The 119,784-nt window shown below is 41.0% G+C and overlaps 4 protein-coding genes and 1 pseudogene across 7 annotated transcripts in view; 4 read left to right on the forward strand and 1 right to left on the reverse strand.

Annotated features, from left to right (window-relative positions):
• The first annotated feature begins 1,386 nt into the window (after window positions 1-1,386).
• On the forward strand, window positions 1,387-27,254 carry LOC109989891 (integrin beta-1). Of its 2 annotated transcripts, XM_065953642.1 has the most exons (17): window positions 1,387-1,714; window positions 13,249-13,315; window positions 14,467-14,552; window positions 16,325-16,547; window positions 16,938-17,108; window positions 17,212-17,450; window positions 17,549-17,704; window positions 17,820-17,915; window positions 18,052-18,141; window positions 18,290-18,430; window positions 19,160-19,362; window positions 19,610-19,848; window positions 19,943-20,165; window positions 20,555-20,787; window positions 20,970-21,136; window positions 22,274-22,351; window positions 25,344-27,254. In XM_065953642.1, the coding sequence occupies exons 2-16, from the start codon at window positions 13,249-13,251 to the stop codon at window positions 22,349-22,351; spliced, it is 2,412 nt and encodes an 803-aa protein (XP_065809714.1). In that variant the 5' UTR covers window positions 1,387-1,714; the 3' UTR covers window positions 25,344-27,254. The 2 variants fall into 2 exon arrangements, with proteins under 2 accessions (XP_065809714.1, XP_020497462.2); XM_020641806.3 differs by lacking the exon at window positions 22,274-22,351 and having other exon boundaries at window positions 1,388-1,714.
• Window positions 27,255-28,058: 804 nt separating this feature from the next.
• On the forward strand, window positions 28,059-54,518 carry LOC109989890 (integrin beta-1-like; annotated as a pseudogene).
• Window positions 54,519-61,091: 6,573 nt separating this feature from the next.
• LOC109989883 (enhancer of polycomb homolog 1) lies at window positions 61,092-89,471 on the forward strand. Its single transcript, XM_020641797.3, is given in 16 exon segments — window positions 61,092-61,546; window positions 70,362-70,521; window positions 75,571-75,716; window positions 75,919-76,125; window positions 76,946-77,094; window positions 77,176-77,323; window positions 77,467-77,631; window positions 78,970-79,059; window positions 79,315-79,463; window positions 79,714-80,138; window positions 83,992-84,113; window positions 84,230-84,368; window positions 85,333-85,385; window positions 85,387-85,467; window positions 85,469-85,704; window positions 87,715-89,471. Coding segments are annotated over 16 exon segments (2,496 nt in total). The 5' UTR covers window positions 61,092-61,393; the 3' UTR covers window positions 87,788-89,471.
• Window positions 89,472-102,582: 13,111 nt separating this feature from the next.
• On the reverse strand, window positions 102,583-114,667 carry LOC109989887 (arylsulfatase I-like). 2 transcript variants are annotated; one of them, XM_029278869.2, is made up of 12 exons: window positions 114,455-114,667; window positions 113,694-113,810; window positions 111,589-111,805; window positions 111,339-111,478; window positions 110,486-110,635; window positions 109,998-110,072; window positions 109,435-109,609; window positions 108,003-108,239; window positions 107,117-107,263; window positions 106,061-106,208; window positions 103,836-104,485; window positions 102,583-103,762 (listed from the first exon to the last, which is right to left on the reverse strand). In XM_029278869.2, the coding sequence occupies exons 3-12, from the start codon at window positions 111,787-111,789 to the stop codon at window positions 103,346-103,348; spliced, it is 2,340 nt and encodes a 779-aa protein (XP_029134702.2). In that variant the 5' UTR covers window positions 111,790-111,805; window positions 113,694-113,810; window positions 114,455-114,667; the 3' UTR covers window positions 102,583-103,345. The 2 variants fall into 2 exon arrangements, with proteins under 2 accessions (XP_029134702.2, XP_065809715.1); XM_065953643.1 differs by lacking the exon at window positions 113,694-113,810.
• A 3,967-nt stretch (window positions 114,668-118,634) lies between these two features.
• The window catches only part of LOC109989894 (uncharacterized protein DDB_G0286299), an 18,927-nt gene continuing 17,777 nt past the window's right edge, over window positions 118,635-119,784 (forward strand). For both annotated transcript variants that reach the window (XM_029278872.2, XM_029278873.2), the window contains exon 1: window positions 118,635-118,856. In XM_029278872.2, the coding sequence (XP_029134705.2) occupies window positions 118,752-118,856 (105 nt within the window). In that variant the 5' untranslated portion in view covers window positions 118,635-118,751. The remainder of the gene's footprint in view (window positions 118,857-119,784) is intronic.

The following is a 119,784-nucleotide window of genomic DNA, read 5'->3' on the forward strand; positions in this document are numbered from 1 at the left end:
TGACACCTTTGAAGCTCCCCTTTGTGTCTGTTAATAAGCGTCAGATCTTGTTTTTTTTTTTATTTGAATGTTGCTGTTCTTACACAGGAAAAGGGGAGCTGACACCTTAACAATATGAAACCAAATTTAACATGAGAGATGTTTGCACAGGAAGTGAAGGTGCTGCTACTAACCTCGCTTCTGAAACACACCACAGATAGACATGTGGTTGTTTACCTGAAGCAGTTTGGTGAAATGAACTCAGGTAAGATGTTCAGGCACTTTGTTTGTGTTTTAATGTTATAGCCAACTTTTCACTTTAATTCCACAACATTTTATAGGAAAATATTGAAATGAAAGAGTTTAAGTAAACTTGTTTCTTTTGCAGAAGTGAGCATATTTAAAAGAGAGGGTGGAGCTGGAGCAGAGAGGTAGCAAAAGTTAAGGTTTTAGCTTTAGCGTATAGTTACCATTGCACCAACCTAGTTAACTGTGACCTTAATTGTGATGCAAATTTTGGTCAGCAAAAATCATGACTGGCGAGCGAGTGTGACGCACTTTGATTGTTGAGAACGAGCAGGGAGACAGAGAGGCGTGTGATTGGTTCATCCGATTGGTACCTCGTGGCAGACATTGGTCAAAGTTTTTACAGGTTTACAAACTGCTACAGATGACAGATTTTCTCCGTTCCTGTTTCAGAGAACATGAGTTAGGCTAGTAATTTCTGTCAGGAGCTAAATACAATTTCAACCAAAATCTTAAAATTTGTATCTGGAGAAGATTACCAACTCTGCATTTAACAGGTCGCCTATTCAAATTGGCTATATCGAAACAATCAATCCTATCAGTTATGGTCTTGTTCTGTTTTGTAGCTCATCTAGAGTCAGTATTGTTAAATTCAGTCCATTAAGTATCTGTACTGTTTGTTTCTATTTGTCTGTATCTGCCTAGCCCATGCTAATCTAATGTTCTGTAAATGTGTTTGTCTTGAGGTGTCATGACTGTGGTTTATGTTTCATGTTCTGCAGGAAACCAGTTTTTTTTAATCTGAGTCAGGCCCTTTAAACTGTAACTTAATGTTACTTTTAAACTTTCCTGTATAATAAATTAAATGAATTCCATATCCAGCTGAAACAAATCCTCACAGGAGCTGCGTAAACTTCATTTAAATCCCGTAGTTTGTAGATATATTAACACATTTTAGGACACAGATGTGGCTCTATATTAACCTATGTGGAGCCTTTAATGTGTGCAAGGTGTGGATGTGAATTGGGACTATTCATCACCTCCGAGGTCAGGACGGGTTCACTGTTTCCCCACCACACACCCTCCGTCGGTGTGTCTGTTCCTTTGACCTCAACGTGCCGCTCCTTCCTGTGTGGGCGGGGCCTAAATAAGAAGAAGAAGAAGAAGAAGAGGAGGTTTGTTGAACTGGGCTGGGGCATTAAAAAAAAAAAAGAGAGCCGCGGTTGTAACGTGTTCAGACGGAGCCACAGGACTCCTCGCTTCTTACTTAGTGTTAAATTTAAGATTAAATGTCGGTATTGAAAAGGTAACGGTAACTCGACGCAGTGAAAAAACGTGACGTAATCGTCCAGAAAGCTGAAACAAAGCGGGCCCTAGTTACAGCTCGAGCTCGCCTTGGCAACCATTTCTTTTTGCTCTCAAGAGGAGACTTTGTGGGGACCAATGTTACTCTGAAACAACAGAAACGACAGTATAACATCACATTAAGGTAAGTTGTTATCATATTAAACCGCGTTTGTCAATATTTACTAGCGTTTTTAAGGTTAAAAAAAAAAGCGACTGGAAACACTTAAAAGACAAAAGAGGGCAGAAGCGAGGAATGCTTCAGGGGGTAAAACTTTGGGTGTGGATTAACGAGAAGCTTAAGAGACTTTTTTATTTGAGTTTCTTAGATTCAAACACTGTTCTTTAGACCCATTAAAAACAACGTCGTGACATTTTGGATAAAAGTTTTACCTATAGGCTACCTGTAGTGTGTCCCTTAAAGAATCCTAAACTTGGCTTTTCACAGAAAGTAGGCCAGTGAGTCTCATTGTGTGTGTGTGTGTGTGTGGGCTTCATGGAGGGTTAAAGCGTGGGAAGAAAGAGTGATTTATAAAGTAAAACTCAAGTCTAAGCAATCACAGATGCTTTTACTTATTCTTAAAACTATGAAGGGGGATTAGGGCCAGGCATGAGGAATAATTAATGAGAGGAGGAAGACTTTTTTTTTTTTGGTTATTATGTACTTTGGTCGATTGAAGTCGAATAGTTGAACATAAAGTCGAATAGTTGAACATAAAGTCGAATAGTTGAACATCAAGTCGAATAGTTGAACATAAAGTCGAATAGTTGAACATAAAGTCGAATAGTTGAACATAAAGTCGAAATATCTAGCATAGCGTTGAAACTAATAACAATCAAATTTAAAGTTGAAATGTTGAGAGAAAAAGGTTCAAAAGATGACAAAACATTTATAATAACATTTCAGTAATGAATAGAATAGATGTTTATTGCCATTTGCACAGGTACAGGACAGTACAGGTACATTGGAATTATTGTGCGTTTCTCCCTGAGTCAGCTTCTACACAAAAAAGTTAAAATTATATATAAAATAGAATAACATTATAAGAAAAAAAGAGTAGAAAAGTACAAAAAAAATAAACAAGTTGTCGTAACAGCTAAGTGATTTAAAATAAACTGTACAGAAGTTATACACTGTATTAAAGCAAAGGTATAATACAAAAAAATAACAAAGGGGAACACTGTACAATGAAATGAAAACATAAATGTTTTCTTTACTCTAACTTTCTACATCTCTTATTGCACCTGAGGTTATTGCACACATATTTTTCACAATCAACGTGTGAATAAAGTCGACATTTTGTCAGATTGTTGAGAATAAAATTCAAAGTATAGCATTGTAATGAAGAGAGAAAAAAGTTGACATTTCAAAAAGCTAAGATTCAATTTGGAAAATAAAGTTTAAAAAATGTCAAGAAAAAAGTTTGACAACACAATTTCGAGAATGATGTTGTTAACTATCAAACTATTCACCTATTACTTGAATAATATAGTCACCAGTTTGAATATATTTCTTAAGCATACCTATACTTTAAACTATCTGATTCCAACTTGTGAAATGTGAACATTGTTCTGGTATCTTCCTACTTTATGACAGTAAACTGAATGACTCTGTTTAGTCCCTTTAAGAAAAAAGGGGCACTTCGTGATCCTCTTTCCTCTGAAATAATGACTGATGCCTTCAAAATCATTAATCAGATTATTTTCTATTTCCTGGAAAGTCAAGATTGCATTTCAAAACCATCTGGTCTTCTTTAGAAACGATGTTTAAATCACTTGGGTCCATTTGTCCAACCAGACATTTCTCAATTTGTCAGAAACTTTCTTGAACATTTGTACAGGTACAGAGAAGTGTTTGATACTTCTTGGTTGTTTTACCCTGGAGCAATACTTTCAAGTCTTTGCAAGAGCATGCTGGCTCGAGACGTCACTTGTCAATAAATCCTTGGAACAGGCACTCCTTGGTGTGTGGATCTTGTTTGCTTCTTTATACCCTTGAGCGAAATGTACATGGAGAAGAAAACAAAAATTTATGTGAAGTATGACTTGTGAGGAACAAACCTCAGCTGGACCCCAGTCTGGTCAAACTTTACTCTGGACTGTATAAACTGTGGTTGAGGATACAGTAAGACCAAGACATGTTAAACCCCGGCCATATTGGTTAACCAGAATCTCTTGTCAAGCCTTGTCCTTGGCTCTGAGTCAGGACTGTTGACAGTGCAGTATGCAAGCTTGACAAGACCTGTCCAGTCTGCCTCATTCACTTCCTGTAAAGGAATTGTAGCCTGAGGAGGAGTTTTTTTTTCCTCTGTGATGAGCCAGAGTTTTCTGCAAGGCCTACTTTGGTAAGATGGGAATGAAACTCCATGGGTTGATGACTAGCCTGTCTTGTCTTACTGTTAGCATCATAATGACATAGCAACAGCATGTGTGCGTGGTGCTAAAACACATACGTCTTTGATCTGGTACAGTTTGTACAGACCTCATGGATGCATATAATATACACCAGGCCTGGTAATTGTAGACATGAGGAGAGACGTGTCTGTAGACTGTCGACGACTCCCTGTAGCTCACTGAGTCACTTCCCTTAGTTACATTGTTGTGATGTTTAGACAGAGTGTGAGCCGAGCTCGGCTAGCAGCTAGGAGTGTCCGGGGCAGTTTGAAGGGACATTCTGCATTACTCAACAGAAGGCCTTCACCTCGACTTGTCAGATATGAGTCATGGATGAGGGGCCTTCCGGTTATGGCTGGATGAGGCATGTGGGAAGGGGATGTTTGAGGATATATGATCATGGTTCAAACATGATCCCTTTATGCTCACATCTCTTGCATCCAGTCCTGAATCTGTGATTAAAAAGTTGGAAGTTTGGACAGCAGGGACATGAAATATATCAAATTGCTCCTGAAGAGCAACCAAAAACCACACAAGATCAACAGATTAAAGTACATGTATGCCAGAATATTACTTACACTTCAATAAATCTATTTATTTATTTTACTTAATGTAACATTGTGATGAACCAGCATGATATTTAAGTACCGCAGCAGCAGAAATGCCCTGACTTATAAGTCTGGCTTTGCATTTGTAAATCAATCATGTTTGCTCGGTCAACACCCCAAAAAGGTCACATTATCAGGATGTGAAAAAGCAGAATTGCCTTAACGATTTTACCTTTCTTTTCAAACGTGAATGATATCACAATTTAAAATTATGTCAAATAACCTCCATTTGATTGAATTTCCATATTGTGCAGCTCTTGAACCATTACTAAAAGTAGACGCAAGTAAATAGTATGTTGCAAAAAAATTAACTGTAAATCTAAACTGCAAACCTGCAAAAACCACCATTGAAATGATTGGAGATAAATTGCTGCAGCTTTTCAAGTAAATGGAAACTATTCGAGACACTCATGGTTCAGAAAACGTCTACATTTTTGGATGTTTTAAATCATCATCATCACTGATTAAAGCCATACGGTAAAATATTTTCCAAACAATTTAATTTCCAAGCTGTTGCAAAAGGGATCCAAGCTTATTAAGTCAGACAATGTTATATGAGAAAAAGTTTCCTGGCTGTAAAAGAAAAAAAGAAAAGATGGGGAGAAGCCCAGGCCTCATCTCAGAAGTGGACTTTAGGGGTTTCAACAAGTTCTGAGATCCGAAATAGTATCATACTCGCTCTACATCAAGCTGACACGGTGAACTCTGCGTTCATGTTGGAATGAGGTGGAAAAAGCACAATTTTTTTTCAATGACACAGTATGGAGCGAGTTAAGAAGGAATGCATTATCTCATCTCTCCTGGGAGGGTTGCGAGAACGGGATCTCCTCCATGTGACAGAAAAAACCCAAACAGCTCTTGCAGATCAGTGTGATTCCCAACCCTTTTTTCCATGGAGCCCCCCCCCCCCCCCCCACTTGATTCTAAGAAAAGCTGGGACCCCCAAGGACCAAAATCAAGAAAAAAAGATCTGTGGCTGACAAATGAAAATCAATTTGACTAGTTTTCATTTGATTAAAAAAAAAAGCAGCCCCGGCCTTTACTCGTGTCAAAAGTATGACAAACATGTCAGAAATGTCACCATGTACTTCAGTATTCTTCCCACTGAAAGGTTCAGCCAGATGGATTTCACCCGTCACTTTATATTTAGAAGGTTTGAAAGGTGGGAGTCTATGTTGTTAATAAAAAATAATTAATGAATCACCTTTAGAAATGTTTTCGTTGAGGTTATATTATCTGACAGAATGTAAAACATGTTTTTCCTCCCCCTGCCTCTGTCAAACTATTCCACTATAGTTTTTAACTTTTTAACTAGTTCGACATTACATCTGCGGTATTTTATTGAACCAAACCAGCCAAACACATCATTGGAGGAAAAGGTCAATAACCATCCCTCATAATACTTTTTCCACCATTTTTATAGTCAGCTGGATGTCAGCTGGTCAAAAAGTAAACATCAGCTTGCACACATTCCTTTTCTGTCGCCTTGTCTGAAGAAACAGGCTTCACCTGTTGATACTCATCTAGTCTGGCAGCACTTTTTAGTTCTGCATAAAGCTCCATGGCAGAAGTTGGCTCGATAAAGTAGGTGTTCATGTGTGTAGGTTTGGTTTCCTTCAAACATGCTGTGTTTAAACTGAAAGGCAAGGAGTTCTTCCTGATCTTTCAACGGCCTGTTAGAGGGGTAAAGTTGTGCCTGGGTGTGGTTTAATAAAGGAAATGGAAACAGGGTCCTGCTGAGTTGTTTAGGGACCTAATGGACTGAAAGTGGACTGTGACTTCCAGCAGCAGGTGGGGGCTGTCTGGCCGGCCGGGTGGCAAAAAGAGCTCTAGGGGGGTGGGCACCAAACTCATTTTGTGGACTACCAGATGACCCACCCAGTGTGAACAATGCTGACTTGTGTTGAATTCTACCTAGTTGTTCCAGGGATAATTCTTTTTACTCCATTGGGATGCATTATTTTGCAGGCTTTAGACACTGAAAATTTGCCAAAAATGTCATGTCCTTTTGATGTTGATTTTGTTCATCCGAGAGATCTACACCATCTGGGATCATTAATTAATAACGAAGTCTGCACTCAATCTCACACACACTCACAATCAAACGCACACTCACACTTACAGAGAGGTGCTGAGGTAGACTACATCCAAATTTTATTGATGTGCAAACCTGTAGTGAACTTTGGAGCATAACATATGCAATTTTGTGAAGGGATAATCTTTGTTTCATGTGACTACAGGATAATAACCAGAAAGAGATAAAATATCAAATCTGAATTTCACAATATCTAAGTCAAAGAGAGCCCCATGAGCGGTCAATATTGGAAAAACTTAATCAATGGTCAGTGGAGTTTGTGGTTGAGTTTAGGGGCTTTGTGTTGTAGTGTTGAAATGATACAGTATAAACAACAAAACGCATGTTTATGTTGTTATGTGGGTGTTGGGTTAATGTGCACTTCTCTTTTCATGAGCAACAAGAGAGACACCAAGCAAACGGTGTTGGCAATGCACCGTGTGGTTAACCTCTGATCGCATGAAACGAGGAACCACTGAGAAACCCAGCTGGAGTTGTGGTGGCTTTTGCAAATACTTTAATTGGTCTGATGTATGCACAAAGAGTAACTGTTAGCGGCACATGCTGTTAGGGATTTTGTTCTGCAAGTGTCATTTGTTTTCTGATTGAATCTTATTGATTTAGCTATAGCTAATGCATGAGCAACAATTATTTTCAGAAGGGAACGCTTATATCTAGGTAGATGCAAGAATGTAGTACTTCATAAATTTATGAAAACAATACATAAAGACCATATGGAGGAACATAATGAGGCCTACTTGTACTGTGGCCAGCCACCACAGTCTAAACATGGACTTTGTAAAGGATTACTAAATACTCTTGCCCCACCTTTAGACAACACCATGGTTGTCTATTTTAAATACCATACAAGAAGAAGCAATACAAAGCAACAGAGTGGTCTGGTAGCCTGATAATACAAGTCATTAAGTTTCACATACATGTTGCACAGTAGCCCCCAGACCACCAGTTATTGAAAAATATCTAAAAGCTAAAAATACAGTATATTGTGTTATTAGGCAGTGGCCTTATCAAAAGGAAGTGTCCTGTCCCAGACTTTGCATATTGAGTTTCCCTGGTTGATATAGTCAATAAGGCTTGCTCCAGGAACACCTGAAGTCACATTCACAGCAGTTTACAGCAGAAATAACATGTTTACAGCCTGGTACAAAAAAAACCTATATTGGTCTTATTAGTCATTGTCGTCACACACACACACCCTGTACGGATTACTACTTTCTTGTACACTTTTTTACAACACATCCGTATAGTTTTTTCAGCCAGTTGCATACCTGGCCTTATTGGCAGGTGGGCGCGGTGTAATGGTTTGTCAAAAGGCTTAAAACCCGCCTCAGCTCCAGCTCTCATCCCGTCATTAGGTTGACTGAAAGTTAGGCTGAGACAGGATTTCCAGCATGGCGGCTGCTGCCGATGAGCCTCCGTAGTCCCCTTCAATAACCGATGGGTTACGTCGATCAGGTTGTCCTCTTCTTTCCAAATTTACAGTCTATGGTTGACTCATGCCTGAACAAAGTCAAAGCTCTGATGAAATGTGCCAGAAGCTGATCCTATTGTAAGAAAATGTTAGCATAATAATAATTTTGCTTTAATTCTACCTGTGCACACTTTGTGTTACAAAATGTGACAAAAGACTGCATTATTTTCAGTTAATACTTAAACTGGACGGGCAAATTATAAGTAGCGCCAATGAGGAAAACACATTACTAAGAGTTTGACCAGGAAATTGATCAGTGACGAGTCCAGTTAATTTTTATTCACTAGAGCTTTACAGTCCTTGGATGAAACAACAAGACTCTGTAGTCCATTCAGCTGAGTCTCCCCTTCACCACAGAAACATGGCCGGAGGAATGCCATTGTAAATAGACCGAGAAGTCACATAGGGAGTCGATTATTTGTGACACAACTACATGTGTTAGCAGAGGAATGCGTTGTTTGAATTTACATGAGAGACAGTGAGCCTGAGGTCGCTGAGTACTCTCAGACTGCAGACTGAATCGAAACGCCTCTGACCAATCTGGCGGCAGCGAGCGGACCGTAACAAGGAGATCCGTGAAGGATTGGGTTTCAGTCAGCGCTCTTCAGCAGCTGTTGGAGAAGAAATTCTTCATAAAGCATTTGTCTGGGTCTGTGAATGACCCCCTCTGAAGAGACTCAGTAGAAGAGACTAAATAAAGGTCTCTTTCTGCTGCTGGTGCAGGATTGATTTAGCTTTTTTTGGTTCCCTCTTATACATGAACAAAATGTGACCGGAATCGGCCAGAGACATTGCAATCGATGCATCTCTATTTGTTAGATATTTAGTCGTTGATAAAAAGAAAAGCAGAAAACAGTTATTGATTAAAGGTTTAAAAGAGTCTGTGTTTATTTTTAAAACCAGTAGGATAAGTAAAACAAAGTAAAGCAGCCAAATTATTTCTAATACCAGATGGCAGTTTACTCAAACGCCACAGTAAGCGGAAACGTTTTGAGGCCTGATTTGAATGGGCCGCCTGTTTCAGCACAACTCAAATGCTTGGTCAGTTTGTTCCAGAGGTGGGGGGCATAAAAACTAAATGCTGCCTCCGCCTGCTTGGTTCTTATTCTGGGCACGGGGAGGAGGCCTACCCCAGACGATCTGAGGGGTCTGGGTGCCTCATACAGTGTGATGAGGCCTTAAAGGTATTTAGGCCTGAGACTGTTAAGTGATTTAAAAACATGTTCTATGATTTTAAAATCTGTCCTTTGGGGACACAGGAAGCCAGTGAAATGATTTAAGAATGGTATATTACTGTTCCCTGTTTGAGAGCAGTGGTTTCTTTTCCCTTTACCTCCTCAGTAGTGGGTGTATTATTTTATTCTCTTATGTCATTCCCATTTGTCACAGAACCTGTGGCTGTCATTTTCAGTCAACAAGTATAAATATCCTTTTTAATCTGTGTCGATCTATGCTTGTTTTTATCTTTGGGGACATTTTTCTGTTGCCATTTTCTTTTTGTGAAGCAGGATGATGCTGTTACCATGCTCAAAATAGAAAGTTAGAGTAACCTCTTCTTACCCTGGAAGACCCTGCATGTTTAATCAAAGTAATGTCAGACTTCCGGTTCTTGTACTGGAAAAAGCCGAGCTGCTTTGGCTATAATAATTGCATGGAGAAATGAAAAGGATAAACTGAGACGCTGACATTCAGCACCATCACAAACACAAAGCATATGTCTTCTCCATGTTCTCCCACCTGACCATACAAAGTCATGATTAGACACAGTCTGCTCCTGTTACTCTAAATATTAGGCATGCAGATCTGTCATCAACACGAATCATAGACCAGAGCTTCTGCTTGATGATGGATGAAGAGAAGGGGGGGGATGGTGGAGGTGGGAAGGAGGCTAAGTAAAGACTAGGTAAAAGAAGTAAGCCTTAATGTGTGTTTAACTACACTTCATTTCAACTTAGGTTTTTTTCTTATATAGCCTTTTCAAGTATTTACTTTGACTATGGGATGGCCTTAGATGCAAAGTCAACTGATTTCTCAGCTGGTATGAGGGATAAGAGTAACTTTGTGTAGTAGGTGTAGCTGTGTTTTGTGTCTTGAACTGGATAAATGTGAAAAGACTCTTGCTAGAAGACTTCCTTCAGGAGTTAGTTATCCAAGGCATAAAAGGGACAATAAATTAGAGCTGCAACAATTGTAACGTGTGCTTGTATTTGTTTGACAGGGACACTACCTGACCCCTTTCTGTTCTCTTAATTCACAACAAGTAACACGGCAAATCTTTCATCAAGTTTCACACCCTTAAGATACAGTTTTTCCACAGTCTACCACGTTGATTTGACCTCAACCGTCTGTCAGCTCAAAGCTACTATCAGCTCTTATCAGCTGTTAAGAAGCAGCATGGACTTTAATGTCCCGCCATTACTATTGAGCAAGACATGTCTCCTCCTCCAACTGCCACAGTGAATTTCTCAGCTATAATCGCTGTAAATGATCAGCTTTCAGAAACAAGAAGAAAAGGAATTAGATGAGAGAAATGTCAAATAATCAAACTTGTCTGACAACAGAAAAGGTAACTTGAAATATATTATATAGTGTGTCAGAGAATCCACGAGTAACTTAGAAATACTGCCCCCAGACCCAAAGAGCAACACGCCCTCAATGGTCTTAAGGCTGAAAAGGTTTTTAGACTCCATAAAGCATGTTTCCTGAAGAGATGCAGGAGTAACAGAACAGTGGAAGTAAATACAAAGAGCAGAAGTTGAGGAAGAGAGCATTGACAATTGTCTGTAGAAAACTTCCACAGATAGAGGTTGAAGTCAGATCTATGTGCATTTCAGTTGCCTGTATGCAAGGCCCAAATATGCACAACAGAAAGAATCTCTCACTCTCACACATGCACACACAATCTGCATCACCATTTAACACAAGCTTAGTAGCAGCTAAACCATAACAAATACGCTGGAAGTCCACAGGCATTTCCTAGGAGGGGGGAGACAGATTAAACAGGCATACCTGCCGTTGCCATGGAGATTTTGTAAGGTGTCCAACAGTTTGTACATGCACAATGAGGGGGCAAAGTCCCAAATATCAGCTAGTCATACAACCAAAATTTCAAACATGCCAGAAACTGATCTGAACGACTGGTAGCAGCTGATTGGATCATAATCGCCACCATGCCTCAGTGTACACTACTAGACTTATCAAATACGATCCTGCTTTACTGGGAGTTGTTCTTACTGTTTTCACTCCCATAAACTTTGTAGTAAGCATGTTCCTTTGTTATCATGCATCAAGATCATGAATAGAAACGGCAGTGCCTCTCTATCTAATCCCATTATGTGGCACAGGGGCTCTGGGAGACCCTAACTGCCTCCCAATCTGTCAGCTCTCTGCAATTTGCAGCTCTGAGCAGGATGAGTCCCAGAGCGGTAAACAAAGCTGGTCTTCAGGAATGTTGGGGAGGAGCCTTAATGGTGAGAAAAGTCTCCACAGTTGGTGTTGGCTTGAATCTTGTGGTGCATCTTGCTGGGTATGTTGACAGTTTGGTCTGAGTTGCATGAAGTTTTTCTTTGTGTCTTAGTTTAGTTTGTTGATAAATAAAGATGAGCAGTGCCCATTGTTCAACAGAAACTGATGAAAACAAAGGGCACTCTAAAAGTTATTTTTCTACAGCAGCATGATGCCTATCAGAAAAGCTCTTATGGAAAACTCACATTTCAGTGGGTCATTAGGCCCCAGTTAACAGGATGTGGTTGTTTTGCAGATGCCTGTACTCTCTGACCCACAGCACTGCAGAAACAATATTACACTTTCTCACGGACAACTACTGCAGGATGAACTTAACACCACAGTTCTCTGTCATAGCTTAAATTTAACATCCTCTTTATGTGTTTTGTAACTGTAAATATGCACTTTTTTTTGCACCTTCACGAGTTAGCTTAATGGTATTCAACAGTAGAGTAGACTATTTCAGGACTCAGCTGTTGATGTAGCTTTGGTCAACACTGCCTGTATATCTGACTGGGGTCAAATACACAGAGCGTTGGACAGTTTCTTATTTCGAGGGTTGGGCAGACAGTCACAGAAGTGTGTCAGCGGAGTTATGAGAACGGCAGAGATTCAGGAGAAGGCATGATGAAATCACCTGACCAAATATGGGAGCACACTCACACATGTCAGTGAACACACTAAACCCTCTTCTCTTTGGTTTCTACGATCGATTTTTGGCCTTTATCATGTTTATTTTGCCCTACACAAAAAGTTGACGCACCACCCCAAGCTATTTACCACACAGAGTCACTTTGGAGACTTCAGTCTTTGTTTAGTTGTGTTTTTGGCATTGTGGCTTGCTGGTTAATGCCTAGCAGCTCAGCTCATTGTGGTCGGTAAAGCAGTCCTATGATGCCTCTCTACCACAGTTATTCTTCTCCAGCCTGTATTCTGGGGCAGCTTGAACTGTCCATCATTTTAAAGCTCCTGCTGCTGCTCTGTTAAAGTCATTACAAATCTGCTGTTAGACTCATTATGAGTCACTTTGGATCAGACTAAACACATCAAGTCTAAATGCGATTATTTCCTTCTTGACGCAACATTTATGTCCTCTTAGTTTCTCTCCGTCGGTCCCTTGCTGACTCTTATCTTAAAAGCTTTGTCCAGATAACAAACTGTCTTGCATAGGCCTGTAACAGCATGAACGTTTTCAAACCACAGTCAGAAACAACAAGTATGTGGTGGGCTGGTTTATAAAACTGACACCACCTGGGTGTGGGGAAATCATTGCTCCATATTTGGAAAATGCTAATGTTAGGATAGAGGTTAGCAGGGTATTTAGATAGAAAGACACTCCCAGCAAGTACTTCTTAAACCTTGATTATGTATCTTTGCTTTCTAGTCAGTATTTGTTTTAAAAGGCACAAGGCCACAAACTGCATACATAAACAGCTTTTGTCCGTGTTGGTCTCAACTCATACTAGTGCAAAAACTTTTGACCTTACTTTTGATTAACATTGACATAAAAGAAAAAGATTGACATTTGATGCTTGATATTTTTTTCCCAAAGTTCCCTCTGGTTTCAACCTCCATCACTAAGTTTTATTTTATTTTTTCTGTTACAGATGGATTTCCGGTTACTTTTAGTAGCAACCTTATCAGCGGTCCTTGACGGCAGCTGGGCTCAGCAAGGTAAGAGTGAGGACATGTCATAAGATTTGACAAATTTCACAGCTTTTCTTATCAAGACTGTTAAATATTTGCTAACCCAAAGTGTGATGTATCTTCAGCTCTGTTAACAGACTGTCCAGTGCAGTACAGTCACTATTGTATTCACTGTTAAACTTTGTGTGTTTATTATCATGATATGACTTGTTAGTTGTAATGCTCGAATCCCTCGTTTTGGATTTTAGTTTTTAAAGTCCCCGTGAAACATGAATTGAAGGGTATCCGACTGCCAAATTCCACACAAGGAATCACTTTATCAACATAATGACAAAACAGTCACCAAATGAACTAATAAAGCATCCTGAGAAAAAATCTTAGCACAGTTTTCTCTTTATTCCGATGTGATCTGATAAGTTCTCCTGTAATGTGTGCACAGCTGCTCATGGCTGCGCTCACGCTCCAGAAATGAATCCAGTTGGGCAGGGCGCACACCATCTGACATGGCAAAACTGTGGCACTGACTGTGGAAATTTGCAGCGACTCCCTTGTCGTGATACTGACTCGTTTGTCAGCTCTGACACTGCTCCGATCCCCGGTTTAAACGGGATTGGAACTGATCGAACCGATCTCAAGATAGAAGTTGGGACATAACAGGATGAATTTGATTAGCTTTTTAGTCAGTCGAAAAATTAGTAACGGCCCGAGTGCAGGATTAGTCGTCAGCGATTAAAACGTTTTATAAGAAGAGAAAATTGTTATTTCGATGTCAAAAATACTCAAATGATGTTTTGTTTAAATATATTTGGCAGATAAATGAACATTTAACACAAGAACGCTGGAATTAAAGCAGGAAAATGTATTTTCATTTCATGGGGACGATAAGCACATTGCAGTACAGCAATGCTTTCTACTCTTTACTCCTCAACTCATGTATTTCTTCATTCATGGTTTAAAGACTGTGTGGCTCCTCTTGGCTAATGGTGGGCGGTTTCTTTTACAAGCTGAAGTCACCACTTGGTGAGCTGCCTCGAGCTCTTCGCAGCATGACTCAGTTGTCTGAAATGGGAAGGGGTTATATTTTCCAGCCAAAACCCAAATCTGCTTTGAGTTAGTGAACTAATGGAAACTTGGTTGTATCATCTTGGTCTGAGAGGAACTTGTTTTGTCTTTTTCAGAGGGGAGCATATGCATCAAGGCAAACGCGCAGTCATGTGGGGAATGCATCCAGGTCGCCGAGACGTGTGGATGGTGCACGGACGAAGTGAGTTAAACGGATAAAGCTTTCACTAAACTATTTTATCAGATGAATGAAAACGAAGCTATGGAAGAACTTGCACTGTGGGTGTGACACACTCAGTGCCCTCTGTGCTTTGTCTTAATGGTGGAATTGCACAACCTCTGCTGGTAATCATCATCTTGTGCGTTACATAATGCAGAGATTTAAACCAAGAGGCTTAATGAAACCAGCATCATAGTTAGCCTCGCTCAAGGGCACCCCGGCAGTGATCAGGAAGTGAACTGGCACCTCTCCAGCTACAAGATTTGGTTCACACAAAGACCTGAACCAGCAACCCTCCGGTTCCCAACCTGAATCATCATATTATCCCTCTTTTGACACAAAAATCTTCTATGTAAGAAAACAATCCCGTTGACACACATAAATTAAAGGATACACATGCACACATACTGAATTTTCTCTGTATGTGCATCAAAAATGTAAGGCAGTACTCTAGAGTCAGGAGAAAAGGAGGAAGTCTCTTGAACCTCTTTTTGACCGGTCAATAAACCACAGTAACTCCATTGATTGTAAACATCAGCGTTCCTGCTTTTTGTCTCGCAGTGTAAACTTTTGCTGAAAACAACTTTTAATTTGAATTTTTCTGTAACCACGGCTAATCTTCCTGCTGAGGCAGCAATATAGTACAGAGTGAACACACCACAGTGCATGAAAAACATGAGCTACAGCTAGAGAGAGAACAGAAAACAGAGCAAATTAACAACAATGTTGTGTACGTTTTGGTCATTCAGTGAACAAAAGAAGAACAACAAACGTGTTCCTGGAACATAAGGCTTAATGTGAATCATCTCAACTAAACTGGAAAATAAAATACTGAGAAATGAGAGTGGTACAACTCAGCTGCTTCACTGGGATTACTTCAGACACAAATGAATCAGTATGATGTAACAAAAAGTCTTCAAAATACACTGTAACTAAGAGAACAGTCTAGACCTGCTCTGTTGTAAAGTGTCGTGAGATAGCTTTTTTTAGGAATTGGCATTATTTCTCAAGTGTTTGAGATTAACTACAATGAGTATCTTGTACTTCTATGACCCTTTTTTTTTTGCCATTGTTTCCTGTGTTAAGCCAACAGACTCAGTATTCAATGGGTGTCTTTTCTTCTTTGATTTCTGTTGTTTTAATTTCAAATCTGTACAGAGAAGATGCAAAATGGGAAAGCACGCTTCTGAGAATTATGGGGTTTTGGAAGAATTAAATCGAAGCACTATTTTTGTTTTGACTGAGCTTATTGTCTCAAGTTCTCCTCAGTTATGCCTGCTGGGATATCATGTGCATCCAATCTGCATCCTTAGCCAGGTTTCCCACTCATCTTTTTCTTTCCTTCTCTGGAATCCTGAAAATAACACCCTTAAAGAAAGAACAGACTGAAAAGTACGATGAATTGATTCCAGATGCTAATCAGTCTAACGTGCTATTTGAATCTCTGAGATATCTTTGATCATTATATCTACGACAGTCATTTCCCCAAACATACCGCATATCCCCAACAAAGAAAAATCCTATTTGTTACTTTTTCTTTGGGAACTCTGTATCAGTTTGTGAAAATGTTTTTTTGTAGCACAACACAACACTGCAGTTAACCTTCTGAATCTGATAACTAGAACATCATCATGTTTCCTGTCTTATCCCTGAAAAGAACAAAGTTTAAACCCATGACGTAATGTTTAGGAAGCACATGGGTTTGTTGTCATTTAAGCTCGTTCTCATAAACACCGTCTGTGCTCTTCTCTCAGAAATTCCTCACCACCGGTGAGTCCAAGTCGGCTCGCTGTGACGATCTGGAGTCCCTAAAGAAGAGAAACTGCGCCGTGACCAAAATTGAGAACCCGCGTGGAAGCATCAACATCAACAAAAACAAACCCGTCACCAACCGCAACAAGGACGTGACAGAGAAACTGAAGCCTGAGCAGATCACTCAGATCCAGCCGCAGAAACTCACCCTGACACTCAGATCTGGTAAATATTGTTATATCTCCTTCTACAAGGTCACACTGAAAAGAAAACAATCCTGCACACTACTCTTGCTAAGCATCACCAAGAAAAATCACAACGTTTCAATTCGAGACTCTTGCATGAGATCGTTGGATGGTCAATCGCCTCCTTGAAAACTTTCTACAAGGTGCCAGGTGTGCTGTGCCCGATCAAACACTTGAAACCAGTGATTTATTAGAGAGACTCTTCATCAGCGTTACATGGGACATCCTGAACAGACCTCATGTGTTTGAGTCGTTCTAAAAATCTCCATGCAGCAGTTATCTTAGAATCCTTCTTACTTTGATCTACATGTCTCAGCTGGTGTCACATTCTCTGATATGCCGCTAAAGATTGTCTTTTAATTTCCTCAAGGTGAGGCGCAGACTTTTGACCTGAAGTTCAAGCGAGCTGAGGATTACCCCATCGACCTGTACTACCTTATGGACCTCTCCTTCTCCATGAAAGATGATTTGGAAAACGTGAAGAACCTCGGCACTGACCTCATGAGGGAGATGCAGGAGATCACCTCCGATTTCAGGATTGGTGAGAAAAACTTAACCACAGAAAAAAGTATACAAATTAACTGAAAGATGTGAAGTGTTGCTCACTTGTTTACAACCCTAAGTAAGACACATGCTACTTTTAGGTTTCGGCTCATTTGTGGAAAAGACCGTCATGCCCTACATCAGCACCACGCCTGCCAGGCTCATCAACCCCTGCACGGGGAACCAGAACTGCACCAGCCCATTCAGCTACAAGAACGTCCTGAAGCTGACGGACAAAGGGGACGAGTTTAACCGTTTGGTCAGTCAGCAGCAGATCTCAGGAAACCTGGACTCTCCAGAGGGGGGCTTCGACGCCCTCATGCAGGTGGCAGTCTGTGAGGTAAGACAGGTTGCCTTTTGTGTCCGTCCTTTTTTGCTTGTTCTGCCGCTGCCATCACCAGATGAGTCGCTTCAATGCGAGTTCTCCTTTTCCTCCAGGAACAAATCGGCTGGAGGAATGTGACTCGTCTGCTGGTGTTCTCCACCGATGCTGGTTTCCACTTTGCTGGTGACGGCAAACTGGGCGGCATCGTCCTGCCAAACGATGGGAGGTGTCACCTGGAGAACAACATCTACACCATGAGCCACTACTATGTATGTAGCATTTATCACTTATCACACTAAGCCAAACAGTCTTTGATTTGTAATGGAAGCCGAGTTCTTAATTTACTTATAGCTCTTTAATTGTGTCTCTACCTGTGTTTCATAGGACTACCCCTCCATCGCCCATCTGGTTCAGAAACTGAGTGACCACAACATCCAGACCATCTTTGCTGTCACAGAGGAATTCCAGCCTGTTTACAAGGTACACTTTGTGTTTTCTGTACATCATGCTAGTTAACCTATATCGGCCTATTTCATGAAAATGTTCACTTTTTGATTTACATGATAAATTCTAAAGGAAGATCCGCTCTTACCTTTCACTCTTTTGTCTCTTTCAGGAGTTGAAAAATCTTATTCCAAAATCAGCTGTGGGAACGCTGTCGTCCAACTCCAGCAACGTCATCAAACTCATTATTGATGCTTACAATGTGAGTCAAGGGAAAACTCAACATTTTATAATAAGCTTTTAATCATGTTTATATGGCTTGCTTTTTGTTTTGCATAAGTGTACTTTGGTGACTGCCTGCACAAGCCAGAGCCTCTACTTATTGTCTGACCTCTCTTGCTCTGGTCCAGTCTTTGTCGTCGGAGGTCATTCTGGAAAACGGCCGGCTGCCTGAGGGAGTTTCCATCACCTACAAGTCAATCTGCAAGAACGGTGTGGAGGGAACAGGCGACAAAGGCAGACAGTGCCACAATATATCCATCGGAGACGAGGTGGGTGTCAATCCTTTCTGTGTTCAATGTGTGATACTTTAAGAAAAAGAGGAAATAGATCTAACCAGCAAACTTTTGGGGGAAACCAGATGTTGAAAAAACGTGTCAAACATTGTTCAAGGTGTGTACATTGTCAAATAGTGGAAGATCTGAGAAGAGAAGGAGGCTGAGAGAAGAGTTTGTTTTAGTGGTTTTGGGCGATGTAGAATAGGTGAGTTTTTAGGGATTTCTTGAAGGTGGAGTGTGAGGGGTCTCTGATGGGTTTTGGGAGTGGCAATGGAGAAGGCCCTGACCCCCACAGGACTGATTGTTAATCCTGCCGAGGGGGGACAGAAGTTTTGCGTCAGCCGACCTAAGTGTGCTGGTGGAGGGGATCAGACAGGTAGAGGGGGAGCCAGGTTATGAAGGGCTTTGTAGGTGATAATAAGGAGTTTAAAGTGGATACGCTGAAGGATGGGGAGCCAGTGGAGGTTATGAAGGATGGGGGTTGATCTGGTCATGGGTGCAGGAGTGAGTGAGAAGACGAGCAGCAGAAGTCTGCATTTATTTCTCATAGTGTTTTAGATGTTGAACCGTAGGTGAGACTAGTGCAGTAGTCCAGTCTGGAAGTGATGAAATAGTAACTTCACTTCAAAAAGATACATTTTAAAACACATGTTTACATTTACTGAGTCTGTTCTTCCTCCTTAATGATGCATTAACTCTGTAAATTGTCCTTTTGGTTTTTAGGTGACTTTCAAGATTTCCATTGAATCCCAGAAGTGTCCAGCACTTGGAAAGAGTGAGACCATAAAAATTAAACCTCTGGGCTTCACAGAGGAGGTGGAGGTCGTTCTGAACTTCATCTGTGACTGTGACTGCGCCAAAGAGGGAGAGCCCCAAAGTGAGCAGTGCCACGAGGGCAACGGGACCTTCGAGTGTGGAGCCTGCAAGTGAGTGTGAAACAAAAAAAAATAGTGATGTGTTGGATTTGAGTCTGCGTACACAACTGTACCTCTTTTAGCTGAAAGAGGGAATTACTCATTAGAAATTTAAGGAATTTGATTTTGTGCTGCCAGAAGAGAAAACATCGACCAACAAATGAAGGAACATTTGTTTTTACTCTTCCCCACACAGATAATAACACCTGATCATAATGTTTGACTTTAATGGTCACTTTTTTTGTATTTTCTGTGCCAGGTGCAACGAGGGACGTATCGGGCGTCTCTGCGAGTGCAGCAAAGACGAAGTGAGGACCGAGGACCTGGACGCCAACTGCAGAAAAGACAACGGTACGGATATCTGCAGCAACAACGGAGACTGCGTCTGCGGTACGTGTGAATGCAAGAAGCGGGACAACCCAGCGGAGATCTACAGCGGAAAATACTGTGAATGTGACAACTTCAACTGTGACCGCTCCAACAACAAGCTGTGTGGAGGTGAGCATCAGGAAACGAATGTGTTTAAGAGGGTTCACTTTCTGTTTCAACATGAACTCTGTACTAACCCGTGCCCTCCCCTGTGCCTCACCAGGACATGGACGCTGTGATTGCAGAAAGTGCATCTGTGACGCCAACTACACGGGCAGTGCCTGCGACTGCTCCCTGGAGACCTCCACCTGCCTCGCCAAGAACGGGCAGATCTGTAACGGCCGCGGCAATTGTGAATGTGGAGTCTGCAAATGCAGTAACCCCAAATTCCAGGGTCCGACCTGCGAGATCTGTCCCACCTGCCCCGGTGTATGCGCAGAGCACAAGTGAGTCTGAAGATGAACAATCTAGAGCTACAACCTTGTGAAGCTTGGGGAAGATTTCAGCCCGATTTAGACCTGATTTTTGATTGTACGACAATCAGATCAGATCATGCGTTGTCAGTCAAGCGGTTTACACTGAGGCCCAGTGTGAACTCGGGTTGTAAATTCTTTATTTTTGTTTTTCAAGGAGGAATAAACTGAGCGTTCTGTCATAACAAAGCCTTTTTTTACATAGCTGTGTATCAGCTCCAGCCCCCCACGACCCTGAACGGGAAAAGCGGTATAGATAACGGATGGATGGGATAATATAAAGATCAAGAAGAATTTGTAGAGACTTTACTTCTCGTTTTATGAAGAGCAGAGTAAATAACCCCGAGTCTTTATTTTCTCAGGGATTGTGTGCAGTGCAGAGCGTTTGTGGATGGCGACAAGAAGGAGACGTGTAAGCGGGACTGCAGCTACTTCGACCTGTTTAAGGTGAAGGATCGCAGCAATCTGCCACAGCCCACAGACCAGAGCTTCCCACTGACTCACTGCAAAGAGCGAGACGCCAACGACTGCTGGTTCTACTACACCTACGCCATCAGGAACGACACCAAGGAGGTCTATGTGGTGGAAGAACTGGGTGAGACTGGACATTAAGTCGATTCATTAAGCAGTGCATTGACTATGCAAGGGGGCCTTTGGGAAGGTCTTTACTTTGCACATGCACATGCACAAACACAAAAACACGAGTAACACTGCTCCAGGACGGGTAAGAGTTAAGAGTACCACTAATAAAACAAGATTTTTTTTTCTCTGCTTCAGAGTGCCCGGCAGGACCTGACATCATCCCCATCGTGGCCGGTGTCGTCGCTGGCATCGTGCTGATCGGCCTCGCTCTGCTGCTCATCTGGAAGCTGCTCATGATCATCCACGACCGCCGAGAGTTCGCCAAGTTTGAGAAGGAGAAGATGAACGCCAAGTGGGACACGGTGAGTCAATCACAGAGTAACAACTGGAGCAAGAAGTCATGAGAACTTTAGTCAGGGCTCAAGCTTTAGATTGTGTTTACCTTCCAGCAAATGACATAAATAATACATGAAAGCATGGATGGATATTGAAATGCATCTCCAGACGGACGACAGTACGAGTCAGTTTAAGAGTCACACTTGTGAAGTTATTGGCAGAAAAGAGGAGAGAGATTCAAAAACCAGCTTTTTGTCCTTGATGGACCTTAGCTCAGGGTTGTTTAGTCTCTTTTCTCTGAGGGAGCGGCCTTCCCCTCAGCTCCCAGTGCTGCCTCTCACTGTCCACATGGAACAACTGCATGACCATAAAAGGCAATGAAGCAGAGACAGAGGAGGAGGGCTGGAAAAAAGAAAAAACTCCCCTGCTGCTGCTTACTGTGTGGAAGTCACACCAGTAGAGTTTATGACCTGATGGCAGGAAACAAACATTTACCACAGGCAGTGTTTGTGAGAACTTTACTAGAGAGCGCGTGTCTGTTTATTATTTATGGAAGAAGAAAGCAGATATATTGGTTTTTACTGGACTTCTTTTTCTGTCGTCCATTAGGGGAGAACAATCTTTTTTTAAATCAAACACAGTTAAATCTATTTTCTTTCAGCTTTTATACAAAAAAAAAGAGGAAAATAGAAGTAAACCCTCGACTGAAATGTTACAGATCACATTTTTTGCACACTCATATATCCATCCATACATCCATCATCTTTAAACCGCTTGTCCCATTCGGGGTTGCGGGGGGTTGGAGCCGATCCCAGCTGTCATTGGGTGAGACAGCTGGGACTACTACTACTGCTTCGGTACCAAATGTTGCCAATGTATTTGTTCATTTTAGATGGTGTGTGGGAGTTCATTAGCAATTCTGGTCAATTAAAACCAACAGACGTCTTCATTTGCGGTGTCAGGGACTTCTCTTTTTGTTGCTGTGGTATCTAAATTGAATGATTTTTACTCGTGTTTTATGGAAGTTTAAAATTTACAGCAACAAAAATAATTTCTGACCTTCTGTGCTCTGTGCTGAACTTTTTCCTCCAAACTTCAGTCTCTGTTCTTCACTTTTTTTTTCCTGCTTGTCTTCACACTTTTTCCATCTTTTTCTTTGTTAGCAAGGGAACCCCATTTACAAGAGTCCTATAAACCAGTTCCAGAATCCCAGCTACGGGGATAAAGACGCTGCTCTTTAGGTCAAAGTTTGTATCCCCTGTTGGCCGTGTGATCCTGCATGTGATTCCTCGGCAGAGTGCAGTGTTATAGACTCCCTGACTTCATGCGGAGCTGCAGTGAAATGAGTGGTTTGGTGACTGCATGTTGTGAAACAAGCATGTTTACACAGAGATGGCATTTGTTAGTAAGTGAAGCTGGTGTTATACGTCTGGATGTAACGGATATTATCAAGAAGAGGACAGTTAAATACAACATGTGTAACAGTTCTGTCTTTAGTTGAAACTCTTCCTTTAATTACATCTTTCTTGTTATGTTTGTGTAGCATCGATGTCTGACTTTGGGGAGATCTGAAGTAGAGCCCGACCGATACAGGATTTTTGGGGCCGATACCAATGTTAGGGAGAGAGAAAATTCCTGATACAGATACCTGTATATCTGCCGATATCTTTCTTAGAGCTACATGTATGTTTGATCTCTAGAGATCGATTGATATAGAGATAAACACAGAGTTACTGCATTGATCCATTAAATACTGTTAACAACACACGAGAAAAAGATTTATAATGAAGACAGTGTTGTTGTTTGTTTTTTTTACAGTTGAACAAAAGCCTTTATTGGCCAGAATAACAACAGTTCACTTTATGAACTTAAATTGAATAAGCCTAGTTATATCAGAGATTAAATTATCTGATAACGATGGTCACATGATTTGCTTATATCGGCCGATATTATCAGCTGGTTTATTAATCTGTCGGACTCAAATCTGAAGTCATGAATTCAAATGGAGGATCAAAAGTTTCATCGTTTCAAGAGAAAATTCTTCCACTTAAATTAAATGAGCTGTCCTGGAGATTCTGTCTTTTCACTGAGCGACAACAGTTGTCACAGCCAGCTCAAAACCTGTGACAACTGAATGGAGGAGACAAGGAGTTGGGCTTAAAGATACAGTTTATTTACACAACAGCACATGAAACCAAAAGGTACTGAGCATCAGGGACATCCTCTCTCCCCAATCTCTTTCTCCAAGTCTCCCGTTAAGGAGGAAGTGGAAGCTCTTATGGAGGGAGAACACCGGGCCCGGGTGTTCTCAATCCAGGATCACCAGCCACACCCACTCGCACCTGAAACAGGAAAGAGACTAGACCGCAAAATAAGGAACAAGCTGGGTCGTCACACAGTTAACTCAGGATAAAAAATATAGGTGTTTTCGGCCTGCAGGAACTTTTTCATCGTTCTAGGAACTGTTGGATTCCACGACGCAGGAACTATGAACTCTTTTAGTTCCTAGAACCGCGTTTAGAGGAACCTGTTTAGCTCCTGCTTTAGAGTAGGTATCATGGCGGTGCGAATGTAGACAGAGAAAAAGTCCCCATGGTGTGTAGTTCTCACAAGGGGAACTCCTAAAAGGATAGTTCCTCTTCAAAAAGTCCCCAGAACTGTTTTAGGATTATTTCATAGACACCTTATGTGTATGAAATAATACTTTAATCTTAAATATTCAGAGGAAAAAAGATCTATTTTTCTATAAAATGAGGGCACTTTTTAACCTTTTGTATTGCGTCATGTTTTTGGCTTTGCATTCTTACTGATCAAACGTTTCAGAGTAGAGGAGTATTTGTTATAAACGTTAAAAACAGCGGGCCCAGGTCACGTGGTCATGTGATTATGGGAATGTTGCTGTTGCTGTTTGGACTCGGCTGTGCTACCTTCTTCCATCATAATCTCTGTAAACAGTAAACTGTTGGGTGTTACATGCCTTACTGAGATTTTAATAAGCTGTACTTACTGAAACGACTTCTGACTTTCTGAATGTTTTTTCTTCTCTGTCGTACTGAAATTCTCTCAAACAGAAATGCAAATGTAAAATAGACAATATGTAGTTCAGTTCATGCTTTCACTTTAGCAACAACTCAGGACTACTTGACAAACGATTCAGTTTTTAAGAGAATATTTAAATACTTAATATTATATTCTGTGTTTATAAACAACAAAATCTCCTGCCTTTAAATGTAAACACTGTGACTCAGTTGACTTGTCAGGCTGCCCAGAGTGTCGTCGTACTGAACGTAAACACCTTTGTAAAAAAAGAACACAGCGTCTTTAAAGCTGACGGAGTGAGATAAAGAAAGGATTCATTCTTTAGGTAAAGATGAGTCTCAAATAGGACTTTAATATCACAGCAGTCTCAGTCAGAACCACAGCTTAAACACACGGTATGTCAAATCCTGCCACCAGGGGGCTGTCCATCAAAAAAATGACGTTGAGGCTGGCAGGGAGTCATGTCAGTGATTCGCTCTGCAACTATAAAATTACTGATTTTCTTGGAAATATTAGAGGTAATATAAGTACTCACCAACAAAATGTACCGGTATATAACATAGGTTTAGTCCATTTTAGAAATTTGAGTGTAATTCTTCTCCATGTTACACCTTTAAGCAACATCATGCAAACACTACTTCAGAAGTCATATCAGTAAATCTGACTGTTGAACTCTCGTATCAAGACTGCAAAACCAAACTTTCCCACATGCCAGAAATCCATCTGATCGCCCTAAAAGGTTTGATCATGATCCAGCCTGTTAAACATGTTGTTACCCCTCCATTTCTAAACAAATCAAAGAAATCTCTACAGTTTACATCCACATCAACTCAGCGTGCTCCGCTGCAGCTAACTCTCACTTGAGTGTCGACTGCAGGATGCAGGTGCAGAGGCTGGATGATTTGAATATTATGTACAGATTTAACTGTGAGCGTTTAAGATAAGAGAGAGACAGTCAGTCAACTGCAGCAGACAAACTCAAGCTGCTGAAACCATGGCGACAGTGTCAGACGATCCACTGCTGAAGTCCTGTCTGTAACGCATTTGGACACAGGCTTGTTTTCTCACTAACTTTCATACAGCATAGCCTCATCTTAAACTGATGATCTTCAGAGTATCAGAGTTGTGTTATTGTTTTTTGTTGTTTGGTACAGCGTGTCGTACTCACTGTCGCTCTCCTCCTCTCTTCCTCAGGGGGAGAATCCGATCTACAAAAGTGCCGTGACCACCGTCGTCAACCCAAAGTACGAGGGCAAATGATGGAGCTCTGCCTTTTTGTGACAACACTGTATGGAGAAAGAACACGGGCGGGGATGAAGGGAGGGAGGGAGGGGCGGGTTTTTTAATGCTCTCACTGTTTGTCTGTGTGTTGTTGTAGTCACCAAATGATAGCAAAGCGTTTTGCCACTATTTCAGTTTTTTTTTTTTTTTTTTTTTTACTAACTTGTTTTTATTTTCTATGCATCTTTTTGAAATGTGTACAGTCTGTATAAATGTTGGGTTTTTATTTGATTGTCTTTCTTTTTATTTTCTTGAGAATGTGTTGAACTGATTTGTGGGTTTTTCTGCAACAGGACCGGCAAGGTCTAAATGATGACCGCCTCGCTGTGCCTTTTACAAAAAAAAACAAAAAACCATCAAGCCATCAGTGTTTTATTGAGGGATGAAGCGGATGTTAATAATGGGCAACAACAAGCGAGAGTTCCTTTCCAAATAAGCATGTACACAACGCTGTGAGTGCGTATTGATCCATCGTTCAAAAACACAGAGTCCTACGATTTGTTTGCTGTCTGGGCAAAGGTCTCATCAGGTCTCTCATCATGTTTTCTGAGTAGTTGTCACTCTGTGTAAATGTTTCCTTGGATTGAAACTCTCCAAATGTAGCGCCAGTTGTGTTGGTAGCAATGAAATGTGTACAGTGTGTTTTGGTTTCTGTGTTAAGCCATATTTGTATTCACAGAGCAGGATTCAAGGCGTATGTATGTAGTGTTTTTTTTTTTTTTTTTGTCTGAGTGACTTCTAATCCATCTGAACAATCATTTCTGATGTTTCTTTTTGTTTTCTAAAGTAAAGGACATCAGTGTACAGTGAGTGTTACTGTCTGGCTCCAGGGTTTACTCGCTTAATTTAAAAGCCAACTCAGGTCCTTCATTCTTCACAGCGAAGCCAAATACTCGCAAACCTGCCTTATCGCTGACTAAATGAGCTTTGATTGAAATGCCTTGTTTCATTTGTTGGATGTGATCTGGGGGAAGGGTCCTACTCTTTTTTTTTTTACGTCGGTAACGCCACCCAACTCTTTTTGTGGTGCTTTGACCAAACATTTTCTAATGAAAAAAGAAATAAGAATGGTCTTATTACAATGTCCGTTTGAAACATCAGTGGTAAGGGGTCGATGCCTTGATCTGTTGATTTTTAGGGTTTTATAAAGAAGAAAAGGTTCCACTTGTCAACATTGTTTTTAAGTGCCTTTTTTTTATTTCAACACATCCACATTTGCAATTCTGTATTTCTGAAATTATTTATTGAATAAACCTTGAAAACAATTTACCCCAAGATCGCTAAAAGCCTGTTGTGCAATAACTGTTGTTGGATGTTCTTGTTTTACTCGCTGGCGTGTCTCCATGGCTCTGTTTCTCAATGTACTGTTTCCTCGGATTCATGTGCGTGGAGGTCGTTTGGCAAATTCTCAGTTTTGATGTGGACAAACTGCACCTCAGGACAAAGGTTTTATGAGTCATGCTTTTCTCATCCTGATAAATCAATCAATAATGAGCGTGTCTTGATGTGCCAACCAGTTAAGAAGCGTTAAAACTGTGCTGTTCTGTCTGGCATGTCATCATTTGGTAATAACTTTTATCGTTTTTCTTTGTTTTGTTTACAACTTGTGTCATGCTGAACAATGTTTTCTTAATTTTTTAAACATCTAGACATGTTTTAAAGATGCCATGATAAGCAGTAGCATTAAATCTAAAGAATGGAGACATTGGACAGCTATTTCTGTTACTAAATGTTTCTGTCTTTCATCAAACTCGGAGCTAAAATCAAGTGTTGGTCGAGTAAATGTATCCTGATTTTCTACATCAAATAAATAGACAAACTTGATATTGGGTTGAAAGGTTGCTTTATAGCAATGGTTTTACTTCTTAGTTAGAGGACAAATGAATAACATCAGTATTTGCTAAATAAAGGTTAAACTGAGGTGAAGTGTGCAGCCTAAGCTGGACTGAAGTTTGTTTTGAGTTTGAGCCAAACTATTTAGAAATATGCAGTTTAAGTTTTACTCGCCCGTTTCCATCATTAAATAGACAAAACTTAAAATAAATAAAGATAAGTGAGTTGTTGAAAATGGGGATTATGTTTGTATTTAAGTTAAGACTCAAATCAATAAACAATGTGGTGTAAAAGTATGACTTCAATGTCAAATACAAATCGGCTAAACGGCTGAAGGGCTTCTGGTGCATTCAAGTGGTGTCTGACACATCGGAAAAACGTGTTTCCGAGTTGTAAAATGCACATGAACGCCTGCTGAAGTCGGAACAACAACTCGAAAACTCGGAAAAGAATTAGGTGCCCGACTTCCAGACTTGACGTCAGAATCGTAATCAAATGGGGGGTAAAATATGTTGTATTAATGTTAACATAGGCTACGTTTTATTAATTCACGTATTGCACATCAACTTTTTTCTCAAATATAACTTTCAACATTTACATTTTAACGATCTTCATCGTAGCATCAACACATCCCGACTTCAGGAACTGAAATCACGTGAACACACCACACTGAAATCGGAAGAAACGACTTTCCCAAACTCGGAAAGTTTGAACCACCCGAGCAAGCACCTGAACGCAGCATTTCGTCTTTGACATTATCAGCCAATCACGCCCCCCCCCCCCCCCCCCCCCAGACGCTCTTTGACGAGGTGGATATAAGTCCGGACAGCGGCTCTCTTTCTTTAAAATAACTTGTTCACCATCTGTGTTAAAAAAGAAAGAAAAACCCGGATATTTTTTGAATGATCAACCTGGTGAGTATTTTTTATTAATAATATTATTAACTTGAATCGACGGTCGTTTAAAAAAAAAAAAAAAAAAAAGGGCCCACCGTGAACAGTGTTTTCTGGCATCAGATGATTTCATCCTCACTTTGTCAGCTCCCTGGAGCAAAGAGCCAGAGACATCGAGCGTTTCAACCAAATCAGGATTCTTTTAATTCTGTATCAGAAATGTCTAGTTTGATGATAGTTACATTAAAGGTAAAAAAAAAAAAGCACACACACACACACACACACACAATGTCGGAAATCTTGATGCAGCCAACATAGTAGAGGAACAAACCCCCAAAAAGGCTTTAGTTTTTGAGATACCCCTACCCGAGGTAGAACAGAGCACAACCATATTTTTTCATAACTTGAACATGTCTAGTTTATGAAACGGATTGTTGTATAAAAATATTTTACTGCAAAATAACTTTTTTTGGATGTTTTATGCATCTTACCAAAAAATGAAAATAGGTCAAACTAGGGCTTCTCCAAATGGGACAGCTCTAGCCTTATCACATGTACCTCTGGGAATCAGAATCAGAATTTCACCAAATTTGGACAGGATGTTCACAGATAGTTATTAGTTACAATTATGCAAATTTAATTATTTTTTATCAATACCATTTTCAATTTTTGAATTTTTCACACTTAAACACACATGTAGTTTAGGCGGAAATTGAAAATTGAAACAAAAATTCAAAAGGTATGTATATCAAAGTCTGTCATTTTTTAAGTGAGGACACCAAACATTAAAATATGTCATTTTTATCTTCTTTAGACTGTTATCTCAACATAAAAGTTATTTGACTTTTCACTTGACCCTATGCTGTCACCAGCCCCTAACAGGAAACTAGTGCAGCCAGGATTTCAGGGCGACCTGGTACAATGGGGCCCTATGGATGTGTATGTGGGAGGAGGTGGCCACAAACAATAGATTAAGACTTAACAAGACACAATATAATTGTATTCTATAATATATATATAATTAAACATTTTATAGTTATTCCTAATACATTTTGTCTCATTTTCTATCTTACATATGATTTATATGATGACACTCAGAGTCAACCCGCTGCTTTCGACAATATTGTCACCTATGACATTGTTTCTATTTCATTCTAAAAAAAATAAAGCATTGATATATTATACATATTGATATATATATAACCTTGAGTTCTTAGAAATTAAATATACTTCATATAGTGTATTTGTATATCGCCCATACAGCCTGTTGTAGTTTTTTTAATGTATTTCAGTCATATAAAGATGGTGTGTAGTCACCATATCTCCTGCTTTTAAGAAGAACCCTAGTTACTCCAGAGGATCCACTGGATGAAGGGATAGTTTTTAGAATACCATAAGTATGATAAAGTGTTAAAAAAAGATACAATAGCTATTTTTGTTGAATGATTTATCAGGCAACCAATGGAGCTGGGATACAAAACAATTCTTATGATGACGTAAATGTGTGTAAGGTAAATTAGGATAACAATCATGCAAACATGTTTATAAAAAACTTCTTTATACACTTATTTTACCTCATTATATATAATGACATTTGTTAAATGCTAATAACAAAGGATGATTTCCACTTTTAGACAATATGGCTGTGAACCTGAGAGCTTAACACCGTACAACTAAAAACCTTTGTGTTACACTAAGCATCCCCTGGGGACAAAGTTTGATCTCTTATCTCTTCACTGACCTTGTCCTGTGCTTGTGTAAGTTGTGTTTACTGATGAAAAATCTTCTTCTGCCAAGTTTGAACCGTCAAATATATCCCTAACTCTGAATCTTGGCTGTAGAAAATGACACCAACCCGCTGAAAGCAGTAACGAATAAGAATAACTTCACAGAAGAAAATATCTTCTATCTTAAGGTCTTGTTTGCTTTTGTAAACCATTTAACGATATCAGTCTAAGTTTAAGTGAGCTCCATAACCAACCAAAACAATCCTCCCAGGAGCTTTAAAAAAAAACAGCTGCTGCAGAAAATAACCATCAACAAAGTCAACCAACCAAACAAAGATAACACAACCAAATCAAGACATCACAACCAAATCAAGACAACACAACCAAATCAGGACAACATAACCAAATCAGGACACCATAACTAAATTAAGACACCACAACCAAAGACAACACAACCAAATCAAGACAACACAACCAAAGACAACACAACACAACCAAATCAAGACAACACAACCAAATCAAGACAACACAACCAAATCAAGACAACATAACCAAATCAAGACAACACAACCAAATCAAGACAACACAACCAAATCAAGACAACACAACACAACCAAATCAAGACAACATAACCAAATCAAGACAACACAACCAAATCAAGACAACACAACCAAATCAAGACAACACAACCAAATCAAGACAACACAACACAACCAAATCAAGACAACACAACCAAATCAAGACAACACAACCAAATCAAGACAACACAACACAACCAAATCAAGACAACACAACACAACCAAATCAAGACAACACAACCAAATCAAGACAACACAACCAAATCAAGACAACACAACCAAATCAAGACAACACAACACAACCAAATCAAGACAACATAACCAAATCAAGACAACACAACCAAATCAAGACAACATAATCAAATCAAGACAACACAACCAAATCAAGACAACACAACCAAATCAAGACAACACAACACAACCAAATCAAGACAACATAACCAAATCAAGACAACACAACCAAATCAAGACAACACAACCAAATCAAGACAACACAACACAACCAAATCAAGACAACACAACACAACCAAATCAAGACAACACAACCAAATCAAGACAACACAACACAACCAAATCAAGACAACACAACACAACCAAATCAAGACAACATAACCAAATCAAGACAACACAACCAAATCAAGACAACACAACCAAATCAAGACAACACAACACAACCAAATCAAGACAACACAACCAAATCAAGACAACACAACCAAATCAAGACAACACAACACAACCAAATCAAGACAACATAACCAAATCAAGACAACACAACCAAATCAAGACAACACAACACAACCAAATCAAGACAACACAACACAACCAAATCAAGACAACACAACACAACCAAATCAAGACAACACAACACAACCAAATCAAGACAACACAACACAACCAAATCAAGACAACACAACCAAATCAAGACAACACAACCAAATCAAGACAACACAACCAAATCAAGACAACACAACCAAATCAAGACAACACAACACAACCAAATCAAGACAACACAACACAACCAAATCAAGACAACATAACCAAATCAAGACAACACAACCAAATCAAGACAACATAACCAAATCAAGACAACACAACCAAATCAAGACAACACAACCAAATCAAGACAACACAACCAAATCAAGACAACACAACACAACCAAATCAAGACAACATAACCAAATCAAGACAACATAACCAAATCAAGACAACACAACCAAATCAAGACAACACAACACAACCAAATCAAGACAACACAACACAACCAAATCAAGAAAACATAACCAAATCAAGACAACACAACCAAATCAAGACAACATAACCAAATCAAGACAACACAACCAAATCAAGACAACACAACCAAAGACAACACAACCAAATCAAGACACCACAACCAAAGACAACACAACCAAATCAAGACAACATAACCAAATCAAGACAACACAACCAAATCAAGACAACATAACCAAATCAAGACAACACAACCAAATCAAGACAACACAACCAAATCAAGACAACACAACACAACCAAATCAAGACAACATAACCAAATCAAGACAACATAACCAAATCAAGACAACACAACCAAATCAAGACAACACAACACAACCAAATCAAGACAACACAACACAACCAAATCAAGAAAACATAACCAAATCAAGACAACACAACCAAATCAAGACAACATAACCAAATCAAGACAACATAACCAAATCAAGACAACACAACCAAATCAAGACAACATAACCAAATCAAGACAACACAACCAAATCAAGACAACACAACCAAAGACAACACAACCAAATCAAGACACCACAACCAAAGACAACACAACCAAATCAAGGCACATCAACCAAAGACAATACAACCAAATCAAGACACCATAACTAAATCAAGACACCACAACCAAAGACAACACAACCAAAGACAACACAACCAAAGACAACACAACCAAATCAAGGTACATCAACCAAAGACAATACAACCAAATCAAGACAACACAACCAAAGACAACACAACCAAATCAAGGTACATCAACCAAAGACAACACAACCAAATCAAGACAACACAACCAAAGACAACACAACCAAATCAAGGTACATCAACCAAAGACAATACAACCAAATCAAGACACCACAACCAAATCAAGACACCATAACCAAAGACAACACAACCAAAGACAACACAACCAAATCAAGGCACCACAACCAAAGACAACACAACCAAATCAAGGCACCACAACCAAAGACAACACAACCAAATCAAGGCACCACAACCAAATCAAGACACCACAACCAAAGACAACACAACCAAATCAAGGCACCACAACCAAATCAAGACACCACAACCAAAGACAACACAACCAAATCAAGACAACATAACCAAATCAAGACAACACAACCAAATCAAGACAACACAACCAAATCAAGACAACACAACACAACCAAATCAAGACAACATAACCAAATCAAGACAACATAACCAAATCAAGACAACACAACCAAATCAAGACAACACAACACAACCAAATCAAGACAACACAACACAACCAAATCAAGAAAACATAACCAAATCAAGACAACACAACCAAATCAAGACAACATAACCAAATCAAGACAACACAACCAAATCAAGACAACACAACCAAAGACAACACAACCAAATCAAGACACCACAACCAAAGACAACACAACCAAATCAAGACAACATAACCAAATCAAGACAACACAACCAAATCAAGACAACATAACCAAATCAAGACAACACAACCAAATCAAGACAACACAACCAAATCAAGACAACACAACACAACCAAATCAAGACAACATAACCAAATCAAGACAACATAACCAAATCAAGACAACACAACCAAATCAAGACAACACAACACAACCAAATCAAGACAACACAACACAACCAAATCAAGAAAACATAACCAAATCAAGACAACACAACCAAATCAAGACAACATAACCAAATCAAGACAACATAACCAAATCAAGACAACACAACCAAATCAAGACAACATAACCAAATCAAGACAACACAACCAAATCAAGACAACACAACCAAAGACAACACAACCAAATCAAGACACCACAACCAAAGACAACACAACCAAATCAAGGCACATCAACCAAAGACAATACAACCAAATCAAGACACCATAACTAAATCAAGACACCACAACCAAAGACAACACAACCAAAGACAACACAACCAAAGACAACACAACCAAATCAAGGTACATCAACCAAAGACAATACAACCAAATCAAGACAACACAACCAAAGACAACACAACCAAATCAAGGTACATCAACCAAAGACAACACAACCAAATCAAGACAACACAACCAAAGACAACACAACCAAATCAAGGTACATCAACCAAAGACAATACAACCAAATCAAGACACCACAACCAAATCAAGACACCATAACCAAAGACAACACAACCAAAGACAACACAACCAAATCAAGGCACCACAACCAAAGACAACACAACCAAATCAAGGCACCACAACCAAAGACAACACAACCAAATCAAGGCACCACAACCAAATCAAGACACCACAACCAAAGACAACACAACCAAATCAAGGCACCACAACCAAATCAAGACACCACAACCAAAGACAACACAACCAAATCAAGGTACATCAACCAAAGACAACACAACCAAATCAAGGCACCACAACCAAATCAAGACACCACAACCAAAGACAACACAACCAAATCAAGGTACATCAACCAAAGACAACACAACCAAATCAAGACAACACAACCAAATCAAGACAACACAACCAAAGACAACACAACCAAATCAAGCTACATCAACAAATGTCATTATATATAATGAGGTAAAATAAGTGTATAAAGAAGTTTTTTATAAACATGTTTGCATGATTGTTATCCTAATTTACCTTACACACATTTACGTCATCATAAGAATTGTTTTGTATCCCAGCTCCATTGGTTGCCTGATAAATCATTCAACAAAAATAGCTATTGTATCTTTTTTTAACACTTTATCATACTTATGGTATTCTAAAAACTATCCCTTCATCCAGTGGATCCTCTGGAGTAACTAGGGTTCTTCTTAAAAGCAGGAGATATGGTGACTACACACCATCTTTATATGACTGAAATACATTAAAAAAAACTACAACAGGCTGTATGGGCGATATACAAATACACTATATGAAGTGTATTTAATTTCTAAGAACTCAAGGTTATATATATCAATACTGTTTTTTAGTTTTAATATTTCACAACTGATGTCAAGACAACGCTTTATTTTTTTAGAATGAAATAGAAACAATGTCATAGGTGACAATATTGTTGAAAGCAGCAGGTTGACTCTGAGTGTCATCATATAAATCATATGTAAGATAGAAAATGAGACAAAATGTATTAGGAATAACTATAAAATGTTTAATTATATATATATATATATATATATATTATAGAATACAATTATATTGTGTCTTGTTAAGTCTTAATCTATTGTTTGTGGCCACCTCCTCCCACATACACATCCATAGGGCTCCATTGTACCAGGTCGCCCTGAAATCCTGGCTGCACTAGTTTCCTGTTAGGGGCTGGTGACAGCATAGGGTCAAGTGAAAAGTCAAATAACTTTTATGTTGAGATAACAGTCTAAAGAAGATAAAAATGACATATTTTAATGTTTGGTGTCCTCACTTAAAAAATGACAGACTTTGATAATTATAACTAATAACTCCTGTCCAAATTTGGTGAAATTCTGATTCTGATTCCCAGAGATACATGTGATAAGGCTAGAGCTGTCCCATTTGGAGAAGCCCTAGTTTGACCTATTTTCATTTTTTGGTAAGATGCATAAAACATCCAAAAAAAGTTATTTTGCAGTAAAATATTTTTATACAACAATCCGTTTCATAAACTAGACATGTTCAAGTTATGAAAAAATATGGTTGTGCTTTGTTCTACCTCGGGTAGGGGTATCTCAAAAACTAAAGCCTTTTTTGGGGGTTTGTTCCTCTACTAATAGAAAGACACTCCCAGCAAGTACTTCTTAAACCTTGATTATTTATCTTTGCTTTCTAGTCAGTATTTGTTTTAAAAGGCACAAGGCCACAAACTGCATACATAAAACAGCTTTTGTCTCAACTCATACTAGTGCAAAATAACTTTTGATTAACATTGACATAAAAGAAAAAGATTGACATTTGATGCTTGATATTTTTTTCCCAAAGTTCTCTCTGGTTTCAACCTCCATCACTAAGTTTTATTTTATTTTTTCTGTTACAGATGGATTTCCGGTTACTTTTAGTAGCGACCTTATCAGCGGTCCTTGGCAGCAGCTGGGCTCAGCAAGGTAAGAGCGAGGACATGTCATAAGATTTGACAAATTTCACAGCTTTTCTTACCAAGACTGTTAAATGTTTGCTAACCCAAAGTGTGATGTATCTTCAGCTCTGTTAACAGACTGTCCAGTGCAGTACAGTCACTATTGTATTCACTGTTAAACTTTGTGTGTTTATTATCATGATATGACTTGTTAGTTGTAATGCTCGAATCCCTCGTTTTGGATTTTAGTTTTTAAAGTCCCCATGAAACATGAATTGAAGGGTATCCGACTGCCAAATTCCACACAAGGAATCACTTTATCAACATAATGACAAAACAGTCACCAAATGAACTAATAAAGCATCCTGAGGAAAAATCTTAGCACAGTTTTCTCTTTATTCCGATGTGATCTGATAAGTTCTCCTGTAATGTGTGCACAGCTGCTCATGGCTGCGCTCACGCTCCAGAAATGAATCCAGTTGGGCAGGGCGCACACCATCTGACATGGCAAAACTGTGGCACTGACTGTGGAAATTTGCAGCGACTCCCTTGTCGTGATACTGACTCGTTTGTCAGCTCTGACACTGCTCCGATCCCCGGCTTAAACGGTATTGGAACTGATCGAACCGATCTCAAGATAGAAGTTGGGACATAACAGGATGAATTTGATTGGATCGTTAGCTTCGACAAAGCTTTTTAGTCAGTCGAAAAATTAGTAACGGCCCGAGTGCAGGATTAGTCGTCAGCGATTAAAACGTTTTATAAGAAGAGAAAATTGTTATTTCGATGTCAAAAATACTCAAATGATGTTTTGTTTAAATATATTTGGCAGATAAATGAACATTTAACACAAGAACGCTGGAATTAAAGCAGGAAAATGTATTTTCATTTCATGGGGACGATAAGCACATTACAGTACAGCAATGCTTTCTATTCTTTACTCCTCAACTCATGTATTTCTTCATTCATGGTTTAAAGACTGTGTGGCTCCTCTTGGCTAATGGTGGGCAGTTTCTTTTACAAGCTGAAGTCACCACTTGGTGAGCTGCCTCGAGCTCTTCGCAGCATGGCTCAGTTGTCTGAAATGGGAAGGGGTTATATTTTCCAGCCAAAACCCAAATCTGCTTTGAGTTAGTGAACTAATGGAAACTTGGTTGTATCATCTTGGTCTGAGAGGAACTTGTTTTGTCTTTTTCAGAGGGGAGCATATGCATCAAGGCAAACGCGCAGTCATGTGGGGAATGCATCCAGGTCGCCGAGACGTGTGGATGGTGCACGGACGAAGTGAGTTGAACGGATAAAGCTTTCACTAAACTATTTTATCAGATGAATGAAAACGAAGATATGGAAGAACTTGCACTGTGGGTGTGACACACTCAGTGCCCTCTGTGCTTTGTCTTAATGGTGGAATTGCACAACCACTGCTGGTAATCATCATCTTCTGTGTTACATAATGCAGAGATTTAAACCAAGAGGCTTAATGAAACCAGCATCATAGTTAGCCTCGCTCAAGGGCACCCCGGCAGTGATCAGGAAGTGAACTGGCACCTCTCCAGCTACAAGATTTGGTTCACACAAAGACCTGAACCGGCAACATATTATTCCTCTTTTGACACAAAAATCTTCTATATTAGAGAACAATCCCGTTGACACACACTGACATGGGTGCTAAAATACAGAGGTGATGTTTAAGATGAGGGTGAAAGTCTCAGATGGACAAATCACATTTAAAGGAAGACGTTTCGGTGTGATGTTACAAGTTTTGAAAGTCTGAAAAGGTTTTTCCTTGTTTCCTCAAATGAAAATGAGGTCCCAACCGATATGAGATTGTTGGGGCTGATACTGATATCGATATTAGGAAGAGAAAAAATCTGATACCTACAGTATCGCCGATATCTTTCTTAGAGCCATTTTCAATCTGTATAGATTGAAAGATGAAGATATCCTAACCCCCCAGTGAGTTATTGAGCCCTTCTGCACCTTGTGAACACCATGTTTCCATATTTTGTCTAAACTAGTTTGGTGTTTGGACTTTGCTTTAACTCCACATTCAAACTGTTCCATAGTTTCACACCGAGAATTAATACAGAAAAACTTCTGAGTCTTAGTCTGAGTGCTTACGGCCAGAATTTTTAAGGTTGATCCCTCAAGTGCAGTTATCAAACACTTGTGGAACAGATATATAATGACATCAAGATGGTCACAGTGATAATTCTTTTTGTAATCCATATAGCACACTCTGCTGGTGACAGCCAGAATACAATGGTACTCTAATGTAAAGCTAATTGACTGGTAAATAAATCTATTACCGGTAATATCGGAGCATATCTGTGATCAAATTAGCCGATGCCGATAGTCACTTGAAATGCTTAAATTATCGTCCGGCCGATTATTGGTCAGGCTCTACTGCAAATAGACTTCATCTTTACTTTTAATGTAGACACATAAATTAAAGGATACACATGCACACATACTGAATTTTCTCTGTATGTGCATCAAAAATGTAAGGCAGTACTCTAGAGTCAGGAGAAAAGGAGGAAGTCTCTTGAACCTCTGTTTGACCGGTCAATAAACCACAGTAACTCCATTGAATGTAAACATCAGCGTTCCTGCTTTTTGTCTCGCAGTGTAAACTTTTGCTGAAAACAACTTTTAATTTGAATTTTTCTGTAACCACGGCTAATCTTCCTGCTGAGGCAGCAATATAGTACAGAGTGAACACACCACAGTGCATGAAAAACATGAGCTACAGCTAGAGAGAGAACAGAAAATTAACAACAATGTTGTGTACGTTTTGGTCATTCAGTGAACAAAAGAACAACAAACGTGTTCCTGGAACATAAGGCTTAATGTCAATCATCTCAACTAAACTGGAAAATAAAATACTGAGAAGTGAGAGTGGTACAACCCAGCTGCTTCACTGTGATTACTTAAGACACAAATGAATCAGTATGATGTAACAAAAAGTCTTCAAAATACACTGTAACTAAGAGAACAGTCTAGACCTGCTCTGTTGTAAAGTGTCGTGAGATAGCTTTTTTTAGGAATTGGCATTATTTCTCGAGTGTTTGAGATTAACTACAATGAGTATCTCGTACTTCTGTGACCCTTTTCTTTTTGCCATTGTTTCCTGTGTTAAGCCAACAGACTCAGTATTCAATGGGTGTCTTTTCTTCTTTGATTTCTGTTGTTTTAATTTCAAATCTGTACAGAGAAGATGCAAAATGGGAAAGCACGCTTCTGAGAATTATGGGGTTTTGGAAGAATTAAATCAAAGCACTATTTTGTTTTGACTGAGCTTATTGTCTCAAGTTCTCCTCAGTTATGCCTGCTGGGATATCATGTGCATCCAATCTGCATCCTTAGCCAGGTTTCCCACTCATCTTTTTCTTTCCTTCTCTAGAATCCTGAAAATAACGCCCTTAAAGAAAGAACAGACTGAAAAGTACGATGAATTGATTCCAGATGCTAATCGGTCTAACGTGCTATTTGAATCTCTGAGATATCTTTGATCATTATATCTACGACAGTCATTTCCCCAAACATACCGCATATCCCCAACAAAGAAAAATCCTATTTGTTACTTTTTCTTTGGGAACTCTGCATCAGTTTGTGAAAATGTTTTTTTGTAGCACAACACAACACTGCAGTTAACCTTCTGAATCTGATAACTAGAACATCATCATGTTTCCTGTCTTATCCCTGAAAAGAACAAAGTTTAAAGCCATGACGTAATGTTTAGGAAGCACAATGGGTTTATTGTCATTTAAGCTCGTTCTCATAAACACCGTCTGTGCTCTTCTCTCAGAAATTCTTCACCGAGTCCAAGTCGGCTCGCTGTGACGATCTGGAGTCCCTAAAAAGGAGAAACTGCGCCAAAATTGAGAACCCGCGTGGAAATATCGAAATCAACACAAACAAACCCGTCACCAACCGCAACAAGGACGTGACAGAGAAACTGAAGCCTGAGCAGATCACTCAGATCCAGCCGCAGAAACTCACCCTGACACTCAGATCTGGTAAATATTGTTATATCTCCTTCTACAAGGTCACACTGAAAAGAAAACAATCCTGCACACTACTCTTGCTAAGCATCGCCAAGAAAAATCACAACGTTTCAATTCGAGACTCTTGCATGAGATCGTTGGATGGTCAATCGCTTCCTTGAAAACATTCTACAAGGTGCCAGGTGTGCTGTGCCCGATCAAACACTTGAAACCAGTGATTTATTAGAGAGACTCTTCATCAGCGTTACATGGGACATCCTGAACAGACCTCATGTGTTTGAGTCGTTCTAAAAATCTCCATGCAGCAGTTATCTTAGAATCCTTCTTACTTTGATCTACATGTCTCAGCTGGTGTCACATTCTCTGATATGCCGCTAAAGATTGTCTTTTAATTTCCTCAAGGTGAGGCACAGACTTTTGACCTGAAGTTCAAGCGAGCTGAGGATTACCCCATCGACCTGTACTACCTTATGGACCTCTCCTTCTCCATGAAAGATGATTTGGAAAACGTGAAGAACCTCGGCACTGACCTCATGAGGGAGATGCAGGAGATCACCTCCGATTTCAGGATTGGTGAGAAAAACTTAACCACAGAAAAAAGTATACAAATTAACTGAAAGATGTGAAGTGTTGCTCACTTGTTTACAACCCTAAGTAAGACACATGCTGCTTTTAGGTTTCGGCTCAATCGTGGAAAAGACCGTCATGCCTAACATCAGCACCATCAACCCCTGCACGGGGAACCAGAACTGCACCAGCCCCTTCAGCTACAAGAACGTCCTGAAGCTGACGGACAAAGGGGACGAGTTTAACCGTTTGGTCAGTCAGCAGCAGATCTCAGGAAACCTGGACTCTTCAGAGGGGGGCTTCGACGCCCTCATGCAGGTGGCAGTCTGTGAGGTAAGACAGGTTGCCTTTTGTGTCCGTCCTTTTTTGCTTGTTCTGCCGCTGCCATCACCAGATGAGTCGCTTCAATGCGAGTTCTCCTTTTCCTCCAGGAACAAATCGGCTGGAGGAATGTGACTCGTCTGCTGGTGTTCTCCACCGATGCTGGTTTCCACTTTGCTGGTGACGGCAAACTGGGCGGCATCGTCCTGCCAAACGATGGGAGGTGTCACCTGGAGAACAACATCTACACCATGAGCCACTACTATGTATGTAGCATTTATCACTTATCACACTAAGCCAAACAGTCTTTGATTTGTAATGGAAGCCGAGTTCTTAATTTACTTATAGCTCTTTAATTGTGTCTCTACCTGTGTTTCATAGGACTACCCCTCCATCGCCCATCTGGTTCAGAAACTGAGTGACCACAACATCCAGACCATCTTTGCTGTCACAGAGGAATTCCAGCCTGTTTACAAGGTACGCTTTGTGTTTTCTGTACATCATGCTAGTTAACCTATATTGGCCTATTTCATGAAAATGTTCACTTTTTGATTTACATGATAAATTCTAAAGGAAGATCCGCTCTTACCTTTCACTCTTTTGTCTCTTTCAGGAGTTGAAAAATCTTATTCCAAAATCAGCTGTGGGAACGCTGTCGTCCAACTCCAGCAACGTCATCAAACTCATTATTGATGCTTACAATGTGAGTCAAGGGAAAACTCAACATTTTATAATAAGCTTTTAATCATGTTTATATGGCTTGCTTTTTATTTTGCACAAGTGTACTTTGGTGACTGCCTGCACAAGCCAGAGCCTCTACTTATTGTCTGACGTCTGTTATTCTGGTCCAGTCTTTGTCGTCGGAGGTCATTCTGGAAAACGGCCGGCTGCCTGAGGGAGTTTCCATCACCTACAAGTCAATCTGCAAGAACGGTGTGGAGGGAACAGGCGACAAAGGCAGACAGTGCCACAATATATCCATTGGAGACGAGGTGGGTGTCAATCCTTTCTGTGTTCAATGTGTGATACTTTAAGAAAAAGAGGAAATAGATCTAACCAGCAAACTTTTGGGGGAAACCAGATGTTGAAAAAATGTGTCAAACATTGTTCAAGGTGTGTACATTGTCAAATAGTGGAAGATCTGAGAAGAGAAGGAGGCTGAGAGAAGAGTTTGTTTTAGTGGTTTTGGGCGATGTAGAATTGGTGAGTTTTTAGGGATTTCTTGAAGGTGGAGTGTGAGGGGTCTCTGATGGGTTTTGGGAGTGGCAATGGAGAAGGCCCTGACCCCCCCAGGACTGATTGTTAATTCTGCAGAGGGGGGACAGAAGTTTTGCGTCAGCCAACCTAAGTGTGCACGTGGGAGTGTGCTGGTGGAGGGGATCAGACAGGTAGAGGGGGAGCCAGGTTATGAAGGGCTTTGTAGGTGATAAAAAGGAGTTTAAAGTGGATACGCTGAAGGATGGGGAGCCAGTGGAGGTTATGAAGGATGGGGGTTGATCTGGTCATGGGTGCAGGAGTGAGTGAGAAGACGAGCAGCAGAAGTCTGCATTTATTTCTCATAGTGTTTTAGATGTTGAACCGTAGGTGAGACTAGTGCAGTAGTCCAGTCTGGAAGTGATGAAATAGTAACTTCACTTCAAAAAGATACATTTTAAAACACATGTTTACATTTACTGAGTCTGTTCTTCCTCCTTAATGATGCATTAACTCTGTAAATTGTCCTTTTGGTTTTTAGGTGACTTTCAAGATTTCCATTGAATCCCAGAAGTGTCCAGCACTTGGAAAGAGTGAGACCATAAAAATTAAACCTCTGGGCTTCACAGAGGAGGTGGAGGTCGTTCTGAACTTCATCTGTGACTGTGACTGCGCCAAAGAGGGAGAGCCCCAAAGTGAGCAGTGCCACGAGGGCAACGGGACCTTCGAGTGTGGAGCCTGCAAGTGAGTGTGAAACAAAAAAAAATAGTGATGTGTTGGATTTGAGTCTGCGTACACAACTGTACCTCTTTTAGCTGAAAGAGGGAATTACTCATTTGATTTTGTACTGCCAGAAGAGAAAACATCGACCAACAAATGAAGAAGGAACATTTGTTTTTACTCTTCCCCACACAGATAATAACACCTGATCATAATGTTTGACTTTAATGGTGCACTTTTTTTGTATTTTCTGTGCCAGGTGCAACGAGGGACGTATCGGGCGTCTCTGCGAGTGCAGCAAAGACGAAGTGAGGACCGAGGACCTGGACGCCAACTGCAGAAAAGACAACGGTACGGATATCTGCAGCAACAACGGAGACTGCGTCTGCGGTACGTGTGAATGCAAGAAGCGGGACAACCCAGCGGAGATCTACAGCGGAAAATACTGTGAATGTGACAACTTCAACTGTGACCGCTCCAACAACAAGCTGTGTGGAGGTGAGCATCAGGAAACGAATGTGTTTAAGAGGGTTCACTTTCTGTTTCAACATGAACTCTGTACTAACCCGTGCCCTCCCCTGTGCCTCACCAGGACATGGACGCTGTGTTTGCAGAAATTGCATCTGTGACGCCAACTACACGGGCAGTGGCTGCGACTGCTCCCTGGAGACCTCCACCTGCCTCGCCAAGAACGGGCAGATCTGTAACGGCCGCGGCATTTGTGAATGTGGAGTCTGCAAATGCACTGGCCCCAAATTCCAGGGTCCGACCTGCGAGATCTGTCCCACCTGCCCCGGTGTATGCGCAGAACACAAGTGAGTCTGAAGATGAACAATCTAGAGCTACAACCTTGTGAAGCTTGGGGAAGATTTCAGCCCGATTTAGACCTGATTTTTGATTGTACGACAATCAGATCAGATCATGCGTTGTCAGTCAAGCGGTTTACACTGAGGCCCAGTGTGAACTCGGGTTGTAAATTCTTTATTTTTGTTTTTCAAGGAGGAATAAACTGAGCGTTCTGTCATAACAAAGCCTTTTTTTACATAGCTGGGTATCGGCTCCAGCCCCCCACGACCCTGAACGGGAAAAGCGGTATAGATAACGGATGGATGGGATAATATAAAGATCAAGAAGAATTTGTAGAGACTTTACTTCTCGTTTTATGAAGAGCAGAGTAAATAACCCCGAGTCTTTATTTTCTCAGGGATTGTGTGCAGTGCCGAGCGTTTGTGGATGGTGACAAGAAGGAGACGTGTGAGCGGGACTGCAGCTACTTCGACCTGTTTAAGGTGAAGGATCTTAGCAATCTGCCACAGCCCACAGACCAGGGCTTCCCACTGGCTCACTGCAAAGAGCGAGACGCCAACGACTGCTGGTTATACTACACCTACGCCATCAGGAACGACATCAAGGAGGTCCATGTGGTGGAAGAACTGGGTGAGACTGGACATTAAGTCGATTCATTAAGCAGTGCATTAACTATGCAAGGGGGCCTTTGGGAAGGTTTTTACTTTGCACATGCACATGCACAAACACAAAAACACGAGTAACACTGCTCCAGGACGGGTAAGAGTTAAGAGTACCGCTAACAAAACAAGATTTATTTTTCTCTGCTTCAGAGTGCCCGGCAGGACCTGACATCATCTCCATCATGGCCGGTTTCATCGCTGGCAATCGTGCTGATCGGCCTCGCTCTGCTGCTCATCTGGAAGCTGCTCATGATCGTCCACGACCGCCGAGAGTTCGCCAAGTTTGAGAAGGAAAGGATTTACGCCAAGTGGGACACGGTGAGTCAATCACAGAGTAACAACTGGAGCAAGAAGTCATGAGAACTTTAGTCAGGGCTCAGGCTTTAGATTGTGTTGGGCCACGCAGGCTTAGGACAGTCAAACAATGGACTTGGGCCTGCACCTCTGTAAAAACCTCATTTGAGTTATTCACTGAGATCACAAAGAGGCCTAAAAGGACTCTTAATCCCAGAATCCCCTGCGGTACTTCACACCTATGCGTGAAGTAAGGGGGACCGGAACCTCTCTCTCCTCATTGGAGGGGACCTGAGGTAGACCCCCATGGAGCAGGCCAGGCTACAAAACTCCCAAGACTTCCATTGTTCTTTCTCTTTCCACGCGCTAACTTCAAGTACAATTGTTGATCGAAGCAGAAACTTTAATTTTTATCTTTGTTGGACTGCTGCGTCCTGAGTTTCATCTGTTTTAAACTCTTCTTGTTGTTTCGGACCGCTGCGTCCTATATGTGTTTAGCGCAACAGCGTTATGACCGGGTATTACTCTTCTGATCAGAAAGGCCAGTGTAAGCCATATTAACTTGAATTCGGCTATTGGTTTGTTTCTGTGAATGAAGGGAATTACTCCGAGTTGTGGCGCGGGAGTCGGACTGTGATCCGGCCTCTTCAGGCACGCGTTTCTCTTTTATTCTCTTTTATCCTCTTTTATTTCCCCTTCTACGAACATACACACACACATATTCCCGTGCAAACGTACGTCTGGGGACTAACTCCACCACCGCGATATTACGCACGTAGGCCACACACACACCCACACACACAGAGATCTATTCACTCGCGGCCATCCAGACGCCTCAGAGACACAGATCGTGTAGGGCCGAACTCGGTCTCTTTTAGACATTAAGGCCACATTTAGGTCTCTGTTAGGTGTGCGCCATCGGAAGGGCAACCACGTGGGACGAGGTAATCTTCCCCTCTTCTCTCTCCCTTTCATCCACGCACACACGCACGCACCCAGGTCTTTGTTAGGTTTGCGCCATCGTGAACGACCACGTGGGTACGAAGCCATCTCCCCCCTCTCTTCTTCCCCCTCTCTCTCTCTCACACACACACACTCACACACACCTACATTCACACCCCTTCCACAAGCCTTTGCTTGATAATGTTTGTTGCTTAGATTAGTTTATAATAGTTATTTGTTTAATTAAGTTCATTGATTTTGGGTTGATGTTGCTTTGTTAAAATAAATTCTGTTATAATTTAAGAGAGCAGTTGTTTGTGATTACTGGTGTATTTGCATTGTGATATAAGCTGGGTGCGAAGGCTTTGTGTACGGATTTCACGCCTTCAATTTATTAAATATAGTTATTAATTATTAATAATATTAGTAATTAATACCTAATTTGAGACTGATTTGAGTGATATTTTGCTTATATTTACATGATTACAGGTTGGTGCCCCAAAACGAGATTAAACATAGTTTATTTATATTATTAATAATTAAATATAATTATTAAAGAATATAACCAAAGTTGACTTGATACAACCCCAACAAATGGTGCCCCTTGTGAGGCCTTCAATAAACCAGCTTTATTGCACTGTTAATGCACAGTAATCCAAACTTAAATCCTAAAAGGGATCCTTCTGAAGAAAATTATATTTTCTTTAAATTTTTGTTGTTTAAGCAAAGCAGACATCAAGCTGTGGCTTAGTTGTGTTGTATGTTGTTGGTTAATGGTTATAGCCATAACTGTTGTCCCCTTTGTGTCCATACAACAGTTGGACATAAGGATGCAGCTAGTGTGACTTTATCAAGGAACTTGATTTGTTGCATTAATCTAGATTTTGATCCTGAAGTATTCTGCTCAAGGATTGTGGTGCTCCTTGTTGTCTGAGAGCCATTTGGCCAGATGAGAATGTCACCTCATCATTGTTGCATAGCCAGCTGTCTGAGAGGTGTGCGTTCCTCCCTTCCCATCCCCTCTCCTATCTTCCAGGATAGACTGCAGTGATCAGTTGGGAAACTTAGATAAGATTGACCCTAGGTGAGCCGGGAGCTGAGACTCCTTTTGGATCAGACGACGCAGCACTGCAAGAAACTGCTGCCGGTCTGACGAACCTCTCCTCAGAGGAGAGTGCCAACCTATATAGCTATTCAATTAGCATTAGTGATAAGAAGTTAGAAGAGCTAGTTGATCTTGTCAAACCACCGAGCCAGGATCACCCCTAATAAAGACAGAATGTATGCAGAAGACATACATCAACCATGGGCCAAGGCTCGCTGTGGATCAGACAATCCACCCCTTCATGATGGAGTTGCTGGTCTTATCCACCTCCCTTTAGAGATCAACAGTCTGAACTCCTACACCCTTAGCACATGCGAAAAAAAATAAATAAAGGAGTTATTTGAGCATATAACTAATCCAACTGGGAAACCACAGTGCACAATTTCAGATGTTCAAGGCCAATTTCTCCTCCTTCTTCAGCGCAAATCATGTTTGCAGAATGAGAAACACCGGGCACAGCTAGCCCAGGTACAAGAAGAAGGACAGATCCTGCGGGACGACTTCAAAAGAATGCAGGATAAACTAAAGACCTTGCAGGAAAATTGCAAGGCCCTGCAGGAGGAGAATAAAACACTGCATGAAAGCAGCAAACTGGCCGAACAGAAGAAACAGAGTGTCACGGTACCCAGAATTCAGGATGGGCAGGTATGTACTGCAGCCCCCATGTCAGCTGAGGAAACCTCAGATGAAGGATGGGAGACTCCAAGCCCATGGAGGAGGGAGACAGACATGTTGAAGGATCTGGAGGAGAGGGGAAGATACCTCCGGGTTGACCCAGGCACAAAAGCGCACACGTCCTCAGACTACCCGGTAAAGAGCCGGGTGGGTAAAGATGAATTTCGCCACGCCTCCCCAGACCATTCCCCCACCGTCATGGGGAAACGCCCCATGGCCCCCGCGTTCAGCAATACGCTTTGAGCCAAGAGAACCCTCACCCCGCAGGAGGAGGGACTTTACGTCCCCTAGAGACAGGGAGGAGGCACGGGTCCAATTGGGCACCGAACATTACCTGTCCCACGATAGACGGCCACGTCTGAGCCAAACACAAATCCCGCCACAGTTGCAACCGTACTACCGTGACAACCATTGGGCTTACGATTCGTCAGATGACTCGGACAGCCCTCGCCAGCCTCCGGGTCAGGGTCTGCGAACCAGGCAGATAGAACCTCAGGCCAAAGATCTGAAACGTTTTGACCCAGATAGCCTAGATTCAAGTATTAACGACTACCTTAGAGAAGTTGACCATTGTCTCCTTGACCTGCCTCATGCGTCCTCACATGAAAAACTGAAACGGATCTGTAAGACTATGGCTAGGAGTGTCCGTGATTTCATGGGGACACTCCCACCAAAGGTCCAATCCTTGCAGAAAGTAAACAAATCTGTTAGTCAGCACTTACAAACTGCCAAGCAGAAAGTGTTGGACATGTTTGAATTAATTCAGGGAGCACAGGTAAGCATGGAGCAAGACACATCGTCAGGATATGACTCTGATCCTGGACCAAGCCCCTTAAGAGATCAAACAACCCTGCCGAAAAAGCTCAGTAAAGAACCGAGCAGCCAGGATAACCCAAGGACTGAGGAAATAAGTGTAGTTTTCCCTGATTTTGACTGTGGAGCCCCACTCCTTGGGGAAATGCCCCAGTTCTCTGACAACTGTGACACCCTTTCACACCTTCACAGGTTTGAATCACCACATAGGAAGGGGGGTGACTTCTCAGCCCCTAGAGGCAGAGATAACACCAGGCCCCCTCCTGCTACCTGTAGGTTCCCATGGCAGGATTCACAGCTGAGGAATATCCAAACCTCAGATGACTCAGATGTCTCCCTTCTACCCAGAGATCAAAGAATGTGCATAAGGCTCATTGAATCTATGGCAAAGGATGTAGAGCGGTTTGACCCAGATAACTCAGACCACTGCATGATTACCTCGGAGCGATTAACCTGTGTCTCAGTGAGGTACCTGATGCATCCACAAGAGAAAAACTCAGGCTGATCTGGAAGACAACTTCCAAGAGTGTCCATAACTTCACGACTACCCTTCAGCCTGAGATCAGATACCAGTACTCTGCGCTCTGCAATGCTTTGCGCCAGGAATACTCCACCTACATTGACCCTGCATCTGCCCTTCTTAGTGCTTTCAGTGTCTTGCACCAGAAGCACAAGGCCCCCAAAGATTATTACTGGCGACTAAGATCTGCATATTTCCAGGGACGTGAGGGTCCAGGTTTGGAAGAGAACCCAACTTTCAAATCCATCTTCATGCACAATCTGCATGGCTGTGTGCATTCAGATGTCACCCTGCATAGTCGTACACATCAGCTTAGTATGAAAGAGATCAAGAGATTTGCACAGGCGGTTTGGCAGACACGCTTACGTCACGTATAATTTAAGAGAGCAGTTGTTTGTGATTACTGGTGTATTTACATTGTGATATAAGCTGGGTGCGAAGGCTTTGTGTACGGATTTCACGCCTTCAATTTATTAAATATAGTTATTAATTATTAATAATATTAGTAATTCAATAATTAATTTGAGACTGATTTGAGTGATATGTTGCTTATATTTACCTGATAACAGGTTGGTGCCCCAAAACGAGATTAAACATAGTTTAATGATATTTTATTTATATTATTAATAATTAAATATAATTATTAAAGAATATAACCAAAGTTGACTTGATACAACCCCAACAATTGTGTTTACCTTCCAGCAAATGACATAAATAATACATGAAAGCATGGATGGATATTGAAATGCATCTCCAGACGGACGACAGTACGAGTCAGTTTAAGAGTCACACTTGTGAAGTTATTGGCAGAAAAGAGGAGAGAGATTAAAAAACCAGCTTTTTGTCCTTGATGGACCTTAGCTCAGGGTTGTTTAGTCTCTTTTCTCTGAGGGAGCGGCCTTCCCCTCAGCTCCCAGTGCTGCCTCTCACTGTCCACATGGAACAACTGCATGACCATAAAAGGCAATGAAGCAGAGACAGAGGAGGAGGGCTGGAAAAAAGAAAAAACTCCCCTGCTGCTGCTTACTGTGTGGAAGTCACACCAGTAGAGTTTATGACCTGATGGCAGGAAACAAACATTTACCACAGGCAGTGTTTGTGAGAACTTTACTAGAGAGCGTGTCTGTTTATTATTTATGGAAGAAGAAAGCAGATATATTGGTTTTTACTGGACTTCTTTTTCTGTCGTCCATTAGGGGAGAACAATCTTTTTTTAAATCAAACACAGTTAAATCTATTTTCTTTCAGCTTTTATACAAAAAAAAGAGGAAAATAGAAGTAAACCCTCAACTGAAATGTTACAGATCACATTTTTTGCACACTCATATATCCATCCATACATCCATCATCTTTAAACCACTTGTCCCGTTCGGGGGGCGCGGGGGGCTGGAGCCGATCCCAGCTGTCATTGGGTGAGACAGCTGGGACTACTACTACTGCTTTGGTACCAAATGTTGCCAATGTATTTGTTCATTTTAGACGGTGTGTGGGAGTTCATTAGCAGTTCTGGTCAATTAAAACCAACAGACGTCTTCATTTGCGGTGTCAGGGACTTCTCTTTTTGTTGCTGTGGTATCTAAATTGAATGATTTTTACTCGTGTTTTATGGAAGTTTAAAATTTACAGCAACAAAAATAATTTCTGACCTTCTGTGCTCTGTGCTGAACTTTTTCCTCCAAACTTCAGTCTCTGTTCTTCACTTTTTTTTTTCCTGCTTGTCTTCACACTTTTTCCATCTTTTTCTTTGTTAGCAAGGGAACCCCATTTACAAGAGTCCTATAAACCAGTTCCAGAATCCCAGCTACGGGGATAAAGACGCTGCTCTTTAGGTCAAAGTTTGTATCCCCTGTTGGCCGTGTGATCCTGCATGTGATTCCTCGGCAGAGTGCAGTGTTATAGACTCCCTGACTTCATGCGGAGCTGCAGTGAAATGAATGGTTTGGTGACTGCATGTTGTGAAACAAGCATGTTTACACAGAGATGGCATTTGTTAGTAAGTGAAGCTGGTGTTATACGTCTGGATGTAACGGATATTATCAAGAAGAGGACAGTTAAATACAACATGTTTAACAGTTCTGTCTTTAGTTGAAACTCTTCCTTTAATTACATCTTTCTTGTTATGTTTGTGTAGCATCGATGTCTGACTTTGGGGAGATCTGAAGTAGAGCCCGACCGATACAGGATTTTTGGGGCCGATACCAATGTTAGGGAGAGAGAAAATTCCTGATACAGATACCTGTATATCTGCCGATATCTTTCTTAGAGCTACATGTATGTTTGATCTCTAGAGATCGATTGATATAGAGATAAACACAGAGTTACTGCATTGATCCATTAAATACTGTTAACAACACACGAGAAAAAGATTTATAATGAAGACAGTGTTGTTGTTTGTTTTACAGTTGAACAAAAGCCTTTATTGGCCAGAATAACAACAGTTCACTTTATGAACTTAAATTGAATAAGCCTAATTATATCGGCACATCTCTGTGATTAAAATTAGCTGATACCGATGGTCACATGATTTGCTTATATCGGCCGATATTATCAGCTGGTTTATTAATCTGTCGGACTCAAATCTGAAGTCATGAATTCAAATGGAGGATCAAAAGTTTCATCGTTTCAAGAGAAAATTCTTCCACTTAAATTAAATGAGCTGTCCTGGAGATTCTGTCTTTTCACTGAGCGACAACAGTTGTCACAGCCAGCTCAAAACCTGTGACAACTGAATGGAGGAGACGAGGAGTTGGGCTTAAAGATACAGTTTATTTACACAACAGCACATGAAACCAAAAGGTACTGAGCATCAGGGACATCCTCTCTCCCCAATCTCTTTCTCCAAGTCTCCCGTTAAGGAGGAAGTGGAAGCTCTTATGGAGGGAGAACACCGGGCCCGGGTGTTCTCAATCCAGGATCACCAGCCACACCCACTCGCACCTGAAACAGGAAAGAGACTAGACCGCAAAATAAGGAACAAGCTGGGTCGTCACACAGTTAACTCAGGATAAAAAATATAGGTGTTTTCGGCCTGCAGGAACTTTTTCATAGTTCTAGGAACTGTTGGATTCCACGACGCAGGAACTATGAACTCTTTTAGTTCCTAGAACCGCGTTTAGAGGAACCTGTTTAGCTCCTGCTTTAGAGTAGGTATCATGGCGGTGCGAATGTAGACAGAGAAAAAGTCCCCATGGTGTGTAGTTCTCACAAGGGGAACTCCTAAAAGGATAGTTCCTCTTCAAAAAGTCCCCAGAACTGTTTTAGGATTATTTCATAGACACCTTATGTGTATGAAATAATACTTTAATCTTAAATATTCAGAGGAAAAAATATATATTTTTCTATAAAATGAGGGCACTTTTTAACCTTTTGTATTGCGTCATGTTTTTGGCTTTGCATTCTTACTGATCAAACGTTTCAGAGTAGAGGAGTATTTGTTATAAACGTTAAAAACAGCGGGCCCAGGTCACGTGGTCATGTGATTATGGGAATGTTGCTGTTGCTGTTTGGACTCGGCTGTGCTACCTTCTTCCATCATAATCTCTGTAAACAGTAAACTGTTGGGTGTTACATGCCTTACTGAGATTTTAATAAGCTGTACTTACTGAAACGACTTCTGACTTTCTGAATGTTTTGTCTTCTCTGTCGTACTGAAATTCTCTCAAACAGAAATGCAAATGTAAAATAGACAATATGTAGTTCAGTTCATGCTTTCACTTTAGCAACAACTCAGGACTACTTGACAAACGATTCAGTTTTTAAGAGAATATTTAAATACTTAATATTATATTCTGTGTTTATAAACAACAAAATCTCCTGCCTTTAAATGTAAACACTGTGACTCAGTTGACTTGTCAGGCTGCCCAGAGTGTCGTCGTACTGAACGTAAACACCTTTGTAAAAAAAGAACACAGCGTCTTTAAAGCTGACGGAGTGAGATAAAGAAAGGATTCATTCTTTAGGTAAAAATGAGTCTCAAATAGGACTTTAATATCACAGCGGTCTCAGTCAGAACCACAGCTTAAACACACGGTATGTCAAATCCTGCCACCAGGGGGCTGTGCATCAAAAAAATGACGTTGAGGCTGGCAGGGAGTCATGTCAGTGATTCGCTCTGCAACTATAAAATTACTGATTTTCTTGGAAATATTAGAGGTAATATAAGTACTCACCAACAAAATGTACCGGTATATAACATAGGTTTAGTCCATTTTAGAAATTTGAGTGTAATTCTTCTCCATGTTACACCTTTAAGCAACATCATGCAAACACTACTTCAGAAGTCATATCAGTAAATCTGACTGTTGAACTCTCGTATCAAGACTGCAAAACCAAACTTTCTCACATGCCAGAAATCCATCTGATCGCCCTAAAAGGTTTGATCATGATCCAGCCTGTTAAACATGTTGTTACCCCTCCATTTCTAAACAAATCAAAGAAATCTCTACAGTTTACATCCACATCAACTCAGCGTGCTCCGCTGCAGCTAACTCTCACTTGAGTGTCGACTGCAGGATGCAGGTGCAGAGGCTGGATGATTTGAATATTATGTACAGATTTAACTGTGAGCGTTTAAGATAAGAGAGAGACAGTCAGTCAACTGCAGCAGACAAACTCAAGCTGCTGAAACCATGGCGACAGTGTCAGACGATCCACTGCTGAAGTCCTGTCTGTAACACATTTGGACACAGGCTTGTTTTCTCACTAACTTTCATACAGCATAGCTGCATCTTAAACTGATGATCTTCAGAGTATCAGAGTTGTGTTATTGTTTTTTGTTGTTTGGTACAGCGTGTCGTACTCACTGTCGCTCTCCTCCTCTCTTCCTCAGGGGGAGAATCCGATCTACAAAAGTGCCGTGACCACCGTCGTCAACCCAAAGTACGAGGGCAAATGATGGAGCTCTGCCTTTTTGTGACAACACTGTATGGAGAAAGAACACGGGCGGGGATGGAGGGAGGGAGGGAGGGGCGGGTTTTTTAATGCTCTCACTGTTTGTCTGTGTGTTGTTGTAGTCACCAAATGATAGCAAAGCGTTTTGCCACTATTTCAGTTTTTGGTTTTTTTTCTTTCTTTTTATTTTCTTGAGAATGTGTTGAACTGATTTGTGGGTTTTTCTGCAACAGGACCGGCAAGGTCTAAATGATGACCGCCTCGCTGTGCCTTTTACAAAAAAAAAAAAAAACCCATCAAGCCATCAGTGTTTTATTGAGGGATGAAGCGGATGTTAATAATGGGCAACAACAAGCGAGAGTTCCTTTCCAAATAAGCATGTACACCACGCTGTGAGTGCGTATTGATCCATCGTTCAAAAACACAGAGTCCTACGATTTGTTTGCTGTCTGGGCAAAGGTCTCATCAGGTCTCTCATCATGTTTTCTGAGTAGTTGTCACTCTGTGTAAATGTTTCCTTGGATTGAAACTCTCCAAATGTAGCGCCAGTTGTGTTGGTAGCAATGAAATGTGTACAGTGTACACATTCTTCACAGCGAAGCCAAATACTCGCAAACCTGCCTTATCGCTGACTAAATGAGCTTTGATTGAAATGCCTTGTTTCATTTGTTGGATGTGATCTGGGGGAAGGGTCCTACTCTTTTTTTTCAACTCTTTTTGTGGTGCTTTGACCAAACATTTTCTTATGGAAAAAAAAAGAAATAAGAATGGTCTTATTACAATGTCCGTTTGAAACATCAGTGGTAAGGGGTCGATGCCTTGATCTGTTGATTTTTAGGGTTTTATAAAGAAGAAAAGGTTCCACTTGTCAACATTGTTTTTAAGTGCCTTTTTTTTAAAATTTCAACACATCCACATTTGCAATGGCTCTGTTTCTCAATGTTTTGAAGATGCCATGTTAAGCAGTAGCATTAAATCTAAAGAATGGAGACATTGGACAGCTATTTCTGTTACTAAATGTTTCTGTCTTTCATCAAACTCGGAGCTAAAATCAAGTGTTGGTCGAGTAAATGTATCCTGATTTACTACATCAAATAAATAGACAAACTTGATATTGGGTTGAAAGGTTGCTTTATAGCAATGGTTTTACTTCTTAGTTAGAGGACAAATGAATAACATCAGTATTTGCTAAATAAAGGTTAAACTGTGAGGTGAAGTGTGCAGCCTAAGCTGGACTGAAGTTTGTTTTGAGTTTGAGCCAAACTATTTAGAAATATGCAGTTTAAGTTTTACTCGCCCGTTTCCATCGTTAAATAGACAAAACTTAAAATAAATAAAGATAAGTGAGTTGTTGAAAATGGGGATTATGTTTGTATTTAAGTTAGGACTCAAATCAATAAACAATGTGGTGTAAAAGTATGACTTCAATGTCAAATACAAATCGGCTAAACGGCTGAAGGGCTTCTGATGCATTCATGTGGTGTCTGACACATCGGAAAAACGAGTTTCCGAGTTGTAAAATGCACATGAACGCCTGCTGAAGTCGGAACAACAACTCGAAAACTCGGAAAAGAATTCGGTGCCCGACTTCCAGACTTGACGTCAGAATCGTAATCAAATGGGGGGTAAAATATGTTGTATTAATGTTAACATAGACTACTTTTTATTAATTCACGTATTGCACATCAACTTTTTGCTGAAATATAACTTTTAACAGTTACATTTTAACGATCTTCATCATAGCATCAACACATCCCGACTTCAGGAACTGAAATCACGTGAACACACCACACTGAAGTCGGAAGAAACGACTCCCCCCCCCCAACTCGGAAAGTTTGAACCACCCGAGCAAGCACCTGAACGCAGCATTTCGTCTTCGACATTATCAGCCAATCACGTTTCATTCCATCCCCCCGTGGAGCTTGACGTAGCGAGCACAAAGCCTCTCCACAGGTGATTGGTGGCTGCCACCGTCCAATCAGAGGCCGCGTTTTACAGCAAAGTTGTTAACCCCCAACAGTAGCACTTTGGTGTCCACCTCTCTAGTTTCAGCTGCCTGCTTTTTACATCGACAGGAAAACACAAGACTTTTTTTTTTTTTTTCATCGACCGAAAAACGATCTTTGACGAGGTGGATATAAGTCCGGACAGCGGCTCTCTCCCTGCCAGGACAGCGGCTCATCGTGTGTGTTTTATCCGGGGAAAGAAGCAGTTATAAGGCTGTGGCTAACGTTGATGTTAGTTGTGTCTCTTGCTAGCTGCGTCGTGTTGTCTGTCGGGGTTTTTTTTTAATAACTTGTTCACCATCTGTGTTTAAAAAAAAAAAAAAAAAAAAAAAAACCCTGGATGTTTTTTGAATGATCAACCTGGTGAGTATTTTTATTAATAATATTATTAACTTGAATCGACGGTCGTTTAAAAAAAAAAAAAAAAAAAAGGGCCCACCGTGAACAGTGTTTTCTGGCATCAGATGATTTCATACACGCAATCAAATTCCTGGCTGGTCAGCTGGATGCAATTCAGCACTAAAAAAGACACACAAGTTCCCTCCTCACTTTGTCAGCTCCCTGAAGCAAAGAGCCAGAGACATCGAGCGTTTCAACCAAATCAGGATTCTTTTAATTCTGTATCAGAAATGTCTAGTTTGATGATAGTTACATTAAAGGTAAAAAAAAACAAAAAAAAAACACCATGTCGGAAATCTTGATTCTGCCAACAGGAGAGGAAGGAAGCAACCTCAGCAGAGTTCACCTCAGACTGTTTTGCAATGATCTCATATGAGGGGTTTTGCATCATCCTGATTGAAAACATGAATGTAACATTGTTGGATCATGAAGGCTTTATGAAAAAAAAAAAAGGGTGTGTGGCTAAACAGTGCCAAGCAGTGTCTGTGGTGTGTCAGGGAACTGCTTGGCCCTGGCCTGCATGAGTCTGGATCCTTCATATCCCCTCATATCATCTTATCCTACCTTGAGTCAGAAGTGGATGATTCAGCCTTTTAAAGATGATTTTTATTCAAGACCTGCACCCAGCTATGGATAGAGCAGCCTCATGGTGACTTGCAGTGGCTGTAGTTCTCTCACTACTTCATAATTTCTCTTTTAAAAAAAAAAAAAAAAAAAAGCCTCCTGACTTTAAGGTTTTACTACACCAGGTGTGTTGTTTAAATCACAGAAGTGTTATGAATGTGGTCTCCGGTGCTCTCCTGGGATTGTGTAAAACTCTGTTGGACATTTTGGGACAAACCCCACCCCTCATGGGACTTTTTGTAGGCCAGCACAAACTATGTGAGGTATGAGTGTGCTGTTTGTTAGGTTGACAAGGCCTCTTAGTGCGTTTACGTGCTATACTAAGATTGCCCAAGCATTTATTCACCAGGCTGAAAAACTACTGAAGTTGGAAGACTAAAGTATGAAACCCCGGCTCTTCACAATTTTGCATAATCATAGTACACGGAGGTTCTGACTGCACACTTGAATGTCTGCCTTTCTTCTACCTGATGGCAGCTATTCATCCACGATACTGCTTAATATCTGTGTAATTAAGTTGAGAGGATATTTTTCACAAGTAGACATCACTACAGAAGTCACTATGAAGTGCTGTCATCTATTCTGAATTCAGCAGTCGTTTAGTATCATCACTTAACACACAACAACATGCACATGTGACATGACTTTATTGGCATGAACAATAAAATGTTCATCTAAACATTATAAACACTGATAGGAGGATAAAGACATTTTAAGGAAACAAAATATGAACTTGAGTGTCCTTGAATGCAGATTGTTTATCTTGTGGAAAATACATATTTTTCCTGTTTACCTCCCTACCACTAGAGGGCGCACTAGAGAACTCAGATTTTAAATATCTACTAGATTTGCACATTTTAAACCATATTCTAAGACCAACTCGTGAAGGTTCCTCTTTTTTTCTGTGCCGCATCGAAGACAGACGTTTTAAAGATGGGTTAATGAGCGTCAATGCTAACAGGATGAGTAGTACTGCTAATGGTTAACCACTAAGTTCAGTAGCTTCTAGTTACTGCTTACGTCAAATTTAAAACTCTGCCGCTCGCTTACAAAACGGCTCCTCTTTACCGAAACTCTTATCATCCAGGTCTACACTCCCTCCCTCCCTCTACGCTTTGCCAATGAAAGGTATCCAACTGTCAAAACAGGGCGCTAAGTCTCTAGCTAGACTCTCCTCTGTCGCCCCCCGCTGGTGGAATGAATTTCCAACCCCCATTCAATCTGTAGAGGCCAATTGCACCTTTAAGAAAAAGCTAAAGACCCAGCTCTTTATGAACACCTACGACCTTAATGATAGTGATGATGATGATAACAGTGATGGTAGTCAGGATATTGTTGATGCTGACTAAAGACCTTGTGCTAGGTAAAAGACCTTACTCATTGTTATATTATCTACAAAGAAGACCAAACATGAATCCATTATGAGCACTAAAAACCAACATTTAGTAAAGTTACAGTGGAGAGGAAAAACTTCTTTAAGAGGCAGAAACCTCGAACAAAACCAGACTGATGAACAGACATCTGCTGAACAGTGTTGGGTTTGCAAAGTGGGATAGAGAGGGATGCAGAAAATAATTAAACATTATATTAATGAAAAAACATGCTTTGCCTCTTTGCACTGCCTGCCAGCACCTCTGTGTCTGATTGGACTTAAAGCTTATCGTTTAGATAAGATCCTTGCTGGTGTTGTACTTAATCCTTGATTTCGCGTCCGCTAAATGAATCTTAGAATTGTGAGCATGTTAACATTATTATGCACAAGCTGCACGAAAGACACTTAATGTAAATTTAATTCAGTTTGCTGGTGTTTGTTGATCGACTGAATAATGGAAAAATTTGATTAGTTTGAGTTCTAGATGAAAAATTCAGGGTCATCACAGCTGTAACAGTTCATCCTAGAAGAATACAAACAATTGGCAACCCATTAGATTGATTTGTGTCAAGATGTTGACCAATAGGGTAAAATGTGAAACTCGTAGCCATGAGGTCATAATTTGAAGATGGTCAGGGACTAATTTGACACTTCAGTAGCAACTGTTTTAACAAGATACAATCTGTTATTTCAAAGGTCAATGAATCAAAAAGTACCAAAGCTAGAAAAGAAAAAATACTTCAAATTTAACCACAAGCTGCCACAAGAGAAAGACGGACAGCAATGTCTTAATTGAAAAAAATACGTTGGCAGCATTTTGGTCCTGAAATTTAGCCAAAGTATTTGTGCAATTGAGACGGTGTGCATGAATTCACTCGCAACTTCTGGAAATTAAGGACATGAAATCACCCAATATTGGGTCCCTAAGGCTTGGACTTCTGTGTCCTTGTTATCGTTATATGATTTATACTTGATTTTACTAATTAAAGTTTAAATATAGTATGGGACCTTTGCTGCATCGTCGTTCTCTCAAAGTGTCTCGTCTGCCTGTTTTGTATTCAAATGTTCACTGAAGTTGAAAACTAATTTAATTGAGATCTTAACTATACACAACCCCCACCCCCCAAAAAGAAAAATCTAAGACAGGATCAAATTCAATTATGGGGACACTCTCTGAAGGTAGCAACAAGCTGAAGAACCCAGTAGCGTTCACCGTGGCGATGCCGTTTAGCACGGCCAGGTGTGACTGCTGGAGGCCAACCAACAGCAACGCTGACAATTATGAACAGGTGCTGGACTAATGTTTTACCTTTGCTCCACCCAGCAACCCTCAAATGAACAAATGGAGAATCTGACATGCGAGCCCTTTGGTTTCATTTTGCCCGTTTGTTTTGTTTCTTTGGAAAGCTTTTTGAGTTTTGCCTAAATGTTCTTTTTGTTCTTGTCAATTGACTCTCAGGTTGTCATGATGCCCTCACTGGATTTAACAATGGGAAGAAAACCTCGGATCCCGTGGGTTGACCCCGGATAAAAGCCCAATGTCACCAACAAGTAAGTTTAAATGTTCAAGATGATTCTGACCTTGAATAACTTCTCAATTGGCCCTCTAGACTGCGAAAGGGGCTAAACTAATCATGACCTATTGCTTCTGAAAGCATCTGAATCATTTGTAGCACTCTGCTGTGTTTTCAGTACAAATCCCCTGTGGACACTTTGTCTTTGTACTACTTTCAAACATACGGCAGTCCTGAAAGTCACTTCCTTTACCTGCCGCACCAGAAGAGGGAGACATTGTTCAGGTGGTGAACGTGCTGCCATGATGGGCCTCACCTGGAATAAACACAGGGTTTAAAGTCTGAGTGCTGATAGATACGGTTCAGTGGGTCAGAGAACGTCCGGTTAGCAGGAACATCTGCTTCTTATGTATCTGAGGCGTTGGCCTACAGTGAATACTCTTCTCTTATCTGCTCTGATTGAGCAATAGAAGAAAACCAGCTCCCATAAACTCAACATGGTGTTGGTATGAAGAGTGATAGTGTGGAGGTTTTTTCTGCTCACTCTTTGGGACTCAGTATTGTTATTTTTTATAGTTTATATTTTAGAGTCGTCTCTTCTTGAGACCACTATGATTGGCTGTCCTTTTTTATTTTTTATTATTTCATCATGTTGGTCCCGTTGAGATTAAGAACCTCTTTTCCAAGAGAAACCTGACTATAACAGGAAGCAGCAAAAATGACAACGTTACAGACAGAGACACAAAGGGAGGCAAAGTTCAAGTTACAAAAACAACACATTTTTCATTAAATTATGAATAATAACATCACTTAGATGGATCCTTACAAAGAAAGTAGCTCAAAGTCTGTAGTTATCATGGAAATAAATGCACAAAGTAGTTCACAAGAAAAATAGAAAACGGTTAAAACATTTAAAAAAGTTCCACAATAAGAGGATGGAAAGTAAAAACACATTTGCAAGAGTTGTTATAAAGATTGAAGTTTTCATTTTGAACAAAACAATAAATTAACAATAGCTGTAGATAAAAATATGTATAAAACAAATACGAATTAAAGAAAGAACCAAAGTCCTCCATTTGCCAGAAAAGGAGGAGGAAAAAGTTCACGCTTAAAATGTAATCCTTTTTTTTTTTTTTTTTTAGATAACAAGGCAAAAATAGTACGCTCTAAAATTAGATGGGGAAATTACCTTCTTTACAGGATAAGATAATATATATATGTGTGACAACAACTTTAATGTGCAGCATAACGTAAGGGGGATAATACAGGAGGTAAATAACCAAAATGTGTAAAGAACAACAATTAAAAAAGAAGAAAATCTGAACCCCATTACAAATCAAAGTACAAAAACAGTCATTTGATAATAGTCTAATTTGCTTAAATCTATTTTTCTTCTTTTGGCTTTACAATATAATTCATCACTTGTATTATATTGTGTGGAAGATAAAATATGCTCAACTAAATAAATGCTTACAGGTATTTAAACATGCAGGTTAATTTACTGCACAATTTTGCGGAATAATACTTTTTACTTAATTTTTTTTTTTTTATAAAAACTATACATTAATTCATTTATTTTTGGTCTGATGAAACAATATCAAAGTTTGTATTCTCATTTCAATGTTTTTATTTATCACTTTATATATTTAATAAATGTCTAACCCTTGCTCTAATTAATTTTTTCGCGGTATATGTTTCCGCCATGTCTAACGTTTATGTCAATAATTAATGTGCATGTGTGGAGAGAGGAGTTTCAGTTTGCAAAAAAACAAACCAAATGCCCCCTTCCCCCCACCCCAACCCCAACCCCAACCCCACGCAACGCGCAAGCGCTCGGGATGGCGTGGGAATGGTCGGTCCTTGCGCTGGGGGTTGGACCGCTGCGAGCGAAACAGAGCAAAAGAGTTTTAAATGTCCGCCATGTTGTCCATGGCGCACTGAACCAACGGTAGGGAGCGGAGCGTCGGAGAAAAACAGTCCGAGCGAGAGCGACCGAGATCCGGGCCTTTCCCCCCGGCTCCGTTGGCGACGCCCTTAAAATTCAAGCCAGCCATTCGAACTTTCAGAATAGAGACAACCGCACAGAAAACATCCATGAAAGCGCCACTCGGTACCGGTGTGATTATTAGGAGATCCGGTAGATTTATATTGAATCTCGACTTGTGAAAAAATGAGTAAATTGTCGTTTCGGGCGCGGGCGCTGGACGCTTCCAAGCCGCTACCCGTCTTCCGTTGTGAGGATTTACCCGATCTACACGAATATGCATCCATTAACCGGGCCGTGCCGCAGATGCCTACGGGGATGGAGAAAGAAGAGGAATCGGTATGATTTAACCGTGTACCAAAAAAAAAAAGTGAAATAATGTGTTTTATTTTTGAATCATCACAGCGTCCCTCTTTTTTTTTTTTCTCTGCGCAAGCTTTCACAAAATGGCCGCCGATTTTTTTTTTTTCTTCCCCCCCCCTGAGGAGAAACACGACGGATTTGAGTTGCAAACGGCTTCTTTTGCCGGACACGGCGGGGTGTTCGGGCAACGCGGGGCCACGGGGTGTCCGCGGGTGATAAAATTGTCCGGTTTGGACGGTTTATTTTTGCGTGAGGTGCTTTTCGGAGTACAAAGGAGTCATGTGACTTGAGCAATTCCGACATTTTGTCTCTGGTCTGTCAGGATTGGGAGGAGGGGGGGGACCCGGGCCTTGTGTGTGTGTGTGTGTTTTTTTGGCGTAATTGCAAAGAACCAGGGGAAGGGGGAGCTAGTGGTATCAGATTATATGTGGCATCTGTGCTAGCTGCAGACAGAAATGTCAACACTGCTGCCATGCATTGAGGAAAAAACACTTTTTTTGTCAATAAGAAACTCACTTAGTTTGTTGTTGTTTGTCTTTGCTCATTGCATTTTGTGTCTGTTTTCATTTTGTTGTTGCATTTGCTTTTAATTCACCTTCAGCTACCTGCTAGCACTCTTGTCATGTCATGTAATTGTCTGACTATGATGCAGCCTTTTCGGGGTTCATTTGTGTGCAGAATGCAGGTTGTTATTCGTCTCTGTTGGTGTGTAAAATCCAGCTGCTGTCATTTTGTTATTGGGACTAAATTACAGTTTTTTTTACAGTTCATGCTGAGGGTTAGCTGTGTTGCTTGTGTAGCTGTGTTATTAAATGTTGTAGCTTAGCCTGAAGTGATTTCTCTTGGTGTTGAAGGTGTTGTTTCAGGACAGTTTAATGAACGTGTTTGATGTCTATGGGTTCATATATCTCATCCACAAACCCAGATTCTGTAGTGTTTGTAAGTCATGAAAGCTCTGCACGCCTTAAACTGAGACACACTTTCTCTTTCACATTTCCTTGGCTATAAAAATAGTTATATTTCCATCTGACAGTAAAGGATGCATTAGCCAGAGAGACAGACAGGTAAACAAAGTCCCCCTCCTGCTCTTGCTGCATCCCACTTAGGAGGTTGTTGTTTTAATCTGTAGGATGTTTATGAGCTAAACTATCCCTGTGGGAGTTTTATGAATCTGTGCTTCCTCTCTGTGCACGTCATTCATTTGAAAACGGATTTGAAAATTCGTGGGAACCCACAGCATGATCGTGGAAATATTAAGGGAAGTAAACGGGGGGATGTCACTGCTGTGGATCTGTTATTATGGACTGTAAGCGATGTAGCAGCCAGTCTGCCTCCCGGGCTCCTCTGAATGCTCGGTGTCAGGGGTTCAGTGTGTCAGATGGCACAGCGGGCTGGCAGACCAGCGGCACGTGGCGCTCAGGAGGAGATCAGGGCAGCAGGGAGGAAGTGGTGGAGGAGGATTGGGGGGGGGGGGTTGCTGTCACATCAAAGTCTGTGCTCTGCTCAGCTGGAGTGCTTGGGTTATATAAGAATCATATTATCATAAGAGGTAGGCCAAGGTCTGCTGCATGCCAGCCGCTCAGTGTTTGGAGTGTCTGTGTTTGAAGTTGTACCCTGCGTGCTGGGTGGAAACATGCACTTTGAGTCATTTTTGGTGGGTTAACATACTGCAACCCACGCTCGCTTTCTATATCCCTCCATGTAGGTATGATGTTGTTTTTTTGTACTGCAGGTTTTATTTAAGTTTTTAGTGTTCTCGGGCCTGCACTTTGAAAAGCATCGTTTATTTTCAGCGGGAATAGTTGTTGCATTTCTGGAGACACACTTGAACCACTAAGCTCGCCACTGCCTCAGTCCCATCGACCCACTCAATGTTCAGTGGTTTCCAGAGTGAGTGTGTGGTGTCCCGGTACTCAGCCAATCGAGGGCTTTTAACGGCGAGCTGTTGACCTTACACCACACAACAACTTGTAGGTTTAAGCCTTTCTGTGAGCTACATTTAGCGCTCCTCATTTGTACTGTTGTTGCTATTTTACTTGCCTTGCTGAAAGCATTTCCAGGCAAGCGTATGGTTTTGTAATTAACGGGCGGTGTGTGTGTGTGTGTGTGTGTGTGTGTAGCGTGGCTTCATTCACCAAAAGAGCAGAAAGCTCCCGAGCACGTGCAGCTTGTTTGTTTTGGGCCAGACACTTTGTCTTGTGTTTACGTTTGGTTGAAAGTGAGGTCAGTGTCTGCGGCCCTGGTGGGAACCCACATGCATCTGTTGTGCTTGCTTCTTTGCCAGACACACTTCTTGTACTCTCTTTGACACACACACACACACATTCTGGCATGCTCCCAGTGTGTAGCTGTGTGACCTTGCTGGGTGGGAATGTGGAGCATTTCACCTGTCCAAAGTCTCTGCAGCTTACATGCTGTGAAATTGAAAGTTGCCTTTGTCAGCTGTTCCCCCTTCTGCTTTTTTCTTTCGCTGTTGACAGTTCTGTGTTGACGTCTATGTGGGCAGCGTGGGAAATTAACAACAGCCTCCGGGCAGGTTCTTGAGCCAACGCCACAGCGTGTTTGCCAGCTAGGCAAGCTGGTGCTGGAGCAACACCTGAGACAGGCCGGCCAATTGAACTGTTCACCACCAAGCGAAAACAGTATTGGTTATGAGACGTACAATACCAGTCAGAGTGGAACACTTGATTGCTGAAGTTGTAGCCCAAAGTTTGTTTGAATTTGAAATACAGTTTCTCCATGTGAGCTTTGATGTGATGGTGCAACGGCATTCAGAGAGCTTCTACTTCTAATGAAAAACTATTAACACTTTGTGCTACAGACAGTGCTGAGCCTATAAGAATTGATCATTCTTTGTTAAATTAATGTTATTAGATAATTTAATATCAATCCAAATATGATTTTCTGTGTTCTGTTCTGCAAATAAATTGGCAGTCATATCACCTACAGTTATACAGCAAGTCGTGGCAATACATTTAATGTAATAGCATTCTGTATATAGAGCAATATCATTATTATAAAGGATCGCTATAGTCCTCTACAGGAAACCGTATCCAATAAGAGAGGAGAATTGAGATCTCTCATTGAAAAAAATAAATGTTTGCATGTGAACCACGACTAAAGAACAGAATGTGGATAATAGAAATTACATTTTTCTTAAGGCGTATTTGTTAATGCAATAGTGATCACATGCTCCAGTTAGAAAACTTAATCTCCTCTCGAACGTTACTCAAATAAGTTTTCTACTTCATGGTCCGTTACTTTCCAAAGTGCCGGGCAGACTTTGAATCCGCCACAGACAAAAGTGCAGTCTGGTGGTTGCCGGTACTTTCCCACCCGACGTTCACATGGTGTAAAAAAAACCCAAAAAAACCCCTCCCCTCCCACGCAGCGTTTCAAAGCGGCTCTTGCACTGCAGCGATGCATCCCTCGACAGCCCTCCCCGACCATCCCCCTGCGGCTGTCCATCATGTTAAGTGGCATTTACAGTGTCTGGGACAGTAGCCGTCAGAGGCGAGACTGGTGGAGGTAGAGGAGGCTCTGGCTGCCTCAGCACACTTGACAGTGATCGATGTGGTCATTTTAGAAAGGCTATTTCTGGACCGTGGATGTGTGAGACAGCAAGAGCGAGGCGTTGTGTGTCATGGCACCGGCTAATGCTCTGTATTCAGGCCGTTCACCTCAATCTAAGTCTATTTATTCTCAGGCAAACAGCCACGGCCCGGGAAAGTAAACAAACGCATCGCTTGATTAGGTCTGGCAGCCGTTGTGTTTTTCGCTCAGGGTCGTTTTGATTTTATGAGTTTTCCCTTCATTGTGGAGAGGCCGGAGGAAGTTGGTGCGGGGGTTTCTGCGATCGCTTGGGGGATGACTCGGTGGGAATAAGATAAGAATATGAAGGTTACACAAGCGTACATGCACAGAGGAGGTCACAGGAAATCCTGTAAATAGGTCGAGTTTGTAATAGTTTGGTTTGTGTGCTCGGGAACAAAACAAAAATGCTCGTCCACAACAGCTTCAGCATCTGACAGAGCAGCTAAAACATCAGAACAGATCGCCAGACGTTTTTACCCAATAAATGTAAAATTCAATAATTTGCCTAGAGTGTAACAGATTGTGTCGGAGATAGTTAGCCCCAAAAAGTCCAAATGGTGTTGATGAACACATGGCTCTGGGACACAATAAAAATAATTTAATTTCTTACACATTGTTTTCACATATGGACTCCTGGAAATATCTAGATGATTTCAGGAGGACTGCTTCTGAAATCCTCATGACCAGGTTGTTTCACATATGCGCCTCACAGCGGGAGACTATTCCTGTAGGACGGGGGCCTTTTATATCAATGCAACGTGTAGTTGAACAGAACAATAACATCAACAATAGTGCAGAGAAGAACATTCTGGATCACAGAAAAAGTAATGCAGCTGTTTAATTAGTGCACGGAGGTCGTAGCGGCTGCATGCATTCTTTCTATGGGTGTGCACTTTTTAAAGGGAATAAACGTCACCAGCCCGTCTGCTAATCATGAATTCTCAAGATAATATCTTTTGACTTTCAGCTGGAAAAATGCTAGGGGGCTGGCAGGATCACACGCACAGCTCCTCCAGGAGTTTTCTGCAAGTGTGATGAAAACCCTGATAGACTGAGAAGTTACAGAGGACTGTAAATATGATGGCTTACTGGTTACTCACTTAAACGTTTTTGAAATGGTAACGATTGGTGAACAACAAATAATCCTGTCAGTATAGAAATAGTCATCAAATATTGTCTGCGTCTGTCTGGAAGCATTGTGGTAGCTGTTTGTTTGAGATTTCTGCTCGTCTCAAGTCTTGATTTGAACAAATAAACCAATGCTCCACAGCCTCTAAGCCTTACTGCTCTGGTCATAAAAAGCATTCAATTTATAATAACTGTTCTCTAACGTATTGAAGCACTGCAGTTGTTGCGGAACATTTCTGTCCAAACTAAACAGTAAAAAGAAACACTGAACAAACTCAAATGTTGAGTATTGAACATGTTTTTGAATACTGACTGGCACAACGAGTGTCTGTAGCTCAAATCACTTTCAACTATTTGCTTGTCATGATGGTTTGTTCATGTTGAGTCCTGTCTTTCTTCTTCTCATCTGGATGCTGCCTATTGTATGAAATAATGCATGGCTATGGATTATATGGAGCAGCAGAGCTTGCGCTGAATGAATACTGATTCCTTCTATGTCTGTATCTCATTCTCAATCATGTAGCATTGAAAACCCAGCCTGCTCGAGCTGTTAAAAAAGGTGCAAATTGATGTTTTCTGCAGCAATCAGCTGCAACTGCAGAGCTGTGCACTCACCTGACGTAACCCTGTGGAAACAGTTTGTCCTCAGTATGTTTCTTATGGCAATCATTTGGTGCTAGTGAAAGCCTATTATTTAAAAATCCAGCAGACATTGAACACTAAGCTGAGATGACATATAATACTGTCTAATATGGATGTTACAGATACAGTGAGGCTGCTGAGTCGAATCAGAGGAGCGACCAGGCCACCTAATGTTAATAATGAGTATGCTTGGGCTCACCTCAGGATACATGGTCACTTGATGCCTGGTGCTGGATTATGATTTAGGTTAAATAAAGGTATAAAAGTAGAGGTTATTCCTGTGCAACGAAGCCTTTAATGAAGTATGGGGAATATAGCTACCACTCATCAACATATTTCATCCAACACCTGTATGGATAAACCCCTTTAAGACAGATTGGTTTGGATAATAATAAGCATTGCTTTGCAGTGATTGGCATGTGCATGGGGTTGCAGGCTACATTAATAGAGTCGTCTATTATGTTTGATTTCTGTTTGTGTTAAATTTGCACGATGTTTGGCATCTATAGATGTAACACCTTCTTCATCATAAGCCGTTTTGAATGGCCTGATTGCCTCTGTGGGTGTTTCAAAAGATTTTTTTCTTAGCAGTTGAACAGACTGTACTATACCACGATAAATATATGACATGCATCACACATACTGTGAATGATTTTCCCAATTCTCCCAGGCCCTGTTTGTGATTTTATCATGTTGTTGCTGTCCATGATCAAAGCTTCACAAATCAATCCTTGGATCTGTTTGAATCAAACACAGCACTCGTTACAGGAGTAACATGAAAAACTGATCAGTTGAACACCTAGGCTGAGGAAAGATGTTTGATAAGAAATGTTGTACAGAGAAGAAAACCATTAGATAGCTTATGCTATATCTCATATAGATGGTTACATTCCCTTTGAATTAAAAGCAGTGACTTAAGCCACATCAACAGAATTTTTTCTTCAAGTGTCAAACTGCTCTAACAGGTCCTTACAAACAGACTTGGGGTAAAGGTTCTGACCCTTGTTTTGTTGAGGATGAAGTGATATTGTGTACAGATTGAAATGGCATCTTCTGAAAGCAGCTACACTTGTTTTGGTCTCATTACGATGTACCTTTCTTTAATGGGAAGAAAACATCAGCCTTGATTTGTAGCTGCTCACAGAAACATGAATTAGTCATTACAGGCTCGGATGGCCTTGATGTCTATGTTAGCTGCTGTTGTGCAGTTCAGTTATGAATATGATGATGCTACTTCTACCTACATGGGCAAGAAGCTATTTGATTGATAGCATGTTTAGTGTCGTCATCACAATGCTGTTCTGATTGAGAGAACTGGTATCTCTTTGTTTACCACAGAACATGCTGCTCAGTGTACTTTGTTGGCCATGTGATGTGTGTTTTCAGATGTTATAGATCTGATTATAATAACCAGATCATCATTTTGATGGAGATGTTTGTCGTTTAAATTAATGTGAGCTTCGTTCAGACACTTCTATGAAGTCATCAATGTATTGGATATCCTCCTCAAAGTTTGATCAGTGATTATGCCATGGCTTGTCTTTAAATGTCTGTTTTGGCGGTAGAGATTGTCTGCCGTCGGTCTCACAGTGTCACACTCCTTCAATGCAGTCACACACACACTTTGTGTTTTGACTCACTCACTCACTGCCTTCCTCTTGGCACAGATATTCCCCCCCTGCCCCCTGCTCTACTCCTGTGTCTCTGTCAGCCGCAGGGAAAACAATGAACACACACCACCTCCTCAGAGAGCCGCTGTACAATGCCGGCAGCACGCGGCCTTGTTGACAGACCGCCTGCCAGTGGCGCCGCGCCCGGCTCAGTGGCCAAAGGCTTTACTACGATGCCTGGCTGGGACTGTTAAGCCCAGAGGCCCACCAGCAAACCAGTTAGTGAGCCGTCCAGCCTGTCTGCCTACCCTCCTTCAGGCACATTAGCCCTCAGCAGGCTTGGCAGCAGCCCGCTCTCGTCACAATGGTGGCAATTTCGATAAGGCCAACTGACAGAGCGATTAAGAAAAACACTGTCAAGTTTTCCTTCAGCAGTTTAACTCTGGTCCAACTGGGAACAGCTTCTAACAATATAAATTATATTTTTTTATCTTGTATAAAATCTAAACAGTCACATTTTCAAAGCCTGTCTGGCTGTGTAGCCTCAGCTGAAATGTTTTTGATCCAGTTTGTTCCTGTGCAGCGGGTTCTCATAAATTGTCGTATTGTCTGGATGCCAGATGTTGCCCAGTGTGTAACGTGATAAACGGAGGTTTCCTCCCACAGTACAGTTTGCAGGTGTTAATTTAACTTGTACCTACATGAGTCATTTTGTTTTTTACCCCCCAGCAAACACAGCTTACCAGGCTTGCTATTATTTGTCAGACAATCACTATGTATTTGTTGTTTGGATTTGTCACGATAGCTTCATAAATGCATATTTGAAGTATCGCCCGTTTGAAAAGATTGTTGAATTGGAGTCTGCTGAAGCCTTTAGTGAAGATTTAACTTGATTTTAAAAATGAAATAAAACAAACCCAGTGGACACCCAGTCATTGACGCAAGTCTGACACAGCCAATGCTTCCAAGATTTAAAGTCCAATACTGACTTTTTGGAGCCTTTTTATTGTTTTGTAGTTCACAAAAATAAAATAACCAAGAATAATGAGTCATAAATGTAGAAGTCATGGCAGAGCTGCTGTATTGGATAACATTTAGATTGAACTGTTGTACCTAATCAAGAGGTTTATTCCACTATCTGTCAATGGATTTCTGCATGGCTGATTAATGCCTGCTCTTTTTTACTTGTTCAGTTTTTTTTTGTTGATGATGCGATTCTTCTGCTTTCTCACAAAGCAGAATTTCTACTGCCACATCCTCCTCTTTATAACAAGTAGGGTTGTCAAGATACCAGCATTTCTAACTTTAATATGATTCTAGTGAAAATACATCAATATCTGTGTCAATACCAGTGCTTACCCAAATCTGCAGGCAAACTCCTGCACAGTCTTATTTGCACAATTACTTTAGCGATCTATTTGTACACTAAAGACAATGTTCTTTCTCTCTTTTGTTCACGGCAGCTTTTTGGTAAACATATTAACTGAAAATCTCACCCTTTTTTTATATATCTTTGGTCCTCTTTGATACCACTGACCATTAAAATAACAGTGCTAGTGTCAATTTTAAAACCCATGTAAACCAAAAAACTCTTCGACACCCTTATTTACAGCTAAGCTATAAAGTTCATACTTGTTATAAACTAATTTTTGGCTTCCAATAAGCTCCAGATTTATGTATTGAATTAGATTCTCAGCTGTATGACACACCAGCTATTCTTAAATCAGGTGTTTTAGTTTTGTAATTCATTCTGTTAAAGTGGTCATCAAAGTACAGTTCCAGTGGTCCAGGTGACTCACCTCCATCTCTCTCCACAGGAACACCATCTCCAGCGGGCCATCTCGGCGCAGCAGGTGTACGGCGAGAAGCGGGACAACATGGTCATCCCGGTCCCCGAGGCAGAGAGCAACATCACCTACTACGAGTCCCTCTACCCTGGGGAATTCAAGATGCCAAAGCAGCTAATTCACATACAGCGTAAGTGGGCCTCATATGTTTGATGCAGACGGCAGAGAAAACGAGCTGGATGAAGCAGATTGGGGACCTCAGTTGTTCCATTAAGCTGTAATAGCTTTTTCACAAATTATTTCGAATGCATTAAATGACACTCCCGGGCTGCTGATCAAAATTGTAAGTGGCAATTAGTGGAAATGTTTACATTTCTTTGTGGACATATTGCTCATCTATTTGCAAACATCATTTTAGATTTGTACTATTTGAATAGATTCACTTTTAGACTTTAAAGTGGTGTGCAGTGTGAGTTTACAACCAGACTGTCAAAACAGAAATGACATCTTACAATATTGCACTCTGCTAGGTTACTGGTTAGACTGTTTGCAACTCCTCTGTCAGCTGACATTAATCTTATTAAACCCAAGTTTCTCACTTTGCCAAAATCAATGGTTGAGCCGGATACATTAAAACATCTCCAGCCAGCTAGCTGCTTCTTTTGAGGTTTGCTAATGTCTTCAGCTCAGGATGATCAGCCTCCTAAGTCGGAACAAGAATTACTAGTCGGTCAAACAAATAATAATCTTTATAAATGTAGGCCGACAATGATGGTTAAATGTTGAATCTAAGCAGTTACCCAGTCACTCTCTACCAGGCAGGGCTGTAGTTTGGGTTAGTGGGCTGCTCTTCCTGCTCTACTGCCTGGATGTAAACCAGCACAGTGGATGTATTGCAACTTGTAGGAGCAATTTATTCTGATCTAGAAAATGGAGATAAAGTTGCATGTAGGCTGTGTCAGGTTAAATTGGACTATTAGCACTTGACCAGAGGAATGCATAACCACATTCAGCCCAGGCATGTGGACAGTAACCTGCAAGGGCTGGGGGTGCTGCTAACATCCAGCACACCAGACAAACCCATTTGAAATTGTTCACCTGCAGTGAATGTGATGCTATGCTGCCTGAAACTATAACGCTGTTAATGAAGAAATGTTCTACTTTCTTACCTTTTTTAGACTAGTCGACTGGTCTGAATTTAAATGTCTGTTTAGTCGGCTTTGGTTTTAACTTTGCAATATTTCCAAATGAGACATGGGTGGATGCTAGGTTAGCAGCTCAGTTTAAAGCTCTCGACATGACTACTGTTTGAAATGTTATAATTACACAGTCTGTCTAAGAAAGGGATAATTGTACTTTAGATTATGAAATTTTACGTTCGAATGAGACAGAATCGTCCCCTAAAAACAAGCTGTATGTCTGCTGTTAGCTTTTGTAGCTCAGCCTGCGGCTCCCCCAATGGCCAGTTTCAAAATAGAAAGATGCTTTATTGAGTGTTTCTCTTCATTAGAGATGGTGTGTTTGTGTTGTAGTGGAGGAGATTAGGGTGCTGGTTTAACCTTGAGAATGGTTGACACTGAAGGGTGATTTTGAGCCTTAAAATTGAACAGCCTGCTAAGCTGTCCCTCCTACATTTATTCATGTACAAAGACGCAACCACAATAAAAGATTTGATTCTTTAAAATATTAGTTAACTGGGGCTCTTCTTAACCCATGAATAGAGGTGGGTTCCTGAATGGATAAACTTCAGTTGGCTGCATGAAGGCTCATAAAATGCTTCGACTAATTAAAACTCATAACCCACCCATAGCTAGTATGGGGGGGGGGGGTCTGTTGTGTCTTATAGCTTTTCATCCATTTAATAACATCAGACACAGTTTTATGAGCTTTTACTGGCTTGTCATATGTTTGTCAAAGTGAATGAGTTTGTGAGATTGCCTCGTTCAGTAATGATATAAAAGGAAAATGAGTTCGCTAGATTGCTCGCTTCAGCGACCACGTCTGTCACAACTGGTCACCATGATTGTTTCTCAAAGGGAAGCAATCTGCTGAACTCTAAACATAGACGCCGTTATCATTTGGAAGCTGAGATGACAAACACTTGGTCCTGTCAGAGTGCTGGAGTCTGTCACAGCATGATATTGGTCATTTCCAGGTCTGAAGAGGTTTGTGTTTGGATTGAAAACGTCTGATTGTCAGTGGACACTTTCTGAAGCAGTTTATTTATTGAACTTCAGCAAGGTGGCTGAAGATAGGAAAGGAAGAAAATAGATATGTATGATTCTGAAGAGTTCTTAGAATGTATGTGTGGTCTTGCCCTGGTGGAGCATGCAGCTTGAGTCTCATCAATATAATCCTGTCTGTTTGTCATTCTCACTTTTCTTGAACTCAGCTCAATGTGAAAGCAGATTTACTTTATTTCTGTTTTTTAATTAAGATTCAATTAGAGTCTGCTGTGAGTCTGGAGGCTGTTGTTGGGAATCAGAAAAGGAATGTATAGATACTTTGACAGTGCTGTTTCAGCAGACTCTGCAGCTTGAGACGGCTACATGAGCTGAGTTAGCAGTTTTAATATTTCACTCTTTTTGGATTTAAAAATGAGCTTACGTTAGACTAAAAGGAAAGGGCAGAGAGTCACATTTTATGCTTAATTTAAAATTCTAATGATGTATCTTCGACCTGCAGAAATATTGCACGTTTATTATTTAGCTTTTAAATGCAGGCTCCATGGACTTGTCAGGTTAGCGTGTGATTTCAAACTCCACACAATAAAAACAGTTATTTTCCTCTACATGTTAGTTCTCTCTGCTCGTTAAGCTTTCTGATGTTCGAAAGTCTAAATGTGGTGTAATTATGCCCGATAATCATGAAGTGTGTCCCTGACCTGTGGACCAAACAGATGCTGTTTGAGCCGCACTATTAAAGCACTTATTATTATTCCACTCTACTGTGGGCCATTAACCTTTCAAATGATCCTCGGCAGACAGGAACTGCATAAAGCTTATGTGGATTAAGAGGATCAAACTTTCCTCGGTTTTGTCATGAGATTTTCTGAGTTGACCACTGTTTGTTTTTCATAATAATAAAAAAAAAAACACCCATCACGGTGCTCTGAGCAGAAACATCTTTCCTTCTGCATCTGAGGCTGTTTTTCCTATGTTATAGTTTTGCATCTGCAGACACTGGAACCTGTCTCTATTTTTACTGTTCCTAAAGTGGACGAGTGCAAATGGAGCATCAGTGTTTACAGTTAAGGCCGCACAAAGTCATCTTGAAATGCATGAACTCGATGTAGAATAGCGCAGCACTTTACCAAGACTTCTGAGTCTGTTTGTTTGTTTTTTGGCTGGTCATTACAAAGTGTCCTTAGTTGATCTCAATAGACATCAGTCTACATGAGTTCATTTTTAAATGGAGATTAATGTTGGTTTTAACTTTCTTTTGACTTGGTAAAGACTTTCAGTCCGTTACTTAGCTAAAATGAATGACTGCTCAGCTAGCAGCCTCTGAACCTCTGAGATTTTGATGTCACCTGACCCATTTAATTCCTTGGTCCATTTTATTGTGAAAGGAGATCTATGGGACCTGAATAAAACATTATTACTACCTTTTTTCAGATCGCAATTCGGCATCAACATCATGCAATCATGTTGATCCACAATGGTGTGATATTGGTGTCCCAGTCTGTGAATTACCTGGGCCTTACTGCGTTGCAGAAACACGTCATGTAGTTAAACAGCAGAAGTGCAACCATTACACTTCCTCAGACCAGGCGTGCACATCACGATGGTGTCCCTTGCTGGCTGTGCCCATCGCGTTTCACCTCTGTTACGACTTCCGATGGCAGTAAAGAGTGGGGGATCTCTTCGTCCCCCCCCCATTACTCCTCAGTCAAATTCATATTGAATACGAGAAGTCACGGGTGTAAATATTGCACCTTGAATGTTCAGTGACTAAAGAGGTGCTCCATGATGGAGCGTGCACTTCACAGAGGCTGAGTCCTTGCAGTCAGTGCCCTGGGTGTCTGGTGCATGTCTTCCTGACTCTATATCTTTGTTCTCTATGTTTGAGAGCCCTAATTCTTAGAATCAAATGTCATCAAAATAACCTTTTCAAAATGAACACCTGTAAGACAGTCCCTGGGTCTCATTTAGAGACTTGGTTTGTAGAGTTGGGACAGCCTCCCATGTTGTCTCTCCTGCTTTGCTCTAGTGTGGGGGGGGGGGGGGGGGCTTCATTTGTTGGCCTTCATTTTCATTATAACTGTGATGCAGTGCTTAAAGATTTTATTTATTTATTATTGTAACACTGAATCATTAAATAATGAATCTTATACATTGCCTGCTGTGTAGGCAGAGACCTTGACTCTGTGTGGGCGCAGTGTCACTGAATAGAAAATGTATACATCTTTTGTAAAATGTTTGAGACTCCAGGAAACACAAACTGACTGAAAACGCTGATTTACAGTCTGAGTTCTTTTAAATACACTCAAGTCTCTAGTGCAACAGTCACGTCTAAGTAATCATCTATAAAGGTTTGACAGCATCTGTTTGAAACAATACTTTGTCTTTCAGTGACTCAATGTATGAAGGTGAGGTGCTGCAGTTTCAACAATAACTAAAAGTTAGGGTTTGAAAACAAACCTCCGACTTTCTACAAAGAGATTGTCGAGCGATGACGCTTAGTGAACTCTGCTGGAAGCTGCCTCGTTACTGTGAAGTAACGCTGCATGTGGTGCGTTTACTCATTACCGGACCAATTAGCTGAGTTTTGACTTTGAGCGGTCATTGTGCTGTGGAGCTGGAGGAGAGAGAGGTCATGGTTACCTGATTGCTTTGAAGTTCCCTCCAGCACAAAATGTGAAAGTCTCCATTCAGTTACAGGGAAACATATTTTCTAACGGATTCATTTAGACAAAATAAAGATTTCTTTCCGTCTACCAGAATCACTCATTATGGATAAACTGAAAAGAGTTGGAAACATGAGCAGCTGTTGTACTGAAGACGTATCTAAGAGCATGAACACTAATTTTAAAAGAGAAATATGTGACAATAATTTAGTTTCTATTAAAGCAACTCTCAGCCAGTCAGAAGAACAAACATGGAATAAGAAAAGCTGATTCTTATACCAGTCATCAACAACCTGTCGGGTTTTTTTTTCTGTTCATTACAAATCTGTGATGTTGTATCCACTCATTGACTCCTTTCTCAGTCACTAATGTCTGTTTCCTCTCCTGCAGCTTTCAGCTTGGACACGGAGCAGCCAGACTACGACCTGGACTTGGACGACGAAGCGTTTGTCATCAAGCTGAAAAAGAAGATGGAGATCAGCTTCCTGCAGTTTGAGGAGATGATTGACCGTCTGGAGAAAGGCAGTGGACAACAGGTGTCTACTTCTTCTTCTACTGTTTTAAAGACTGACCCATGAAACACCTTACATACCAACGATCTTTAAGAACCTAAATACTCATTCAATACACTTCACAGGAAGATTGCATTGCTTCAATGTCCTCATTATCAAATCATTCAACTATTGTGGTGAAGCATCTTAGTCATCAGTATGTAACTCCCCCTTCTTTGTCCTGTAGGCCGTAAGCCTTCCGGAGGCCAAACTGCTGCTGAAGGAGGACGACGAGCTCATCAAGGAGGTCTTTGACTACTGGAGCCGCAAGAGGAAAAACAGCAAATCCAACGCCCTGATCCACAATGTGAAGCAGGAGAAACGGGACGGCTCCAGCACCGGTGACCCGTATGTGGCCTTCCGACGGCGGACGGAGAAGATGCAAACCAGGAAGGTCAGTAGTTCTTTTATACTAAGTCTTTTTGTCCTCTGTATGGAGTAGAACCAGTTTCATCCCTGTTAGTTGAAGGCAAACCAACCAACTTCATTCATTGACTAACAGTTTGTGTATTATAAGGGGCGATCAGTAGAAATATGGCTAAAATCAGGGAGAAAGATAAATGGTGCATTCTCAATCTTCCCATTTCAAATTCCACAGTTTAAATTCATTGTGTCATCAAAACCTGAAACCTACAGGTGCCAAAACCACATTCAATGAACAGCATCTTTATACCAATGCTGCCTGTGTCAGTCGAACAAATCAAGGCACAAAGTTTGAGATTCAACAAGCTTAAGTTGTTATTTGTTTTTCTGCTCAGCTCCTTCATGACATGATTGAAGGTGAAATGGTTAATGAGACTGTTGTTCATTTAGAGCGACGCTGAAGTTGACGAGATGATTGTATGATTAAAAACCAAATGACGTCAGTGACTGTGTGAACATAACTTAACAGACTTCACTTAAAGCACAAAAAGCTGCGCTATAAAACTGGATTATTTTTACGTTGACTTTAATGGTACTTCTCCGCAGAGTATTAAGTCAAGTTTTCTCTAAACTCTGTAAAGGAGGTTAATGCCACCAAGTGGTCATCTGAAGAATTAAGTGTGAGCTGAGTGACCTCCTGTTCATTAACAGATAAAAGATGTTTCAAGACAAGAGTTTTTCTGCAGTGTTGAACTAAAGCAGTCAGTGAGGTTTTGCTCGCTCCCATTATATCTATTACAGTTTATGTTATTCAGTGTTTGTATTAATTTTTTTTTTTTTTTTTGATGCAGAACCGCAAGAACGACGAAGCGTCCTACGAGAAGATGCTGAAGCTACGAAGGGATCTGAGCCGAGCCGTCACAATCCTGGAGATGATCAAGAGGAGGGAGAAGAGCAAGAGAGAGCTGCTGCACCTCACACTCGAGGTGTTTGAGAAGAGGTGAGCCAGTCTTTGAAAAAACGATACTCAACAAAACGCTCTCGGGTCGTGCTCACCACTAACCAACCTTTTCTGTTCCAGAAATGTCATGTCAGACTACGGCGGTGAGGTGATGGCCGAGGTGTTGGCTGAGCGAGCGCTGGTGAGGCCACAAATCATTCCTTTGGTCCCTCTTACCAACCAGTACAGACACCAGGACCACATGGACCTCAAGGACTACAAGTCCAAGGTGAGGCTCATCATGAGGAACAACCACTGCACACACGGCAGAGAGTGAACTTGATTATAACCTTTAATTAAACCTTGCCAGTTATTTTAAGAGAGCTCTCTGCATTATCAGTCTAATCACTTACCTCTTGTCCACACCTGCAGCCCGAGAAGGCAGAAGTTCCCCGGCAGAAGAGGAAATACGAGAAGAAGCAGAAGGCGTTGCCTCTGTCGTCGGGTGGCCCCCACCATCAAGGTCCCGTCGTCTTCAACGCCAAGGACCTCAACCAGTATGACTTCCCCAGTTCAGACGACGAGCCCTTCTCCCAGGTACACACCCAACATTTACACACATGTTTGTTCAGCACAACAGCTTGTCTGGCGATGTTCATGATGATTCTGCTGAGGTGTTCAAGTGAAATATTTATTGCAGAACACCACTTATTCTGAATATTACATTCTTAATCATTACAGGAATCATTATTCTGCTCATAAAGCTGAAAAAGCAATCATGTTGTAATAAGAAATAGGCTAACAAAGATCTCTGCATGAACACAGCGAGTTGGTCTCTTGAGTTTTAAGCTTACATAGATGAGTTTGTAGAATTCAGGAGAAGCTGATTCAAAGGTTGTGTTTATATAACAACCGCCACTTTGTATAAACCTAGAACCTCATTTGTACTCATGCAATTTCGAGTGTGCCACAGGTACAGAGGTTTTAGTCCTTGAAGAGGGAGACCCGGGTTCAAATTTGACCTTTGGCTCCTTTCATGCATGTCATTCCCCATTCTTTCTCTCCTTGATTTCTGACTCTATCCACTGTACTCTGATGATAATAATAAAGGCATAAAAAGCCCTAAAAGAAATCTTGGAATGGATGCAGAGCTAATGAGAAAGCCATTCTTAAAATTAAATGTAATTTCATTGTTTCAAACATTGCAACACTAGAAAACATTTGGGTTTTGTCAAGTTTATATATAAAATTTTGCACAGACTTTTGCTCCTCCTCCTTTGAAGGACTTTATAAAGCTGAAGTCTGTCAGTGGGATCGGCACCAGGGCCGCAGCCCGAGGAGACTGTGAGGTCCCATACAGACGCACTACATTCAGACAAACTGTTCTGTCAGTCAAAGGAACTAAATAGTGTAATATTCTCCCACTCACAATAAGAGACTCACAAACATATGCAACCTTCAAAACACACCTCAAACAAGTCTGTGACCACCTTTAACCTCTATTATTGTCTTGTGTCACTTGTGCCTTTGTATTTGTATTTTATTTGTAATTTGTCTTTCTCTTACCTGCCAAAGGACAACAGATGGAAACTAGCACTTCTGCTATAATCTGTCATTTTTACAGCTGTTCATTAATATGCACTGTCTCTAACAAATAATAACATTTAAAAAATAAAAAGTTTCAGCTAAACAAATGACATAAACTTTGTGTTCTGTTGTGGGAGCACTGCAGCCCACTTGGTTTTATCATTCATTTTGAGGCGTGGAGCTCTACCTCTTTCCCTGCGCTCTGCCCTGTGTCCTCATAAATCCACCCAGAGTAGCAGAGCCTCATGAGACGAGTGGTCAGACACATATTTAAGCCGTGTCGTCTGGCTTCAGTGTTATAAATTCTGCTCTTCCACTGACCCTTAAACTGACCTCTTGTGTCTACAGCTGCACTCAGGCTCATCAGAAGCAGAGGAGGAGAACGACCCAGACGGGGCCTTTGCCTTTCGCAGGAAGGCAGGCTGCCAGTACTATGCTGTAAGTACTGCAGGTTTGCTTTTAAAGGCTCCTTGATGGCACAATCGTCCACATCGAGTTAGTGGACTGTAACGTGCTCCAAAATGTTTGTTATCATTTTCATTGTGTGTATAAGTTTATTTATAAAATCAAAGCCTTAGGTTCACACACACAACAGTTGTCTGGAAGTGATTTTATCGATTAGCTTCAGCACACGTATAATAGCCCTACAGTAACATTGCAGAGTATAACCTTGAATGCGTGATCTGTGTTCAGTCTCATCAGGACCGTGTGGGGAGTTGGCCGTGGTGTGCACCCTGGGACGACGGTTTGGCCGAGGCTCGCTTTCGCTACAGTCTCACCACACTCACCGTGCCGAGGCGCTGTCTCGGCATGGCTCGACGACGCTTGGGACGAGGCGGCAGGTCAGTACACTTTGTTTCAGGACTAGTTGGGCAGCGGTTAAAAGTTATGAGATGAAGCATGATAAGTAAAACAGACACCTTTCTTCAGTTTATCAGATATCGTAATGTATCTTTTTATGATCGTCTTGTAAGATATTAATTATCACTGTATCGCAGAATCATCAGTATTGTGAGAGCTTGAGTTTCCCTCAAGTTAGGTCTTCAGTCCATTAGAGCTCACCTTCTCTTTCTCCCTCTCCTCCTCTGGCAGGGTGTTGCTGGACCGGGCGCACACGGACTATGACAACATTTTCCACGGACTGGATCAAGAAATGCTTGACCTGCCTCATCCGCCCTCTCCTCTTCCTCCTCCTCCTCCTGCTACTACTTCTCGCTCGCCAGCCACCAACAAGTTTGCCAGTACCTCAGAAACAAATACCTCAGACAGAAGCTCCACCCCTCTTTCCTCGCCCTCCTCCACGGACCTCAGTCAGATACTGTTGAATATAAGGTCGTGCCGGTGGAGGCACTTTAGACCACGGACACTACCACTACACGAGCTGGACAATGCCCACCCTCTATTCAGGAAGTTGAGTCGAGGCTTGAAGCGCTCACTCTCAGCCTCCACAGCTGGGGGACAGCCCTACGGCTCCCAGCGCCCGGCCAGGGTCGTCCCTGCACCCACACCCACTGCTGGTGAGTGGAGACTGTCAGTCAGTATGTTTACAAGATGTTAAGAAATGCATGTCAACATGTGAGTCCATCTGGAAAAAATATGAAGTTGAATTCCTCACTCCTAGATAATACTGCTGTTGGGGCTCGATTTACTGTTGCATGTATTTGCCTCATTTGGTCCCTAACTGGCCTTGACCAGGAAGTATAACAGCGACATGTGTAGAAGAGTGTCATGGGGGAAAAACACAAAGACGAGGGTGTCAACATGACGAGTGAAAGAGTGAGAACCACACATAAGGAGATGTAGTTCATGTTGTGTCAGCTGAAGGATTTAGACATGTTGACTGATTGTCGATTGTTTGCTAAGTGATGTACCGTAATCTGTCGACCAGAAGAAGGTTCAATATTAACTTGTTGAAGGAGGCATATCGCCGCGTACCCTAGCGAAGTCAGATTCATTTCTCCTCCGTCATTGTTGTCAAAGCTGCCATCAGATCCCGCCCCTTTATTGATTTTGATTGGTCCGTAAGTAAGAATGCTGGGGCCTTCACTCTCAAGACGGTAAGAGCTAAAAACATTGGTTAAAATAGTCACTGCCAATGCTTAAAAAAAGTGTTAATGGACACAAGCACTAAACTCTCTCTGAGTATTTTCAGCTTTATGTGATCAGTATTCATAGAGAGGTTGTTTTATTGTGCAATGTCCTCATAAAAGCAGTTTGGACTGAGGATATTTGGAATATTTATTTGTTTTTGAAAGAAGCCCAATCATGAGGACTTGCATGTGAACGCCACAGGCTTTAGAAGGATCTGGTTAAAACCGGATTCATACTTTTTGCAATGAATCTGTGCAAAGAACCTCTCCAGAAATGTGACCATGTGTCCTGGCCACGCCCACTTTAACGCCTGTGAATGATCTGCTTTTTAGCATTGCATCAAAACTACTGAGGACGCCGTGCTTGATGTTAGCTTGCTGCGAGGTGCTGAAGCCTCTTGGCTTTCCACATCATTATTCAACTTGAAGGATGATTCCCAGTCTCTATATCTACTGGGGTGTTATTTGCAGCATTTTTAAGTATCTATCAGTTCTTAAGAATATTCAGGACACACACACACGAGTCAGATCTATCTTCTCTTTGCCTGGATTAATAAAACCTTTTAGTCTTTCCCTGCAGCAGCGCTGGTGTCCTGTCCTCCAGCTGCAATGAGAAAGTTTTGTTGTTTTCATCTAGTTGTTAAGACGTTACTTTGCATTCACATTGCTTCACGTCCTCCCACCATGCCCAGTCCACAAGGTGTCAATTAAATCTGTGGTGGATAAATAAATTCATGAGATGCACAGGATTTGTTTCGGGGCGTGTGGAGACGGAGTCGTGGAGCGTTGCATACAAACTAAAAGCCACACAGGTCCCTGGTGGTGTTAATGCGAGGGCAGTCGGGCGGTCTGTGCCTCGATGTTGCTACAAACAGTTTACAGAAGTTTTGCATGTGTTGATGCACATGAACAACAACTGCCTCATAAGGTACAACAAGGAAACTGAAGGGAACAGATGTAACTTCACCTCTGCCGTGACTTCAGTCTGCAGAGAACAGCCGTATGGGAAGATGTAATTAATAAGGTGCAGTGTTTTGATTAAAGGAGTCTGCATCAGATCGCATGAAGCGTGTTCCAGATGGAGGCGGTACGCAGAGTACGAGCTGTGACTCTTAAATGCTCCGAGTGATGAGGAGGTGGAAAGCTCTCGGGAATAATAGAATCGATATCGCACTGAGGCACAAGGCCACATAACGCCTTGAAATGTGGGGGATAGAAGTTTAGAATCAATCCAAAACCTTTAAGGAAAGACTTCAGACCACGTTATTCACAGGAGAAATATCTGGGACACAAATTAGACTGTGGTTGAACTCGAGACGTGCTCACTACAAACCAGGTGTCTATATAATGCTGGAACTTCATTATTCTCAAATTAGACCAAGTTGTTCCCGCGCAGCCCAGAATAATTTCTCTGCAGTCTGGTGACACATGCTGGAACCAAAGCTGGAGCGTTTTATTCTGTTTGAAAGTGCATGTGTGGTATTGTTGCTTTCTCCAGTAAGATGTATTCATGTTTACTGTGATTACTATTTTCTTATCGGCCATAACATCAGTTATCGATCCAGATTCCACTACGTGACCTATGATCATGTCCTACATGACCAGTTGGTGTCTGTCAAAAGTTAAAGAAAAGATGGAAAATTAGAAAGTTGGAAAGAGTTGTTTCAAAGATCATTTGTTTGTTTTAGACAAATAGCAAAAGTTTTTCAGCTGCATCAGAAACCAAACAATTGAGATTTGAGTAGTATGATCCGGAATCACAGAAGGTAATATTGTTTATGTGAGAAATACCCGGATGTTTACTAGATTGGCCAGTATTTGAGTATACTACAGGAGCTGTACTTATAATACTAAACAACCCCACAATGCACTGCAGCTCTCGGACTGTCCAATCTCGGCGCTCGCCAGCTAGTTAATTAGTGGTTAGAAATTAAATTTCTGTGCTGAAATACGTTTTAAATACTGCCAAATAATATAAAAATGACTACTAAAGTCAGGTTAGTATGCAGAATATATATTTTGAGTATGTGGTAGTTATTTTCGCACACAGCCTTCATCATCTTCATCATTTCTTTGAACACGGATGTAGTTTTTTTTGAAGGAGGCTTCTGTATCAGGAGAGTCTGTGATGGATGGTTTCGGGTTGTTTTAAAGTATAGTTAGTAAACACTGCATGGATTTCTAATCGATGCAGAGCCACGGGGCCTTCAAGCTTGTTAAAGATTTGAAAAGACGGACTCAGAAATATGAAAGGATGTTCATGGAAATACTCGATTTCACTTCAAAGAAACAAAAAAAGAAACTCCTGTGTGGTTTCGCAGTGATGCATTAAACTGAGAAAAGTCAAGAGTAAAACAGTGGCTTTAAATATGAGATTCTGAGTGAACTGAAACGCCCCGGACTCTCACGAGGAGATGATGTCACTGTGTTACTAAACAGCTGGAAGCAGCAGCAGGTGTGGCGGACAATGAGAGCCAAAAATAACTGCTCCTCCATTCAACAGCCACATACTGCCACACCTTAACGACTTAGCAGCACGCGTACATGCCCATGACGTCTGTCCAACATCTGAATGACTCAGCGTTTTTTAAAGAGGAGTCTGGTGCTCCAAGAAGATATTGCAAAACAAAATGAACTTTGATGGTAGAGGAACTTTATTCAAGCTGAATGCAACCCAGCAAGATGCATCTTATGTATTCTTAACATGTGGAATTTGATTTAATTTAGGTGTTAGTAGAAACCAGGTGTATCACCAGAGTCTAGGACACCAGTTACTAGTTAGTAATCAGTGTCTAAAATGTTGCTAAGTGTTTTCCAAAGCCTAAGATGACATTCTCAATGTAGTGTCTCTGTCAACATCTAAACCCCAAAATATTTAAAACGTGAAGAAACCAGAAGACTTTCACATTGCAGGAGCTGGAATCTGAGATTTGACCTCTCATAAAGAAATTACTCAAAGGGATTAAACCACAAACTAATAAATTGAGGATACATTTTAATAGCAGTGAACTACTCTAATAATGTCGCAGCTCTTTTTCTAACACATGTAGAAATCTGTTTTGGGGTGATTAACAAACCCTTGTGTCTCTCTCTCTCTCTCTCTCTCTCTCTCTCTCTCTCTCATCTCTCTCTCTCTCTCCTCTCTCTCTCTCTCTCTCTCTCTCTCTCTCTCTCTCTCTCTCTCTCTCTCTCTCTCTCTCTCTCTCTCTCTCTCTCTCTCTCTCTCTCTCTCTCTCTCTCTCTCTCTCTCTCTCTCTCTCTCTCTCTCTCTCTCTCTCAGCTTTCACAGCCGAACAGTACCAGCAGCATCAGGAACAGCTGGCCCTGATGCAGAAACAGCAGCTGGAGCAGATCCAGCTGCAACAACAAGCCAACAGCACCACCACTGCAAACAGCACACCCGTCAGTATCCAAAATAAGCATAGCCTGACAACCCTCTTTTCTTTTTTTCTTTTCTTTTTTTTTGTTTGGTTAAATCTCATCAGTGGCTTTAACAGTGTCCTCGTGTCTCTCCTCAGGGAATGGCGAATACGTTGGACCAGGCCACCGCTCAGTTCGCTGCCACGGCCCTCGTCACCGCCGACCAACTGCTGGCTCTAAAAACCAAGGAGGAGCTAGCCCTGGGAGGCGGAGTCAACGGCGTCCTCTCCCCCTCAGGTATGACGACTCTTCACAAAACGTCTTCTCTGGCTGGTCAGGGAACTTCTAAACGCTTCAAGCTTAAAAAGAAAGGGCATCAGATGACAGAGTGGGGGTCAGTGTGTGATACAATAAGATGGTCTTTTATGATATGAAGTGCAGCCCTCTTGAACAGTCATCATTTGACTGATTTTCTCTTTTCTAATGACCGTCTTTATGAGCACAGCCACCTGCAACATTTAGGTCTGATTCACTTCTTTGTGATTTTTCTACTTTCAAACATACAAATAAATGATGCAAAAGTTTTTAAAAACCGAACGCCCTTTAAATTTAAAGTGCACTTTGCCAAAGTGTTGCAATCCAGTGACACTGAACAGACAAAGCAAACAAAGAGCCTAAAGTAATTACAGTCCTAAAAACCCATCATGGAGCTCAGCGAGAGCGAGAGAGCAGATAACAGAACAAAAAAAAAAAAAAAAAAAACCTGCAGCGCTAAAAGCCCCAACAGCCGAGGCCGTTTCAGACTGCAGGATTTAACAGATAACCGAAGAGAAGTGACATAATGGACATTTCCATTTGAGACTTTTCTGCAGATGTAAAACAGCAAACCGAGGATCCGTCCTTCACTGATAAGACGACTGAAAACTGAAGAGCTGGATTATCAGTTTTGTTCTGATACTCGGTTTCTTTGTGATTGTGGAGAAAAAAGGAATAACTCCAGCTCCTACATGACCTAATCCATACAGTAGATGTTAAATAAACTGTGCACATGTTCACATCAGTCTTAATGATAGGCAAAGGTTAGCATCCACACTAAAACCATTTCAATTAAAAGTGTTTTGAACTTTCAGGATTTATCTTCAAAGAGAATAATTGATAATTGAAACCCTCCCTCTCCACCTCCCACCTCTCCCCTCGTCTCCCCCCCCCCCCCCCCCCCCCCACCACCACCACCACCGCCCGGCCTCTTTTCACCCCTCAGGTGTCTACAAGGGCTTGCACCTCTCGAGCACAGCGTCCCCTTCCCCCGCCGCCCCCGGCTCCTCCCACCACCACCCAGACACCCTCCCTGCTCCACCCCTGCACCACCAGCTCCTCCTCCGCCACCAGTCACAACAAACGGCACCTCCCACCCTGCCAACACCACCACCGCCACCACTCAGGTCCTGCTGGGAAACAACAACAGCCTCCGTCTGGGCGTTCCCACCGGGAAGCGCGTCCACGCCCCCCGGACGCTGAGCGCCACCATGCCGACATCCGCCTTAAAGCTCGCCCACGCAGCCCGCCGCCACCGCCAACTGTCAGAACCCAAGGTCACTACGGCCGCAGCCTCGCCGCTGGACATAGTGCCCAGGTGAGGAAAAACAACACAAGTAGTCAGATTTACAGAGAATGAAGTTTTTATTTAGTGGAGAAGTGATGCAGAGCGCTCCAGAAGAGACAGAACATATCACTGCAGAGCTTTAACAGACAAACCGCTGATTCAGTTATTTACAGTAAGTCTCCATTTGAGCATCTTGTTTTCTTGTAGATCTTACTTCTCAGTGAACGGGCAAATTTTGTTTCTGCAGATGTTCCTAAAAAAGAGAAACTGAAAAAGCAGTAAAAATAAGTTTCTCAGTCTGCTGTGATTTAAAAACGCTGTGATTTGTTGTGTGTTTTTATCAGAATGTAATTTCTTTAAAAAAACCATCCGGTTAATTCTGTATTGATGTTTTCATTTGTTGTAGAGAAAAACGCTTTGGTGAACCGCAGCCATTCAAACATTGATTTCTACAGGGCCCATTATACGTTTTCTTACTGCGGCTGTATTATTAAAGAAAGCACAACCAGCGACAATTAAAGCCGTTTTCCACTTCAGGAACTAATGGAGATTTAATGGGGACCATTTGTTCTGCTTCTTCTTTTTGTCCCTGCTTGGGGACTATTTTGTTTTTGGGCTCTGAACAAAATGCAACGACAAGATGCTTAAAGCAACTGCTGGCAGAAAAGTCAGGATACTGCAGAAGGAAAAGTAGACACCATAAATACCAAGTCCTGGTTTGGCCTTAAAGCTCCTGTGAGATGTTTGTAACTGCTAGTAAATGGTGATGCCTTTTTTATGAGCAACAAAAACAAATGAGACGATCAGAGAAGAGATCGATGAATAACTGTGCCACACTGTAGACGAGACGGTTTAAAGCTTCTTGAAGAAACTGCTGTTTTTTCACACAGTCTCAATGAGGGAATTTGCCTTTTTAAGTGACATGATGATATTTTTTTTTTGGTTAGAAAACACAACTTAAAGGCGGAATAATGCAGACCAATGTTGAGAATGTCTGTGTAGGTTCTCAGTCATCATGGTCATGGTAGATTCAAAGCTTGATCCAAAGACAGCAGGACTTGGTTTTAAAATCTTGAGGACGTTTCACCTCTACTACAAAAGGCTCCTTCACTTCTAAACTTACTGGTGGATGGAGCTAGAAATGTAACGCTCTGTGGATCATTAGCTAATGATCGAGGATGACTCTCATCAGAGTCGTTAGCCGAGTCGTTAAACACCCCCAGTCGTCTGTGGGTCGTATGTTCCAACTTCCAAGGTGGGAATGAGACTTAAGTTGTTTAGGGAGAAAATTCAGAGCGGCTTTGTAGGTTTGATGGAGTATGGTTTCTCAGACCGAGACATCATCACCACCTCTGAAGAAGCCTTTTTAGAGGAGAGGTGAAACGTCTTCAAGATCTTTAACCAGGTCCAGTTGCCTTTGGATCATCAAATTTTTTAGAAATAAATCAGCAAATACAAAAGATTGAGCAGCTTTATCTAGGGGTTGACAAAATGTACAGACACCAGATTCCTGAAGAAGAGGAGTAGGGTCTTATGGCACAACTTCAAAAAGCTCCAGCAGCACTAGTAGTATAAAGATTATCTCTTATTAGACCGACGTTGTGGTCTTCATCAGGGTCATCAGGACCCAAATAGAGCTGAAATAGAAAAAAACAAAGCTGCAGAAACTACCTTTAAAAAAAAAAAAAAAAAATCCACTGCACCGTGACACCACACTTAATCCTCACATCATAGATACAGGAATTAGTTCAAATGGAACTTAAAATTGACACCTTTTTAGCTTTTTAAGGTTGAGTTTCAGGTTTTTGTTGACGTGTGTCTGTTCCAGTTTATTGTTTTAGTAGATGTTTGCCCCCCTGTTGCCTTTCTGTTGTTGTTTATTTAATATGTCCACGTTTGTAAAGTGAGAGAATCTTTTCACAAAATAATCACCCAAGAGGTCCTGATTAAGATCCTGCAGTGGAAAAAACTATTAATGAGACTGTTGCAAAGTCGACTGTTTTCTCCTTTGCTGACTGTGCGTCCTCTTTCTGTTTTCAGGGAGAATCACGAACAAGACAAGCCAGCACTGAACAGTCTATCAGAGAACACAATGGCCATGGAGGTCACGTAGCCTCCCGCTCGCAGCTCCGAGGAAGTGTCAACTCCTGTGTCGTTATTTTTTTCATTTAAACATTTTTTTTAGGTGCTATGCATCGTACGTTAGTCGTGAAAGAAAATGGTGGCGGAATGAGCATGGCAAGGCCTGGTTTCCATGGTAACAGTTTGGGACTTAATGCAATGCTCGTCTCGTACAATTTTCTCTCTCTCTCTCTCTCTCTCTTTCGCTCTCCCCATTTCCCTTTTTGTTACTGTTAATAAGAGATCGTCTGTAAATTCTTAATATGGCAATTATATGTACAGTACTGCATATTTGTAATACCACCCCCCTCCCTCCCCTGAGAGCCCCCCTCCGTTCTTGTAAATAACATTACTTGAATACAGAATTGTTCATTTGTGATGTTTTGCACTCGAGATATTAAAAAAGAAAATCAAAAATTAAAAAGAAAACGACAAACTGCGACTGGTGCGAGTATGAGGTGTGAGCGTTATACCACAGAACGATGACATCACACGCATGGTGCACAACCTGCTGTTTGATCTATTTATTGTGCCGTGTTTACAAAGGGGTTTTTTTTTTTTTTTGGGCCGTTCATTTTTTTTGTACTTTTTTTTTTTTAATACACTGTACCCCTCACAGGTCCCCCGTGCTTTAGTCAGTGTTTAGATAGATTATAAAAACTCTGTATTTTTTTTTTTTTTGGGATGTTGTGAACATGGCCAGGAGCTCGCCTGGTGTCATCGGGCGTTCCTCCCCTCGACGTGCATTCAGTTGCAGGGCGGTGGAGGAGGACGGCGGGTGTGGATTTGATTGTCGTACGCATCAGTTTGTCAGTGGGGTTAATCCATTTCCACGAAGCTCTTCCATACATCTACTATTCTTGAGACAAGTAACAAAACCACGGCGATGAAGACTCTTTCCCAGTAGACTTTGCTGCTTCTGATTCATCTAAGCACTATTTAATTTCTCTATTTTTTTTTACTGATTGATGCTGCTTTTGTTTGATTCAGGTCTGTTGTTTCGACCAGACCGCTTCATTTACATTTTCTCTAGAAGATAATTCCTCCCCCCCGTCACCCCGACCTCCCGTTGTCATTTTTTTTTTTTAAAGGAATATTTTTGTATCTCCCACTTTTTTTTTTTTTTTTTTTTTTAATATTCAGATTTTCTTCACAGAGGAAGACTTAATTCTTTTGTTACTTGTTGATCTAAAGAAGTAAAGAAAAAACCAAGGGGAGTAAAAAAAAAAAAATGCAGTAACTGACATTTATTATCATTCCAGCTTTGACATAATAAGAAAAAGAAAACACATGTATGTATTGAGAAAAAAAAACAAAGACAAAAAAACAGATGGTTTTCTCGACTTTGAAAAACTCTCCAGAAGGCTGCGAGGCCGTGAACCACAAGTTATCGGGTGCCTTCATTTGGGAAAAAAGACAAAAACCTAAAAAAAACAAAAAAAAAAAACAATCGCTCTCTTCTGTGAAGAGTTTGGTACTGAACAAGGCTACTTGTAGTTTTTCTTTGTCTGTACCACAATCCCAATGCCCATTCCAATGGCCCAGTTGATTCATGACTTTTTGTTTTGTTTTTGTAGACCCTTCCACCACACACACACACACACACACACACACATGGGAAAATACTAAGAATCCTCATGAATTGTCACAAAATGAAATAAAAATCCAGGGCATTATGTGTTTTGACCAGCATGTCTCGTTTTTTGTCGTCTTTGTCTTTCAAGTATTTTTGAAAATTATGTTAAAATGTGACTTTTCTGCCCGCAGAGTACTGAGAACTATTAGGGTGGTTTCACATTAGAGACCCGGGCCTGGATCCGAGTACCCGTGACCCCAAAGCCTGGTTCATTTGACACAAACATACAGTACTCGGGTACCGTACCCGGGTCTGCTTGAAGAGGTGGTCATGGGCACGATTCCCGTGTACTTACAGTACAGTCTCCGGGAGATGTGAACGCTATATGACATAATACTGCACGAGCCCTTTTCATCCTCTTGAGCTGCGTGACAGATGTCGAAGTAGAAAGAAATAAGTTTTTGCTGTAATAAAAACATCCACAGTTAGCGGGATGGACCTAGTCAGTGAGTGGTTGCCATGGTTACTGCTGCTTCTTACCGGATTTGCAAACAAATTTAAGTGCATGTGTGTACTCTGGCACTGAACGGTATTACTAATGTAAACGCAGAGCAGCGGGGAGGGGAGAGCATTGTGAAAACGCCCTTAGTCACAGGAACTAGTTATGACAAGGAGCTAAACGGTTGCTTCACCTTTCCAGCTTGTGTCCCCAAAGGAAGTTTTTTTATTTTTTTCCGCTGGCAGCGCTCACAACCTCAGTATCAGTGTTTCTCACCAGCACTCATTGTTGCGCTTGGTTACACAAGTTCACTTCTACTGTCAGGTAAAGTTTCAAAAGCTCTGTGTGTAAAATATTTTCCCTTTTTTTTTTTTTTTTTTTTTTTTTTATGAAATAACAAAACAAAACAGGACTGTGCCCTGGCATTAGCAGCAGCTTTACACCTGGAAATTGAACCCTCAAAAGACGAGTCGTGTTGGATTCACCTCCATTATTCTTGTTGACAAAGCTGATATCAGCAGTTTCCACTAAAACAAAAAAGATTCCACTAAAACTAAAATACTGTAAATCTTAAATACACATCTAAGGCTTTTCTTTACAACAGTCTTTAAATTGACCTGGCCTTTGTTTTGGACGCCATTGAACTGCAAGTATTCATCTAAAAGGGTTGATCAACAGGTTGTTGCTGAAGACAAATGTTTGATAAACGTGACTTGTCGGCACAATTATCTTAAGATGCTTCTGTACGTCTGGTGTGCGTGTGTTGATGGGGGAGAGATTTTTTCTGCTTTGACTCTCAAATCCCTGATTATTAAAATGAGCCTTTAAAAAGCCAAGAGGGGAAAAAGCTAAAACACAAATTAAACTTTACTAAGACTGTTATAAACCACAAATCACTGCGGGAGATTTTAATCCTGCTGGATTTTTCCCTCGACATGAACGCTCAAAGCCACTCAGTCAGAAATTTCTCAACCAGTCAAAAGACTCAGCCCTTATTTCCCTGCACCCTAATTCAGTCCTCTTCCTTGTTCTTAAGGTGAAAACGAGGCTTCATGATGTAATACCGGTGAAGAATAACTACCGAGACACCAGGTGTTGTTTGGATAAACGTCCGTCAGTCCCTTTGGTTTGTATCCACTGAGCTTCACAGCAGTGATCTATTTTAGGTTCTGTTGTTTTAGATGTGTCTATATTCAGCTCAGGAGATGAATGAGTGTCAGCTTCTTGGTAACAAGCCAAACTGGTTTCATTTCCTAGCCTTACTTATAAATGTTGATGTGGCTGCTTCCCTTTGTGTTTGTAAGCTCCTGTGACTGGATGTCTGAAGACTTCATAGTATTCTTTGTAGTCGCCAAGACTCTGTGAATGAAAGTTCATTCAGAAAGGATGAACGCCTTAAAGTTTAGACACTAGATCAACACTAGATGTTTTTTCCTACAATCAAAGGTCGACAGTCATGCGTGACTGAAATATTTGGAGAGTTTTTAAATCGTTTGTTAAAGGACTCAGCTTTATTTGTGATTGGAGTAAAAGTATATGAACTAACTCCATATTGACGACTCGTGTATAATCCAAAGGTCGGTTTATTAAATACACTGAGATTGCGGCTACTCAGAAAGAGCCACACTTCATGTTAAGTGGGGTTCCTTTCTTTGTGCCAAGTGCCCACAGCGCTCCATTTTATTCACTGAATCAAAGAAAAGCTGCACTCGCATGTCAAGAAAAAGAAAAGGAACTGTTTATTTGCCTTTAAAGAGGACATTTTATCCCCCTTCTCCACCTTGTCAAACAGTCTCCTGTGGTCTTAATGAAACATCTGTGCTGTGCTTTGGTCAAAATATAACTTGAATCAAGCACCAGAGGAGGTTTGTGACCCTGTATAAACCAGCTCTCTCAGAACGCTCCGTTTTGGTGTGTGTCTCTTTAAATGTAATGACCCCCCCACCCTGCGGGGTGTGCCGACTGGTGCCGACATGAGTTCAGCTTTGAGCTGCCATAGCAACTTGTCCGCTTGCCCGCTGGGAAAAGCACAGGAGGGGAGGTTTTTGTTTTTTACCGGAATCCCACTGTGACATCACAAGGGGAGCAAATTTAAAACAGAGCATTTTTCTCTGTGTTGTAAGACTTATGCAGACCACAAACAAAGGACTGGATGGGTTTATTTCACATTTTGTGGGTCAGTAGACACTCAGGTTACACAAATATATGTTTAAACACACTGTACAAGTGGATTTTTCATAACATGTCCCCTTTAAAGCTGAGTTGGTTCACCTCTGAAGTAAAAACTAGAGTGTCGCTATCTTTTTCTTTTATCACTTCACAATATTCCGATAAGAAAGTTCAGAACTAAAAAAAGGTGCTGATGTAGAACTGAAGAGTTGTATCGCACACTGCTGCATTGCAGTATAACATTTCAGTTAAATAAATCAAATGTTTCCTGGATTTTTTTCAGCCCCTGAAAAAAGAAGTCCGCTCTCAGACACACTGCAGCTGTTCACCTGTGCTTTCTTTGTTTATTGAACTGGACACAAACCGGCTCGGATAAGGGGATGACATTTAAATGTAAATTCGACTTCTAAGTGGAGGAAAAGAGGAAAGTCGATAAGAGCTGGAAAATAAATGAGCAGAGTGGAGCCCGACTCCCAGAGAGAGAGAGAGAGAGAGGCTATGTTTACCCAGCGTCTGACTCCATCGCAGTCGGATCTTTCTCTGTAATTGCTTGTTCCAAAAAGATGGAGGGAAAAAAGAGCAAAAGTGTGAATGCAAACAGTTTTTTTTAATAAGAAGTGAGAAGCGCTGATTTTATTCCTCAGGATGTGTGCATCTCAAGGCGATGAAATCGTGCCAGATTTGTTTTAAACTGTTGGAAAGTAATAAATCAGGACAGATTTAAATACTGCAGCACAGCAAGAGGTAAATGTAGGCTTCATGTTTGCAAAGTTTACAGACTTTAAAAAGAGCAGCTTTCAGGGCTCCCTCAAGACTGGAAGTTCACTGGATTTTTACTGAAAATGTAACAGAACCAGACTGATGGAAGAAGGACCCAAAGATGCAGACTCAAGACGAGGCAGGGTACAACAAAAGAGCAGAGTTTATCAAACACTCCAGGTCGGTACACAAGTCATCCAAAATTCAGAGGCAAACAAATCCAAGAGGGGCAGGAAAAAGTCAAAAAGGCAAAAAGGCAGGCGAATGGTCAGACTCTAGAAAACTCAAGAGGATGCAGGTGAGGGAGCACACACAGATTATATTATACTCAGATAATCAGGGGGTAACAGGACACAGGTGAGCACAGTCAGGGCGGCGGGAAAACATGAGGAGCAGGATCAAAAAAAACACAGAGACAAGAGTAAGTACACAATAAAACAGGAAATGACAATAATACTAAAATAAATAGACATGGCTGGGTTGACTCCTGATTTTAAATCAAGACCAGTCAAGACCACCACTGAAGGCCCCGATATCGATCCCTAAATGTCTCAGCCTTGTCTCAGCCTCGGAGTACTCTGGTCTCAGGAATGCCTCTGTCTTGGTCTTGACTTGGTATCGCCCTGCCTTGGTCTTGATCTTGACTTGGTATCGCCCTGCCTTGGTCTTGATCTTGACTTGGTATCGCCCTGCCTTGGTCTTGATCTTGACTTGGTATCACCCTGCCTTGGTCTTGATCTTGACTTGGTATCGCCCTGCCTTGGTCTTGATCTTGACTTGGTATCGCCCTGCCTTGGTCTTGACCTTGACTTGGTATCGCCCTGCCTTGGTCTTGGTTTTGCCTCTGTCTCGATCTCGATCCCTAAATGTCTTGGTCTTGTCTCAGCCTCGGAGCACTCTGGTCTCGGGATTGCCTTGGCCTTGGTTATTGTGGTCTTGACTACAACGCTGCTTGACGGGTTGTGTTGTGAATCTGTTTTCTTTTGGAGATGAATTTACCTGAACACATTTGGAGAAGTCAACCCTCATACTTGAAGCTGCACTAAAAATGTTCTCTGTGTGCGAGCAACACGGCTCTACGCTCGACTTTCCTTTGGTCACTTTGTAAATCTGTTGATCCTCCGCTTTGTTCCAGTCCAAAGAATCTGACAACCTTCATTTAGCATTCATCAGATTTGATTCAGTCAGATTTGTCCTAAGAAAACAAATCAAATGAATTTTGTAACGCACAGACTTTTTATAGAGCAGCATCATCAGGTCAGAATGTCACGAGTGTTCAAACCTAAACGAGCTGCACGTGTCTACACTGATTAGTTTCAACACGTCTTCATACCCACATTTTTGTACAGGACCAACACGTGGACATGGTTAAAGCAGCAATATTTAACCTTTCACCTTAAAAACAGTCGTTTCAAAAGTCCGTTTAATAGCACAATAACATAAACATGGAGAATGGTGTCTCTTCCATGGCCACAGTACGGCCCGATCGCCTGTTTACTGCAGTCTGTAACGATGGCAGAGGGCTAAGGCTGCTGACCTGTAAGCATTGTTACATTATATGTTAAAATCACCTTCACCTACTGTGTGGCTGTGTGCTCAGGGAAAAGATTTATCATTCACCACCCACGTCTTTATTTCCCTGGATGCTCCGGAGTCTGAGATTTTGTATAAACTGGAAATTAAACAGCTCATGATGCTTCTGACCTCTGACCTCGAGTGGTTTTGGAGCACCTGAGCAACTGGGGGGGGGGGGGGGGGGTTAGCTGTTGCTGCTGCTGCTCTTCTCTCTAAAATACAGTTTGTGACAATGTTCTTCATATGTATCGTCTGGAAAGGAAACATTTTCAATGATTTCATCATTTCTGTGTGCTTGAACTCAGTTTTAAACATCTTTGTGAATCAGCCGTTCCCTGACGTGTGGACTTCTCATCGGGTTTGTTACTTTGTCTTCATTAAAAGTTCTGAAAAGTCATATTAGAACAGCATTTGTTAATCATGACCTCTTATCATGATCTAATACTAATGCTTTTGTGATTCAGGGATGTCACTGGCATTATTTCCAGCTGTTTCACTGCTGCTATATGAGCGCTCGATGACCCTGGTGGGTGCTCTGAGCGAGGTGATTTTCTATAGAGCTCCATCAAAAGCTAACGACGAGAGCGAGGCACAAAGAGACAGGGCTCATTATCGGAGCTCCTGGTTTTCATGTAGACCGACTTTATCTCACCCAGCCACCTTCACATCGTCATCCACAGTCGCAGCTTTCAATTACACGAGTCCTAATGAAGAGACTCTGTGGCCCTGCGGGATCATTAGAGCTGATGAGTCAGAGGGGAGGTGAGGATGAGGAAGGTTTTCTGTAAAAGGGTCGGATCAAAACGATCAAATAAGCTTCTGCTTTGTTCTCTGAGTATCCATCAGCGCCGTCTGTGGCACCAATAATGCTGCAGAACATTCACACAGGCTCGCATGCTTTGTGCATCTCTGAATTCAATTAGTTTCTCGCTTCCCTTTTTTTTTTTCCAAGTCCTTTGAGGTTTTATGATTGAATCAGCAAACCAAAGAAACATTTACAATATGTCGTAACTCCACCGTCAATAACTACGCCTTATTAATCTCAAGCTGTTTGAGCCGGAGGGTCTTTAATCAAGTCGTTAAAAGTTTGAAGAAAGAAGTGCATCCCAGACGGTTTGTTCTTTAACTAAGAGAAGTCATGAAGAAGAAAATAAGTGAAGGTCAATTTGTCAACTTCTTTCACACCAACAGTTCATTGTAAGTCTGACAGTCTGCATCACTTTCCTCTATCCACCTGTTTTATGAAATATAGTGCAAAGTAGAGTAGCAGTCAAATGTTTGGACACACCTGTTTGAAATGCATGTTATTATCTCAAAGACATTTTGATCTAAAGGCTTATGCTTAAATGTTTGACACGTGTTTCTTATATAAGTAGAAATGGTGAAGGTGGTTCCTACGAATTGCAGGTGCATTTATATCCAAAACAAAATAAATGAAATGTCTAATTTTAATTGTTTCAATATCTACTATTATTCTAAAATGTGGAGAATAGTAAAAATACAGAAAAGCCCTTCTATTAGGTGTGCCGTAGATATAGCTTACTTATGGTAGTATTGATATACTGTTACTGTTGTGTGTCCAATATTTTCACTGGTAGTGAATTTATTTACAAAGTCCAAACAAATGTGCTACATTTATATATAAAGAAAAACTATCAGCTGTGTTTTGCAAAAAAAAGCCAGAAGAGTCGTAATTTACATAATTTACAAAAGAGAAATCCTTCCTGCATATTATCCCATATGCTGTTTTGTAAAGCGTCTGGAGATAACACTTGTTTTGAATTGGCGCTTTACAAATAATGATTGATTGATTGATGCCACGCCTCTTGTCACGCCCCCTGCTGTGGCTCTTTTGCCACATATCATTCCTCACTCTCTCTGAAAATGCCCCAAAAATAAAGCTTTATAAATAAAAGTTATTATTATCATCATTTGGGTGACTGTGGCTCCGTTTGTAGAGTCGCTGTCTCTCAAGGGAAAGGTCGAGGGTTCGATCCCCAGCTCCTGCAGCAACATGTACTGATGTGTCCTTGGGCAAGACACTTAACCCCCGAATCGCTCCTGCTGCTTCATCAGCAGCTTATGAATGAATGGGATTAGTTAATACTGATGGTCACTTTCCATAGCAGCCTCTACCTTCAGTGTGTGAATGTGTAGGTGTGACCTGCGGTGTAAAAAGCACTTTGAGTAGTCAGAAGACTAGAAAAGAATGATACAAATAATTATCATTAAAGAAAATGAATGATTGATTTATCACACGAGTAAACACTGACACTGGTAAACATCCTGTACGTTCTGAACACACCTGGAACACGTTCAAAATACTGAATACGATGGTTACCATGGGTCAATTTAAAAACCTGATCGTCAGTGTGAATGTTTCTAACTGGAGTCGCCTGCTCTGCTGGTTTAGTCTCTTGGTTTTATAATCTATGGGTTTTGTCTTCTTTTTTTTGGTCATATTTTTGTTTTAATTGTGCTCTCAACATCATCATCATGTAAATGAACACTTGCCCTCAATGATTCCTCGAGAATAAATAAAGGTTCAATGAAATTAAATGAAATACTTATTTTATGTTCAACAGATAGTTTCAAACATTGTCCCCTAGTTTCAGTGTCGTGAATGTGTTGCATGTTTAGACCCAGATTGTCCATCTCACAAGCTTTTAGATAGAGTACACTGATGTCTTTAGGGCGGACAAATGTTGATACAAACAGCAATATTGTCCAGGATGGTCACTGCACTGTGGTCTGTCCACGTCTCTGAGGAAATCTTCACTTAAACAAATCTCGTCGGCCACTTCAGGCTATAGGAAAAGAAGTTCAAAATATAAATGTAAGGAACAGCAGCAGATAGATGCACCCTCCCAAAAAACTGAAAACTAGAATTTGCCTGCTTCTGTGAGTGATGAAAACAGCTGTAACTGTTAGGAGAAGAGCTGAAATGAGGAGGGGGAAAATGAAAGGGGGGGGGGGGGGGGGGGGGGTTTATGAGAAAATGTGACAGGTAAGAAAAAAAATGAAGTCTCGCCTCGGAGCTGTGTGTCAGCGAGACATCAGCGATCTGTTTACAGAGCAGATGATGTCAGACTGGTCTGACTGGGTCTGACTGTGACACCTCACAGGTGTCACACTCTCAGAAAGGAGCCCCCCCCCCCCCCTCTGTGCTGTTTGAAAGCACTGAGGGAACATTATGACTTTTTTTCTTTTTTTGTAATTTGTGTGTGTGTGTGTGTGTGTGTGTGACAGAGAAGAAGATGAGGGAGGTTTTTATTTTATTTTGTCAGTTCGTTAATTCAAGTTGCTTGGCTCTGTGTGAGGGAAATGAATGTATGATTTATTCATGAGTTTGCTTATTCAAGCTGTGAACAAGTGTGTGTGTGTGTGTGTGTGTGTGTGTGTGTGTGTGTGTGTGTGTGTGTGTGTGTGTGTGTGTGTGTGTGTGTGTGTGTGTGTGTGTGTGTGTGTGTGTGTGTGTGTGTGTGTGTGTGTGTGTGTGTGTGTGTGTGTGTGTGTGTGTGTGTGTGTGTGTGTGTGTGTGTGTGTGTGTGTGTGTGTGTGTGTGTGTGTGAGCTTGTAACTTTCTGTTACAGACAGATTATTGTACGTCATCACAGGTCAGCTTGTTTTGACTTAATCTGTATTTGTCCTCTTTGTGTGTGCTCATATTTGTGACTCTCTGAGAGGTCTGAAGAAGTCCAAACCAGGAAATACTTTCATAATAAATCAGACTCAAGAACATCCGTTAAAAATAAACATGAAGCATGAACTACCTCAACTAGAATACTTTATTTACAGGCTGTAGGATAAACAAGTCACATTAAATGGTCAATACTAGCTATGAACAGATATTAAGTCATATATAAATGAACCCTCACACACTCTGAATGACTTTCCTGTTTCACCTGTAACTTCACCTGTAGCTTCACATGCTGGAGGACGCTATAGGAGACACACGTTGTTCTTTTCTTATTATGTTCCTGCAGCCGACCGGCACCTGCGTACAGGTAGGCTGTCTGTTCATGGGAGAGTCCTGTTTATCGTTCAATAGAATCTTGTAAGTGAAGGTTTCCTCAGGTACGGTGCTGTGATGAAAACACTTTAAAGAGCCTGTTCTAAGGCCACACGTTTCTTTAACACCAAACAAAGAAGAGCAACAACTGTGGATCCATCCACAGCTGAAGAAAATGAAGTGCCTGGCTTTAATGATACATTATTTTTAGAAAAATAAGATATACTTTATTGATCCTACAAGGGGAAATTCAAATTTTACACCGTCTATTGTGACATACTACACACACATGCACAAACAGAATCCTATAGACATGCATTAATGGAGATGTGTCAGAGTGAGGGGGCTGCACACAGCGAGCGCTCCTGAGCTGGTCTGGGGAGGGGTTCGATGTCTTGCTCAAGGGCGCCTCGGCAGGAATGAGAAACACAGCTAAACGTGCCCAAAAATCCCTTTGCAATATTCTTAATATTATCTGTGTTGCTGATTCCACCAATGCACGATCCTTACAAGTTATACCTCATCTTAAAGGTGAGTATTCAGGCTTTCACCAACACCAACTAGTATTATTAAAGGGTCAAAATTATTGACCGATCTCTCTGCAGCATCAGCAGCCAAACTGTCCAGAAGGATGACAAAATCCGACTTTAGTTTGAGGATAAAACTCCCAATTCAATTACTATTCATCAGTGGAAGCAGAGAGCGAGAGAGAGAGAGAGAGAGAGAGAGAGAGAGTGTGTGTGTGTGTGATGCTGTTAAATGCAGACATGCTCGGTTGTTCTGTTAGTCTGCAGGGATTGTTGATATCTGGCACCATCTAGTGGTCAAACCCCCTGTGTGCACCAGGGACAACATGTCATGAGTTCTTTAATATTTCATCTGTATCTCCTAAATGCTCACAATGAACAGTTCATTATCTTTCTGTTTAACACAATCAGACCTGCAGACTCGAGACTCGAGGCAGAACTTGGACCTGAGGCTGGATTAGTCCAGTCTGTGTTACTGGGAAATATAAAATCTTCAGTCCAGTCAAATACCAGAAAAAGTCTCACAGATCCAACAGTTGAGCTTTGCAAAAGTAGAAACATTCATGAGCTCTGTGCAGTAAAAACTTCTCAGATTCTGCATCATTTAAATGTTGAGCTTTGAGAGATGTGAAACTTCCCTGCATTCATTTAAAAACCTCTAAAGTCTTGAGACTTCACCTGGACCCCCCTCACCACATTTACTCAAACATGTACTCCATGAACGTCTGCCTCGGTGAGACGAGTGTTTCTTTATTTCCAGTAAACCATCAAAGAACAGAGTGCACACAGTTCTCCTTATTTAAATGTTTATTTGCTCAGGGTGGTAGAAAATGAAGTGTCCATTAAAACGTCTTTTTTTTTTTTCTCGCCGTGCTGCTCGCTCACCGTGTCGCACACAGCAGCCACAGTCCTGGTTTTGTTGGACGTTGAGCAAACAGAGTGAAATATTTAGAGGGGAGGTGTTTCTCTCACCGACGTCTTAACTTCAAAGAGGTTTGTGATGCTGCTCAAAAACATCTGCTGTGACACTTTTTTGTACTTCCTCTTCTCTGTTTTTCTGAAGATGTGAGCCTCTTTGAGTTTGAAATAAAGATGAGGTACTGCCCTCCTGATAAGATTCATAACAATAATCTAAATGTGTAATATCATTCTTTAGATCCTGTAAAAAGTGTCCGTGATGTGATAAGAGGAAGAAAGCTGCTTGTAGGATTTAATTCAGATGTCACAGGAACATTTCTTTACCTTTTAAAAACAAATGTTAACCATAGCCGTGTCTTTTAAATAACTACTCTCCCATAAATCTGGTTCAAAAAATCAAAAAAGGAATCCTAGTTAATGTGAGGTGTTCCTCATAAAAGACAACTTCTGTTTGATACTGTCACTAAATTTGTCTAGAAACATCTGAAATGTAACGAATGTGTCCAATATAAAAAAGATGTGAAATGACATTAAAAATCAGTTTCTGCTGGTCACAGTTGCTTGTAGTGGACTGAAAACACAAACTCATAATGTGTTTACAACAGGCGATACATTCAAACAGCCAAAGGCTTAGACACAGTTACACGTAAAGAACACCGACATCACAAGGAAACTTCACAGCTGGGGTTAGTGTTGGAGTCAAGACCACCTTAACTGAGACCAAGACCAGAGGGCTCCGAGACCGAGTCAAGACATTTAGGGATCGAGATCAGAGGGCTCCAAGACCGAGACAAGGCCGAGACATTTAGAGATCAAGACCGAGTCAAGACCACCTTAACTGAGACCAAGACCAGAGTGCTCCAAGACCGAGTCAGGGCCGAGACATTTAAGGATCAAGACCGAGACATTTAGGGATCAAGACCGAGTCAAGACCAAGACATTTAGGGATCAAGACCAAGATATTTAGGAATCAAGACCGAGACATTTAGAGATCAAGACCGAGTCAAGACCAAGACATTTAGGGATCAAGACCAAGACATTTAGGAATCAAGACCGAGTCAAGACCAAGACATTTAGGGATCAAGACCAAGACATTTAGGGATCAAGACCGAGTCAAGACCAAGACATTTAGGGATCAAGACCGAGGCTTTTAGGGATCAAGACCGAGTCAAGACCAAGACATTTAGGGATCAAGACCGAGTCAAGACCAAGACATTTAGGGATCAAGACCGAGTCAAGACCGAGACATTTAGGGATCAAGACCGAGTCAAGACCAAGACATTTAGGGATCAAGACCGAGACATTTAGGGATCAAGACAGAGTCAAGACCAAGACATTTAGGGATCAAGACCGAGTCAAGACCAAGACATTTAGGGATCAAGACCGAGACATTTAGGGATCAAGACCGAGTCAAGACCAAGACATTTAGGGATCAAGACCGAGACATTTAGGGATCAAGACCGAGACATTTAGGGATCAAGACCGAGACATTTAGGGATCAAGACCGAGACATTTAGGGATCAAGACCGAGACATTTAGGGATCAAGAGCGAGTCAAGACCAAGACCAAGGCAGGGCAAGACCAATACAAGACCAAGAGCATAAATATCAATGGAAAATCATCATCTTGTGTGCAGGGAGGTGTCACTTACGTAGACTGGGACGGTTGTAGAAGTCTATTAGTGGTGCTCTTGACTTGATTTTAAATCTGGGGTCCGCCCAGTCTGAGAGTAAAAATGACTTTCAAAAAGTGGTCTCGTACCGGTCTTAAGACTAAGATCGATCTGGAGTACTACAACACTAGCTATGATGACTCTGAGGTGTAACTTAACATGTGAAAATATTAAATACTCAAACAAACAAAGTTATATAACATTAAGAATAATCATCACGTTCATGCACTTTGAAACTTTAAGCTTCAAAACGTAAATGTTGGACGTTGAAGTTTTGAATTGTTGTAAAGACTTCTAACCTGAGCACATCACTCCACACAGAGATCATGAAAACAAAGGTCTTCTGCTCCATTCTGCTCAAAACTAAAAAAAAAAAAACACAACAGGAATAATTTACAGAGTCAAAAATACATTTCACTGCTGCACACAGTCAGAGCTCGTATCAGGAGCTCTGTCGTTTAGTGACCGATAAAAAGTTCAACACGATGTAAAAATCAGAAAGGAGGATGCAAAGAGTCCTAAAAATCCCATAATAAGTCATGATGGTCATAATAAACATTACAGCTGTCTAAGTCAGCAATTTAAAGGATCAGTTCTCTAAAATCAAAACGTTTCCCGCTGACCTGCTGAAGTTTATTAAGTTTATAAGTCTTGCTGTTTTCTACGACGGAGTGTAAGAGCCACGGAAAATCATTTTTTCTAGATTTGAGTCGAACATTTACGAGAAAAACGATGCTCAGTGTTCCTCATTTTCATTTTACTGCTCTACTGATATAACTACAGACTAAAAAAACAACTTTAATCTTGTAAATTTACAATTTTAATATCTTAAATGTATGACTTTAATCTCCAAATCTCAGATTTTTTCACTCTTAATGTGGCCCTAATACTCCAATGAAGTATGAAAACTGATTCTCCCGGCACTAATCTCAAAAACACCCTCCATCCACAATCAGTATCTGTATGTACATCACATATCACTGGAGGGTAAGTGTGAAAATAATTTAAAAGTAAAGTATAATATTTTAGTAATATCTTTCTTTTTTTAACGGAGCTTTTAAAAGTCCTTTTTTTAAAAAAAATCTTTCTGCCCGTTCAGGTAGCGTCACTATAAAAGATCCCTCATATAAGAGAAGATATGAGAGCATATATTAAAGTGTGTATCAACATGACATCAGGAGTTTTCAGACCAAACAGTCCTGGAGCTCCTGGAGAACTACAAACTTTTATCTTCTTTTTTTGCAAGTGCAGCGTGAATAGGAAACTCCAAAGTGATATAAGATGGATGGTTTCTCCTCTGAAGACAAACAACAACAACAACAACAACAACAAGATGGAGGATGCCTCCTCTTGTCTGTGCGTTTGAGATAAGCTGTGCACATTTATTCCACCTTCCCCTCCATTTTTAAGGCAGCTGTTGTGAGGCAGGTTTTTTTTTAGGGATGGTAGTTGTTGGTATTGCACTAAAGGTTCTCTCAGTTCTCTCAGTTGAATTCAGATTTGCGTCCTTCCAGCATACACCTTTGTCACTTCTCCTGGTTCCTCTTTTGTTCGAGGAGGATTTATTCCTGAAGGAAGAGCGAAGTAAGTCCATCAGAACCAGACTCTAAGATCTGCAGCGTTTCTCAGTCCTCGCTGTAAGGAAACAAGAAAAAGGGGGAGGGGTCCTCCAACTCTTCTTGGAAGTACAGAACAAAATGTAACTCAATTTTTGAATAGAAAAAAAAAACAAGGCCAGCTAAAAAAAAAAACATGAATGTGCTGACATGGTTCCTACTGGTTGGAAGAATTAAAGACGGAGTTGAACAAACCACAAACGTTTCAGACGTCTCTGACAGTCCACTCAGATCCGATTGGAAATCATCCGGGTGTTCAGTTTCAGAAAGAACGACTGCAGCTTGCACAGCTTGCACTTCTTCTTCTTCTTCTTCTTTCGTCCTTTTTTATAAACTCCCTGGTATTTGTCCTCCTCCGAGTCCTCCTCCTCGTCCACCCACGGTACCCAGGCTCCCTCGTGCAGCTCGGGGTTGGCTCGCGGGTCGTCGGGCGGAAAATAAACCGGAACGGCCGTTTGGTTGTAGTGGACGAGTCTGGCCAGCAGCTGTTGGACAACGTCCGGCCTCTGGTCTGCTAGGTCTTGCCGCTCGCACGGGTCGGCTGTGATGTTGAACAACCAGACGGTTTTGTGGGTGGAGGTTTTGAAGGAGGTGGTCTGGGCTCGTTCCAGGTTCCACCACGGACCGGGGAGGGTGGCGAGTACCTGAGGATCAAAGTGATTACTGACGCTGTTTGGATAAGAGTGTTGACAAAGGAAAAGAGTCACACACACACACCTGTGGGGGAACCCAGTCTCCATGACCCGGGTCTCCTGTGAGCAGCTTCCAGTCTCGGACTCTGATGGCAGCCTGGACTGAGGTGTCCCACACGGGCTGGGGCGGCTGCAGCTTAAACTTTGGTGTTGGGAGGGATTTAGGCAGCAGCAATGTGTCTTGCTGGGACGCGTTCTGGTACTGGGATAACGTCCTCCTGGACTTGGACTTTAAATGTAGTTTGAGTTTAGTCTTAGATTTTGGGGTCGGGGGACTCGACCATGACAGATTCTGGGATGTGGTCCGCCTGGATTTTGACTTCACATGTGGTTTAATGTGAGGCGGAAAATCAGGGAGAGACGTTCCTGAGGCTGATGGAGGACCGCTCGAGTGGGACTTGAGATGTGGTTTGTAATAATGTGGTTTCTGGTTCTGAGGGTACACCTTGACCTTGACCCTCGTCTTGGTCGTGGGTTTAGGGTTATGTTTTGATTTTGGGACGGTCTCGAGCTTCAGTTTGGGAGGGGGCTTGGTATTTTTCAACTTGGCAGCATGATCAGAAGACTTCCTTTGTTTCTTGACGTTCTTCACTTTGAAGGCGGACTTCTGCTTCGGTTTCTGCCTCAGGATCTTCTTCTTTGGTTTCTTCACAGCGTGACCTTTTGATTTGTGGACTGAGGAGTCAAAGACAACAAGTATGATGAAGAATCTCAAGTGAACAGTTTTTAAACTACTGTAGGTATTTAGCTTTACAGATAAACAGGTTTCTAAATACTTGGATTCTACTCTTGTATCCCAAAGTGTCATACCTGTCTTCCTTGTTTATCATCCTTTAGTACAGACCTCCTTCTTGGTTTTCTATTAATCATTATTTCTGTCTTCTTTCCTTCTTTTGCCCTGAATGCCTCTTTTCTTGTAACTTCATTTGACTTTTTACAATCCCACTGTGGTAACAATCTCACAACCAGAAAGTCCACCAGAGGGAAATCAAAGTCATCTCAGACTAATGCTGGGTAAATATGGGAAGTCCGTCATGGAATATATGTCATATATATCAATCATCTTAATCACCTGACAAAGACGAGTATATACTGGATTGACAGAATAAAAAAAATGTGGAAGTATGAACCTAAAAAACACACAAAACACGACATGACCAAAAATCATGCTCACAAACACACATGTGTGTTCCTCCCCCTGATGCCTGATTGGCCATCTCCATTCACATGTGACTCCCTTTTCTCGCTGCCTGTAGCTGTGATCACCGTCTACGTCTAGGTGACGCAGCAGCAGCGATGTTTACATGCAATAGTTACCTGACTTAACACACACACACACACACACATACACACACACACACACACACACACACACACACACACACACACACACACACACACACACACACACACACACACACACACACTATAACACACATCAAATTAGCGACAACACCTACAACTGAGTTTGATTATTTTCAGAGCTTATATTTTCCTCAATTTTTTCCCCTGTATTCTCACAGCTTGCACTTCTTCTTCTTCTTCTTCTTCTGTGCATAATCACGTCTTAAAATGATCTCTTTACTGTTTGCATGAAAACAAAAACAGTTTGTCGACTGGCTTCTCACTGACTGGTTTTGTAGCTTAATGCTACTATTACCATGCTAATATGCTCACTGAGAATGTTTAGCAGGAATAATGTCTCATCATGATTTTTTGAGCGTGCAAACTGTTGCTTGTTGGCACTAAACACAAATTAAAACTGAGGCAGGTGTGAATGTTGCTCGTTTGGCTCGTCTCTGGTCATGAAGCAGAGAGTTTCAGAATTGAATAAAACCAGCCGATGTTGTTGCGAGGTAACATTTGAAAGCATCACCACCAGAGTATCTCAGTGTTATCTAAAGCAGTGGTTCTCAACTGGTCCGGCCAAAGGACCCACCACCAACTCCTTCATGAAAATTGTGACCCAAATTTCTGATACTTTTTTCGACCGATCAGATTCACTGAATGAACAAAAGTGCAATTTGTAGCTCAGATGGTAATAAACACATGACGGAATAAAGAGAAGGAACAAAACCAGCATGTTTTAAGAGCGCTTCACTGACTTTTTGACACTTTTCTTTTTCCAGTCACATGTTCATGACCCACAGAAAACAGCTCAACAACCAAACAGACACCCCATGCTCGTTTGACTGACAGTAACGTCGCCCTGAAGAAGCTTTAGAGCAGAACAGCTCGGACGTGTTTTACCTGCCGTCTCCTCCGTGCTGGTGTCCCACTTCATATTCTGCACCACAGGTTTGTGCAGAGGGTCGATGTTGTGAAGGATCTCCTGACGGGGCGACTCCTTCCCCTCACTGATGGTGGGCCACACATCAAAACCATCCAGGCCCGGGCTCTGAGAGGGAAACAAACACTCCAATATCACTGAAAACACAGAGAGAATATCACACACTCTGAGGTCTACATGTGCCAGGAGGTATTATAAAAACCTGAAAAACCTTCACCACACGGGGATAAATAATAATAAATCTCCTGTGGTAATAAAGCGTATCCAGTTCCTGCATTAGTCAGATTTTGTCTTGATTGAGGCCAAGATGGGCGGACTTCTCTGCTCCCGGCGGTGAACAGCGTCCAACACACGGAGCCAACAAAGCTCTTTGGGGAGATGAACTAAGACCTCACTGACATGCCAATAAAACTAATTTACATCTGAGCTGAAACACAAAAAGATCTCTGCTGCCACGGCTAAGAAACAGAGCACTTAACATATCAGCAAATTGATCTACATGATCGTAAAAAGAGACAGGTTTACAGAAGCTGTGTGGCGTCAACTTTAACAAAGTCTGATGTAGACGGAGCTCCACGTTCAGCCCTCACCGTGACAAAAAACAAACTCATGCATGAATATAAAAAAAAAAATCACTGGTAATCAAATTACCACAAAGTCAACTTTAGCTGCGCCACATTTTTGGCAGGAAAGCAAGAAAAACAAACATAACCTACACATCCAGAGTACAGCTAAGAGGTGGCTCGTATCAGTAGCCTGGGTGGCCTCGACATGAAATGCATCCCTACATCTGTTCTGTTTTACAGAGCGATCAGAAGGTCAGACACGTCGCCTCCCATATGATATTCAACCTTTACTATCCTGTGTTTACTGTGAGACCGGGAGGAGAGGCCAACAAACTCCGAGCACATGAGAAGGAACACAAAAACTAGATCATAAACGTATTCAGTAGGGATCGAAAATGAGGGTACGAGTGTGAAAAAGTCTACCATTAATGCTGTTCCAGTTCCACTGACCTTGCTGATGTTTCCTCCGGCCAGTCCCACCAGTGTGGGGAACCAGTCTGTGATGTGCAGCAGGTCTTTAGAGACCCGTCTCCTTCGTTTCAACAGAGGGCTGTGAACAAACGCCACGCCGCGGACTCCACCTTCCCAATACGTTCCCTGGAAAATAGTTTACAAAAAAAAAAGTCCTGAATACCAAAAACACCCTCCTCATCATTTAAGTCATATCTGAGGATGAGTTGATGTCATTGTTTCAGGGTGGAATCAGTATGAATGTTACTTTTAACCTTTCATTATCTTATATTATCTTATTTATCCTAGTACATATTAGTCTTTGCTTATTTGTTTATTTTTGTGTTTATTGTTGAGAGACAAAGAGAGCACGGTTCACCAAAGTAAGATTCCTTGTGTTTAAGCATACCTGGCCAATAAAGCTGATTCTGATTCTGATTCATGGGATTTACAGTATTTTAATTCGATCTCCTTTACCTTTTATCTCTTTATGGTTTTAATCTGTTTCCTTCCTTTAAAACTTATTTCAAACGTATTTTTGTCTTGTTTCATTTCCTCGTTATTTCTTTCATTTGCTGACCTCCTGCTGTATCATCTCCCACTGTCTTGTTCGTTCATTTTTAGTCACATTTCTCTTTTCATTTTGTAAAACACTTTGTTCCTGTTTTGAAAAGTGCCACACAAATTAAGTTAATCGTTATAAGTGTTTAACAAAAATACGCTGACTCAGCATTTTCCCCTTAATACAGGCAATAGTTGATATTTGATATTTAAGATGAATCATTAACTTTCAGATCAAATCATTCCTGATAATTAAAAAAAGGTGATGCTTATAAATGTGTGATGTGAGCTGCAGTGTGACTCTGAGCAGTAGAGTCCTCTCTACCTTACGGCCTCGTAGCGGCCAGTTGCTGCCTCCAGTGAACGGCTGGGCTCCGTTGTCCGTGGAGTAGATGATCACACTGTTGCGGTAGTATCCGTACTTTCTCAGGGCGTAGGTCACGTTCCGCACCGCCTCGTCCACCGTGGAAACCATGGCGGCGAACTTTCTCCTGGCCACATTAGTCATGTCGCGGTACGGATAGATGTAAGACTTTGGAGTCTGCAGAGGAGTGTGAACAGCCTGCAGGAAAAACATAAACACAGTCTACGTGGTAAGATGTTTTCAAATATTTTGGGGCGCTGGTGGCTCAGTGGTTAGTGCGTGCGCCCCATGCATGCAGGCTGTCGTCCTCCAAGCAGGCGGCCCAGGTTCAAACCGACCTGTGGCTCCTTTCCCACATGTCATTCCCCACTCTCTCTCTCCCTGATTTCCAGCTCTATCCACTGTCCCATCTCTCCATTAAAGGCACAAAAAAGTCATTTAATTTGACGAAGAGCCAAGTTTCTGCAGAAGTTGCACAAAGTTTCCCTCACATTGTGACTTGCCTCATTTTGTGCCATTTGCTTGTTCAATCAAACTGACATGTTTCAATTTGAGCAAATAATTTGCGTAAATTTTCGCTTTTGTTGTGAATGCAGCATAAAGGCCTTTACTTGGCAACTTCACTCCATTTATTCACATCACTCTTGGTGTGTAAACAGCTTAAGACCTCTTGTCTCCCTCTTGAACCAGATAAAATGGGATTACATCATTGTTTATGTATTAACATGTTTTATTATAGAAGGGCCTGATGTTAAACTCTATAACTTCTCTTTACAAGATCATACAACGTCTGCTTCCCATAACTTCTTCAACTCTTCTGCGATTAAATCATTTCCTACATTTCCCAGAAGGCCCCAAAACACTTACTGATGGTGAGTAAGATGGTACTCAGTGTCCCTGACTCCTTACCAGAGATAAATCAAATGAAACATTTCTTTGTTTTCTGTTTGTTGTGCAGTCATGAGCGAATCAAACAAATCAAATGAACATGGCTGCCTGCAAAAATCCACAATAAACAAATAAAATAATATATAATTTTTAGAGTATAAACGCTTTGAAATTTTATATTTCTGTGTGGCCAGCTTTTAATTAAAGGGCGAGGGTCTGTATTGGGGCCAAGTTTATGATCCTCGTAGACAAACAAACACTTTAATGTGGTTTCCATGTTATTGCAACGTTTCTGGTTTCCAACATCCAGACATAAACAACCCGTCAGGCTGCGATGTATCCGATACACAAAAAAAACAAATTCTTCCTGAGTTCGAGAGGCTTCAACGTAAGCATGGAAAGTATACTGTAAATACAGTTATTATTACTAACTGAATTAAAGTCCCACAGATGTCTTAATTAAGTGTTTTTTAATTCATTCTGATATCAAACTTCAGAAGCGTACCTGGAGGGAGAGCAGCAGGAAGAGCGGTCTGTCCGCGGGGTCGTGCGTCTCCAGGATCTTGCGCGCTCTCTGTGTGAAAAGCGTGGTGGAGTATTTCCCCTCCTGGCCCCATGCCACACCCTCGTCGTCATGGAGATCGTACCCACACAGCCCCGGGCCATCACATGACCCATAACTGGGGGACGGATGGTAGAAATGTTAGTTATAGTGTTAAAGGAACACAAATCCTGATCAGTCCTTGTGTATTCTAATGATAACTACATGGATTAAAGGAGCAGTATGTAACTCTGACACCTAGTGTTTAAAATGGGTACTGCAGTCCAAATTCAAAATATTGGAGAGAGCTGTCTCTCCCCCGCCCCCTCCTCCCTAGAGTCGATGTGCAGGTTGCCTACTTCTCCGGTCAAAACAAAAACAGACCATTCCTCACCCTAATCTCAATTTAGAAGGAGGACACACTGGCTGCTGCATTGTTGCTTCCTTAATGTCTGATCATACAGTAAGGTCACTTTATCATTTCATTCAGTAGATATCTCACAGATTGGACCTTTAAGGACCTTTACCTGTAGTAATCCACACTTCCAGTTAAAGAGCCGAAGAAAGTGTCGAAACCCTTTTTAGTGGGGAGGCAGGCCTTCCTGTAGGAAAAGAAAAGAGGATTGTTGACGCTGCATTGATAACGTCCATGCTTTTGTGCTTACTCACCCACAAAAACATCCTCCAGGTATTCATGGAAAAGTGTGAATAATGAATAAGTTTATGCATCAGTCACATGTTTGCTACTTTTTGCTGCTTTACTGTGAGTGTGAGAGCGTGTGTTGATATCAATCAGCCCAGCAGCCATAGACAAGATAAAAAAATATAAAATCTAATAAAAAGCAAATTAAAGAGGGAAGAGCAGAGAGAACAATAAAGAATATATTGGCTGTTGTACAGTGAGGGTTTAATTTGCAGAAGATTTTGAAGTGTAGTCGTTCTATTTACAAGTTACCAGTGATAAAATTGTTCTTGTATCGTAGAATAGAAGCTGCTGATTCAGTCTCCATCTCACCTGTAGAAGCCCAGGTGCCACTTGCCGACCATGTGCGTGCTGTAGCCGGCCTCTCGCAGCCTCTCGGGCAGAGTGTCCATGTGTGAGGGCAGACAGCTCGGCTGCCTCGGTCTGATGATGGAGTGTTGTAGTCCTGTGTGGATCTGATACCTGTAGGAGGGACGGGGGGGGGGGGGGGGGGCATGAAAAGACATTCTTAATGATTCTGCAGTGGTGTAATATTACAGTCTGTGTCTGTGAGAGCTCCACACAGTGAGACATGCACACACAGCGCTGCGCTCCCCTGCTGGCTCTGCCGATCCCCTCTCGCTCCTGTAACGCCTCTGAAACCGGTGCAGAGGGTGCGGGGGGATCACTTCGCCCCCCAGTTACACCTCTGCAATATTCATACTGAAGACAAAACGTCACAGGGCCGTAAATATCTCGCCTTGAAATGGAAAAGTCTGAATTGACTCTTAAGGTTGTCAAATGTTCAGTTCTCTAACACTTTTTGACACTTAAAGTCACTCAAAATAATCAACGTTATTTTATTGATTAATAGTATTAAACAGACCTTCAGATAAATGTTTCAGCGTGCGATAGAGAAATATCGCTGTCTAAAATTCATTGGCAGGGTTTCAGTGCTGAAGTGTTTCCAATGAATTTGTGCAATTTCAGCTTTGTGCAGGAGTTTGCTTGCCAATATTTGTAATTGAATAAAAACAAAGAAATGACCCAGGACTTTTTTTTTCTGCTGTGGTTTCAAAGCAGGGACAGATATCGTTTGATTTTTATATGAATCATATTAAAGTTTAACACCCCGAGGTGACTTCAGTCTCAGACAGATAAACACAAAGAGCTGAAGCGTCTGTACCTGCCGGTGATGAGCTGGCTGCGTGACGGCGTGCAGATGGGCTGAACGTAATAGTTCTCCAGCGTTACCCCTTCAGCCGCCAGTTTGTCCAGAGTGGGGGTCTTGATGGTCGGGTTGTGGTAGCCGATGTCGTTGAAGCCCTGATTGAGAAACACAGAGGCATGAAGAGTGTTTTATATTAAAGGTAATAGCTGCTGTAGACATGGTCATCCAAACTGCTGATGAAAGACGTTCACATAGACTGACTCACCTGGTCGTCTGTGAGGATGAACAAGATGTGCGGCTGGTTCTTCTTCTTCTTCGCTTCTGTCCCTGCATCCTTCAGCGTGTTTCTGTCACTCTGCTCCTGGACCTGGATCTGGACCTGGTCTGGTTTGGATCGGTGCGCTGAAAGGCAGTCCAGGCTGAAGAAAACACTCAGCGCGGTCAGAGCCATGGCGGCAGCGCGCATCTTCTCTGCAGGAGCCCTGCGCCCGACGAAAAAAACAACAACAACAACAAAGTCATAAACTTAACAATACCCAGATTCTTTTTAACGGACAGCAGAAAAAGTGAGTTTTTTAAATGTTTGAGTCAGCACAAATTCACACAAGCACGCTATCACTGGTGGACTTACTGTCGAGCAGAAAACCACATTTGAGATGGATTTGCCAACTTGGCTGAAAGTGTAATCTGAAACGACTCCATCTGGTTCAGCTAAAGCTCCGAGGAGGCCTTTTTTTTTTCTCAACATTTTACAATCTTTGGAGCTGAATACGGACTACTAAAAAAGGGATGAAATTACAAGTGATGCCTGAGAAAGCAGAAACAGAACCTTTTGACTTTTCTCACTGTTTAATGATTTTCTTTTTTAGTCACATTATACGGCGGCTGGGAAAAAACAAAACACAATGTGAGCGCTAACTGTCTCAGGTGGGATCATAGACTGTAAGTATTAATGGATGATACCTGAGTGATGTTAACCATCTGTTCCTGCAGGGGGCTCCTGAGTCTCATCAGCAGCAGCCACCATGCAGGAAATACTGTCTCGGCCTAACTTTCAGTCAACCTAACGACAGACTGAGAGCTGGAGCTGAGGCGGGTTTTAAGCCTCGTAAACCATTACATCGGGCCCACCTGTCAATCATGTCAGCTATGAGCCTAACTATGGATAACAGGTATCGTTCATAAAATCAAAACTTTTCTCATAACTTGGGGGTTTGTTGACAGACTAGAGACACATATTAGTGTTAGAAAAACATGGTAAAGTGTATTTTGCATCACATGTGATCTTTAAGAAGTGTTTCACATCTTGTTTATTTTCTAAAATGTACTTTCGTTTTGTGTTTTTAAAAATGTAAACTTGCCGCAAACTTTGAAGTAGTTTTGCGCTTCCCGGCCACCATAATATTGCCTTCAAGAGTGTCGTTATTTTCATTGGAAAAAAACAAAACGGGCTTTAAAGTTTGCATCATAACTGAGCGGACAGAAACAGTCTGTAACTGTAACAAAACTTTTTTGCTGCTTTTGGATCTCTTAATCTTAATCACAGCAATAGCAACAGATGTAGTTTGATGATATTTTGAAGAAGCAGGGGATTATGGGAGTTGTAGTATTAACTGTTTAATAACTATTACGGGTGATAAATATACGACTCAGCCACCAAACATGTTCACAGAAGAGGTCATGTATGACATTTATTAACACGTTTGCAGAGAGTTCTGATATATTTTTGTGTTTTCATGGGAGACGCCTGACTTCATTCCCCTTTAACATCGGTTTTATTTTTTCTCCTAATTTGCCATGAAGAGAGAAAGAGCATATTTTGGCGGTCGTGAGCTGAAAAGTTTGGGAACCTCTGCCCTTGAACACAGCAAGTCTTCCTGGGGTCCACATTTTAAAAACAAAACAATTCACAGCCATATAAAAAAGTACACATGAAAACATAAACATAGAAACTAATGTCCACGCAAATGTGTTTTCATGGAAGACCCTATAAGGCTGCAGTTTGTAAGAGTGTTGCGATAGAGAGCTTTAGATACTGACCCTTCTGTCACTTCATACGATTAAACAAATGATTCACTTTTTAAATACAACTTTAAAATTACATTCACAAGTTTTGACCTTCAAAATGTCTCGTTTAGCCTCAGGACTGACGCTGAAACATGAAATATACAATCATAAAGAAAAGGACGTCGAGTACCAAACTGTGAAATTTGGACGGCTTAAACGAGACAAATGTTTTCTTACATCATGTTGTTTCATCAATGATAGATTTAATTGTACTCATGTATAACTCATTTAGTTATAAACCTGATATTATTATTATTATAAATGATCTACTCTGGGTTAAAAGTTACAGTACGGTTCACACACCTTTAAAACTCCTCTGCATCAGAAGCCACTGGTTGTTGTTGTTGTTGTTGTTGTTGTTTTTCACAGTCTTTAACTCATTATTCCCACAGAGAAGCTCGAGATGCAGCGTTGTAGTCTCTGTACGTAATGGAAAATCAAGCAGATTGTGTAAATCCGTATAATCTAAGACATGTTTACGGACGTAAAAAGTCAAGAGGGACACTAAGCAGAGAGCGATGTGGATCTTCTGTCTGTAAACTCTGTCTGATGACTATTACTGGATGTCTGAGCTGGTTTCTTATTAGGTGGCAAACTGGTGCTCATGGCAACAGCAGAGGACACACACACACTTACACACACACCTTCCCCTCTATGTGTGTGTGTTTGATCTTTTCCTGTGACAGCATGGTTAGTGTCTTAGTTCAGACTATGCAAGCACAGACTGGTTCTATTTTGATTTTCGGAATCAGAATCAGAAATATTTTATTAATGGGGGGGGAGGGGGGGAGGTTACAGTTCCTATTAAAGACAATAGGCCTATAGAAGTAGGAAACATAGAAACATATATAGAATAAAATAGAAATAGAATAAGCAGAGTAACTTAAGAATTAATTGCTCTGTATAAGCAGGTTATTTATGAACAATATTTACACCATGGGACATCTCAGCTTCATCCTGGTGTCACTTAACAAACATCCCCATGATGAGTTCATGATGAATTCTCATCTCCTCTCTCATCCATCCAGCTGGGATATTTCTCTAAAACAGGCCTGAATCAATACCTCGATGTTGGATCAATGGGAGTGATCGGCTCTTCTCCTCCTCCCTTTCTCTCCTCTCCTCTCCTCTTCACTTCATTCCTCCAGCTTCGGCTCTTTCTCTCCGGATCCCACAAAGTTTAGTTTGAGCAAAGTTTGCCGGAGACGCCGCATGTCCTCAAGTTTCCACAAAAACCTTCCTTCTTCCAGTCAGAGCGTCCGCACTCCCAATGAAATACGAGCGAAGTCAAGCCAGAGGCAGTGCAACGCGGACACTTCCGGTCTGACCTGTCAAAATAAAATAAAACCATTGAAAACCATTTGCAGATGTTAACCATTTACTGTTAGCGACATTATTCTTAAAATAAGGCAAACTGCTGTGTAATAAATATGCAATTAATTATCATAAAAAAAAGAGACAAATTATAATTATTAATAGAATCAAAAATGTATTTACAGATTTAACATTATTTTAATTATTTTATTTCATAGCAAGCTAAATAACTAGCTTTGCCACTAGCGCTTCAAATGCCATTTCGTCTTGTCGCTCAGCATTTTGAAAAACAATTAAAACTTTATGAACTTTGATTGCAGATCAAATAGGCTACTATGGCAAATTGTCAAAGTAAAAAATATGTTTGTGGTATATGTATATTTCTCAATCTAAATAGCTTTTTTTTAAGGTTTACTTGAGATGTTGTTGGCTGGGATGCTAATATTTCAAAATTATAGAAGCCATGCTAATTGTAGCTTATTCATTTATTGTTGTTTCTTTAATAATATATTTTAAAACCCCTCAAATGAGACAAATACTTAGTATTATTTTATTTACAGATGAATTGCCCTACCGCTGTGATTTATCATATTATGCACCACATCATAATGTTAGTTTCACATTAGCTAGCGAGTCCTGCAGACCCTGATCCTTTCAAAGTCATTCAGTGAGCTATATTCTAGTTTTTATTTAAAAGAATAATAATATTCAACAGCTGGCGATCTGTGCCAATTTTTCAGTAAATAAAGTAGCTTATAGTACATGAAATGCACATATTTCTGTTGTTATTACAGCTTTGAGCCATAGATAGCTTGATGTTTTTTAAATGTAAACATTTTGTAAAGTAATGTAAAATCAAGCAGTTTCATTAAAAGGCCAGTGCTGTTATTTCTGTGTACAAAAATATCAAAAATCTCTTTTCCAATCATGGGCGTCTTATTTTGAAGGAAACATTGCCTAACATCCGCAGGTCTTGTTTTTATTTGTGTTACTTGACAAGGAGAAAAAGGTTGGTAGAGCTTCCCAATCTTCTACGTTACTTTTATTGAAGGATACTTTGGTATGTTTCTCTTAATGTTCATGTCATGGTACCAGAGCCCCCCCCCCAGCCCCCCTCCACCCCATGAGGGCAGAACATCACCCGAGGCGGTGTGACTGCAGGCTGGACTGTTAAACAGGCACAGGAGCCAGCTGGCACTCCGAGGAAAACCAGGAATTTCTCTCTTTACGCAACAAACTGCAGCTGCAAAAACTGCATCAAGTCAGTGCAGAGACAAACCCAGGAGGAGACAGGAAACAGGTCAGATGGATCAAGTGGGCTAATAAAGGCTGTTATGGATTATTTGATGTGACATGGAGGATGCTGCTGCAGCACCTTTGAAAACATCAAGAATGATAATCAACGAACTGTGAACTTTAGGAAAATGCTAATTGAAAAATAAAAAACACTGTGTGCATCATTATGGGGAGTTGTAACATTTGAGGACAAAAGGAGAAAATATATTTTGCTTTGATTGATCCATAGACAAAAGTAAGACAGGAAGTGTGTTTACAGAAGCCTGTAAAAATAAAATGTGTCATGGTAGATGATTTGTATACCACTGGCTACATTATTCACTCATACAAAACATTTTAAATCAAAGAATATGCACAGGATGGTTGACAGGTTTCTTATAAACTAGCAGTAACAATGAAGGAATTTTAGGTTTTGTCCTGATTAAAGACCTTCTCCTCTTCTTCTTCTTCTTCTTCTTCTTCTTCTCCTTCTCCTTCTTACTTTTTTTCTTCTCCTTCTCCTTCTTCCTTTTCTTCTTCGTCAGGGTTATCCTATTCCTTATTGTGTTACTGATTCAACAGTTTTGTCTCTATTTGAAAATGAGTGTGGACAGCAGTGGGACCCTTTGCGGGTCCTGGGGAGCCTCCACAGCTGGTGACGCTCCAAGTTTCCAACAAAACAAAGCAGCGATGGAGGTGGTGTGTGATTTATTAAAGCCTGATTCACTGGCAGTGAGCAATACATGCAGGAATGCTGCCAGACAGTGTTGCAGCTCCTCCAGATAAGAAACGGCTGCTCAACCAAACTAAAAACACCTTTTTAAACCCTAATATAAATCATTTCTTATCCTAAAAATGATTAATTGTTCATTTAAAAGTCCATTTTTTTCTCAGAGCCTCCAAGTCCAGGTTAGTTGATCAACAGATTTGTACTCATTTTTAATTCTTTGAAGCTCTATCACAGCTAAATGTGTGTCTTATTCTCTCTTTTTCCTTTGTTGCTATTTTAACTTTTCTTTTTTTTACACAAAAGCCCTTCTAAGGACGGGTGTTGCAAATTATCTTCTGCTATAAACTGTATGATACCTGCATTGGATTGCTGTTTTCAGGTGCTCTATGTCTGTCCCTATCAAATAAAACATAAAAACTATTCATGACTATTCAATCGCTCGTTGAAGAATGTATTCATCAATGTTAAAGAATACAACTTGTGTTAGGAAAAAGGGAAAAAACAAGATTAACAGTTAAAAATAACAATACATTGAAATAGCCACATGTCAAAACTCAGAGACACACGTGCTGATGAGCGACTAGTCAAAGAATGAATAAAAGGAGGGCTGTTGTCCTCAGAAATACAAATTCAGATCCTTCCAGTGTGACTTTATTAGACCTAATGAGATTCATTGATAAACTTGTATTTGTAACAATGTAAGTAAGTACAAAATAACTTTTTTATCTTGTTTTTCCGCTCCACAGTCAGAGAGCATCACAGTAATGTGAAGGCTGAAACTGATTTTATACGTTTCACTAACGCTTTTTGGACTTTTAATACTGCACCTTTTGTATATTTTTTGTTTTTATTACATATATTAGTAATCGCTTCTTATATTTTATTTTATTTAAGTTCTTGCTATTTTTTGCCTTTCTTCCCTTGTTAACTGTTTTGCACCAAAACACCAAGTCAAATTCCATGTATGTGCAAATGTACTTGGCAATAAAAATTGATTCTGATTCTGAAGTAAAGTTCATTGATACAGCACCTTTCAAGAACGGACATCACAAAGTGCTTCACAATAACAGATTGAGCAGAGACATTACAAACACACAGTTACTACAGTCACATATAGACAGATTAAACAAAGGCATGTCTGTCTTTTTCATTTCCTAACATCTCATCAACTTGGTTAATCATCTTCACTCAAATGGGCTTCCATACAGAGGTAGTAAATGTTCATGGTGAGCTATTAATGTGAAATTAATCTTATAAATTGTCAATAAAAAACCCATTATTTGTCCCCAAATGATTCTTTGAAAATCTTACTGATACTTTAAATACGTTCATTTTCCTTCCCAGCCTCCTTTAATTCAATACATTTGTCTTTGATTTGACAAAGTTAGGACTTCAAATTAAAGCTGTGTATTCAATAAACTGAAATATGATGAATACATAAGAGAAAACGTCATGTATATTAACCATCTGTTAAATAATTACATATTACTATCAATCTCATCTCAGCATTTTTGCACAACTCACCATTGCATTATTGTCTTATTTAGCCTTGTATATATTATTATCTGCTTATTATGTTAAATATTTAATTTTATATTTTGTACTTTGAGAGCACAGTTCACCAAAGACAAATTCTTTGTGATTTCATAGTACAATTACAAAAGTAAAAATCAAGTTTGTTGTCCAAATATACCAGGCTTTACAACAGAATGTCATGTGTCTTCCCATGTTATAACTATATTAGTAATTATATATATTCAAAGGCATGTTCTTTCAAAAGGTGTATTTAGTCCATTTTTATTTCATTTAGTAATCACAGAACATTTTTTTTTTCCACTTCATTATTCCTGCACAAAAAAACCCAAACAACCTCAACAAAACTACATTTCCCATGCTGCATTTCGAGGGGGGCGTCGTCGACGACAGGCATCGCTTGTGAACACACGCTGCTGAATAGCTAGCAGGAGATGAACTGTGAATAACTGGTTAATAATATTGCAGTTAGTGAAAGTCCCAGTGTTCCCAGTGTGAGTCGGGACAGCATGGCGTCAGAGGAAGACGACGCTCTGCTGTTTCTCATCTACCAACACCTGAAGCACGGAGGATACAAGAAAGCTGCCAAAGGGCTGCAGAAACACCTTCCTCAGGTAAGAAGTTAGCTCCTAATATTCAACACTTCTCAGCCTCGTTTAATGTATAGAAATATTTTAATGTGTGACACCTCAGAATATATTTAAATTTAAATCATTTTAATCCCTCTGTCGAGCAGACATGCGCGGTCTGCACCTTATATAAGAGCTTTAATAAAATATAAATGAACTTTCACTGTGCGTTTTCCCCCTCCAGCGTTACTGTGAAGCTGCACACATGTGTGTGTATGTGTGTGTGTGTGTGTGTGTGTGTGTGTGTGTGTGTGTGTGTGTGTGTGTGTGTGTGTGTGTGTGTGTGTGTGTGTGTGTGTGTGTGAGGGGCACATGGCTCCTTGCTCTGGCCTCCTGCAGAAAAAGAACAAAATGTTTCAGGAGCTGCAGGCCTGCTGCTCAACACTGAAACCTTTATTCAAAACCTTCAACCTCCTTACATAGTAATTAATGTTAAAACAAGATATGCTTCAGCTGCTATTAATATCTCAATTATAGACTGGTCATATAAATAAAAAAAATAATAACTATATTGATAAAGATTTGAGTTTATTTTTATTTTTTTTAATTTGTGCTTTTAGTTGGAAAAAATTAATTATTTGATGATGCCACATTTTTTAAAATGTAGTATTAACCAAAGGGTTTGAATCCAACCTCCCTTATTGCATGTTGTTCCCTACTCTCTCTCTCTCTCCTGATTTCTGTAAAAAAATTAATTAAAAAAAGGCATAAAAGGCCCGAAAATAAATGTTTAATAATGTATTAACCAGATGAAAGTTGCATTTGATTATATGAAGATATGAGACAACGATGTATTTTAATAATGGTACCTTATAAAATGAAAAAATAAATAGTGCATATTGTAACATGTCCCTCCTGAATCCAAAAAAAACCAGTTTGTTCTCCTCCACTAAATGGGCACTAATTCATGTTG

This window comes from Labrus bergylta, chromosome 4, assembly GCF_963930695.1.
Source record: "Labrus bergylta chromosome 4, fLabBer1.1, whole genome shotgun sequence".
Lineage (NCBI taxonomy): Eukaryota > Metazoa > Chordata > Actinopteri > Labriformes > Labridae > Labrus > Labrus bergylta.

Coding starts and splice junctions, on each gene's coding strand:
- LOC109989891 (XM_065953642.1), top strand. CDS start 13,249: ATGGATTTCCGGTTACTTTTAGTAGCAACCTTATCAGCGGTCCTTGAC. Junction 13,316..14,466: donor CGGCAGCTGGGCTCAGCAAG/GTAAGAGTGAGG, acceptor TGTCTTTTTCAG/AGGGGAGCATATGCATCAAG. Junction 14,553..16,324: donor GTGGATGGTGCACGGACGAA/GTGAGTTAAACG, acceptor CTCTTCTCTCAG/AAATTCCTCACCACCGGTGA.
- LOC109989887 (XM_065953643.1), bottom strand. CDS start 111,789: ATGCGCGCTGCCGCCATGGCTCTGACCGCGCTGAGTGTTTTCTTCAGC. Junction 107,264..108,002: donor GGCCGCTACGAGGCCGTAAG/GTAGAGAGGACT, acceptor ACTATTTTCCAG/GGAACGTATTGGGAAGGTGG. Junction 106,209..107,116: donor CCGGAGGAAACATCAGCAAG/GTCAGTGGAACT, acceptor TTTCCCTCTCAG/AGCCCGGGCCTGGATGGTTT.